Genomic DNA, 141,213 nt, shown 5'->3' with positions numbered 1-141,213 from the left:
ATGTAGAACAGAAAAACAGCAGGCTCTGGACCTCGTAGGGTAAGAGTTACCCCTGCAGTTACTACTGCAGCACTGTTTCCCCTGCCATAACCCCTCACATTGGTGCCACAAAAGAAAGAAGATGATGATGTACAGGTTCACGGACAAAACATGTGCTGTTTTTGAATATTGATTAGCGATTGTGAAGGATGCACAGACATTACAAAATATACGTGGAGTTTTGTACTGACACAATGTTTAGGTTGTTTGTTTGCAATATGTGATATATAAGGGAGCTTCAAAAATATTTTATTATTCCATTGTGGGTTTGAATAGTGTGAAAAGACAACATATTTGGTCACAACATAGGGTACAAAATCAACGCTAGCTCTTAAAGGGGCAGTAGCCTACATTGGGTGTGCAATTTTCAATTACAGCATAATCTGCAGTTATTATGCTAATTATTCTGTTGTCAATAAATGTACATGTTAATATTATCTTCTGATTATAATTATTATGGATCATCTTTTAACAAAATGCAATCTATTCGCTTCCAAAATGTGAGTAAGTACATCTAGCTGTCCGATAACACCTGATAGAGGAGGTAGCTGCATCCCAATATTGCGTCTGGAGTATAGGCGAGTGTGTGTGTCGAAAGGAAAGTAGTGGGCGTGTGGAAAGCACTCTACTTTATGTTAGAATAAAGACAGAAAAACTCTGTGGTTAGACGGGTTTAATTGAGCGATGTTTTTCTTCCACCGTTTCTTACCACGCAACTACCATACATTGAGATACAATACCGCGAGAGTTTGGACTCTCTTTGAAGCCAGAGGATGAGTCTGAGTTGTATTTCACTGATAGTTTTACAACAAATAATTGTACATTGTCAGTATTGATGATGGGTGTACTGTTGCTTCATGCGTTGTACGTGTGTGCTTACCTGTCACCCTGATATTGGCTACTAGTGTAACGGATGTGAAATGGCTAACTAGTTAGCGGGTACGCGCTACTAGCGTTTCAATCAGTTACGTCACTTGCTCTGAAACCTAGAAGTAGTGTTGCACCTTGCTCTGCAAGGGCCGCGGCCTTTGTGGAGTGATGGGTAACGACGCTTCGTGGGTGACCGTTGTTGATGTGTGCAGAGGGTCCCTGGTTCGCGCCCGTGTCGGGGCGAGGGGACGGTCTAAAGTTATACTGTTACACTAGGTAGCTATTTCCCATGTATCAAGGTGACATCCAGATGGTTATTAATATTAGTTATTTATTGTGTAGGCTGCTATCCTACATGAAATAAAATCATGTGAGAGAAAAAAAAATCCACATTGCTCCTGCCGGCAACACGACCATGATAACCAGTAGGAAGCTCTTCAAGTCGGCGAGTAACAAAAGCCAGAGCACTGGTCGCCGGCTTACTATCGATTCGTAGTGCAGCCCAATCAGCCATGCAAAACAGTCGAGTAGCAACAAATCTGCCCAATTAGCTGATTGGATCATATCGAGCTGCAGATACCCATACTTGTTCTGATGGAATGGCTGGTCCTGCATTTTGTAAAAACCCAGAGTGCATTGAGTGAATGTTGGAAAAAGTTCTTGGTTCTTTTATAAACATAGCAATGAATACAAAGAGGGCTCATTCCTCTTTCAAAGGCAAGGGCAGTGGGAATTCAAAGAGAACAGAGTTATTTTGCTTTAAAGAGGACTAAGATCGGTTATTTTAAAGCGGACCATATGTGAAAACACCCTCACAGACGGCAGAATGATTTTTTTGGTCGTGTGCACACATGCCACTTACATGCGACTTCTCCTATCAGAATACGAAGATCGCATTGAAAAGACGGGTCTAGACGCTCAAAAATCACTTTGTGGTCTGATTGTGTTCAGATCTGGCTGACCACTTCTGGAGTTGGTCAGGGATGCATTGTGTGCAAATTTATCTAAAGATGCTTAAAGAAATAACTAATATTTCTCCACTCCTGTTCCAAAGTCATTTTACTGCGAAATTTTTAATTCTGCAGGAGTTAATACTAATAAGACTATGTGAGAGGTTACAGACCTACAGTCAGTGTCCAGATTCCAGTTCCCATTTAACCCACCTGAACAGTAGGCTACAGTTCCCTTGAGGTGCCATTGGCCTATTTGAAGTCCCTGTCTTGTGACTGTCGAATTTGTATAGTGCTTCACAATAATCACACATAATTTAGGTGCTGTACTGCTATCATCCTCTTTTACCACTAAACCAAATCTTTCCCAAACATTTTCTGTCCCTCTATTCTATTTATTTTAAACTCTCCATTTTGCAACTTTTCTCTTATTGAATTAAACTCAGGCATTGCCCTTTTTGCCTGAGTGGCTCAACATTAACTTTTTATGCCCGCTCCCAAAAGCGTTTCGCGATTGGAGTGTAGGCTATTTCGTGCATGTAGGCCTAAAGTTAGGCCCTAAAGCAAAGGCATCAAACTCATTCCATGGAGGGCCGAGTGTCTGCGGGTTTTCGCTCCTCACTTGTACTACTTGATTGATTAATTAAGGTCACTAATTAGTAAGGAACTCCCCATACCTGGTTGTCAATAGGGTTTAATTGAAAGGAATAATTGAAAGGAAAAATCTAAAACCTGCAGAGACTAGGCCCTCCAAGGAATGAGTTTGACACCCCTGCCCTAAAGCACACTACTGCCAGAGAGCCAAACAATTACAAAAATAAAAACCTCAATGTGGCCTATAGATATAAATTGCACAAGAATTATACACAGCTGAATCCAAGATGGCGTAGCAGTAGGACGTGTCTTTGTCTTGTCTTGTCCCGTGTAAATAGTCTTCGTATTTTTCGTATACATTTCGTATATATTTTAATTTCACTTTCCATCTAGGAACTGAATATACATTCCTACATTCCGCCTCACCCAATGTGGTACGGACCTGCTATTTTTTTATACTTTAGAACCGTAACCCCAATCAGAAGCTAGCCAGATAACTAGCTACTAGCTAGTAGTCAGTTAGCCACTGCTGCGGTCTTCACCCTCAACTCGGACACTGCCAGCTTCAATACCGGGCCAATACCTGCCAGTCTGCAAGCGCGATATCAACCCAGAGCATATAGGACTGCTTTTTCTCTACCACATCACCGGATTCCTGACGCAAGCTCTGGACAATTACACCGTATCATCACAGCTAGCTAGCTGCAACCGAGTGGCTACTACTGGCTAACACCTCTGTCCCGAAGCAAGCACCAGTTAGCCTTGAGCTAGCCTCGAGCTAGGCCCATCTGCCGGCTAGCCGAAGAGGTCTACCAGCGAATTCTTGGGCTACAATACCTCTTTTGCCAATTGGACTGGACCTTTTTTTTTTGCCGACACAGAGCCCTGCCAATCCATCACAACTGGTCTAAATCAGCTACAAGCTAATTTAGCCATTTTTTTGCCGCTGCTAGTAGCTTTTACCTTCTGCACAGACACCAGCCCTGTTATTAGCCTGGATATTACTCACCAATTTACCAGCATCGGACTGTCTCTCGACAACAACGCCGGATTCCTGCCGTAATCCCTGAGCCACTACTTCTGATCCTCACAGCTAGCTTGCAGCTAGCGCCACTGCCACGAAGCTAGCACCAGTTAGCAAACACAATTCTACAATTCACAACCTCTCTTTCGCCATCCGGCTTGGATTCTCTGTCGACACGACCACGTCTGAGCAGACCCCCTCCGTCTGAGCAGACCACCCCCCGGGCTACTAACTTTAAACGCCGCGTGCTAGCTTAGTGGAGGCCTCCCTGCTCCATCTACGGCTGCCCCCTGGACACTATGATCACTTGGCTACATAGCTGATGGGTTTTATTCTTTGTCCCCAACGCTCTAGGCGACCAGTTTTGATAGCCTTTAGCCGCACCCTCATCCTACTACTCCTCTGTTCCTCGGGTGATGTGGAGGTAAACCCAGGCCCTGCATGTCCCCAGTCACCCTCATTTGTTGACTTCTGTGATCGAAAAAGCCTTGGCCTCATGCATGTCAACATCAGAAGCCTCCTCCCTAAGTTTGCCTTACTCACCGCTTTAGCACACTCTGCCAACCCTGATGTCCTTGCCGTGTCCGAATCCTGGCTTAGGAAGGCCACCAAAAATTCTGAGATTTCCATACCCAACTATAACACTTTCCGTCAAGATAGAACTGCCAAAGGGGGAGGAGTTGCAATCTACTGCAGAGATAGCCTGCAAAGTTCTGTCATACTTTCCAGGTCTATGCCCAAACAGTTCGAACTTCTAATTTTAAAAATTAATCTCTCCAGAAATAAGTCTCTCACTGTTGCCGCCTGCTACCGACCCCCCTCAGCTCCCAGCTGTGCCCTGGACACCATCTGTGAATTGATCGCTCCCCATCTAGCTTCAGAGTTTGTTCTGTTAGGTGACCTAAACTGGGATATGCTTAACACCCCGGCAGTCCTACAATCCAAGCTTGATGCCCTCAATCTCACACAAATCATCAAGGAACCCACCAGGTACAACCCTAAATCCGTAAACATGGGCACCCTAATAGACATTATCCTGACCAACCTGCCCTCCAAATACACCTCTGCTGTCTTCAATCAAGATCTCAGCGATCACTGCCTCATTGCCTGTATCCGCCACGGGTCCGCGGTCAAACGACCACCCCTCATCACTGTCAAACGCTCCCTAAAACACTTCTGCGAGCAGGCCTTTCTAATCGACCTGGCCCGGGTACCCTGGAAGGATATTGACCTCATCCCGTCAGTTGAGGATGCCTGGTCATTCTTTAAATGTTACTTCCTCACCATATTAGACAAGCATGCTCCGTTCAAAAAATGCAGAACCAAGAACAGATATAGCCCTTGGTTCACTCCAGACCTGACTGCCCTCGACCAGCACAAAAACATCCTGTGGCGAACTGCAATAGCATCGAAGAGCCCCCGCGATATGCAACTGTTCAGGGAAGTCAGGAACCAATACACGCAGTCAGTCAGGAAAGCAAAGGCCAGCTTTTTCAAGCAGAAATTTGCATCCTGTAGCTCTAACTCCAAAAAGTTCTGGGATACTGTAAAGTCCATGGAGAACAAGAGCACCTCCTCCCAGCTGCCCACTGCACTGAGGCTAGGTAACACGGTCACCACCGATAAATCCGTGATAATCGAAGACTTCAACAAGCATTTCTCAATGGCTGGCCATGCCTTCCTCCTGGCGACTCCAACCTTGGCCAACAGCCCCGCCCCCCCCGCTGCTACTCGCCCAAGCCTCCCCAGCTTCTCCTTTACCCAAATCCAGATAGCAGATGTTCTGAAAGAGCTGAAAAACCTGGACCCATACAAATCAGCTGGGCTTGACAATCTGGACCCCCTATTTCTGAAACTGTCCGCCGCCATTGTCGCACCCCCTATCACCAGCCTGTTCAACCTCTCCTTCGTATCATCTGAGATCCCCAAGGATTGGAAAGCTGCCGCGGTCATCCCCCTCTTCAAAGGGGGAGACACCCTGGACCCAAACTGTTACAGACCTATATCCATCCTGCCCTGCCTATCTAAGGTCTTCGAAAGCCAAGTCAACAAACAGATCACTGACCATCTCGAATCCCACCGTACCTTCTCCGCTGTGCAATCCGGTTTCCGAGCCGGTCATGGGTGCACCTCAGCCACGCTCAAGGTACTAAACGATATCATAACCGCCATCGATAAAAGACATTACTGTGCAGCCGTCTTCATCGACCTGGCCAAGGCTTTCGACTCTGTCAATCACCATATTCTTATCGGCAGACTCAGTAGCCTCGGTTTTTCTAATGACTGCCTTGCCTGGTTCACCAACTACTTTGCAGACAGAGTTCAGTGTGTCAAATCGGAGGGCATGTTGTCCGGTCCTCTGGCAGTCTCTATGGGGGTACCACAGGGTTCAATTCTCGGGCCGACTCTTTTCTCTGTATACATCAATGATGTTGCTCCTGCTGCGGGCGATTCTCTGATCCACCTCTACGCAGACGACACCATTCTATATACTTCCGGCCCTTCCTTGGACACTGTGCTATCTAACCTCCAAACGAGCTTCAATGCCATACAACACTCCTTCCGTGGCCTCCAACTGCTCTTAAACGCTAGTAAAACCAAATGCATGCTTTTCAACCGTTCGCTGCCTGCACCCGCACGCCCGACTAGCATCACCACCCTGGACGGTTCCGACCTAGAATATGTGGACATCTATGAGTACCTAGGTGTCTGGCTAGACTGCAAACTCTCCTTCCAGACTCATATCAAACATCTCCAATCCAAAATCAAATCAAGAATCGGCTTTCTATTCCGCAACAAAGCCTCCTTCACTCACGCCGCCAAACTTACCCTAGTAAAACTGACTATCCTACCGATCCTCGACTTCGGCGATGTCATCTACAAAATAGCTTCCAATACTCTACTCAGCAAACTGGATGCAGTTTATCACAGTGCCATTCGTTTTGTTACTAAAGCACCTTATACGACCCACCACTGCGACCTGTATGCCCTAGTCGGCTGGCCCTCGCTACATGTTCGTCGTCAGACCCACTGGCTCCAGGTCATCTACAAGGCTATGCTAGGTAAAGTGCCGCCTTATCTCAGTTCACTGGTCACGATGGCTACACCCACCCGCAACACGCGCTCCAGCAGGTGTATCTCACTGATCATCCCTAAAGCCAAAACCTCATTTGGACGCCTTTCCTTCCAGTTCTCTGCTGCCTGCGACTGGAACGAATTGCAAAAATCTCTGAAGTTGGAGACTTTTATCTCCCTCAACAACTTTAAAAATCTGCTATCCGAGCAGCTAACCGATCGCTGCAGCTGTACATAGTCCATCTGTAAACTACCCACCCAATTTACCTACCTCACCCCCCATACTGCTTTTATTTATTTACTTTTCTGCTCTTTTGCACACCAGTATCTCTTCTTGCACATGATCATCTGATGATTTATCACTCCAGTGTTAATCTGCTAAATTATAATTATTCGATTTATTGCCTACCTCATGCCTTTTGCACACATTGTATATAGATTCTCTTTTTTTTTCTACCATGTTATTGACTTGTTTATTGTTTACTCCATGTGTAACTCTGTGTTGTCTGTTCACACTGCTATGCTTTATCTTGGCCAGGTCGCAGTTGCAAATGAGAACTTGTTCTCAACTAGCCTACCTGGTTAAATAAAGGTGAAATAAAAAAAATAAAAAAAAATTTATGTATTGTTTCAACATGCCCTTCATCCACACAATATTTAATGACCCTACATCTGCCCGCCCAGCGGGGACTGTCGGGTTAGGAATCAATCACGCATCACTAGTGTGCTGCCATCCTGTTAGAAGGTAACAGATTATTTTATTACAATAGTTAAAATGGATTTTCATTGTGTTCCATGGTGTTATTTGCCCCCTAGTGGAGTTTTCTGGTACTTAGACTGTACGCAATCAGGAAGTAGAGAATTCGTTCTGCACGCTTAGAAACAGCTAAAAACAACGCTACGGTGCAGGTCTTTCAGTGTAGTTATTTCTTGTCACGCTTCAGCCTTGGAAAATATTTGTTTGTAAGTTCGATTCAAGCATTTAGCTAATGATGATAATCTTGTTATTGATAGAGTTTCTTACATATCAATGTTGGTTGGTTGCATTTACTCACAAATTGCAATGCCTTTCATGTATGATGTTAGCTGTATTACTTTGCTCGTGCGTCATGCAAACGAATTGTAAAATATACAATACTGTATTTTTGTTACTGTTTCTAGTGTAATATGCCTTGTTATTCTACATAGATGGTTGTACATTATTAGAGTAATGAAAGGAGTTAGTCAATTACCATATGAGAAAGCAATTAGCTATATGGTTTGGCATCATGCCAGATGCATGGTACCGTAGCACGTGCTTTGTATTCATGCAACTTCAAATGTATAATGTACAGCTACAGTATGTTGGTGTGAATTGAATACTAAAGTATATTCTTTTCTGTGCTTTGCAGTTTTACAACATAAACGTTTTCAATATTCATTCAAGAAAAGTCACGCCTTGGGAGTTTTATTGAAGACTTAGTTGTTAGCTATCTGTCTAGTTTTGCATGGGAACGCAACTCAAGGGCAGAATAGTAAAAAAACATCATCATGGCGGGCTCAAGCTCAAGAATAACCACACACGGTGGTTTGTTTCTACATTCATCAGCCAACAAAGCCTCTGTTCCTATGGAAGACCAGCAGTCTACGGTACAACAACCAGAGCCAAGAGTTCGACAGAGAGAGATGGAGGAGCCTCTTCAGCACATTGGGACCAGGTCTCAATCTACAAGATCAAGGTCATCAAAACAGTCAAGCAGATCCTCAACGGTGAGTTCTGCAGCCATCAAAGCACGCGCCAGAGCAGACGCAGCGCGTGCACAAGTCTCCTATGCTGAGAAGGAAGCTTCTGTGATGAAACAAAAGGCTGACCTCGAAGCAAGTTTATATGTTCTCCAATTTGAGAGAACAGCTGCTGCTGCATTGGCTGAAGCTGCAGCCTTTGAAGAAGCTGTAGAATCAGAACGCAGAGAGCTTCGCAAAGAACTAGACACAGGGACACAGCCCTTAAGTCCAGTCCAGCGTACCTGTGAGTATGTGCAACAACATGCTAGGCCCTACTTTGCTGAACTTCCATTTGAAGTGGAGAAACAAGAGCTTAGTGTTGACCCAGCTACATACCATAATCCAGAAAGTAGCAAACAACAGAACATGAGCAGAGACTCTCCGTTCAAAAGAAATGAACAGCAGCATGGTGTAAATGGAAAACAAGCCCACTTCCAGTCACACACACAAAGCGTCCCTGAGTCACAAGTGGCACCAGACCTCATCAAGTACCTCCTACACCGTGAGATGGTGAGTTCCGGACTCCTGAAGTTTGATGATCGCCCTGAAAATTATTGGGCATGGAAAGCATCCTTTCTCAATGCGACTAGAGACTTGAATTTATCAGCCAGGGAAGAGTTAGATCTAATTACCAAGTGGCTAGGGGCAGAGTCGTCTGAGCAAGCAAACAGAATTAGATCTGTCCATATTTTCAACGCAACAGCAGGGCTTAACATGGTCTGGCAACGACTAGAAGAGTGCTATGGTACACCTGAAGTGATCGAGAATGCACTGTTGAAGAACATTGATGATTTTCCAAAACTGGCTAACAAAGACAATCACAAACTAAGAGAACTAGGTGACATTCTTCTCGAACTGGAGTGTGCTAAAGTAGAAGGGTACCTACCAGGCCTCGCTTATCTGGACACATCTCGGGGGGTAAACCCTATAGTAGAGAAACTTCCATTCAGTTTACAAGAAAAATGGATTGCACAGGGATCCAAATACAAGGAGGACTATCGGGTAGCATTCCCACCATTCTCGTTCTTCTCGAGATTCATCAGGAACCAGGCGAAAACTAGAAACGACCCCAGTTTCACCCTCTACACCTCAACTAACCAGGTGTCTATGAAAAGTGAGAAACCTGCCAGGTACAGCAGCAAGACACCTGTGACTGTATACAAAACCGATGTGTCATCTGAGCCCTCAGACCACCAAACCAAACCCAGTAAGACAAAGATTGAAAACCCTGACCATCACTGCCCGATACATAACAAACCTCATCCTCTTAAAAAGTGTCGTGGGTTTAGATACAAAACTCTAGATGAGCGCAAATCATATCTCAAAGAGAATGGAATTTGTTTCCGATGTTGTGGGTCAACTCAGCACAGAGCTAAAGACTGTAAGGTGTCAATCAAGTGCTCTGAGTGCGACAGCGACAGACATCTTGCTGCTCTGCATCCAGGTCCAGCCCCTTCAAATACAGACACTGCTACAGCAGAGAAAGAGCATGGCGGGGAGCAAGGTGACGATGCTCTTCTATCTGTCACCTCAAAGTGTACGGAGATCTGTGGTGAGGCAGTTAATCCAAGATCATGTTCAAAAATATGCCTAGTTAAAGCTTATCCGGCTGGGAAAAGAGAGAAAGCTGTCAAAATGTATGTAGTGCTTGATGAACAGAGTAACAAATCTCTGGCCAAGACAGAGTTTTTCAATCTCTTCAACATCAATGACAACTCTGCTCCATACACCATGAAGACCTGTTCTGGGGTAACAGAGACTTCAGGCAGGAGAGCCGTCAACTTCATGGTGGAGTCTATAGACGGACACATGCAGCTATCTCTCCCTACTCTGATAGAGTGTGATATGATGCCAGACGATAGGACGGAGATTCCCTCCCCCGACATTGCGTATCATCATCCCCATCTGCAACCAGTTATGGACAAAATTCCAGCTGTGGACCCAGACGCTCCCATCCTCCTGCTCTTAGGACGAGACATCTTAAGGGTACACAAGGTACGAGAGCAAATCAATGGGCCCCACGACACTCCTTATGCACAGCGACTCGACCTCGGGTGGGTCATCGTGGGTGAGGTCTGTCTGGGAACGGCTCACCGACCAGCCAATGTTAACGTGTTCAGGACAAACATACTTCAAAATGGTCGCACATCCTATCTGAGCCCTTGCCCTGACATCATCCAGGTAAAAGAGAACTACAACAGCGTAGCTCAGAAACACATCTCTCCCTCTACAATGCACTCGAGAGATCCAAGCACAACTGTGAACACAGACAACCTGGGATGTTCCGTGTTCGACAAAACACAAGACGATGATAAACCAGCACCATCAGTGGAGGACAAAGCCTTTTTGGACATTATGGACAAACAGGTTTTCCAGGATGATGGAAACAACTGGGTGGCTCCACTACCCTTTCGCCCCACTCGACGTCGCCTTCCTAATAACAGGGAGCAGGCCATAAACCGTCTCACATCACTTCGCAGGACTTTAGACAAAAAGCCTGACATGAAGCGTCATTTTATTGACTTCATGCAAAAGATGCTGGATAACGACCAAGCCGAACCTTCACCGCCACTAGAGGGAGACAAAGAATGTTGGTATCTACCCATATTTGGTGTTTACCAGCCACAAAAGCCTGAACAAATAAGAGTAGTATTTGACTCCAGTGCTAAGTGTCAAGGCGTGTCACTTAACGATGTTCTGCTCAGTGGTCCAGACTTAAACAACACACTCTTGGGTGTCCTAATGCGCTTCCGCAAGGATTGCATTGCACTAACAGCAGATGTGCAACAAATGTTTTACTGTTTTGGTGTACGTGAGGATCACAGAGATTACTTAAGGTTTCTCTGGTATGAAGACAACAATCCAGATAGAAACATAACTGAGTACAGGATGAAAGTCCATGTATTTGGGAACAGCCCTTCACCAGCCGTAGCCATCTACTGCATGAGACGAGCAGCGCTACAGGGTGAGAAGGAACACGGGTCAGAACCCAAGCAATATGTAGTGAGGAACTTCTACGTCGATGATGGGCTGACATCAGTAGCTACTACAGAAGAAGCTATCAACATTCTAAGAAAAACACAAGCAATGTTGGCGGAGTCCAACATGAAACTACACAAGATTGCATCCAATAGCAAAACAGTTATGGAAGCCTTCCCTATGGAGGACCGTGCAAAAGACTTAAAAGATCTGGACCTAGGAGTGGATCCTCTCCCCTTTCAACGGAGTCTGGGACTTTCCTGGAACCTGGAAACAGACAGCTTCTCATTCCAGGTGTCCCACAATGAGAAGCCTTTTACGCGGAGAGGCATCCTGTCCACAGTGAATAGTCTTTATGACCCCCTTGGGTTCGTGGCTCCAATAATCAATGCGAGACCCCTAGTGTCAGTGTCAACCGACCCTGACATGCCTGCCATTCTCACACCCTCAATGTTACTGACACAAAAGACCAGCGCTACCTCAGCCCCTTCTGGATACTTCAGCATGAACGACCTTCATGGAAAACAGTGGAAGCAAGTCCAGTGTCTCGCTGACACCTTTTGGAAAAGGTGGAGACAGGAGTACCTGACAACGCTGCAGAGACGCAGAAAATGGACAGCAGAAAAGCCAAATGTAAAAGTGGGAGATGTTGTCTTATTGAAAGACAGTCAGGCACACAGAAATGACTGGCCAGTCGGGCTTGTGGTCAAAACCTTTCCCAGTACTGACAAATAGGTTAGGAAAGTAGAACTAAAAATTGTCAAGCAAGGAGCTGCTAAGGTGTTTCTGAGACCAATCTCAGAGATTGTTGTTCTTCTTTCTGAAGCATCCTAGAGACAAAAGATAAAAATAGAAAGGACATTATTTGTTTCTTGATATGTTTTATTTCATAGTGGCACAATTTCATTATACCAGGCGGGGAGTGTGCTGCCATCCTGTTAGAAGGTAACAGATTATTTTATTACAATAGTTAAAATGGATTTTCATTGTGTTCCATGGTGTTATTTGCCCCCTAGTGGAGTTTTCTGGTACTTAGACTGTACGCAATCAGGAAGTAGAGAATTCGTTCTGCACGCTTAGAAACAGCTAAAAACAACGCTACGGTGCAGGTCTTTCAGTGTAGTTATTTCTTGTCACGCTTCAGCCTTGGAAAATATTTGTTTGTAAGTTCGATTCAAGCATTTAGCTAATGATGATAATCTTGTTATTGATAGAGTTTCTTACATATCAATGTTGGTTGGTTGCATTTACTCACAAATTGCAATGCCTTTCATGTATGATGTTAGCTGTATTACTTTGCTCGTGCGTCATGCAAACGAATTGTAAAATATACAATACTGTATTTTTGTTACTGTTTCTAGTGTAATATGCCTTGTTATTCTACATAGATGGTTGTACATTATTAGAGTAATGAAAGGAGTTAGTCAATTACCATATGAGAAAGCAATTAGCTATATGGTTTGGCATCATGCCAGATGCATGGTACCGTAGCACGTGCTTTGTATTCATGCAACTTCAAATGTATAATGTACAGCTACAGTATGTTGGTGTGAATTGAATACTAAAGTATATTCTTTTCTGTGCTTTGCAGTTTTACAACATAAACGTTTTCAATATTCATTCAAGAAAAGTCACGCCTTGGGAGTTTTATTGAAGACTTAGTTGTTAGCTATCTGTCTAGTTTTGCATGGGAACGCAACTCAAGGGCAGAATAACTAGTGTACAAGAATACAAGCCGATGCTCGAGAAGTGTGCACCCCTTTCCCCTGCAGGTTCTGCCTTTTATTATTTTGTTTGCTGAGATTGAAAATGAATACCGGTTTGATTGAGAAAGGTCTGTGAATATTATGTGATTGTATGATCGTCTGCTTTAACGTTTATTCTAGCTTTGAACTATTAAAATATGTTTTAACCAGTTAATTGTTCATGTTCAGCACTGCTTGTTGAAGTTAGGATGTTGCCTGGTACAGAGTACCAGCGAAATAAATAGTGGCAGTACGTCATACGGGTAAAGCATGAGCGCATCACAATAATTAGATGGTGTGAAAACTGTAGGCTATTACACCACAATGTATCATTACCGCCTATCAGTCGCAATAGAAATGAGCGAATGTCTTAACGTGTGGTTCGAAGTTAACACTGACATTTTGCCAAGGCAGAGATGACTGGCGTAGACACGCGTGGGAAGCAAGACGCATCAATCGATTTGAGCTAAAAAAGTAGACCATTTATGACAATCACCGAATTGACATACACTTTTTGCAGTTTGTAACATACGTCTCTTTCCATTCTTCAAATGGCGGGTGCACAATGAACTGTTTGGATGTTGGGATTATTTTAGTGGATGAACGTGCGCAGCTAGTCTACTTTTTTAAGTAATTTGTTTGACAATCAGATGAAAACATCATGCCTGGTTGTGTTCATGCTACATTAAAAGGCAATAAATTTTTACAGTTAAAAATGACCTGTTTTTACTATTCACTAAGCATAGTGGATATGACCCCTTAATACGTTTCAATTTTGTAAATAATACATTAAAAATACAAATCTAAAAAGATAAGTGGTTACCCAAACTTGTCTGACTTTCTGGAATAGTTCAAAAATACTAATCTAAACGAAAAATATTTAAATAAAACCCTAGCAAACATCTGAATTGAGATGTTAACCTGTGGTATTTTCCATTGGGGGGAGAACTGCCCTGATGTAGTAGGCCTACATAGTCTCAACTTCTACTGAGCATCTGCCCCAGCCAGGTCACATAGACTAGACCTAACATAGTAAATGTAAAATATCATACTAATTTGGGTATGGTTACATAAAAACATATGGTTACTTAAGTAAAAAAGAAAGTAGGGTGGTTGGTCGGGGTGGATGGATGGGCATGTAACGACTTCGAATGTCATCACGGACAACTTTAGCATTTTAGCTAAATACTAACTTTTCAACTACTTACTACTTTTTACCTACTTTGCAACTAAACTCAGCAAAAAAAGAAACGTCCCCTTTTCAGGACCCTGTCTTTCAAAGATAATTCGTAAAAATCCAAATAACTTCACAGACCTTCATTGTAAAGGGTTTAAACACTGTTTCCCATGCTTGTTCTATGAACCGTAAACAATTAATGAACATGCACCTGTGGAACGGACGTTAAGACAATAACAGCTTACAGACGGTAGGCAATTAAGGTCACAGTTATGAAAACTTAGGACACTAAAGAGGCCTTTCTACTGACTCTGAAAAACACAAAAAGAAAGATGCACATGGTCCTTGCTCATCTGCGTGAACGTGCCTTAGACATGCTGCAAGGAGGCATGAGGACTGCAGATGTGGCCAGGGCAATAAATGACATTGTCCGTACTGTGAGACGCCTAAGACAGCGCTACAGGGAGACAGGACGGACAGCTGATCGTCCTCACAGTGGCAGACCACGTGTAACAACACCTGCACAGGATCGGTACATCCGAACATCGCATCTGTGGGACAGGTACAGGATGGCAACAACAACTGCCCGAGTTACACCAGGAAATCACAATCCGTCCATCAGTGCTCAGACTGTACGCAATAGGCTGAAAGAGGCTGGACTGAGGGCTTGTAGGCCTGTTGTAAGGCAGGTCCTCACCAGACATCACCGGCAACAACGTCGCCTATAGGCACATGCCCACCGTCGCTGGACCAGACAGGACTGGCAAAAAGTGCTTTTCACTGACGAGTCGCGGTTTTGTCTCACCAGGGGTGATGGTCGGATTCGCGTTTATCGTCGAAGGAATGAGCGTTACACCGAGGCCTATACTCTGGAGCGGGATCGATTTGGAGGTGGAGGGTCCATCATGGTCTGGGGCGGTGTGTCACAGCATCATCGGACTGAGCTTGTTGTCATTGCAGGCAATCTCAACGCTGTGCGTTACAGGGAAGACATCCTCCTCCCTCATCCTGACATGACCCTCCAGCATGACATTGCCACCAGCCGTACTGCTCCTTCTGTGCGTGATTTCCTGCAAGACAGGAATGTCAGTGTTCTGCCATGGCCAGCGAAGAGCCCCAATCTCAATCCCATTGAGCATGTCTGGGACCTGTTGGATCGGAGGGTGAGGGCTAGGGCCATTCCCCCAAGAAATGTCCGGGAACATGCAGGTGCCTTGTTGGAAGAGTGGGGTAACATCTCACAGCAAGAACTGGCAAATCTGGTGTAGTCCATGAGGGGGAGATGTACTGCAGTACTTAATGCAGCTGGTGGCCACACCAGATACTGACTGTTACTTTTGATTTTGACCCCCCCCAACCCCTTTGTTCAGGGACACATTATTCAATTTCTGTTAGTCACATGTCTGTAGAACTTGTTCACTTGTTGTATTTACACATGTTAAGTTTGCTGAAAATAAACACAGTTGACAGTGAGAGGACGTTTCCTTTTTTGCTGAGTTTACTTAGCATGTTAGCTAACCATACCTCTAACCCTAACCTTAACCCTTTTAGCTAACGCTTCTCCTAAGCTTAACCCTTTAACCTATTCTATTTCATAACATATCCCTATGAAATGGGTGATGGACACCCACAAATTAATACATACCATACGAAACGTAACATATCTACTATATTGAACAAAAATATAAATGCAATATGTAAAGTATTGGTCCCATGTTTCATGAGCTGAAATAAACGTTTTCCAAAAAGCTTATTTCTTAAAAGTGCACAAATTTGTTTACATCCCTGTTAGTGAACATTTCTCCTTTGCCAAGATAATCCATCCACCTGACAGGTGTGGCATATCAAGAAGCTGATTAAACAGCATGATCATTACACAAGCCGGCTCCAATGTTGTTTTAGAGAATTTGGCAGTATGTTCAACCAGCCTCACAACCGCAGACCACATGTAACCACGCCAGCCCAGGACCTCCACATGCAGCTTCTTCACCTGTGGGATTGTCTGAGACCAGCCACCCAGACAGCTGATGAAACTGAGGAGTATTTCTGTCTGTAATAAAGCCCTTTTGTGGGGAAAAACTCATTCTGATTGGCTGGGCCTGGCTCCCAAGTGGTTGGACCTATGCCCTCCCAGACCCACCTATGGTGGTGCCCCTGCCAAGTCATGTGGAATCCATAGGTTAGGGCGTAATGAATTCATTTCAATTGACGGCTTTCCTTGTATGAACTGTAACGCAGGAAAATCTTAGAAATTTTTGCATTTTGCGTTTATATATTTTGTTCAGTATAAATGGAGTGTACAGAATATAATGCAATACTCTGAGACCAGGTTGGTTGCCCAGGGGGTGTCTCAAGGTACATCAGTGGTGCTCAGTGCCATTTAAGATTAGGGAGAATGATTTATTTATTTATTAGCATGGCCTTATTTCTATTACAGCATATTGGATGACAGTCATTCATATTCCATTCACCCAGCTCAATGTAACATCAATAGGTTTAGGCTATAACGTGAACAACTAGCAACCCAAAGGTTGTGAGTTCGAATCTCATCACAGACAATTTTAGATGATAAGCAACTTTTCAACTGCTTACTACTTCTTAGTTATTTTGCAACTACTTAGCATGTTAGCTAATCCTAACCTTAACCCTTACCCTAACCTTAACTCCCTAACCGTAACCCTTTAACCTAACTCCTAAACTTAAATCTAACCTTAACCCTAAATCCTAACCCCTAGTCTAGCTAACGTTAGCTCCTAGCCACCTAGCCAAAATTCGTAACATATCATACGTTTTGCAAATTTGAGACATATAGTTCATTGAGCAAATTCGTAACATACTGTACGTTTAGCAAGTCCGTAACATACAATACCAATTGTCATTCATAACATATCATACAAAATGGGTGATGGACATCCACAAATTAATACATACCATACGAAACGTACTGTAACATATCATACTAAAGGGAGTGTGTCACCAGGTTGGTTGCCCAGGGGGTGCCCCAAGGTACATCAGTGGCGGTCGGTGCCGTTTAAGATTTTGTAGGACAATTTATTTATTTATTTATTAGTATGGCCTTATTTCTATCTCAGCATATTGGATGACTGTCATTCATATTCCATTCACCCAGCTCAGTGTAACATCGATAGATTTAGGCTACTTACTACATGACACTCAAATTTTCCCTATACCCATCATGATGTTGCTACAACCTAGACTATAAATGAAAGTTTACAATGTAGGTCTACCACCGACCTACAGGTCGAGAGAAAAAAATTGAGTAATCAAGGTGACAGACAGTGACACATTCAATACCGCCTTACGCACTCTTGCCTGCATCTACCTGATCTAGGGTGGATTCATTAGTCCAAAGAGTTGCAAACAAAAGTTTATGTTGGACAAATTCAGGTATGTTTCTTCCCGTTTCGTTCCGTTGGATTCTGTTTAAGAAATGTTTAAACAGAATCGGCTGAATGAATACACCACTGTTCACCCCCAAACACAGTTCACTTTCATAGCAGCCTCATCAGCATGATATTTCCCATCTACGCGCTATTCTGTGACCAGGTGAAAAAACCTTTCCAAGCCAAATCTTCATACCATAACCGCTAACCGCTACACACAGCCTACATCGTTGTCACCATATTAGATAGTCATAGTCAACATAGCTACTAGAACTAACGCGTTAGTAAACCCGCTACAATCATGCAGTACAGTGTGCAGCAAGCAGTTTAGGAGTTACACCGGCATGCCTCGGTGGCAATAAATGGCTTGACTTGGAAGAGTTCCAGTGTTGGATAGCCATAGCCAGCTAGCTAACATAGAATCCCTCTCTATTTGAGCCGGGTGTTTGAGTAGGCTAAACTAGCTAGCTGCATTCGCTAGCTGCAATATGTAACTTTTTAGGCGACCTGACCAAATTCACATAAAAATGTGTGTTATAGATCTGTCATTATCATTGAAAGCAAGTCTAAGAAGTGGTATATCTGTTCTATGTGCGCTATTTCTATGCTTCCCATTTATTTATGTTTCGTTTTTGTGTCTTTTACTTTCGGTTTTGTACACCAGCTTCAAATTAGCTGAAAATACAATATTCAATATTTCTGTGTTATGGAAAATATATTTCACAGCGGTTTAGATGGTACAATTATTCTCTACACTATACTTGCTTGTTTTGTCACAAACTGAAATGAAGGAAACTATTAGAATTTTAGCGAGATGGAAATGGTGGAGTGATTTCCTTTTAGTGCATCTTAAAGTGAAAGTGAAAAAAATACAATGAAATATAGCTAGCTTTCTCTCTCCCTGTCTTGCATTTCCTTAATTTTTGAAGAAATTATTGTCTTTCTCTCTGTTTGAGTCAACTACTCACCACATGTTATGCACTGCAGTGCTTACTAGCTGTAGCTTATGCTTTCAGTACTAGATTCATTCTCTGATCCTTTGATTGGGTGGACAACATGTCAGTTCATTCTGCAAGGGCTCTGATAGGTTGGAGGACATCCTCCGGAAGTTGTCATAATTACTGTGTAAGTCTATGAAAGGGGGTGAATACCATGAGCCTCCGAGGTTTTGTATTGAAGTCAATGTACCCAGAGGAGGATGGAAACTAGCTGTCCTCCGGCTACACCATGGTGCTACCCCAGAGAGTACTGTTGAAGCTACTGTAGACCTTCATTGCAAAAAACGGTGTTTTAATCAATTATTTGGTGACATGTGAATATATTTTGTTTATTTTTATCTAAAAAGGTTAACTTTTTAATGTTTCACTATTTGACATTACATGAAATTCACTGAGGAGGATTGTCCTCCCCTTCTTCCTCTGAGGAGCCTCCACTGAGGTATATGTATTTCTATCTGGGTAAGCTGTATTGTCTTCACAGTGCACATAGCCTATTTCTTAGGCAAGATTCAGATTTTAGATTGATATCAGTTAGATTTTATATTTCTTTGCAAAGATGTATTTTTGTTCATTTGTTTGTTTTGTAAGACCTTCTGTAAATCAACTCCTACCATTATTTTGATAGCAGGCCCTAAAACCAAAATGTTTGCACGTTATCCCTTTCCGCCTCCTACTCCAGCCTCAGCCCAAATGTCCGCCAGATGGCATTGTTATTCCTGACGTCGTTTGTCATCCAAACATATTATAATATTGCCAGCCGGTGATACACTCGTGTCCCCCGGCGACCGGCTCATACATAAAACATTCTCCAGCCTATAGTCTACATCTTTTTTTTAAGTAGTGGGACTGCCACTCCTTTCGCATTTATTGAGCTTTATTAAATAGATACAGTAGTAGCCTACTGTTTTGGAAAGATGGGAGGTAGCTGATATCAAATGAAATGACATAATTTTAGCTTGTGATAGACATATCTCGCATTTCCCAGCATCTTTGCAGGAACTAGTCATTTCTCAGTGCTGCAGCCACAGTGCGAGCCAAACACAAACAAAGAAACATTGAACATCTAATAGTCAAATCATAGAGTTAAAGCAGGTGAGCTGGTTCTACTCTTTTTGGCAATTTTCTGGTGGAAAAGTAAGTGGGTCGAGCATAACATGTCAACCCTGTAACACAGACAGGCTAGCCATGAACCTCTCATAAAAAATAAATAATTGTGAAGCTTGCATTCAATTGCCACTCAATGTTGCACAGAAGAAGCTTCCATTCCCCCTGTCACAAGTGGATGCATGGCTGATTTAAGAAGAAATCGTCAACCCTGTTACCTTATTTAGCACTTACTATAGTATCGTTTTTTTTTTGTTTAACCTCTCGAGATGGTTAAACATGTTTTTTATGAAGTTGAGAATATAAACATTGCAAAATAAAACTTTTTTTTTCACCAAGTTACTTCTCAAAAGGCACCGAATTAGTGGAATGACCCATTAATTCATAAACTGACTTTCCAAACGGTGGTCTGGAGACTTTCTTTCTCTGTCAAAATAAAAGTTGCCCACAAGTTAGCGCTTGCTTGCGCACATATGGCACACGTGGAGGACTTTTTGACATGAGGTGAAGCAGAGAGGAAGTGATATGTCAGGCACCTGCAGCAGACCCATGGTTGGAAAGGCCCAGTGCAGTCAAAAGGTTTTATAAATATTTCCACACTATGAGGTTGGAATAATACAACATAAAATTATTTCACGAATAATTGTGCCGGATACCAATGATCACATATCCAGGGCTTGGACAGGAAAAGGAGAGGAGAGTGGGTATGAAGTTAAGTTCAGGGAGGAGGCGAGGGCCTGGTCAATAAAGTTCCCCGCGGCACCGGAATCCACTAGAGCTGTAGAGACAACATTTGAGGGACAGCCAGCCAGTGAAGTGGGAATCAAAGGGTTTGGCGGAAAACGATAATGGAATACTCACGCCTACTCTGGGAGACAGAAGGTCACGGGGCTGCCCCTCTTCTCTAGTGGACCCCGGGTTGTGACGTACCGGACACCACTGAAGCTGGTGCCCCTCCTGGCCGCAATAGGGACAGAGCTCGGACCTCTCAGTGGTGGGGGCTCCAGTCTGATAGACGAAATAGAAGGAGCACTGGCTTAGGAAGCCACAGCATTTCTATGGAGTGCCATCATACTTCTCTGGAAGGGACAGTCGAGCATCACTGACCTGGACGGACAACTCGATAGGCTGGGGGACTGGCTCACTGTGACGACCCGTGGTAGGAGGCCCTCAGTCAGAGGTATGGAGAACCTCGCTGGTGGTGTCGAGGCGGTGGAGAACGCGGAGGACCACATTTGTGGTCGTACCCAGTAGAGCCAACTGGTCGTGGTCTTGGTGGAGTAGATGTCCCTGTTCCTCGACCGTCTGGAAGATGATGTAAGTTTCTACTGCTTCCATAATTTCTGAGGCAGTATTCTATAACGTATATGCAGGGAGTCAGGAAGCAGGTGCAGAAGGTGAGTATAATAATCATCACCATCATCATCATGACAAGACAGGACAGGAACTGCATACTGAACGTAACCAAAACCAATACTGCCTGATGATTGAGGCTACTGAGGGCTATATGAAGGTAGAGTAATCAGGGTGGTGATGAAGTCCAGGTGTGCTTAACGATGGGGAGCAGGTGTGCGCAATGATGGCTGCCAGATGTGCGCAATGTGGGTTGCCAGGACCAGTGGTTAGTAGACCGGCGACTTCGAGCTCCGAAAGGAAGGAGCAGGAGTAGGAGTGACAACTACGCTGGCCGCTCCCATATGTATTCTTTTGTAGATATATACTGTTAATAGTTCACAAAAGTTTATTGCAACGTACCGGCCGCCTACTCATCTTCTTTCTTTGGATTACCTGCCATTTAGGGGCCTACCTTCCCACTGCCTTCTTCTCACCTGGAATAATACTGTGAAATTGTGACAATTAGGATAATGTTGGAGTTTTGGCCTTTATGGGGGCAAAATTACAAACTTTGTTAAACACATGCCCTGTATAAGCCTTAAACTTGTACATTTCCACTATCTGTTTGTCTTGTGTAAGAAGAAGCCATTATTTTTCCTCTCTTGTTTCTGAGTAACTTCGTCAAGCGGCCAAAGACAAAGAGCCTCTGAGAGTGACCACAGTTTTGGTCCATCATGTTCTTTTCGTATCTTTCAAGGGCACAGCTGTGTGAAGATATGAAGAGAACAAAGGCTAGCTTGAGCAGCAGCGACAATTCTTTCAGCAGAAAGGGGTAACAAAACTGCCGTTATCACTTGTTTGTACGCTATGTTCCCACCATGATCTCACACACCTGCTAAACTGCAGGTGAGGTTGTATTTTCCTATAAAGGCTGAGATCCAACTCTTGTTTGATGGTCTCTTAACGCTGCACTGTTGAGTGGATTGTTAACCAGCTCCAGATTTGCAAATCTTATAATGAAAAGTTGTTGTTTTGAAGAATCTGCAGTCTCTCTTCCTTTTGATTAGAATTTCCACAACACCTTCCATGGTGACATCACCATGTGGTAAATTATATACCAATACAAAAGAGAGCTCCAAACCTCTGCCAATAAAAGCTCATTTCTCAGGCCACCCCCAGACAGTCCTAGCAAAATTCTTGCTTGAGAAATTGCCCTTTGCTAAGAAGCTATTTTTGTTACTATTTGACCATTTTAATTGAAAACAATCACTGTTAAGTCCATAATTGTTACCCAGAAATGATTTGATAGTGAGATAAAAACAGCATTGGACCTATAATATGTTCCTTTGGATATTCTGTCTCAAATTCCGCCCTATAAAAGAACCAAAAATCTAAAATTTGGACTCATCAGACCAAAGGACAGATTTCCACCAGTCTAATGTCCATTGTTTGGGTTTCTTGGCCCAGGCAAGTCTCTTCTTCTAATTGTTGTCCTTTAGTAGTGGTTTCTTTGCAGCAATTCGACCATGAAGGCCGAATTCACGCAGTCTCCTCTGAACAGTCAATGATGTGTCTGTTACTTGATGTCTTCACTATTATTCTACAATGTAGAAAATAGTAAAAATAAAGAAAAACCATTGAATGAGTAGGTGTGTCCAAACGTTTTACTGGTACTGTATATATGGAGACAGTTTAGTGACAGAAATAAGTAGTTAAATACATGTACAATTGAATTACAAATGTTTCCTGATCTGTCTTTATATCACTCAGATATACTGTACTGTAGAACAGACACATTTTTTGAAGGGGGGGGGGGGGGGGGGGTATCTGTTGTTCCATGTAGTGAATTTGTTATAATTCTTTTTTAAATTTATTTTAGGTAATCTGTTTTTCCATGAATGGACTAATAGTAGTAAGGCCAAAAATAAAGTTTCATCAACTCTTTTTTTTATATATTTTTTTTATACTTCAAATGATTGTTAAAATTCTAAATCAAATAGCAAAATTATCCTTGGTATGACCTTCTTGAAACAATTCCATATAGCTTAGTAGAAATTTGACGAATTGACTTGGAAAGGTGGATTCCTATGACAGTGCCACGTTGAAAGTCACTGAGCTCTTCAGTACGGGCCATTCTACTGCCAATATTTTCCCATGGAGATTGCATGGCTGTGTGCTCGATTTTATATACCTGTCAGCAATGGGTGTGGCTGAAATAACCAAATCCACTAATTTGAAGGGGTGTCCACATACTTTTGTATATATAGTGTACGTCTCAAACTTTGTTCTCACAGATGGATTATGTTGCGAAACAGAAGCAAGGTTTGGAAGGGACCTCCTAGAATGCTCACAGGGTAGCCACAAAACAACCACATCCTCAGTGACACTAGAGCAGATGACGACTTTCAATATGTCAGATATGTCATTGTGCACTGAACTTGATCAGACAGTCTGTGACACAAATTAATGAATTAATTTGGATTTAGAACTACTCGAACAATGATGCCATGTGGCATGGTTAGCAGAATCTATCAGAACCAATAAGGTAAGAATACTATTTGAATAGTATTTTTCTGAATAACATGAATAACATTGAAGTGCAATATCTTTATTCTATTGTTAGCGTTGTCTACCATTGTTAGATTTCTTTGTGTGGGGTTTGGTGTTTTTTGTAAACGCATTTGTTGCTTACATTTCTGGACTTAACCTTTCCTTGACATGAAAGTGATAGTCTTGAATTACATTTTTTCCTTCTTCTCGACTCCAATACAGTACTATATATTTGTTTCATACACTTCCAGTAATGGTTATTTTACTTCAAGTAATGAACAACACAAGGACATATGTGATTTATTGTTTTTCAGGCGCCATTGATGATCTCAGTTAATGAGCAGAACAGACTACTGTCTATTGTTGCCCTCATGGCTGTGAAACAACAGCTAATCAGCTCACTAGCATTGTGTTACCTGATTCAATATGGTAAGTTTAACTTTATCTCATCTATTATTTGTGCTATATATTGTATTGATTTTCAAGTTATGCATTTTCTCAAACACATATCTAGATAGTTATCTCCTATGAGTAGTAATTGGTTAGATTAGCAGGAAATGTTTTACCACATCAGGGTACCAGCAGAGCCTTATATAGACTATGAGTCTGGGTACCATGGCACTGGAATCACATCATCCTTTTTTCCTGCATTTACAGTTGCATGTTTCTGCAATGTCACCTGCACCACAGACTACAATACATCCCTGAACTGTTCCTGCTCAGGCACAGTGCCCTCATCTCCCATTCTCCTTGAGGCAGAGTGCAGGTACACACTGTTCTTTTTCACTGCTGTGTTTCTGGCCTTGTGCAGATAGATTTAAGAGATCACATGTATACATATTTATGTACTGTAAAGTTTAAACATATCATTTTAAGAAAAACATCTGAATGTTACAAAAACCTTTTCAAATTTGTTTTGGTTTTTGTTTACAAAAGCTGTATTTGAATATTATAATCACTCTTCTCTCTTTTCAGAGATTTTGAAGACCAAGTGAATGATAGCTGTGAAATAACACCCCCACAAAGCTGGTGTATAATACAACCAGAAGATTTTTTCAATATAATATCCGTTGAAACTTATTGCACTGCAAGAGTAAAGCACACAGGAAAAGAAGACAAAATGAAAACGGATGACTCAACTGACTGGAAATTGTATAAATTAGGTAAGTGGAGTAGACCAATGTCTTAGGATGGTTTGTACTTTACCCTGAACATTGCCTCTGATTCAGTGACAAGATATGGCATGAATAAGAAGTGTCTATCGTTAGCAGTGAGGTCATCTTATTAGCCATTCTGCTGTGACAAATTTGTATCAGCAGTTTTGAACTTTGCACAGCTTTGAAATGACAGTGTTGAACAGTCTTTACAATTAAGTATTTGTGTGATGTGGACTGAGTGTCCTGGGTTCTTATATATCTATCACCCGCATTTGAAAGCTAATATGGTACAAATGATTGAGCTTTGTGCACTTGAATCCATGCCTTTTTCATATAATGGTTCCAACCCAAGCGTCTCTGCCTTTTCTTCAATAGTGAAGCCGCAGCATCCAGTCAATGTACAAGTGACAGAGAACATTGACAGCTACAACGTCACTTGGCAGATGGATGAAAACATTTACCTTGATAAATGCTTCATGTACAGGGTGCGGATTACAACAAATAATAACTATTTAAAGGTAAACAAAATATATTTACTATGTTACATGTTTCCAATCAAATATTACAGTATGTGAAATACCAGGTCCCACAAACTGTTAAATATAAGTTTTTCTTTTGACCTACAGGATCCAGTCTATTACCCTGTAAGAGAGGACCAGAGGTACCTAGTGCTAAACAGTCTTAAACTGCAACCAGGAACTGAGTATGTGGCAAATGTCCAGGCCTCAGTGAACCCTGTGTGTAACTACCAAGGTCCCTGGGGTGAATGGAGCTCCACCGTAGAATGGAGGACTACAGGTACATCAATGCAGCAAGTTTAGATTGAACTGATCTGCGTTACATGCTTTTCCTGGATATATTGGCTTGGGACTTCATTTTTCATGTTATAGTAATGTATGAAATGGAGTAAAAATGCTCTCTCTTTCTATACACTATGTGTATTTTTACAGAAGGGGATGCTAAGTTATGGTGTCAGTGGCCCGTTTTACTGACCATTCTCCCCTGTTTGATCCTGTGCTACCTCTTTAAAATGTGAGTATTCCTTATTTATGATCATTCAGGTAACAGTAACTGTTTGTGTTTGCTAAGCATTTTTGATCAGACACCAACTTGTATCCTCAATTTCTTCAGGTCTGCCAATAAATGAAAGGTTCTAGCCTGGTCACCATCATATGTGCTACATCCAACTTCTCTGACTTTCGTCAGATGCCTTGAACAAACACAACAGTTGGCTAAAGCACAAATTGATCTACGACCAGGCTAGAAATGTTCAGCCTCTTGGTGTTTTTATAGAAAGCGTGTATACACTATACACTTTCCTGGCATAACCTCCCACATACACAGAAACCACAGCTGATGCTCTTTACTTGCATGTACATATAGGGGTGAGAAGGCACAGGAAGTCAGAGCTGCTTCTACATTATTATTATACCAAAACTAACCGATGATAGCGCGGTGGTTAGGTTTGCTTCTACATTATTATTACACCACTTACCCTATAAAACATTATAACACCTGCATAGAGAAAAATTCCATCCTCCCATAAATGAAAAGTGAAAGAGTATTTGTGAAGACCTGAATAGTTCTGCTTTCCTTTGTGAAAACAACCTGTTTGTCACTTTGCCTCTACATCTCTCCCCTGCAGATTGTGGCTGAAGAGGCTACACATGATGAACTATTCCCCAAGCCCAGAGGACTTTTTCAAGCCTCTCTACCACACATATGGAGGGGATTTTAAGGTAAAAATACAGGCAAAACCAAAATAACTAATTGTGTCTGTGGGACATGTTCTAAACGCCTCCAGCAGGTGTTACCTATAGGGGGAACTTTAGCATGGCCAAAAATGGGACTTCCCCATAATCAATTATGATCCCGCATTATAATGACTCAGTCTGCAGGGGCTTCAAGGGCTTGTTTTCAACTCATATGTGGGTAGATGCTCAGTAGACATTGAGCTTATGTACTACATCAGAGCAGTTCACCTCCCATCCCCCAATGGAAAATACCACAGGTAGAAATCTAAACTAAGATGTTTGTTAGGGTTATATTTAAATATTTTCCCCTTAGAGGAGTATTTTATAAATATTCCAGAAAGGTAACCACTTATCTTTTCAGATTTGCCTTTTTTATGTATTATTTACAAAACAATTGACACTCTAATGAAGGGGTCATATCCACTATGCTTAGTGAATAGTAAAAACATGTCATTTTTTAAATGTCAAATGTATTGCCTTTTAATTTGGCATGAATACAACCAGGCATGATGTTTTCATCTGATTAACCAGGTTTGTATCCAACGTTTTTACGAGTAAAGTACGTCAGATAAAAATGTAATGACAGTCCTGATGGAAACGGTAAACTTTCCAAATGTCGATGAAACAAAATATGCAAGACAAGGTGAGATATTTTTGTGTCGGTAAAATGAATTATGCGAGAAATGTCGTTGGATACGCTTTTATGTGCAAATATTGATATAATAACCATCATTTCGAAGTAAACTTGGAGTCACGCGATGACATGTTGTGCGTTCCTCCCACTATGACTTGATGGGAAAGCATGCAGTTTAGTTTATTAAACTACAAATTAAATATAGTATGATTAACTTCCAAGGGTGGTGAAAGTGCACTTGTTTAATAATATCGCTCTTTTGTCCATATAATCTCATCATGTAGGCTATACGTGCGCTCTAGCTGGCTAGAGCAGTGAGTAGATCCCAACTGTGGGGAAACTCAGTCCGGCTTTCAATTTACTCTTGGAAGCTGTAATAGTAGAATGAACAATATATAATTTCGAAATGGGTAGTGCATCATCAGTTTTTCTCTTGTCATGTCAGTCATTGCATACCTTAGGGAGCTATTTTGTAACATGTTATAAATGTCCATATCAACTAGCCCATGTCAGCTAACGTTTTTTTTGCTATGTTTTTTAGCCATGTATTTTGTAGTAATGTTCTAGTCACTCAAATATCACATGCATACACATTAGACATGGCAAAATGTATATAATTGCAAGAAAATGAGCTTTAAAACTGCTAAATGCTCTCTGCAACCCATGGCAAAATGTGTAGAATTTCAGGAAATAATGACTGGTGTGAACAGTTTGTGTCATGAACAGTGCTTGGGCACAAAGAAATAGACGTGGGGGGCGCGGGAATTTCCCCAATGTTGGATGGGGTGGGGCACTGAGTGAAGATGTGTGGGAACCCCTGGGCTAGATCGCACGTATCAATACCAGAGAGGGCACACTATATTTACATTTTTGTCATTTAGCAGACACTCTTATCCAGAGTGATTTACATGAGCAATTAGGGTTAAGTGCGTTGCTCAAGGGTACATCGACCGATTTTTCAAATAGTAGATTTAGGGGATTTGAACCAGCGACTTTTCGGTTACTGTCCCAACGCTCTTAACCGCTCGGCTACCTGACACAAATTATCACGCAAATTATTTTGTGAGAAAACTATGAGTTGAAAATGCGATGGAAACTTTTAAACTTATTTTTATGTGCACTACACCATCACGCACATCCTTTTATATGCAACAAGTCAATTTGATGGAAACATCTCTGGTGTGAAAATGCGCATATTTGTTTTATGCGGATTCTTTGATTCGCATGAAGATTTGTAGCCAATTTCTTCAAAAAAGTAGGCTACTTGCGCACGTTTGTCCACAAAAATAATCCCAGCATCCAAACAGTGCACTGTGCACCCGACATTTGAAAATGGAAAGAGACATCTGTTAGACTACAAAACACCAAAAAGTGCAATGACATTCAGGGATTGTCATAAAAGGTCTACTCTTGTAGCCTGATGCGTCTTGCTGCCCACACGTGTTTCGGTCTCGGTCTCGGCCTGTCATCTCTGCCTTGGCAAAATGTCATTGTTCACATCAAACCACACAGCATTTTGGAGCATATACCACACAAGTAAATTCGCTCATTTCTATTGCGACTGACAGGCGGCAACGATAAATTGTGGTGTAATAGCCTACAGTTTTCTTGCCATCTTCATTTAAATTATTGTGATGGCTAACAGAAATGGAATAACGTGTCCCTGAACAAAGGGAAGGGGGGGGGGGGTCAAAATCAAAAGTAACAGTCAGTATCTGGTGTGGCCACCAGCTGCATTAAGTACTGCAGTGCATCTCCTCCTCATGGACTGCACCAGATTTGCCAGTTCTTGCTGTGAGATGTTACCCCACTCTTCCACTAAGACACCTGCAAGTTCCCGGACATTTCTGGGGGGAATGGCCCTAGCCCTCACCCTCCGATCCAACAGGTCCCAGACATGCTCAATGGAATTGAGATCCGGGCTCTTTGCTAGCCATGGCAGAACGCTAACATTCCTGTCTTGCCACAAATCACGCACAGAACGAACAGTATGGCTGGTGGCATTGTCATGCTGGAGGGTCATGCCAGGATGAGCCTGCGGAAAGGGTACCACGTGAGGGAGGAGGATGTCTTCGTTGTAACGCACAGCGTTGAGATTGCCTGCAATGACAACAAGCTCAGTCCGATGATGCTGTGACACACCGCCCCAGACCATGACGGACCCTCCACCTCCAAATCGATCCTACTCCAGAGTACAGGCCTCAGTGTAACGCTCATTCCTTTGACGATAAATGCGAATCCAACCATCACCCCTGGTGAGACAAAACCGCGACTCGTCAGTGAAAAGCACTTTTTGCCAGTCCTGTCTGGACCAGCGACGGTGGATTTGTGCTCATAGGTGACGTTGTTGCCGGTGATGTTTGGTGAGGACCTGCCTTACAAAAGGCCCACAAGCCCTCAGTCCAGCCTCTCTCAGCCTATTGCGGATAGTCTGAGCACTGATGGAGGGATTGTGCGTTCCTGGTGTAACTCGGGCAGTTGTTGTAGCCATCCTGTACCTGTCCCGCAGGTGTAATGTTCGGATGTACCGATCCTGTGCAGGTGTTATTACACGTGGTCTGCCACTGCGAGGACAATCAACTGTCCATCCTGCCTCCCTGTAGTGCTGTCTTAGGCGTCTCACAGTACGGACATTGTAATTTATTGCCCTGGCCACATCTGCAGTCCTCATGCCTCCTTGCAGCATGCCTAAGGCACGTTCACGCAGATGATCAGGGACCCTGGGCATCTTTCTTTTGGTATTTTACAGAGTTAGTAGAAAGGCCTCTTTAGTGTCCTAAGTTTTCAGAACTGTGACCTTAATTGCCTACCGTCTGTAAGCTGTTAGTGTCTTAATGACCGTTCCACAGGTGCATGTTCATTAATTGTTTCTGGTTCATTGAACACGCATGGGAAACCGTACTTAAACCCTCGACAATGAAGATCTGTGAAGTTATTTGGATTTGTACAAATTATCTTTGAAAGACAGGGTCCTGAAAAAGGGACGTTTCTTTTTTTGCTGAGTTTATATTTGTGAACTCGGGAACGAGCGCTACAATCCCACCTGGAAAACGCCCTCCATTTACTTTTTATGGTAACAAAAATACCATAATTTGCTGTACGATTTGGAAATGCTGGAACTGGGCCATGTCCATTTCTACAAGAAAGCTTTATAGCACATTTGATCACATTTCTGTAGAGGTGTGGGCAGAATGTTTTAACTTCCCAGACATGCCACTATGCAAATCGTATGCCATTAGTAACCCTTAGTGCAATCCATATAGCTTTTTTATTATTATTGTTGTAACGGCAGCCTTCCTCCTCTTCGTCTGAAGAGGAGGTGTAGCAGGGATCGGACCAAGACGCAGCGTATTCCGTGTTCAACATATTTAATGACAGACGAAAACGTGAACACTTACAAAACTACAAAATAACAAACGTGGCTTACCGATACAGTCCTTTCTGGTGCAGACAAAACACAGAGACAGGAAACAACCACCCACAAAATCCCAACACAAAACAAGCCACCTATATATGATTCTCAATCAGGGACAACGATTGACAGCTGCCTCTGATTGAGAACCATATTAGGCCGAACACAGAAACAGACAAACTAGACACACAACATAGAATGCCCACCCAGCTCACGTCCTGACCAACACTAAAACAAGCAAAACACATAAGCACTATGGTCAGGACGTGACAGTACCCCCCTCCTGAGGTGAGGACTCCGAACGCACCCCTAAAACTCAAGGGGAGGGTCTGGGTGGGCATCTGTCCGCGGTGGCGGCTCCGGCGCAGGACGAGGCCGCCACTCCACCATTGTCTTTGTCCCCCTCCTTAGCGTCCTTTGAGTGGCAACCCTCTCCCCCGACCTTGGCCTAGGAATCTTCACCAAGGTCCCCACTAAATTGAGGAGACAGCTCAGGACAGAGAGGTAGCTCAGGACAGAGAGGTAGCTCAGGACAGAGAGGTAGCTCAGGACAGAGAGGTAGCTCAGGACAGAGAGGTAGCTCCGGACAGAGAGGTAGCTCCGGACAGAGAGGTAGCTCCGGACTGAAGGGCAGCTCCGGACTGAAGGGCAGCTCCCGACTGAAGGGCAGCTCCGGACAGAGGGGCAGCTCATGACTGGAGGGCAGCTCATGACTGGAGGGCAGCTCATGACTGGAGGGCAGCTCATGACTGGAGGGCAGCTCATGACTGGCTGGCGGCTCTGGCGGCTCCTGACTGGCTGGCGGCTCTGGCGGCTCCTGACTGGCTGGCGGCTCTGGCGGCTCCTGACTGGCGGCGGCTCTGGCGGCTCCTGACTGGCTGGCGGCTCTGGCGGCTCCTGACTGGCTGGCGGCTCTGGCGGCTCCTGACTGGCTGGCGGCTCTGGCGGCTCCTGACTGACGGCTCCAGCGGCTCCTGACAGACGGGCGGCTCTGACGGCTCGGGACAGACGGGCGGCTCTGACGGCTCGGGACAGACGGGCGGCTCTGACGGCTCGGGACAGACGGACGGCTCTGGCGGCTCTGACGGCTTGGGGATTTCTTCTCGGGCTTCCAGCCACGCTTCCGTGCTGCCTCCTCATACCACCGCTCCTGGGCTTTAGCTGCCTCCATCTCTTCACGAGAGCGGCGATATTCTCCAATGTGAGCCCAGTGTCCTTTTCCCTCCAGAATTTCCTCCCATGTCCAGGAGTCCTGTGTAGTGGGCCGCTGCTGCTGCTGCTGCCCGTAGCCACGCTGCTTGGTCCGAGTTTGGTGGGTGGTTCTGTAACGGCAGCCTTCCTCCTCTTCGTCTGAAGAGGAGGTGTAGCAGGGATCGGACCAAGACACAGCGTATTCCGTGTTCAACATATTTAATGACAGACGAAAACGTGAACACTTACAAAACTACAAAATAACAAACGTGGCTTACCGATACAGTCCTTTCTGGTGCAGACAAAACACAGAGACAGGAAACAACCACCCATAAAATCCCAACACAAAACAAGCCACCTATATATGATTCTCAATCAGGGACAACGATTGACAGCTGCCTCTGATTGAGAACCATATTAGGCCGAACACAGAAACAGACAAACTAGACACACAACATAGAATGCACACCCAGCTCACGTCCTGACCAACACTAAAACAAGCAAAACACATAAGCACTATGGTCAGGACGTGACAATTGTATTGTGAAAAGTACAGTGCCTTCAGAAAATATTCACAGGCCTTGACTTTTTCCACATTTTGTTGTGTTACAGTCGGAATCTAAAATAGATTAAATTGATAGATTTTTTTCACTGGCCTGCACACAATAACCCATAATATCAAAGTGGAATTATGTTTTTCAATTTTCTTTTTACAAAAAAAATTCTAAATGAAAGGCTGAAATGTCTTGAGTCAATAAGTATTCAACCTACTTGTTCTGGCAAGCCTAAGTAAGTTCAGGAGTAACGATGTGCTTAACAAGTCACATAATAAGTTGCATGGACTCAATAGTGTTTAACATGATTTTCGATCGTCTCTGTACCCCACACATATAATTATCTGTAAGGTCCCTCAGTCGAGCAGTGAATTTCAAACACAGATATAACCACAAAGACCAGGGAGGTTTTCCAATGCCTCGCAAAGGGCACCTATTGGTAGATTGGTAAAAAAAAAGGCAGACATTAAATATCCATCTGAGCATGGTGAAGTTATTAATTACACTTTGGATGGTGTATCAATACACACAGTCACTACAAAGATACAGGCATCCTTCATAACTCAGTTGCAGGAGAGGAAGGATACAGCTCAGGGATTTCACCATGAGGCCAATGGTGACTTTAAAACAGTTACAGAGTTTAATGGCTGTGGTAGGACAAAACTGAGGATGGATCAACAACATTGTATACTCCACAGTACTACCCTAATTGACAAAGTGAAAAGAAGGAAGCCTGTACAGAATAAAAATATTCTAACATGCATCCTGTTTGCAACAAGGCACTAAAGTAATACTGCACAAAATGTGGCAAAGCAATTCACTTTTTGTCCTTATTACAAAAGTGTTATGTTTGGGGCAAATCCAATACAACACATTACTGAGTACCACTCTCCAAATTTTCAAGCATCGTGGTGGCTGCATCATGTTATGGGTATGCTTGTAATCATTAAGGACGGGGGAGTTTTTCAGGATAAAAATAAACGGAATGGAGCTAAGCACAGGCAGAATCTTAGAGGAAAACCAGGTTCAGCCTGCTTTCCACCAGACACTGGGAGATGAATTCACTGTTCAGCAGGACAATAACCTAAAACACAAGGCTAAATCTACACTGCTGTTGCTTACCAAGAAGGCAATGAATGTTCCTGAGTGGCCAAGTTAAAATTGTGACTTAAATCTACTTGAAAATCTATGGCAAAACCTGCAAATGGTTGTCTAGCAATGACCAATAACCAATTTGACAGAGCTTAAATAATTTTGAAAATAATAATGGGAAGATTATTAAGATACAATCCAGGTGTGGAAAGATCTTAGAGACTTACCCAGAAAACCAGCCCCGTCGAGGACCAGGATGTCTTGCTCCCAGACAGGCTAAACAACTTTTTTGCCCGCTTTGAGGACAATACAGTGCCACTGACACGGCCCCCTACCAAAACCTGCGGGCTCTCCTTCACTGCAGCCGAGGTGAGTAAAACATTTAAACGTGTTAACCCTCGCAAGGCTGCAGGCCCAGACGGCATTCCCAGCCGCGTCCTCAGAGCATGCGCAGACCAGCTGGCTGGTGTGTTTACGGACATATTCAATCAATCCTTATCCCAGTCTGCTGTTCCCACATGCTTCAAGAGGGCCACCATTGTTCCTGTTCCCAAGAAAGCTAAGGTAACTGAGCTAAACGACTACCGCCCCGTAGCACTCACTTCCGTCATCATGAAGTGCTTTGAGAGACTAGTCAAGGACCATATCACCTCCACCCTACCGGACACCCTAGACCCACTCCAATTTGCTTACCGACCCAATAGGTCCACAGACGACGCAATCGCAACCACACTGCACACTGCCCTAACCCATCTGGACAAGAGGAATACCCATGTGAGAATGCTGTTCATCGATTACAGCTCAGCATTTAACACCATAGTACCCTCCAAACTCGTCATCAAGCTCGAGACCCTGGGTCTCGACCCCGCCCTGTGCAACTGGGTCCTGGACTTCCTGACGGGCCGCCCCCAGGTGGTGAGGGTAGGTAACAACATCTCCACCCCGCTGATCCTCAACACTGGGGCCCCACAAGGGTGCGTTCTGAGCCCTCTCCTGTACTCCCTGTTCACCCACGACTGCGTGGCCATGCACGCCTCCAACTCAATCATCAAGTTTGCGGATGACACTACAGTGGTAGGCTTGATCACCAACAACGACGAGACGGCCTACAGGGAGGAGGTGAGGGCCCTCGGAGTGTGGTGTCAGGAAAATAACCTCATACTCAACGTCAACAAAACAAAGGAGATGATTGTGGACTTCAGGAAACAGCAGAGGGAGCACCCCCCTATCCACATCGACGGGTCAGTAGTGGAGAAGGTGGAAAGTTTTAAGTTCCTCGGTGTACACATCACGGACAAACTGAACTGGTCCACCCACACAGACAGCGTTGTGAAGAAGGCGCAGCAGCGCCTCTTCAACCTCAGGAGGCTGAAGAAATTCGGCTTGTCACCAAAAGCACTCACAAACTTCTACAGATGCACAATCGAGAGCATCCTGTCGGGCTGTATCACCGCCTGGTACGGCAACTGCTCCGCCCACAACCGTAAGGCTCTCCAGAGGGTAGTGAGGTCTGCAGAACGCATCACCAGGGGCAAACTACCTGCCCTCCAGGACACCTACACCACCCGATGTCACAGGAAGGCCATAAAGATCATCAAGGACAACAACCACCCAAGCCACTGCCTGTTCACCCCGCTATCATCCAGAAGGCGAGGTCAGTACAGGTGCATCAAAGCAGGGACCGAGAGACTGAAAAACAGCTTCTATCTCAAGGCCATCAGACTGTTAAACAGCCACCACTAACATTTAGCGGCCGCTGCCAACATACTGACTCAACTCCAGCCACTTTAAAAATGGGAATTGATGGAAATTATGTAAAAATGTACCACTAGCCACTTTAAGCAATGCCACTTAATACAATGTTTACATACCCTACATTACCCATCTCATATGTATATATACTGTACTCTATATCATCTACTGCATCTTGCCATCTTTATGCAATACATGTACCACTAGCCACTTTAAACTATGCCACTTTATGTTTACATACCCTACAGTACTCATCTCATATGTATATACCGTACTCTATACCATCTACTGCATCTGCCATGCCGTTCTGTACCACCACTCATCCATATATCTTTATGTACATATTCTTTATCCCTTACACTTGTGTGTGTGTGTAAGGTAGTAGTGTGGAATTGTTAGGTTAGATTACTGTTGGTTATTACTGCATTGTCGGAACTAGAAGCACAAGCATTTCGCTACACTCGCATTAACATCTGCTAACCATGTGTATGTGACTAATAAAATTTGATTTGATTTGATTTGATTTGAGAAAGACCTCACCTGTATCCTTGCCCTATAAGCCCTATTTCTTACCCCTAGACCACAGTTCCTTTGCCAAAATACCTCATCCCTGTTACTTGCGTATCCCAGCCCTGTTCCCCACTTTGCCTAGGCCTGTATTCCCCAAGTATTCCGCTAATCATTTCATAGATCAACTCATAATACAGTGGTATAACACATGTGCCCAAACCCCATTCACTTTTATTCCTACCACAAACTTGCTGCCAGAAAGGATTTGAATAGGCAAATAGACATCCATCCAGACCCATTAGCTGTATGAGCCTTGTGTATCCCTACACCCCATTACTCATAAAAACTAAGTAAATTCATGGGCACACTCATATAAAACAGGTCTACCCCAGTGCCCAAGCCTCAACGTTCATACAAACCAGGTCTACTCTTTTTGTTTTTATTTTTTTGACCACTTTTCTTTTTGTTGTTTTTTTTTCATTGGGGTGGAGCTACAGGTACAATATTCAAATTAATATAATTTAATATTCTGTTCATATCATGTCTCCCATTCAATATTTCACACATATATTTTTGTGTTGTACCTGTGGACTGCCACTCCGGAAAAACATTAGGCTATGTTTTTATTAGCAGACCATTATTTCAATTCTCTTGTGGCGCACGCAAGAGTCTTTTTTTGTGCATATGCACCTTTGATAAATGAGGCCCCTGCTGGTCTCTCAACTACAGTTACATCAATATCCAGTAGGGGGAAGTGATGTCCATGGGAAAATGAAAGCCTTGCATAAAAATAACATCTTTTGAGAAAGGGCAACATTGAAAGAATATGTGTAGAGAGAGACATAGATTCTCTGTCTGAAGTCAGTGAACAACCCATGGTGTCAAAACAAGTGCCTATTCAGAATGCCATTATCAATTTGTACCGGGCTGGGCTTTGGTGGGGCACAATGTGGACTTGTTCTGAGATCAGTCCAAAAGATCCCTTTTCATATCATCCAGAACTATTGCGCGTACACACACACACACACACACGCATACGCACACACACACACAAAACAAATAGATGATGATAAATCATTTATGGGTAGATGTAAATAATCTTTTCACATAAAATTGTGAAAATGCAAGTATTTGAAAAGAGCGCTGAAATATTTTACTTCCTCTGTGGCTGCAGAGAGTCTGGCAGAACACCAGTAGCTAAACCACAATCTTGCAAGCTGTCCTTTGAAATTATCTTAGGAAAAATCTCAGAAAAAGACACCAAGACGTGTCCATGACCAGGGTCGTAACTAGGTTTGAGTTAAAGAGGGGTCCGATTTTTTTTTAAAGGAAGTTGAAGCTTATTTACTGCATTTCTATACAATTAAAAAACTTTCAAATGCTATTCGGAGAACAGCAAAAATAAGCAAAAATTACCCCAGCCATTATCACCTTGGCTGCTGTAGGTTCATTCACCTCATTCGATCGACAAACAGATAGCCTATCAGCAATACAGTTGTAATGTTATACCCCTGAAAGGGGGAAAATATGAGAAATGATTCTCACTGACACGTAGCATCAGAGATTGTTCAGTCATTTGTAATGATACAATCATTAAATCATCAACTCTTTACATACTGTAGATATCGCTTTCCTCAAATTACATACACTGAGTTTGTAAAACATTAGGAACACCATCCTAATATTAAGTTATACCCCCTTTTGCCCCCAGAACAGCCTCAATTTGTCGGGACTACAAGGTGTCAAATGCGATCCAATACTACACAGACTTGTGTCATATTGGCTGGATGTCCTTTGAGTGGTGGACCATTCTTGATACACACGGGAAACTGTTGACCGTGAAAAACTCAGCAGCGTTGCAGTTCTTGACATACTCAAACCAGTGCGCCTGGCACCTACTACCATACTCCGTTCAAAGGCACTTAAATATTTTGTCTTGCCCATTCACCCTCTGAATGGCACACATACACAATCCAAGTCTCAATTGTCACGAGGCTTCTTTAACCTGTCTCCTCTCTTTCACCTACAATGATTGAAGTGGATTCAACAGGTGACATCAATAAAGGATCATAGCTTTCACCTGGTCAGTCTGTCATGGAAAGAGCAGGTGTTCCAAATGTTTTGTACACTCAGTGGATAGTGTTCATGTTTGTATTCCTAGGCATTACGAATCAAGCTCCGCACAAACAGATATCCAACTGGAGCACACAGACAGTGGTGTAAAGTACTCAAGTACAAATACTTTAAAGTACTACTTAAGTCGTTTTTGGGGGTATCTGTACTTTACTATTTATATTTTTGACAACTTTTATTTTTACTCCACTACATTCCGAAAGACAATGTACTTTAAAAACAAAATCCTGACACCCAAAAGTACTTGTTACATTTTGTAAGCTTAGCAGGACAGGAAAATGGTCAAATTCACGCACTTATCAAGAGAACATCCCTGGCCATCCCTGTTGCCTCTGATCTGGTGGACTCACTAAACACACATGCTTCATTTGTAAATTATGTCTGAGTGTTGGAGTGTGCCTCTGGCTATCCAAAAATACATTTAAAAATTAGAAAATTGTACCTTCTAGTTTGTGTAAAATAACGTATTTTACTGGGTGACTTTCACTTTTACTTGAGTCATTTGCTATTAAGGTATCTTTACTTTTACTCAAGTATTACAATTGGGTAGTTTTTCCACCACTGCACACAGATAATCATATTATCACCTTCACATTAATTATTAGAATATTACTTATAATTCTGTATTAATATCAGTGATGTAGTGGTACAAAAAAAGTGGGTAATGGATAAGATGAACATTCACTGATATAAACGAAAAGTATGCCATTTTTATAACTGTATTGTTTGCATTTTAATTACATTTTAATGTAGGCCATGTCGAGATGTTCATATTGAAACATATCTTCTTTTTAAGTTCCTACCTTGTTTGATAAGACTAGTACAAATATGGGGCAGAGACCCCACCTTTGGGAATCACTGTGCTAACCTCTCTCTCCTCTGCTTCCTCCTGCCTCAGCCTCGATCACCACACCAATGTCTCAGTAGCAAACTCTCTGTAAAGCAAAGTTATTATGATAACTTAGTAGCCTATATGATGCTCCTGCTGAGGTAGGCTCCGTTTAACGTTAGCTTCTTACTTCATCCTTCTATCTGGCTAAATAATACTAGCCAGAGCACTTCAACGTTGGTTAGTGCTATCCACCCTAACCATAACCCCTACCCAAACCTTAAACCTTACCTAATCCTTACCGTAACTATTTTACATTTCAACTATAATGCGTTAGGGACGTACCAAGGATTCCGAATAGCAAGGACCCTTCAAAGTTACTGCAATAGAAGTCTCTACCGGCAGCTAGCTAGCCACTTGACTGACTGACTGACTTGACTATTTACCAGTTGTGCTCTCATTCTCCGAGAGTCGGTTTTTGTTTGTTTGGGGGATGTCTGTAGACACGGCAGGAGTCATGGGACGGTTTCAAAATCGTCTTTTTGTCCGGCATCTCGCAAACACTGTCAGAAGCCGAGCAGCATTTCCAGTTTAGCCTACTCAACTGAGCCGACTCCGAGCTTGGGTAGCTCGTTTCACGGCCCCGGCCTGTTCGCGAGTGGGTGGAGTTAACCGTTTAAGAGAGTGGTGAATTTGCTACTAAAAAGGAAAGTCCGGGGAACGAAGGTGAACATAACGAACAGACCACTGTTTACTATTCGTTGGCAAAGAGTCAGGCGCGATTAGAACTCGGTCAGATCAAGAATATAATCGTCTTAATTTCTGTAATTTAGCAGACGCTCTTATCCAGAGCGATTTACAGTAGTGAGTGCATACAATTTCATACTTTTTTTTCTCCTCCGTACTGGTCCCCCGTGGGAATCGAACCCATAACCCAGGTATTGCAATCGCAATTCTCTTATCAATTCAGCTTGATCAACGCTGGGAGCAATATGTAGATATATTTAGACTCATAATTTAGTTTCTTTATTGTGTACAAACTATATTGTAGCAACCTTAACCCAAAACCTAGCCAAAAGGTTTGGACCTCTTGGCATATTATTTTTTTTATTTACAATGACAGCCTACCCCGGCCAAACCCTAACGACACTGGGCCAATTGTGCACTGCCTTATGGGACTCCCAATCACGGCCAGTTGTGATACAGCCTGGAATCGAAGTCTGTAGTGACGCTTCTAGCACCGAGATGCAGTGCCATAGACCACTGCACCACTCGGGAGCCCAAATGGTAACGGTTAAGGTGTTGACTTGACAGTCGCTGGACCTATGTTCGAGTCCCCATTGGGGCTACACCCCCAAATTTGCTACATTGGTGTCAGAAGTGGGATGGAGCAAGGGCGGCCATCAGAAAGCAGTGTACACGTGAGGAATTTGGTATTGAGATGCGTGGAGACACACTCTCCTGAAGGTAATTGGTAATGTAGTGACCTTAACCCAACACCTAGCGACCTCATCAAGAGGTTTGGACCTCTTGGTGTATTAGTAAAGGTGTTATGGCTTGACAGTCACTGGACCTGGGTTTGAGTCCCAGTTGGGGCTACCCCCTGAATTTGCTTCGGTGTCCTCATATGTAATTATGGCCATGTCCATGACAGTCACATAATTTCAAAAGATTTAACTAGGCAGGAAAAAGCTATTGAAAGATAAACCAGAGTTACTGGAACATGTGAAAACATACTCTTGCAGCAGCCCACAGATATAAGACACTGATATTGCACACACTACAAAAACTGTAGATTGGTATCTTCACTTCTCTGCCACACATGAGACACATTAGATCGTATTCCTGCTCAACCTAATGTAAACCTAAACTAATCAGTTTTTATAAAGGATGTACTTACTCTATGTTCCCCTTTCACTAAGCAGTATACATTTCTCTGAACTGTACAGATGTTCTGTGAGAAGTTCATAGTCATGAGGAAGTCGACAGGGTTTGGTTATAGTTGAGGAGCATGACATAGCTGTAGTATCTATGCTGTCTTATAGCATAAGCTCAATGTCAGCGATGAACGCACATAAAGTCCCTGATCATATAGTATAAAAATAACCTCACAGCAAATTACATTTTATAAAGAAAGCATTTTGTCAATATATGATAAGCTCAGTCAGGTAGATGTTTTTAAATGCCCTCTCTCTTTAGCTCTCTGACAGCTGTTAGTGGTGCAGTATGGGCACTTACTGCAGTCTTTTCAGATGAAAAACAGTGATTAGATTCTGCTGAATGGCTCTTCACCCAGATAAGGTATTCTGGTGAAAAACCTTGTCCATGCATATCTGTAGGCAACATCTTGCTCTAGAAGGGTTCAGAGTTGTACAAAATAACTGCCACCAGTTTCATGAACATTTCTAAATGTTAAAAAAGAAAAAAGGTAATTCTTTCTGTGATCGATCTTCATATTGACGACCGAGGTTACCATGACCTGCTACCAATAACAGTGATAAGCTCTCATTCAACCTTTTGCATTCAAGTGTAGCTCAGTTGGTGGAGTATGGCGCTTGCAACGCCAGGGTAGTGGGTTTGGTTCCCCGGACCACCAATATGTGAAAAATTTAAGCATGCATGACTAAGTCGCTTTGGAAAAAAGCGTCTGCTAAATGGCATGCTGTATATACAGTATACAGTATATATATACTGTATGAGCCTATAGGGGCAAGGGTTTGTTTCTGCACCGGGCAGGCCTACCTTTCACCTCAAGTGTACCTATTGCTCCTTAATCATCCATTTTATCATTATATTTTGCAGAAATGGGTTGGACCTGTCTTCATCTTCAGTGAGCTGGATCCCTTGGAGAAACACCCACCTACACAGAGGATGACTGAGAAGAAGCTAGACATCCTCGGGCTGTCCAGGCTGAGTGTGGAGGAAGACAGCAGCAGCAGCAGTGGGGACCAGGGCACCTGTCACTCTGCTGGACACATCTCCATCGATACTGTGATGGTGTCTGGGGAGGAAGGAGCTTTGTCAGGGAGTTCTTGGGTGACATACAAGTGCAGCCAAGGTGGGGAAAGCTTCTCCCAATATACTGGAGGCAGCAGAGGAGGTATCGACACTGAGGCGGAGGGCCCTCTTGGTGCTGGGGCAGAAGAGGAAGGAGGGTTATCTGGGCAGAGTGGAAGACGGGCATCAACGGGCCTGCCTGCTATGAAGTGGCAGCTCCAGCTACAGGCCCGCAACTATCAACCAGAGCAGATTTCATTGGACTCAGAGGACGGCTACCCTCCTATGGTGCTGGATCTGGACAGTGTGGACACCATTGACAGTGGAGTCTTTGTTGAGTCTGACTGTAGCAGTCCTGTGAACTCTAACTTTGAGTCTGAGAAGCAGATAGACTCTGCTTTACTGAGTGGGGTAGGCAGCTCCCCTTCTGAATATGTCAAACAGTGGGTGATGGGTAACACTATGCAAGAGGACTCAACCAACTCAGGACAGAACAGGACGATGTGAGTTCTCCATCATCTCCTGTGTCACTGACAGTGCTTCAGCATTTTTGTAAAATTCCTTACTTTCCCTGGCATAGGTATATTGTCATCATGTTTTTTTTTAAAGTGGAGTACGAACGATTTCTTCCCAACATAAAAATTGTTTGTCGTAGTAATACAATAATATTGTTTGACAGTAGTTGTCATGTTGCGTTATGTAAATAGATGTAGATTAGTCATTTTGGCCTTCCCAAACCTAGATTTTGGCCTTCATGTAATTAATAATTTTTTACGGCTTCATTTCTCATGCAATTTCCATGTGGAAAGGGTATTGTTTTTACATCATGTTTGTCATCTAATGTTTCTTATGTTTGTGACAATGGATCCAATTGAGTTTGCATTCATTTTCAATCGCTTGTTAAATCTTTAAAGGAACAATCCACAGTTGCTACATCCATTTTCTGACTTATAAATTAATTATATAAACTCATTTATTATTGAAGAATATAACTTTTAAATGCCTCATGAGCTTAATTCAACTGTCATACCCAATCAGAAGACAATATATAAGCTTGTTTTACTCCAATGTTTGTAAACATTGTAAGTGGAAACAAAAACTGTACAGCCTCAAAATATGCTTAAAATGTTGATATATTGGATGGTCATTCCTTGCATCAATAGCGCTGTCTATGAATTTATGAGTGGTTACATTTCTCCAGGCCCATCCCTCAGATATTACCAAAACAGAGGCTGGTGGCCATTTTGTTTCAACTAATGATTGCCCATTTAAAGTACAATTTTTTTCTCATATGCATGATAAAGTCCCATAGGGGTCAAAACAATATTATTAAGTTATGGGAGCATTCCAACATTCAGATATTAGTCTCCTTTTTCTGTACGATGCATAAATGCATCAGAACACAGATTTAGGTCTGCTTTAATGCAGTTCTGTCATTTCTCTTTACCATTCTCATTTGCTGATAAGAAATTATAGCTACTTGTGACTGTGAACTAAAAGCTTGGCAGCAGCGGAAGGCTACATCTGATAAATTGACTCGCCACTAGGTATCGAATTCTATAATCTAGATATTGCCGTTGCACTGTTATCACAATGAGTTAAACCACTGTCTAGTTTCCGTTGACAATCCTTGAGAAGTGTGAAACAGATTGATTTGATTGCACTGAAGAGTATGATAAAACATATTTTTATATGAATTTCAGGAATATTATCATAAACTATAGCTTAGTTCATTATATTCATGATGCTTAAATATGACTTATACACCAACATATCACCTTTTTTTATTGCAAGTGTGTAATGTGAAATAGAAAATCTTAGACATGTTCATAAAAAATATTACGATGGGTTAATTTGAGCAATTAGATAGTAATCAACTCTGTCACAGAGAGGCATGAAGAAGGCGTGGAGAAGTGAACAGCTTTCATATGATAGCAGGACCTGACTTCCTCTCATCGTGTTTTTATAGTATTAGGATGATTGACTTCACTCATTCATTCTCTCTGAGAGATGCACTATCCACAAGACCCATGCACAAGGTAGTATGGACCTTTCTCAGAAATGTTTTAAATTGTGTACTTTCCACATTACGATAAAATGCATAATTTGCACATTATACATGACTTATACATGTTGTTCCTGGTTTAGCCCTACACTCATGCTAAGATGAAGCTTCTACTGGCACTTTGTGCAGTTTGGTACATCATCCAACTATCAGTGTGCTGTTCTTCTGGAGGTACTGTACAATATTCCATTGTACTGTTATTTTTGTTCATGTTCAGATTCATGTCCAGGAGTAAAAGATCATAACATAGGTGACATGGGTTGTGATAAAAGGGTGTGTTTCTTCACAGAAATGACAGATCGACTCACCTGTGTATCTGATTATTGGTTTACAATTACCTGTACTTTGAGCATCACTGACGAGCCTGCAGGTGTCAACAACACCCACTACTGGTTGAATTTCACCTGGTCTGGTGGAGTTGGGTGAGCCTTATTGTGTGCTGATGATGGATTCTTATGTTATAAATCTCTTGGTTCTGTACATTGCATGAAGTGGAGAGATGAATAGACAACATTAAATGGGAAAAAATATGCAGAGGATAAATCATTTCTAATATCATTTGAATCACAAAAATGATTAAAATTTTTCCACAGGATTACATTCAAATGTCCACTGTTGAAGATGAGGGACAGTTATGGTTGCACATTTGTGGCCGATTTTGATAAGAATGTAACGTATCACGGCTCTTCATTTAATGACATGGACTGTTTCAATGTACATCTTTGTTATAACATTGACTGCCAATCAAACTTGACAGGCTTTGAACCATTCAAAAATAGTAAGTTCCCTGCGAAGATTATATTGATTTGCAATTCATGAAATATTGCATGAAATAATTATGATTGTGCAAAATATGTTTTTCTATAGCTGACAAATATGTGTAATGACTAACTCTCTGTCATCAGTTCAACCAACAGCTCCAAGTCATCTCGCTATCCAGCGGACTTCAGAGGGTCACAAATGCACTTGGCAAAGTGGATATGAACACCATCCTTATATAACAGAGTTCCATTACCAACTCTTCTTCTACAAAGACCATGACGAGGACGAGGTAAAGTGCATCTTAATAAAATTCATGCTTCAATTGTTAAAGTCAATGGTTGTTTGCTAAATTGTTTCCTGGATTTTTTCTCAGGGGTTTTGTGTGTCCCCTCAAAACAAATCTATTTTAATTGATGGATCTGGACTTGAGCCAGATACCACATATACTCTGAAAGTGAGATCCGAGCTATATAAGTCCTCTGGATATAAAGGACAGTGGAGTCCGTGGAGTGCATTTGTGCAGTTGAGGACTGATGCAAAGGAAGGTGAGAGAGATCTGCTTTGGAGACAAACTAGTTAAATCATTTACCACTCTTACCTATCGCCTCTTTGTTATTGTCCCAAAATATGCTATGGCAAACCATTTAGGCTGTGTTTAGACAGACCAATTAGTGGAAAAAATATCAGAATTGGGCTGCTTGTCTAAACACAGCCATTGATGCATATACTAATTTTCTCCTTCAGCAGAACCAACTATAGTCCTTGTCCTCAGCAAGTTTGTATTTCCAGTTTGTGTGATTGCTGGAGTTCTGTTGTTTGTATTTTACAACCCCACTACAAGGTAACTGGTCTTCTTCAGAAACCCATACAAATACTTAAAAATTGTGTCATGAGAGAGCGAGGCTGATTTGGAAGCACACAAACACAAATCATTTACAATCATTTGTGTCATAGAATGAAGATAAAAGCTTTCTATGATGTGCCAAGCCCAGCCCCTTTTTTCAAACCTCCCCACAAAGATAACAAACATTTCCAGGTAACGTCTACTAATTAATTTATTATTTTCCCAAAGTGGTCCCCATAACATCTTCAAAATGGTCCCTGGAATACAGTTTATATCTTAATCATTTTTTCTCTATAGAACTGGCTTGAGTCAGAGTACAATCTGATACAAACATACAAAACAGAAGAGCTCCTGACCATCGATACTTTGATTATTGAGGCCAAACCCATAGCAGAGGACCAGGACTGTTCAGCTACAACACCATATCCCCTAGCACAAGTTCACACTCCCTATGTTGGTCCCTCAGTGATGGACTGGGTCTGCAGTCACAGTCCAAATGGAAATGGTCCAGGGGACATTCCTTACACCCAGCTGCCCTGCTCTCCACTAGAGCTCCAGTTTGGAGGGATGGTCACCTCTTTCTCTCAGGACCCTTCGGTCTCCTGTGAGGGGGACTCTGGATGCGAGGACTTAACACTCCTAACACTGCCTAATAGTCCTGTATCTAGTGAGCCAGAATGCATATGTACTGATTACTGTATCCTACACGAAACCTCTAAAGGTTTTATCCCCAACGTTGTGCCAAAAAAGGTCTCTACTCACCCCTTGAAGAGTTATTGCATAGAGGGACCAGGTAAGGAGGAAACCTGTGCCACTGAGTGAAGTTACCAAATGTTACATCATATGCCAATAGGACACAGACGGCCTACCTCTTGGGTTTTGAAAATGTACTGAGCAAGGAGTGTCATAGTCTTTACAATTTCCTAAATAACATAATGTTGACTTATGATCATTTGCAGTTTCTTATTTGTAATTCTGAAGTAGAATTGTGTATATTACACTGTAATGAAATGTGTTTTGTCCGTTTGAAATAATGTACATTTTTTAATTACTGTATCAATTGTGTGATAGTTTAAATAGCTACTTTGGACCAATTAATTTCATAATTTGTCTGCACTGATGGCACTAGAGCCATTGATCCTTCAGTATGTGACTTAACCACCAGAGGATGCTGCGACTCAACACTTAGAAGAGAAATTGGCGAGATGCAGTTTCTTGGATGACAATTTGAGCTCTATGTAATATTTTGAAAGTAGTTTGATAATCCTGTAATTACTATGTCCTTTAATTTGTCTTGTATTACATACTTATTCGCTATTGTAAATACAATAATACATTGGTATGGTTTATATGTATCGTTTTCTATTTCGCAAAACAGTAGATGAGTAGCTATATTTATCAGTAAAGACAATTGCAACAATATATATGTATAGCCAACCATTTGTCTTCAACTTGCTTTATCTTTCATTCTTGGTGCATTTTCAAAACATATGCGCGTGCTACAAATGAACAAGAGTAAAATGGTTTGTTGTGATATGACGTCACGTTTCGGAAACGAACCCAGTACGTAGCTAGCTTGCTTTATGACTTCCATCCATGTCAGCAAGCAACCAGTTTAGCGTTTGCGGGTAAGATTCACTTTCATGTTCGGTGTTGGGTCTAACAGTCAGCAGCTAGCACTGGTACTGGCTAACGTTAGCTATATTGCTACCTTAGCACATCCGTTGGCCGACCAACACTTTTAAAACTGTGGCAGCACTAGCCGACTAAACTCAACGATGATGGAGTTGAGCAGCGTCTAGTGTGGGCGGACTGGAGTTCCGATGTCATTTTATTTATTTATTTTTTAATACTACGGATTTCTGCACCCAAAGAATAGTCCGCATTTACAAATTACATTGTCCCGTGTAAATGCGGGCTATTCTTTGAGTGCTGAAATCTATCGTTCTTTTTGTAAAAACTTTATTTTATGTGACGTCGGAGCTGCAGTCTGCCCACGCTAACGCTAGTCGGAGCTCAAATAGGTCGTAAATCGTTGAGTTTAGTCGGCTAAATTTGGCTAGGCCTATGCTTCTGCAGCCATCTCTTTACATTACTGTAATGTTACATCTAGAAGGATTGTTCATTTAACATAGCAATGATGTTGGTTTTGGTTATCTGCTACGGTATTCCCATGCATAATAGCGAGATATACTGTATTTTATCATGTATAAATGTCAGCAAGGTTTGAAATTATTATGTTTTAGTCAAATATATCTGTTTGGGCTTCTTGCAGTCAATTTTTAGTCTACAAATTGTTTGCAATTATGTCTTTGCCCCCTGACCATCCGCACAAGAAAGAAAACGGCCTGCTACTGAGTCTAGTTCCCTGATGGAGACCAATTACCCACACACATACAGAAGGCTACAGTCCTCCTGAGAGCTGTAATATTATAGGGTCATAGAGTACCACAGTCATTATACCCATAAAACCTAGCGGTCAAACAGGGAAATGGTTCCAATTGTTTTTCCACCATTCATAGGGGATTTTAGAAACACTTAAAATAAGGGCTTTGTTTTCGTGTAGGCTTACCCTGGTGTGATGTTTTGATAACCGTTTCGATCTCTCTAGGTCTAGGACAAGGTGACTTTTATCAATATATTCACCTGGATTAACCCCCCCAAAATTGAAATGCTAATTAGCTGCTAATATGGCTATCATAAAGAACTACAAATGCCATGATGATCTGGACGAGACTGATGAATCGAGGCGAAGTTAAGAATCTCTGGATTACCTATCTAATGTTAGTTAAATGTAGTAATGAATACATTGACTACATTTCTTTAATGGACAATTCTGTGAACTGTCTTGTGCAAGTTTTAAATTGACCTGTTAGCAAAGGTGTCAGCTAGAGATGACGTGTAGGACCTTTCAGGGATTTGTAGTTTTGCATGTCTACTTTGCTGCTAATTAGCATTTTTGAATCTGAGAGTAAATAGAGCCGAATATAATGGGCCTCTGTACGCCTATGTAGATATTCCATTAAAAATCTGCCATTTCCAGCAACAATAGTCATTTACATCATTAACTATGTCTACACTGTATTTCTGATCAATTTGATGTTATTTTAATGGACAATTTTCAAAAACAAGGACATTTCTAAGTGACCCCAAACTTTTGAACGGTAGTGTATATATTGATAAAAGTCACCTTGTCCGAGAGAAATTTACATGGTTATCAAAATATCACGCCAGGGTAAGCCTACATGAAACACAGCCCTTATTTTACGTTTTTCTAAAATTCCTTATGTTAAAAATTAATGGTAGAAAAACGATTTTTGACCGCTAGGTTTTATGGGTATTATGACACCTCCACTGTGGGGCTCTATGGATAAGCTTGAACACAAACATTTAAGGAAGCTCTCTTTCTCACCTAGGCAAGACGTGTCACAACAGGAAACCACAATGATCTTAATCTGTTCATAAAATAATGTTGTTTAAAAATACAGATTTATGACCAGTTGTTTAAGTTTCCTAGAACACAGGTAATTTACTTTTATTGGCTTGTTTACTGCTTTGGAGGTTAGACTAGGCTATGATTTCCTGTCTCTAGGACAGATGGCTTTGATTGTCTCAGTTAATTATTAGCTTTTTTTGTTTTTACTATAAGAGCTGTTTTCTTCTAAATTGTACATTTCTATGTGCAAAGGGACATACCCTTCTGGTTTCTGTGGTTTATAGTTTTGTCATGGTGTTGTTGGAGCACTGCCTTCCATGGCAGGTGTCTGGAGTGGAAAGTACCCTACACCAGGGATTATCAAATAGATTCAGTCGAAGGCTGTTTTTGTTTTTTTCTTGAGTGGATGGTCAGGGGGCCGGAAAATAATTACAAATAATTTGTTAGTAAATGTTCGTTTTCAATTTCGTCATGTTAAAACTGGCCCACAATTTATTTATTTATCCAGTCAGTCAATAAATAATATAATAATACTCGTAGGAAAGGTTTTCACCTTTGGCTCACAATCTGTAGATACTATACGATTAGAAAGATTCAACATTTATGTAAAACATCACAGCACATTTGAAAAATATATGGCACATGGAAACCAAACGAGTGGTCTATGGTGATAGGTGGGATGGGCTGAGCGTGGCTGAGGGGTGGAATTAAAGAGTTTATTTTCAGTAATGTATTATTGTAATGTGATCATTTGTAGACTAACAATGTACCGCAAGAAGCCCAAACATTGAAATGATTGTTTTTTTCAAATATACAGTCCCAGTCAAAAGTTTGAAAACACCTACTCATTCAAGGGTTTTTCTTTATTTTTACTATTTTCTACATTGTAGAATAATAGTGAAGATATCAAAACTATGAAATAACACATAAGGAATCATGTAGTAACCAAAAAAGTATATAAATATAATATTTGAGATTCTTCAAAGTAGCCACCCTTTGCCTTGATGACAGCTTTGCACACGCTTGGTGTTCTCTCAACCAGCTTCACCTGGAATACTTTTCCAACAATCTTGAAGGAGTTCCCACATATGCTGAGCACTTGTTTTCTGCTTTTCATTCACTCTGTGGTCCAACTCGTCCCAAACCATCTCATTTTGGTTGAGGTCGGTGATTGTGGAGGCCAGGTCATCTGATGCAGCACTCCATCACTCTCCTTCTTGGTCAAAAAGCCCTTACAAATCCTGGAGGTGTGTTGGGTCATTGTCCTGTTTAAAAACAAATGATAGTCCCACTAAGCGCAAACCAGATGGGATGGCATATCGCTGCAGAATTCTGTGGTAGCCATGCTGGTTAAGTGTGCCTTGAATTCTAAATAAATCACTGACCGTGTCACCAGCAAAGCACCATCACACCTCCTCCTCCATGCTCCACAGTGGGAACCACACATGCGGAGGTCATCCATTCACCTACTCTGCATCTCACAAAGACCAGCAGTTGGAACTAAAAATCTCAAATTTGGACTCATCAGACCAAAGGACAGATTTCCACCGGTCTAATGTCCATTGCTTGTGTTTCTTGGCCCAAGCAAGTCTCTTATTCTTATTGATGTCCTTCAGTAGTTTTTTTTTGCAGCAATTCGACCATGAAGGCTTGATTCACAGTCTCCTCTGAACAGTCGATGATGTGTCTGTTACTTGAACTCTGTGAAGCATTTATTTGGCCTGCAATCTGAGGTGCAGTTAATTAACTCTAATGAACTTATCCTCTGCAGCAGAGGTAACTCTGGGTCTTTCTTTCCTGTGCCGGTCCTCATGAGAGCCATTTCCATCATATAGCTTAATGGTTTTTTCACTTGAAGAAACTTTCAAAGTTCTTGAAATTGTCTGCATTGACTGACCTTCATGTCTTAAAGTAATGATGGACTGTAATTTCTCTTTGCTTATTTGAGCTGTTCTTGACATAATATGAACTTGGTATTTTACCAAATAGGGCTATCTTTTGAATACCACCCCTACCTTGTCACAACACAACTGATTGGCTCAAATGCATTAAGAAGGAAAGAAATTCCACAAATTAACTTTTAACAAGCCACACCTAATAATTGAAATGCATTCCAGGTGATTACCTCATGAAGCTGGTTGAGAGAATGTCAAGTGTGTGCAAAGCTGTCATCAAGGCAAAGGGTAGCTACTTTGAAGAATCTAAAATCTAAAATATATTTTGATTTGTTTAGCACTTATTTTGGTTACTACATGATTCCATATGTGTTATTTCCACAAATAACCGGGCTCTCGAGTGGTGCAGCTGTCTAAGGTACTGTCTAAGGTAGTGCTTGAGGCGTCACTACAGACACCCTGGTTCGATTCCAGGCTGTATCACAACCGGCTGTGATTGGGAGGCCCAACGTGTGGCGCACAATTGGCCCAGCGTCGTTTGGGTTTGGCCGGTGTAGGCCGTCATTGTAAATAAGAATTTGTTCTTAACTGACTTGGCTAGTTAAATAAAGGTTCAATTGTAAAACATTTAAATAAATATTTCATAGTTGATGTCTTGACTATTATTCTACAATGTAGAAAATAGTAAAAATAAATAAACTCTTGAATGAGTAGGTGTGTCCAAACTTTTGTCTGGTACTGTATATTTGAATAAAACATAATCATTTCAAACATTGCTTACATTTTGTATACGATCACATATACAGTATCTCTATTATGCGTGGGATTTCCAAAATTAAAATCACTTGGAGCTGATTTGCTGTTGTTATTAGTCTTTTATGTCGAACAATTAAATATATATATATATATTATATATATATATTATATATACACTATGCTGCTTGTGTTTCTATTGTTTTGATGGTTGCTTCTCTCAATGGACTCATTCACCAGTGTTTCTAAACCTTGTGTTTTCTGTTGTAGCTTAAGTCGAACAATCACTTAGCCTAATAAAAGTAATTAATGAAAGTAACTTGCTACCATCATTTCATGATTGTCCCAGGACAATATTCTATAAGATAAACAACCGCTATTAATGTTAAAATATATATATTTAACCTTTATTTAACTAGTTAAGAACAAATTCTTATTTAAAATGACAGCCTAAGAACAGTGGGTTAACTGCCTTGTTCAGGGGCAGAACGACAGATTTTTACCTTGTCAGCTCTGGGATTCCATCTAGACACCTTCATCTAGACACCTTTCGGTTACTGGCCCAATGCTCTAACCACTAGGCGGCCTGCCACCCCATGCTATGTTGTTGTCTTTGGTCTCTCTTTATGTAGTGTTTTCCCTTGTCGTGATGTGTGTTTTGTCCTATATTTTCATTTTATTTATTTTTAATCCCAGCCCCCGTCCCCACAGGAAGCCTTTTGCCGTTTGGTAGGCCGTCATTGTAAATAAGAATTTGTTCTTAACTGGCTTGCCTAGTTAAATAAAAATGTTAAAAAGCATGGCAGCAACACATGACAACATAGCATGGTAGCAACATAACATGACAACAATGTGGTAGCAACACAACATGGCAGCAGCACAATATGGTAGCAGCACAAAACAGAGTACAAACACTCTTGGGCACAGACAACAGCACAAAGGGGAAGAAGGTAGAGCCAACAATACATCACACAAAGCAGCCACATCTGTCAGTAAGAGTGTTCATGACTGAGTCTTTGAATGAAGAGATGGAGATAAAACGGTCCAGTTTGAGTGTTTGTTGCAGCTCGTTCCAGTTGCTAGCTGCAGCGAACTGAAAAGAGGGGCGACTCAGGGATGTGTGCTTTGGGGACCTTTAACAGAATGTGTTGTATGTGGAGGATGAGGGCTGCAGTAGATATCTCAGATATTAAAGACCCTTTCTCTCTTGGAGTCTTACTTGAATAATGATATGGTATTTATAAGGAATTGGAACAACACCTGTAGTCATGTGTGAAAAAAAACATAAACAAGAACCCTCCCTGTGCGGAAGCAGCACGCTAGTTTATCAGCTGTGGGTTACTCGCTGTATGGTGGTTTTCTTGTGTGTGTGGGTGTGTGTATGTGTGAGAGAGAGGGGAGGGAGGGAAAGTGTAGTGTAGCTTCATTTTTTTGTTATGTGACTGTTGTTTTTCTGTCTCTGTACATCCTTTAAGGTATGATGCCGTTCCTATTCTGTCCAGCATCATCCTGTGTTCCTCCCCTCCTCCTTCTATGGTAAGAATCACCTGGACTCCAGTTTGTTCCACCATCTAAGAATGGAGGGCCCTCAAGCCTCCCCAAAGCTTGTAAAGCAGCCAGAGGACTTTAAATTTGGTCGAATTCTAGGAGAAGGCTCCTATTCAACAGTAAGTCCTCATAATTTTCTATGGTGTTGTATTTTGTGTGTGGGGCTTACAGATTACAGTTGCAGTCATATTAATGACTTTTTATTTTCTATTGTTGGTAAAGGGTTGGATTGTTAAAAAACAAATCTTTGTTGATTGCAAACTTGTTTCAGGTTGTGCTGGCAAGAGAACAGGCCACAGGGAAGGAATATGCTAGTAAGACACTACCAATATGTTTTCTCTTGTTGCATGATGCTGATGATTCTCAAGTGGCGTTCAAGTGACTGTCCTGGATTCTGCTATTAACTTAAATGCATTTGTGCTGAACAATAATGCTCTTTGAAGTGAGGAAACTGGAATTTGATTCAGTCATAAACACAGAGTGAAGCATATCGGTTTGAATTGTGTTTCAGTGAAGATTCTGGAGAAGCTGCACATCCGGAAGGAGAACAAGGCACATTGCGTGACACGAGAGAGGGATATCATGTCAAGCTTAGACCATCCATTTATCGTCAAGCTCTACTTTACATTTCAAGATGTGAAAAGGTTGTGTATCCTTTGAAATAATCAGAACATGGGCTACTTTAAGACTTCTACATAATAATATCTGGTCTCATCTATTTTGTGATCTTAGTACCATTATCCTTAACTGCCTCCTGTTAGATTTTGGCATAAGCTATGCAAGAAATGGGGAATTACTGAAATACATTCGCAAAATAGGCTCATTCGATGAGACGTGCACTAGATTCTACTCTGCTGAAATAGTATGTGCATTACAGTATTTGCATTCTAAAGGCATAATTCACAGGTAAGACCAATTTCACAATGTATTATTAAGTTTGACAAACATTAATTTATTTGATATTTTTTTATCTTTCAATCATTTTTTATGGAAGTTTTATAATGTTGGCTCTATTTTCGGGCTGCCACTAAGGAGGTGCAAGTGTCAAACGCACGTTAGTTTTCAATTTCGTCATGTAAAAACTGGCACACTGGCATTTTCCAGACCTAATGCCAGGTTCGGCAATTTGCCTGTCTAACATCAGCTCGCTTGCGCTTAGTAAACATTTTGGAGGTTTTTGCCCTCTGCTTTTTCATTATTCACAATTCACATACTTGCATACTATATAAACATTTTTGAGAATCTGCCTAGCACATAGGTAACGATACAATCGACAGGAGCCTAGTATTTTGTATAGACGTGCAAATGCTATGGGTAAAGACACGTGAATTGAAAATGTACTGCAGATCCTAAAACATACACACATATGCCTACCTGCATACTTCATTTCACTTGTTCAAAGTATTGATCCCCAGCTCCAAAGAGCGCCTCTCATCTGGTTACCAAAGACGCACTCCTCCAAACATATTTAAATTATTCAGTCCTATAATGCAGTATCAATGGTACGCCTAAGCTATATTTCGCTTATTGAGGATGTGCCTCACACATACAATACAATTTACAGGAGCCTAGTATGACATATAGGCTAGGCTCATTGAAGCCAATTACAACAATGTTGACTTCCAACTCTCCAAACATAGGCTATTGAGCAAACTCGTTACTGTAGCCTATGCTATTTAATAAACTTTAGTATCAATCCAAAATGGACCAGGATTAAATAATATTCTGTGCCTCCAGCCGAATTGGAAGTGATGACAACGCAAAGACTGTCAATAACCAACAGAACTTGAGACAAACACACGCAGTATTAAGCCATGGAACGCATTGATTGGCCAGTGAGTGGCCAAGCCCTCATCACACCTACAACTTATTCATTCATCAAAACTCAGCCCTTTTGCGCCACTGCCAGCTATTGTAGTCATAATTCCGGCTGTGAAAATGGCAAAAATATTTCTGACACACCCCTGAACCAATAGCGCTATCGCCAGTGCTTAGATTTACCACTGCGCTAGGTTTGTTAAAATGTCATGATATTCATTTTATTTTAAAGTTTTAAATGGTGTGGCTTTTTCTTTACAGGGACCTCAAACCAGAGAATATTTTACTGAATGAGGACATGCACATTCAAATAACAGACTTTGGAACTGCAAAACAACTCTCATCAGATGGTACACAAAGTAATTTAACACATATTGCTTTGTCTTTGTGTAATTTTCCTCCAGTTTGTTGATAGACTAAGTACAGTACATTGGTTTGTTTACCCCTTATCGTATTGTGGTTAACTTGTCTATCTATACCTCTCTAAAGGCTAACAGAAAAGTGTTTTTGTTATTTATAGGCACATGCACAAGGGTCTCTATGTGGACTTCATAGATATGGAAGCAAATTATAGCAAATTGCTAGTTATACAGTGCTCGGAATATCATTTTAATAGGTATGAGTCAATAATGTCATTTTAAGCACAATAGACTCAAGACATCTTCAGTGACAGTACCAAATGTGTCATGTGAATAATTTGTCCATACATCTAATTCATATGATTGTTTTCTTTTGCAGACAGAGCAAACTCCTTTGTTGGAACAGCTGAGTATGTTTCTCCAGAGCTACTGACTCAGAAATCTGCCTGCAAAAGGTAGTTTGATTTGAATCCAATATTCAAGTTATCTGTTAGTGTATCACTTCTAGCCTCGCTTGCCATGCTTTATGCAGCTGGGAACAAGACTCGTGTATTTCTGGCAATGTTTACATGACTATGATACAACCCAACACTGAAAAAAGTTAACTGAATCTGTCATGTTTTCTGATGTGTTTTAGCTCTGACCTTTGGGGTTTAGGCTGTATCATCTACCAGTTGGTAGCAGGATTACCTCCATTTAGAGCTGGGTAAGTTGCGTATCGTACATTATTATTTTCCTTTTTGAATATTCAGGTAAAATATTTGAGAAGCGTCATTGTCAGGGGCTTTGCAGAAGCGCACTTTGATTTGGTAAACGATTTAGTCTATTTGTTATCGCAGTCTAAAAACACTGTGTGAAATAACAGGAAGTTATGGCTGTGGTGTTTATGACTTGTTTGTGTATTGAGTGCCTGGAGGCTTGAAGAAACCCCAGTCTCTCTCTCACATGGCAGCAGCTTCATGGTTCAACTATAAACCAACACATTTACCTCAAAGCCCTTTCAAAGCCAAGTACAGTGACAGTTGTGTATACTGTATGCATCTTCCACTTCCAGGCAATCAAGCCCCAAAGAAGACATCAATATGACACAAGTTCTAACATGGGCCTTGCATTCTCATATGATCTTCTGTCTGTCCATGTGTTTGATGGTGTTATTTGCTCACCAGGAATGACTACCTGAAATTCCAGAAGATTATTAAACTGGAGTATGAATTTCCTGATAAATTCTTTCCTAATGCGAAGGATCTAGTGGAACAGCTTCTAGTGAGTCTAATCATATGAATTATTAAAATACATTCGGATGTTGTTCCTCAGTTGCATACTATGACCCAATGAGTGTCATTATTAACTAAGCATTGCTTTATTTTTGTGGTAGTGCTTGGATCCCTCCAACCGATTAGGTTGTGAGGAGATGGGTGGGTACAACCCTCTCAGAGCCCATCTTTTCTTTAAGGCCGTCACATGGGAGAACCTTCACCTACAGACACCCCCCAAACTCACACCCTACCTGCCAGCCATGGCTGAGGATGATGAGGACTATTATGGAAACGTAGGTTTTTCCCTCTTGACATATATGATAAAAGGTTGGCACAAATCCTTGTTGACATATTCTTTCCCCAATATGTCAAATTAGCATGTCCTTGTTTTGTAATCTGTACTGAAAACACCCTGATCGTGATGTGGTTCCATCCACAGTATGATGACCTCCTCAGCCAGTTCAGCAACATGCAGGTTGTCCTTTCCCGCTCCTGTCAACCACTGTTTGTGGCCAACCCCAGTCCCATCCCCAACTCCAACCCTGCACAAAGGCCCAACAGCAACATCAAGCAGTACATTCATGACCTGGACAACAACTCTTTTGAGCTGGACCTGCAGTTTTCCACTGAGGTGAAGCGGCTACTGCTTGAGAAACAGACAAGCAGAAACCCCTGGTAGGCCTGCAGCGATGTACTCACGAGCAAATCATGTTTTTGTGGACAAAGTGTCAGAAGACTAACTGTCAATATTATCTCACCATAATATTGACACATACTGTAGTTGATGATCTCATGCTCGTATGTTGGGATTCATATGTTAACTTACAATATTTACACAATTCTACGTGTTACATCTTGTAAACATGAAGTACTTTACCTAAAGACAATACAATGCCAACAATAACATGATATACTGTGTGAACTGTATCAAGAAAGATTTTGGGAATTAACTTTTTTTTATGTATTAAGGAATCAGTTTGTGGAGAATAATTTGATCCTCAAGATGGGACCAGTGGACAAAAGGAAGGTAAGGATTTATGTAATCCTGAATTACTTTACAGTAATGTTCTATTTTTCAGTTTGAAGGGGAGGAGTGAATGTCTTGATACTGTACTCTTCCAACCCTAAAGCAACATACTTCCATCCTCTGGCAGTTGTTTGTAATTGCTGCCAGGAATCAATTTGGGGCATCTTGAACCATACTTACTGACTTTACCTACAGGCAAGGGATTTATTTTTTATGTCTGAGAATTGCTCTCTGCTTTTACAGGGGCTGTTTGCACGTCGGCGCCAGCTATTGTTGACTGAGGGACCACACCTTTACTATGTGGACCCAGTTAACAAGGTTTTGAAAGGAGAGATCCCCTGGTCCCCCGCACTGCGCCCAGAGGCCAAGAACTTCAAGACCTTCTTTGTCCATACAGTAATGAATTAGTCTATTGTAATTAATAGCTCACCCTTAGCTAACAAAACTCACTTTATAAAACTATCAGTAATGGTGACCTATCCTCCTCTTTGCAGCCTAACAGAACATACTATCTGATGGACCCATGTGGGAATGCTGACAAATGGTGCAAGAAAATTCAAGAAGTGTGGCAAAAGATCTATAACAAGCATTGTAACTCATGCATGTAGGTTGGGTACACTATCTTTTGAAGACCCTGTAATGACAGGAGACAGAAAATGAAGGCGTTAATTCATAAATGATGGAAAACACCTAGCTGTAATGTAGCTTACAAGTTGGTTTCCCTATTACTCCACACATTTAATTTCTTGTAGGGCAGCAGGTTCATCAGGGCATGTTCCATTGTAATGCAGAATTTGATACATTCAGCTGGATCTAAAGAAATTCTGGTATAGAAAGGACCTATTATTCAAGGAAGTAGAATGGCTATTGCAACTATTCTAACTGATGATTTCTTAGGCTTGGATGGTCTCATGTCTGACACGGTGGCCTTGGTACTCCTAAGCTATTTATCTTCTATAGCAGAGAATAAACTTTGGTCAAACCACATGGGCTGGTGCTGCTTTAGAAATTAGGATTTGACTTGGATGTTGGTTGAACAGTTCATCCAAATTGCAGAGGAGGATGTTGTAGCCTGTTTTTGACTGTTCTCATTTCTGGGAGAAGTTGATTGTAAATGTTAGACAGATATTTTGTTAGTCTATTCTACCGACCATTGCTGTGATGTACAAAGTGGGATGCAAGTAAAGTGTAAGATGAATATTTTGTATTTGTTTTAGGCTTTTATCCTTTGCTGATTAATCCTCATGTTATCCAAACAGTTCAAATATGGTAATAATTTGGATTAAAGTCCCGGCTCCATGTTTACATAATTTAAATGTAAATAGTTGATAATGGTAAATTATGATATTTTGCTACCTTTCATTGTAATCTATATTTTATTTATGGATGGTGACATTGTTATGTTTTACATAAATAGATGTGGGCCTGGCCTATTTTTTGTGTTAAAGTTTCAAATTGTTAATTGGAAGAATGCAGCATATATATAAGGTGGCTTGGTAATAAAAGCATTTTGACAAACGTCCTGTGATTATTTATACTTCGCTTGGGTGAAGGCTCAGTATGATCATTTTGGGACCAACCCTTTTTTGAAGTCATGGAGTCCCAACTGCAAAAATGATTCTTATGAGAAGGATGCAGGGAGTGGGGGGAGGGGTCATCACTAGCTTCAGTAGCCACAAAGTTATAAACCCCGCCCATTTCTACAATTTATTATCTTAGAATCTTATTTTAAAGTTAAGCCTAACTTTAACCACACTGCTAAACTTATGCCTGACCCTAACCTTAAATTAAGACCAAAAAATAAAACATTTGTAGCCAATTTTGACTGTGGCTGTGGAATCTGACAGATGTATAATAAAAACTGGAAACCGGTGGGTGGGGGTTGTCAAACTTGGATTACCGTACTTCATGACTATGCCTTACTCAGTTTCCCGGCTCGCTTCAACTCAGTTCCTGTAACTTTAGATAGCGACGCATCCAGGTTCGAGGAGCTGGGATGGCGGAGAAGAGCCCTGACTCCAACGGCTCAGTTGACCAGTGTCCCGCCCTGTCTCCGGAACAGAGAATGCAGTCAGCTGGGATCGGGGCATCCAAATGGGTCCGTCTGAATGTCGGTGGGACATACTTTCTCACAACGAGGCAAACGTTGTGCCGAGACTCAAAATCATTCCTGTACCGTCTGTGCCAGGCCGACCCCGACCTCGACTCTGACAAGGTACGGATATCTATCTATCTAGCTAAACAACGTTACTAGCTAGTTGGCTAATGTTAACTAGTTAACCTTTATTGTACACATCATGTGAATGTTCTAACGTTAATTTACGTTACCTAGCTAGCACATCCAGACCGATTTACTAACTAGTTAGCTAGTTATTTTAGTTGTTTAGCCAGGAAGTAAGCCAAACTGATAGCTAATTTAGATGGTCAACGTTAGCTACTACCGTCGTTACTAGTACAGGCTAGCTAGTTCAGCTGGCCAACGTTAACTCCCAAAGAACTTGTCTAACTAGCTAAATAACGTTACCGTTAACGTTAGTTTTGTTTTTCTGGATAACCCTCCTGACTACAGATCTACAGTAGCTAACTTAACAAATATTAATTTGTACAGCAGCACGTTTCTACTCGTACTAAGATAGATAACATTCGTATATAGTACTAGTATCTGTCAGTTCGCTAACAGGCAAGTTTGCTATCTAGTCAACCACAATAAACTGTTACTGTAGCTATTTAGCTGGTGAATAACGCCTACACGCCAATGGACCATAAAATACATTGTTGACAAGACCAGCAAGTAGTATATCTTTTTTTGTAAATAATTGGGCTTATAATATACAATTGTGCAAATGAGCCCCCCTTTCCCGAAAAGGAGCGTTGCCCCTGTAAAATAAAGTATGATAATCCACATGTTGAATGTGTTTACCATCCTGATTTCCAACACTCAAAGGTCACCATGCATCATTTAACAGGAGGATGACATTTAAAAGCGGCCAAAAGACCTTACAAGACAAGTTGGCTCAGTCATACAGATGCAGTTGCAATGAGTCTTGGGCTCTGAAAGATCCACAGTATCCCAGCAGAATAGTTTCATCCCATAGTTATCTAGGATATTTACGAAACTATGCTGATTAGCGTTTCTAATTTGAAGTCGAGGTGAAAGTCTCCAATGTCTGTAATGTTCATGTGCCCAGTGTAATGTAAGGAGATGTATCTCTGCCCTCTGTATTGATTCTTGCTAATGATGGCGCGTGTGTGTGAAGGCTGGAGCAAGGCCGCTGTGGTGATCCTTCAGGGATAATGAGACCTGCTAAATGTCAGTTACCCCATGTTGGCGCTGCTCCAAGCTCTGGCCACAGAGCTGTTGTATCCATGGATTGGCAATGGGTTTATGCTATTGCACAGTTCTGTTTCGATGTTTGTCACTGTACAAAAATCGTCAATGGTTTCTCCCCAGATTTGTTATCGATTGTCTGCTTTTCTCATTGTTATCGACTTTCTTTCTTCAGGATGAAACGGGTGCCTATTTGATAGACCGGGACCCAACATACTTTGGTCCAGTGCTCAACTACCTGAGGCATGGGAAACTGGTGCTCAATAGAGGCCTTGCCGAGGAAGGTATGATGATAATGTCTTGGGGATATTCTGAGATATGCTGAGACATGTCTGAAGAAATGTGCCATTCTGTTATCTTTGTTGCTGTTTCTTTTTCGCTCTAACACGTCACACGCTAACAATCACACTTATTACATTTAACACCACAGCATTTCTCATTAGCATACATAGTTGTTTTCAATGATTGGGGTTTTAAGAACTGGTTAAATACATTCTGTTCCTCTCAAGGTGTACTGGAAGAGGCTGAATTCTACAATATCCCTTCTTTGATCAAGCTAATTAAAGACAAAATCAGGGAGAGGGACTGCAAAACAGTTCAGGTGTGTGGGCTTGACTAAAATTGTCATTGCTATCTGGGTGATTTCTTTCTTCCCTGAGACTGTCCTGTTGTAATCACTAATACAGAGCTCTGGATATTAAAAGGGGCAGTGGAGTGGCATGTCAGCCTTGGTGCCTCTAAGGCCCTCTAACTACTGTCGAGAGGCACATCCTTGGCAAGCTCCCTCCCAAGGATCACCTCTGTTTACATGGTCTAATACTGCAATGACTCTGGGCACAAGCTCTGCTTAAGCTACTGGGATTTCCAGGTCTTGTTGATGTATTTGCATTAGTCCAGAGTCTCCTTACCCTTGCCAGGTAGAGGAGGTCAGGAATTGGCACATACTCGCTATGCTCTGCTCTGGGGGGGATGGGTGATTCATATGTAGCCTATTGAGAGCACTTGCTGCTCTGTTGCATGTGAATTAACATGGCCTCTTTCTCTCTCTCCACAGCTCCCTATAAAACATGTCTATAGAGTCTTGCAGTGCCAAGAAGAGGAGCTAACACAAATGGTTTCCACCATGTCAGATGGTTGGAAGTTTGAGCAGGTAATTATCCTGAAAGGAAGACATTGGGGAGTGTTCTGCCTCCTATTTTCAGAAATGTTCCTTTCGGCTGCACTTTGACTTGTGTTGGTTGATTTACTGTTCACAGATGATGCTGAGTTCAGTGTATAACATAAATACTATAATTGTCTTCATTTGTAGTCCCTCTGAAATATAACCTTGCAGCATAATTTGGTTACATAAAACAAAAATAAGTTAAGATCCTTAAGTAGAATAGAAATTGTCTACTGTAATCTGTTACATTGTTTTGACTGTGCCTGGCAAGCTGTTGGAAAGATTAGATTTCCCATGTGTGCATGTTTCCTCTAGTCCCTTAGAAACATTTCCCTTCTCATTGGTCATTGGTTCCCCCCTTTTTTCCCCCCCTCAGTTGGTCAGTATTGGCTCCTCATATAACTATGGAAACGAAGACCAGGCAGAGTTCCTGTGTGTTGTCTCTAAGGAGCTACATAACCAATCATACGGCACAAGCAGTGAACCAAGTGAAAAGGCCAAGGTGAGTATCCCAGAACTGCAACAAAAACGTCTTTCATCAACTTCCTGACCATTGTTACAACCATTTATTGTGACTTACACTAAGTTTGGTATACATGTTGTCTATCACATGTCTAACATAAATGCACACAATTGTTTTATTGGTCATGGATGCTGCAATTCCTTTCTTTGCATGCTGCATTTCCTGCAGAGGACAAGTACAAGGATTGTTAGAAACATTTTGCCAATGAATGTATCTACCTTTGAATATAAGGGGACAATTGGTGAGATTTTGTTTAGACCCCTGCCATTGTGGCCTTAAACCTTTCTCGAAGAGCCCCTTCTCCCCTTGTGCCATATCATCCCTATGAGCCCATTACCTAGAGAGCATCCCGCTAATCATTATCTAGACAAGAGCAATGCCTCGATAATGATTTAAACTACTTTAATATTTAATGACCTCCTGTCACTAGCTTCTGCAGTTCATAGAATTCTCCATAGCCTTAGTCTCCCCGCTTTCCAGTCAAAAAAACCTTTTGTCAAAGGTTTTTTGAAACATCTGTCTAGTATGAAATATACAGGCCTAAACATCTTATTTTGCTCTGACCATTTTCTTTTGCAGATTCTTCAAGAACAAGGCTCTCGAATGTGAAGAGACTGTTCAGTTCTTAGGATTGCGTCCTGCTATGATGTCCAGATATAAAGACACAAACTACATCACATTCTGAGGAGCGTTATGGCATGCTGAAGAAGCTGGCTAACTGCAGTCTATACATTGTACACACCATTTTTCTTTCAGATATCAAATCAAAATGTGCAATTGATAGCATTACTCTGTTTTTGGGCCTACATAGTAAAACTGGACTGTAGATTTTCACACAGAGAGAAGGGCCTTATCACTTATCATATTGTCCACAGCATTTATACTTGGTCCATCAATTATTTACTCAGGGTCTCTAATAGTGTTTTGGAAGATGCATTAGGTGTGCACTGTCTGGTGGGACATTATTACAAACATCTGTGCGTACTACATTATGCCAGTCCTTCACATACAAAAATCAAACCTCTGAGAAATTAATTGGAAAGCATGTTTTAAAAGTTAGATATTTAAGACTATTTATATGGAGTTGTATAGATTCATACTGTCTTGTTAGAGCCGAAGACTGTATCGACAGTTTTTATTTATTTTAAACCGAGATTATTTATGTCCCTTTCCAAATATCCCTTCAACCTGCACATGATCAGTTTTTTGGAAGGAGGACATTCGTATAACTACTTCTACCAGGGTTCTTGTATGATAATGATGTTGGGGGATGCCAGATGTTTAGAGGACTAAAACTTGTCTTCCATCCCTGGACTCTGGCGGGTTTTAGTTGGGTTACCTGTTACGCAGCCACTGTGGAACTGGAACACATTGTTACATTTTAGAGGACATTATACCTAGAGCCATTTGATAGGCACATTTTTTTTTCACATTGACATATGACAGTGACTGTTATCGGCTGATGTTGCGAAGGGCCTGTTTTCCATTTTACGTGAGAAAGAAAATCGTTTTTTGTCTCTTGCATGAATTAGTGCATATCTGCTTGTTTGTGTGTGTATACACAATCCTTAAGCTTCTGCGGTTTAACTATATTGAGCTTTGATAGGGCTGTATACCAAGCAAAATTACACCAAACTCTGGCGGTTTGCAATCATGCAAGTTCTGAGCTAAAATGCTTTGGTCATGTATTGATGAAAAGATTGGAAATTATAATTTGTAGTCATTACCATTGTTCAACTTGTAGATGGTTGAGCTACTTATTGAATACATTAACATTGTCAGTACATGAAAACATTTCTTTTTGAAAATGTTGCCTTTGTTCAATGACCAAATCAATGTCAGAATTTCAACTTTAATCTGAATTTCTTTTGTCAGGGATAAGGAAGTTCGGTAGACAACATGCATATCTATGAGGATTTGTACATAGAGGAAGTATAATAATATTCAGATGTGTTATCAGTGTATGCTTTTTCTTCCTAACACACACACAGGGCTTTAACTAGTGGAATACAAGCTATAATCTCTGTAAAGGTCAACTGGACCCCTCCTGTTGCCTGATCAAGGTAAAGTTTACATGTCTAGTGTTTTATAATCCGGATCTTACTTACCTTGCCATTGTGACACAATGCTCTAATTTGGCTGGTTTAAACATCTGTATATTACTATGTTTACATATCCCAGATACCCAGGTAGTTGCTGCCATTTATCTAGTACTCAGACGGATAGTTTTCCAACATTTTCCGTGGACAGGTTTTTTCTTGTTCACTGAGTTGTTTTGTGGTGATAAGTGCCTCTTGCCTCTGAGGCTTCACAGTGCATGTGAAATCTGTGTAGCAGTGATGCCCATAACCACAAGGGTGCATTGTTTGTGTCCACCCTGCAGTGACAGTGAAGACATGCGTGTCTAGTGTGGTGTCCTTTGACTGCAGATTCTTAAACACAGAAGGGGGTGTCAGCCATTGCATGCATGGCCTTATTCACCTTCCACCATGCCCTCAGCTCTGCAGGACACCACTTCACTCCACTGTGACACTTCAGCTCCTGTTTGACCGTTATTTTCTAGAATGCTTATCAAGACACGTGATCCCTCTGAGGCTGCTGTGGGTTTCTAATGGGACATTGTTCCAGTTTTCTGTTAAATGTATTTTTAAAATGAACAGGCAGACAATTGTTATTTTCTCACTGCTGTTCCTATATATTAGTATCAAATGTTTTTGTATTTTTTTTATCCTACTGTATATACATACTATATTATATACATGTAATAGCATGTTTTGACTGGGGATAATGGAAATTATGGTGATGCTAGACCTGGTGGATTTAATCAATAAATGGTAATGAATTCAACTCTTGTATTGTATTTGAACAAACTGTTGCAGAGCCATAGAGAAATACTAACCACATGGCTCTGTCATCAATATGTTAGATGTACTGTATAGAGCAAGGGTGCACTTGAAAGGAAATATGGTAATCACTAAGCATCTTTAGACACTGGTAGGATTGTAAATAAGAATTTGTTCTTAACAGACTTACCTAGTTAGATAAATCTCAAATGACAGACTCAAGTTTGGTCCATCACAGGGTTAAATCATATTGAGCAACTGTTCAAACAAAGCTCCATTCAGTAGTGCACAAACAAAGACCGTACAGTATAAAGATGGGCAGAAACTGCTACTCATAGAGCCCCAAAGTGGACGTGTCATAATACTTATAAAACCTAGCGGTTAAACAGATAAATGGTTCCATATAATCCTCACAATGTTTCACACGTAATGTATAATATGTAGCCTACGGCAGGTGACCATATGATCCAATGTATCATTATTTTTATTTTACTTTTTATTATGACTTATTTATTGTATGTTTGTATATATATATTTTTTTTAAATACGCTCATCTGTTACTGTCACTTTGTCATATTGTTGTCTAATATCTTTTCACTTTTGTTCTGAATGTTCTTAATTGTAAAATGCCAAAATAAAATATATTTAAAAAATAATAATAATAAAAAAGATAAATGGTTCCAATCGTTTTTCCACTATTCATTTTTCCTATAGGGAAATTTAGAAACTATTACAATAAGGGCTGTGTTTTGTGTAGGCTTACCCTGGTGTGACGTTCTGATAACCATGTAAATCTCTCAGATAAGGTGACTTTTATTAATTTATCAGCTCTATTATCTCTCAGATCTGAAAAAATATATATTTAGCATTAAAGTAGACATCATGCAAGACTACAAATCCCAGCAAGCTCCTGCACGTCATCTCTAGCTGACACCTTTGCTAACAGGTATTGTGTCCATTTAAAACTTGCACAAGACCGTTCACAGAATTGTCCGTTTAAAGAAATGTAGCCAATTTAATCAATACTACATTTAGCTAATAGATAGTTAATCCAGAGATTCTTACTTTGCTTCGATTTCCGCAGTCTCGCCCAGTTCGTCATGGCATTTGCAGTTCTTTATGACAGCCACATTAGAAGCAAATGTAAAAATGTTATTAGCAGCTAATTAGCGTTTCATTTTTGGAGGGTAATATATTGATAAAAGTAACCTTGTCCTAGAGAGATTTACACTGATTTACACAAAATGTCATGCCAGGGTAAGCCTACATGAAACACAGCCCTTATTTTAAGTGTTTATAAAATCCCCTATGGGATAAATGAATCGTGGAAAAACAATTATAACCATTTCCCTGTTGGACCACTAGGCTTTATGGATATTATTTAACCTTTATTTAAACTAGGCAAGTCAGTTAAGAACAAATTCTTATTTACAATGACGGTCCACCCCTGCCAAACTCTTAACTTGGGCCAATTGTGCGCCACCCTATGGGACTCCCAATCACGGCCGGTTATGATACAGCCTGGAATCGAACCAGGATATGTAGTGACACCTCTAGCACCGATGCAGTGCCTTAGACCGCTGCGCCACTCGGGTGGTACTCTATAGAAATCCCCTATCACACTTGTAGGCAATGTCATCGGGTCTAATGGTCCAGACTGTGCACATACATCCTGTCAAAGGCACTCCTTCAATATAAAGTTTTTTTTAATGTAAATTAACTTGTCAGTTTGTCACTTTCACGATGTTGGAGTAAAAACATGTTCCACTACTTAAGACATGTGTTCGAATCTAGGTTGTGCCTTCAGATTTCGAGAAAATGTACAACTAAGGAAGAATGTTTCACTTTTCTCATTGACTTCTCAAACCCCAAACCCCGGCCTGGTCTGCTTGGTCTGTTACGCAAGCGTTCCTGGACGTCTCGCGATGTTGCACCTCTGGGTTTAGAAACTCAGTGGCACAACATTGTAGAACGTTCTGATAGAAACACATCGAGGAACTCTTTGGTAAATCAATCTAACACTAAAATTTCAGTAGCCTACGATGCACCAAATATGTTCTAGTTCCGTTCTGGTTGCTGGTTGTACCCTCCTAAACACAATCCAGGTTTTGTGAACAAACCTCGTTTGTGAAGGGATCATCTGTATGTGTTAGAAACGAAGTAGTGTGATTATTGTCATCATAATGTTTAGCAGCTACTATATGGCTTATTAACGCATCACTATTCATTTCCACACAGAATGCGATATTTAAGTAGGAAAATACTCTCAAGTAATTACCAAAAATATTGTCATAAACTAATATTTTGGACACAGTCCTAGCCAGAAGATTCCAACCCTACTATGACACTTTTTTACAGTGAGCTGCACTGGGGATGGAAAGCCATCATTTTTAAATTAAGACAGCTGAGCCAGCATAAGATATGGGAAATATTTTGGATACATTCAGTCCCTAACTTTGGATGTACTGTCTCTTTAAATGCATAGCTGTCAAATGCTTTGCCTGAAAGTTATAATCTTAAATTATCATATCATTTGTACCAACATACGCTGTACCTTGCATTTTCTGCAAAATATAATACATTCATCGTATTAGTTGTGACACCACATAGTTCTCACAGAATATTCAATGTTTCATATTTTTGTCTTGTTTGTTCTTGTTAAATAGCTGTCTCATAATACATTTTTGATGGTAGAAAATTTGATTACATACACTCTTAATAAGCAACACCTTGTAGAGATATAATTGTCATATTTAGTAATTAAAGCTAATTGTTTTCAGGCACTAGCAAGTAATCAGGTCCTATTTAGCCTAGGCTAAATTTCAGGGGGGTTTTCAGGAGGGAAACTTCACTAGCCTAGCTAGATTTGTCTCGAGTTAGATCCAAAAGAAATTGGGCTTACCCGAGTGTTCTTTTAAAAATATAGCTAGTGATTTTTATCACACTGAAGGTAAGTCTTTGTCGCCTACTGAGAATGTTTTGTTTTTTATCCGTAGTCTAAGTTTTCGTGTTTTTTTGGTTTGGGGTTTATGAAGCTAACGCTAGAAAGCTTGCTAACTTGCTACTGTTAGCTAGGCTAAAGTAGTTGGCTGGCTAGCTAACTACGCTATCCAGACGGAAGACTGAAACCCCATGCATTCACGTCAATCTTAAACGTCATGTTGCTTTCTCGGCTGGATATGTATTTAAAAGGTTAAGGCACCCTAAACTGGACTTCTATGTAGCTAACCTAGCCTCGAAATGTGACGGCTGCGCACTCTGTTGCACACTTGTTTAGCGGATTTTCGTGCCAGAATTGCGCAGAGTTGCATTATCGCTTAGGACAACAGACTGCAATTGTGTCTACTGCTTTACAAGTTATCCAATCAATATACTTTATGGGGCATGTGTGTCAACAAAATACGCTGCTATAGCTAACATGTTAGTTTGCAACCAGCGTTACCTGTAATGCTGCTTTGTACCATTCCCGCTGAGTGATAACCTAAACATCCAACAGATATCTCGGTTGTGAATTTAATTCCTTTAGCTCAAGGCCAAAGTTTTCCCTGTAATTAAATTATAGGTCTCTCAATCTTGTCAGCATATTGATAGTGGCACATTCAAACAATGAGTTGCGTTAGTCTGGTATGAAGCTTCAATATTATAGCCACAGATGAAACAATGAGACAGATATTACACTGAATTTTTAAATATGAAGCATCGCTTGGCGTTTCCTCTCACTACCAAATATGGTAGTGAGAGGAAGTCCACTGGCGTGCAGTGGGAGAAGATGCAACGAAATCGATGTTGGTCTATATTCTGCACATTTTCTCATCGATGAAACACTTATCTCAAAACAGTTTTCTATTCCCAAAACTAGAATCTGTTTTGAACAGAGTGGATTAAGATCAGTAGACTTTAGCCTTTGCCAAAGTTTTTAAAGTCGCTTTGTTTAGGAGTGCAAAGTTGAATTGAGGTATTGCACATGCGCATTTCAGAGTAGGCGTTCCCTAACGGAAATATTCAGATGTATGCTAGAACTGGCCAATAGGATCGCGCTAGCCCGTGTTTGCCATTGCCCGCCACCTTGCTTGTTCTGCCCACTATGACTCATCTGTTCCCATTAGAATTGAGTGTGGTCCATCTTGGTTCAGTTATTAAAATATTTGCTATAGCTTTTCTACACCAGGGGCCCCAGCTACCTACAATAACCAGGCTTCCCAGATAATGTGATGTAAAATATTTTCACAAGTGTATGAATCAATCAAAAACGGAATAAACTGGTGGGTCTTTGGATTGTTTTATGCAGTCAATGCTTACATTACACTCAGAGAAAAAAGGGCTCTGAAAGGGTTCTTCGGCTGTCCCCATAGGGGAACCCTTCTGAGTTCCAGGTTCTACCTGGATCCAAAAGAGTTTCTGCAAAGGGTTCTCCTATGAGGACAGTAAGTACCAGATTGCACCTTTCCTAAGAGCGTAGGAGAACTTAAAGCCTACCTGAATGGAAGTAGTTGTACCTTTTACTACACACATATATGAGCAACAAGCTGCATTACAATGATGTTGAAAACAATATGAAAGAATGAGTTCATATTTAACACATTTAGGCTAGGTCTCTGGTTGCGGCCCTTGGCACCTGTGGATGTGACCTAGTTGAAGTGGTTGCAGTATTGCGCTTTCTGAGCACCACATTTGGCTGTGCTGTTATCCAGAGACTAGTAACCAGAGAGAAATGACAACCACCTGAACTGATCTGTGGGCTGGACTTGTGCATCACATATGCATTGTTTATTTCAATAGAACTGTAAACAACTGTTGATCCCTTTTTCCCAGTTGATCTTAATGTTTTTGATTTAGGGAGTCATGTCTGGTATAGCCTTAAGTCGTCTTGCACAAGAAAGAAAGGCCTGGAGAAAAGACCATCCTTTTGTGAGTATAAAGGGACTTGGGTGGAAGCCATTTAAATGTCAACAGTGCCTTTGCGTAGAAGCTTAGCTGGTTCTTTAAGGGCATGTGTCATTTTGGAAGACCTGTTTGTGGAAATGTTTCCTGGATCTTCTATTCCACATAACATTTTTCACTATGCCAAGCAGAGCTGTACTGCCCTGGCCTGATTGAATAAGCTTTATTGATCCCAAATGGGAAATTGGATTTGTCATCAACATAACTCTGACAGGGAGACAATACAGGCATAGGCCTACATCTGAACACGTACTGCATGGCTTTGGAACAAATAAAATAGCCTACATTACAGGTGACTGAGCCGTTAACAGGGCAGCGCTGCCAACTAACCACATTGAGTTACGCATCCATAGAGGGTTGGGGGCTAAGGTTTGATTCTGGGCAGGGCTGTAGTTGGAAAGTTCATGGAGTTGGACATTTAATGTGTTGGACAACATCTCTTCTCTCTCCCTAGGGGTTTGTTGCTGTGCCAACAAAAAACCCAGATGGAACAATGAACTTGATGAATTGGGAGTGTGCCATCCCGGGAAAGAAGGGGGTAAGAGTCTCTCTGGAGTGAGCGCTGAACTTTATATGTATTGTAGTCACCACTATGTTCAGACTGGAGGAAGTGATCACTCCTGTGCAGCATAATAAATTTTCACTATGTCTTTCACCTGGACAGCAGATTTTGTTTTAATACAACTAAGCAGAGTATTAATATGTTGTAGGAGATATTAAATACACTGAGGTGCTGGTACTAACGTCTGTATAGCTGCTGGATGGCCAGTGAACCAATTTTAATTGATTACAACAGTTGTGCAACATTCTCATTGCTTCACAATGAGTAACTCCAGTTACTGAAGGAGTGTTGACCAAATTTCTGTATTTCTCTCCACAGACCCCATGGGAGGGGGGCTTGTTCAAACTCCGAATGCTCTTCAAGGATGACTATCCTTCTTCACCTCCCAAGTGTATGTTTTCTCTTTTTAAATATCCAATGCAGCTGTTATCTGTATCATTTCTGGGTAACAGTTAAGTACCTTACTGTGGGTGAATGATGTCTTGCCATAGAGATCCAGCATTTACAATATTACACTGATTAGCCAGATGGTGGCCCTATAACAAGAAAATGCAAACTTTCAGAGGTCATGCCCCTCACCCCGTATTACATAAAGTCATGAAATTCGCTACAAGGGTCCCTCATAAGGAACTAATTTGCCTCGGGGACCCATAAGGTCTGCCATTAAGACATTTGTGAAACACCTAAGGTGCTGCTCTTATGGCACCGAATGACTGATCTCCATGGAACATGGATATGGCCAAAGGTCTCAACGCAATATTTTCCAGACTAGTACCTAAAACATGGCCACTATTGATGGCGCAGCACAATTGACCCAGCGTTGGCCGTCATTGTAAATAATCTTTTTTTTCTTAAATGACTTCTAGTTAAATAAAAAATGTTTTACCGATGTTCATGTCGATGTGATCTGGCACATAAATGCATATCAGTCAAACATGTTCATTGTAACTAAATTTGGTACGAATATTGCAAACACTGTCAATACTCAACATATGCAAGAGCATTCATATTGACCACATGGTGGCTCTATAATGGGCACATGTGTTTATTGCTGTCTGACTCAATTATGAAATTTGGCACACATGCTCAGAGATGAGTCTAGCTAACCGACACTCTGACACCACGGGACCCATTTGACACCATGTGTGAGTGATGCGTCTTGACAAATGGATCTGTCATTTACAGAATTAGTGAGTGCCCCTAGGGGGCGTTGCATTATTAGTGGGGGACGACATGTTTACTCTTGCCTTGTTTTCAATTAAAATGGCCAACAAACAAAAATAGCTTCTTAGCGAAGAGCAATTTCTCAAGAAATAATTTTGCTAGGACTGGTGTGAGTGGGTAGGTGGAAAACAGAAAAACAGCTGTTTGAACTCCCCTTATTGGTCTATTAACACATTTACCAGGCAGGCTGAAACTACATCCCACCAAAACAGGCTGAAATTTCAGTCTCTTTTCAAACCGCTCTTATACTAAAAGGGCATTATCATAATGTTCAGTATTATTCCAACCTCAGTGCGGATAGAGGGAGAGATCTATCGAAAATCACTGTTTAATGAACTGCAAATAAGTGCCATCTGGAATTTTCTCCAGATTGTGCTAATAATTATATTTTCTCCGCTCTTGGCAGGCAAATTTGAGCCCCCTTTGTTCCATCCAAATGTATATCCCTCTGGTACAGTCTGTCTATCGATTTTAGAGGAGGACAAAGACTGGAGACCAGCCATCACTATCAAACAAGTAAGAGCTTTCATCCAAGACCTCTTCTCTGGTTTTAGCTTTTTCTTTGCCTATAACCCCAGGAATAGTTATACTCCCCTCAGTATGTATTTAGACAGTGAAGCTGATATTAAACATTTGTCTGTGTACTCCAGCATTTTGGATTTGAGAGAAAATGTTTCATGAGGCGACGGTACAGAATGTCACATTTTGAGTATTTTCATACAGATCTGTTTTAATCATTTAGAAATGAAAGCACTTTATGTATCTAGTCCCCCCTTTTCCAAAAATTCTGAGAAAGATACAAAAATAATAGAAGTGTTAATAAATGCACAATGAGTAACGCAAACTTGGCTATACACATGGGTACCAGTAGAGTCGATGTGCAGGGGTACAAGGTAATTGCTGAGAGTGCATTCACCTTGACTTTGACAATTTTGTTACGTTACAGCCTTATTTAAAAAAATCATCAATCTAAACACAATACCACATAATGACACAGCACAACAGGTTTTTAGAAATGTTTGCAAATTTATACAAAAAAAACTGAAACCTTATTTACTTACGTATTCAGACCCTTTGCTATGAGACTTGAAGTTGAGCTCCAGTGCATCCTGTTTCCTTGAGCTGATAACACAACTTGGAGTCCACCTGTAATAAATTCAATTGATTGGACATGATTTGGAAAAGCACACAACTGTCTATATAAGGTCCCATGGTTGACAGTGCATGTCGGCGCAAAAACCAATCCATGAGCTCTAAGGAATTGTCCGTAGAGCGCCGAGAACAAATTCTGTCGAGGCACAGATCTAGGGAAGGGTACCAAAAAATGTGTTCAGCATATAAGGTTCCCAAGAACAGTGGCCTCCATCACTCTTAAATGGAAGAGGTGTTTGGAACCACTGACATTTCCTAGAGTTGGCCAAACTGCGCAATCGGGGGAGAAGGGTCTTTGTCAGGGAAGTGCCCAAAAACCTGATGGTCACTCTGACAGAGCTCCAGAGTCCCTCTGTGGGAGAACCTTCCAGAAGGACAGCCATCTCCATCTCTGTAGCACTCCACCAATCAGGCATTTATGGTATAGGGGCCAGATGGAAGCGACTCCTCACATGACAGCCTGCTTGGAGTTTATCAAAAGGCACTTTAAGACTCTTAGACCATGAGAAACAAGATTCTCTGGTCTGATGAAACCTACCACCATCCCTACAGAGAAGCATTGTGGTGGCAGCATCTTGCTGTGGGGATGTCAGTCAGTATCTGGTGTGGCCACCAGCTGCATTAACTACTGCAGTGCATCTCCTCATGGACTGTACCAGCTTTGCCGTTTCTTGCTGTGAGATTTTACCCCACTTTTCCACCAAGGCACCTGCAAGTTCCCAGACATTTCTTGGGGGAATGGCCCTAGCCTCCGATCCAACAGGTCTCAGACGTACTCAATGGGATTGAAATCCGGGCTCTTCGCTGGCCATGGCAGAACAGACATTCCTGTCGAGCAGGAATTCACGCACAGAACGAGCAGTATGGCTGGTGGCATTGTCATGCTGGAGGGTCATGTCAGGATGAGCCTGCAGTAAAGGTACCTCATGAGGGAGGAGGATGTCTTCCCTGTAACGCAGTCCGATGATGCTGTGACATACCGCCCCAGACCATGACGGACCCTCCACCTCCAAATCGATCCCGCTCCAGAGTACAGGCCTCTAACGCTCATTCCTTCGACGATAAACGCGAATCTGACCGTCACCCCTTGTGACACAACCGCGACTCGTCAGTGAACAGCACTTTTTGCCAGTCCTGTCTGGTCCAGCGACGGTGGGTTTGTGCCCATTGGCGACGTTGTTACCTGTGATGTCTGGTGAGGACCTGCCTTACAACAGGCCTACAAGCCCTCAGTCCAGCCTCTCAGCTTATTGCGGACAGTCTGAGCACTGATGGCGGGATTGTGCGTTCCTGGTGTAACACGGGCAGTTGCCATCCTGTACCTGTCCCGCAGGTGTGATGTTCGGATGTACCGATCCTGTGCAGGTGTTACACGTGGTCTGCCACAGCAAGATCGATGGGCTAATCCGTCCTGTCGCGCTGGCTTAGGTGTCTCAGTGCGGGCATTGCAATTTATTGGCCTGGCCACATCCGCAGTCCTCATGCCTCCTTGCAGCATGCCTAAGGCACGTTCACGCAGATGAGCAGGGACCCTGGGCATCTTTCTTTTGGTGTTTTTCAAAGTCCGTAGAAAGTCGTCTTTAGTGTCCTAAGTTTTCATAACTGTGACCTTAAATGTCTACCGTCTGTATGCTGGTAGTGTCTTAACGACTGTTACACAGGTGCATGTATATTAATTGTTTATGGTTCATTGAACAAGCATGGGAAACGGTGTTTAAACCCTTTACAATGAAGATCTGTGAAGTTATTTGGATATTTACAAATTCTTTGAAAGACAGTCCTGAAAGGGATGTTTCTTTTTTGCGGAGTTTGTGTTCCTCTTGTCCAGATGGGAGAAGGCTATGTGGAGCGCAATGGCTTGCCTCATCTGTTGATCTTTTGGGCTGGTATGTGAGTTGGTTTGGGTCTGGGATGATGGTGGTGTGAGCCATAACCAGCCCTTCAAAGCGTTTCATGGCTACAGATGAATGCTACGGGGTGATTGTCATTTAGACTGGTTACATTTTTGTTCTTGGTCACAGGGATATGGTGGTCTGCTTGGAACATGTAGGTATTACAGACTGGGTCAGGGAGGATGAAAATGACAGGTTAAACACTTGCCAGCTGGTCAGCGCATGCTCTGAGTATGGGTCCTGGTAATCCGTCTGGCCTTGTAAATGTTAACCTGTTTTAAGGTCTTCCTCACAACAGCTACGTAGAGCGTGATCAGCTGGTGCTCTCATCCATGTTCCAGTGTTGCTTGCCTCAAAGCAAGCATGGAATGCAATTCTCATCTGGTAGGCTTGCGTCGCTGGGCAGCTTGCGGCTGGGCTTTCCTTTGTTATCTGAAAGTTTTCAAGCCCTGCCTCAACCGACGAGCGTCAGAGCCAGTGTAATAGGATTCGGTCTTAGTTCTGTATTGATGCTTCGACTGTCTGATGGTTCGTTATGTTTGAGGTGTTTGTAAGCTTCTCACCTTTTCACGAAAGGGTCATATTAGTGTAGCTCAAACTGTTAGTCTGCTACAGACAGAAGTTGGGAGATTGGCTGTACCGACTTCAGAGGAGTCCCAAGACTCTTGTGGGGGTCGTAGAGCAAAACTGAGAACGCTTGTTTGTGAGAGGGGGTCATAGTTTTTAGGCCAAACCGTTTGGACGCAACAGCTGATTTTGTGAAGACAGATTTTTGGTATATCTCATTGTCTGACAAACACCGCTCTAGCTCTGTCACCGCAAATGTAGAAGTGCGACATCGGCGGATGCGGTGGATTGAGACATCAACGCAAAATAAACCATCGCTAGCTTCAACTACAGATTGTATTTGTTTTTTTTATTATAATGCTAATTAGTTTTCCGTGAGTGTACGGACATCGACTCTAGGGAGTTAATGGGTAGGAAGCATGACTTTTCTCATCCAAGTGTGGTCAAAGAGTAACTTAGTTGTAGTCTAGATCTGGTTACCTATAACTGCTAACATAGTTTTAGCGTTTATACATTTAATTTCTGGATGTCTTCGGAACTACCCACGATGCACTTTCTGAACGTCATATGGAGAACAGCTGCTACCTAGCCATTTTCATCTGGCTAACGTTATCTACTACCCAATAGCTATAGGAGGACAGGCTCATTGTAATGACTGCAATGGAAAAAATGTACGTTAATTCCATATGCTTGATACCATTCCATTAATTCCAGTCCAGCCATGACAATGAGCCTGTCCTCCTATAGCTCTGGTTGATAGCACTGCGCGTGTCAGCCAGTAGCTAACGTAGTGTTAGCAGACTAGTAGTGCTTGCAAGCTAATTTGTAGCAATACATTCATAGTGTTTGCAAGTTGGCAGAAAATGTAATTGAAACCGGTAGTCATGAATGCAGTCGATTGTGGGTTACTAATGCATTCTTTAGAATTCCGATCAGTTTTATGTAATAACTCAATCGAAGTGAGGGGATGTTTATGCATTTTATAATACAAATCCATAGGTTACATGTGGTTACATTTATGCTACCTACCCATTTAACCTGATCTGGGTTTCAATTCTATGAAAATGCCCTTAATGTTACAAATTTAACCAGAACATTGCACATCCACTAATGATGACAAACTTCTGGTAGCGGGCAATATAGGAAATTAACACAGGTCTCAAGCTGACCTGCTAGTGAGTAGCCAGCTAATCTTTATATTTAAAGTCTAGCTAACTTTTAACTATTTGGTTGCTAACAAGGTAGAACAGTTTAATTTTTATGAATACACCTGTCTGTCTCCAACTGTTTGAACAGCCTATTTAGATGTTGAAATCAAGTGGCCTACCTGAATAAGATGCTTATTTCTGAGAATGAGAACGGGATGCCAATTCCTTATGTAGATGTCTTTTTAATGCTCATTGCACATTTATAAAAGACTAGACAGCTAGCACACGTCTGGCTAAAATGCTGCTAGCGGTATGTGATGCTGCACGCGACAAACTGATTATTTAATTTGCCACAATCATTTTCATTGATACTTCTGCTCTGTTCTACATTTTGAGGGTCGACGCATAAGGGTATTGTTACAAAGGATAAGTTCTCTATTACAGTAGAATGGTTTCAATGTTTTGTGACGGTTTGACTTTAATGTATTTTTTTGGGGACAAAATGCAAATAGCGAGTTCAAATTGCTTGTCAGAGATGAGGACCTTTTTGTCTTTGTTGTGATTGGCGGGGAGGGGTTTGGTGTCTGCAAGTGGGAAGTTGCACATAAGGAGCGAAGGAGACCACGCCCTAAAGACAAAAGCTCATAAAAATGTATTCTTGCGATACAGACATTTTGAACATTGTGCGTAAACATACATTTTATGTTGCCATCGGATGAATCCCAGCACTTTATCAGTCTGTGCTAGCGTCTTGTAGCCTAGCATCCGCTTTATCGGACCACTTCTATATTGGGCGTGTCACTGGTACTTCCTGAGTATTTGCTTGTAAGCAGGAAACAGGAGGATGAAGTTGTGGTCAGATTTGACAAAATGGAGGTCGAGGGAGGGCTTTGTATGCTTATCTGTGTGGAGAGTAAAGGTGATAGAGCTTTCGCTTCTATTTGCTCAGGTGACATGCTGGTAGAAATTGTCATGGATTTCAGTTTCCCTGCATTAAAATCCTCAGACACTAGGATCGCTGCTTCTGGATGAGTGTTCTTGTTTGCTTATGACCCTATACAGCTCGTTGAGTGGCGGTAAATAGACAGCGAAGAAAAATATAGATGACCACCCCCTTGGTAAATAGTATGTAGTGTATCAAAGTAGTCAAAGGTTTAGTATTTGGGCCTATATTCCTTGCACACAATGACTACATCAAGCTTGTGACTCTACTAACTCGTTTGATGCATTTGCATTTTGTTTTGGGTTTTGTTTTGACAAATAGGAACTGAATGGTGATTTGATGACCCGAGTAATTTTTTCTTGGAAAGTAGATGTTTTTGAACACTTGTAAATTAATCCTGAGAATGCCATGATTTAAGAAGTCATGAATAATGATTCCAGTCAGAGGCTACAACAAAACATGTTACCATCTCCAAGAACAGGAGATTATCATTTTTCAGAGGTATGATCTTTGCGCCTCTAACCTCACCGTAATTCACTAATACATTTTGAAACAGTTAAACGGATATGTAGGATAATATCCTTGAATAAAGGTGATTTTCTGTACGGTCACCTTAGGGTGGCAGGGTAGTGGTTAGAGCGTTGGACAAGTAACCGAAAGGTTGCAGGTTCAAATCCCTGAGCTGACAAGGTACAAATCTGTCATTCTGCCCCTGAACAGGCAGTTAACCCACTAGGCCGTCATTGAAAATAAGAATTTGTTCTTAAGTGACTTGCCTAGTTAAATAAAGGTAAAATATATTTTGGCCCCCGAGTGGCGGCGCGGTCTAAGGCACTGCATTTCAGTGCTAGAGGCGTCACTACAGACACCCTGGTTCGAATCCAGGCTTAACAACCGGCTGTGATTGGGAGTCCATAGGGCAGTGCACAATTGTCCCAGCGTCGTCCGGGTTTGGCCTGTGTAGGCAGTCATTGTAAATAAGAATTTGTTCTTAACGGACTTGCCTAGTTAAAACATTTTATTTAACTGACCTCAAATCCAAAATGCTGGGCTATAGACTAACAATTTTATCTTTATTGTCGAAATGCATATGGAGTGATCTTTGCATCGTTGTGGATGAGAACTGTACGCGTGTATACAGGTGACTCTTGGCTGCACTGTAAATGGCTTTGCTGTAGAGGGCAGCATGGCTTCATGGTGGTTACTTATTAGGTGAAATTAATTTGAAGCCATGGAAAGTTGCGAACACAAATTGCCATTATACAGTACTTTGTTTTCATCCACAGATATTGTTAGGAATCCAAGAGCTCCTAAATGAACCAAATATCCAGGATCCTGCACAAGCTGAGGCGTATACAATTTACTGGTGGGTCTGAGCCAGTAGATATTTTAATTAATTGAAAGGTTTGTCAAATGTCAGTCGGAATAGGATATACACAGCTGCTCGCACAATCTTCTCATTAGCTTGTGCCCCTCCTGGTCAATGGTTTGTCTAGCTGTTCGCCAACATTGTTGCAAGGCTGTTAGTTGATACTTGATATTTCCAGGAAATATCCCATTCCTCATAACATGCCTCCATCTTTCATTTCAGCCAAAACAGAGTGGAATATGAAAAAAGGGTTCGAGCACAAGCCAAAAAGTTTTCTCCATAAAGCTTCAAGACTACACAAGAGAAGAAATTGGTTTGCTGAGGATTTTGTCTCTGCCCCCTTTTTGTCTGCCTCCAACTATTTCCTGCTGGACTGTTTTAAAACTGAATGTGTGCCATTTCTGTCCATCACCCACATACTGATGCACCCCTTTGCTTTTTTTTGATTTGGAAGTCCCGGATTTGAAGGTGGACTATGCTGTCACCACAAAGGATTTTCCGTACTCTAACTGTGGTATTTCCTTTTTCAAGAGCTCACGCTTGTCAGAAAAGACTGTACGAAATGGGAGTCACTTCTGTTGATTTTTATTATTCTATTCAATGTTAGAATTATTTTCTATATGTTCTGATAAAGATATAGAGAAACAGGCCTCAATGAATCTATTCAAAGGTAGTTTAGTGTCTCTGCATCAGACTCTTAAGTTGTTTTGGTCCAAATATTTAGATTTAATTAAGTATGTTTGTACAAAGCTAGTGTTAATACATGTAGATGGACTCAGTTCCATCTTTCCCAATGCATTGTGTTGCCAGTTGAATGTGTGTTACTCTTGAAGGTGGACTTTGGGTAACAATAACAGCTTTAGACTGTGTACATGATTGATTTGATCAAGGTCATTTTAATGCTTAAAAACAAATTGTTGAATAAGATATTTGGCTACAGAAGTGCCATTTATCGATCGCTTCTGTCCAAAAACCAAATCCTGTGACTTAACAACACATACTGGATGAGTTACCGGCTAGCTTAACTAACAAACTACCTACATCGGTAGCTGCATGCATGACCAGAATGAACTACTAAAAGCACACCATTTCTGTTTGAATATGGAGAAAGCTTAGGAGTTGGACTGTTTGTCGTGCCCAAAGTCTACCTTTTAAAGCTGTTAGTGCACAGTAAGGATACTGGATTGTAAGGTTTTGAGTGACCGTCAGGACTGTTCAAACGAGACTGTACCTATGAGACAATCTGGTAACCCTACATAAGGGACCCTTTCAACGGAGGATGTAACGGGTTTATAGATCCTGGCGGCCCGTCATTTAGTTTTCTGAGATTGTTTTGCACGTAAGACTAAAACCAACAAATCAGCTCCAAGTGATTTTTATTTGAGGTCTGTTCCAAAGTATTCCCACGCAAAATAGAGATGAGATTGTTAACAAGTTTTGAAATAGTTTTGTCAAATATCTGTTTGGGATTCTTGCGGTCAATTTGCAGTCTGCAAATATTTAATGTTCCGGCCCCCTGACCATCCGCTCAAGGAAAACTCGTCGTGCCTGGAATCTAGTTGCACTATCCCTTTAGAGCAGGGATCGTTGAGATTTTGACAACTAAGACATGTTATCCATGAGTTCATATGACTGGGCAGGTAGAAAAAGGCAAAATAGCCAAAATCTCTCTTATCCCTTTAATCAATATAACTAGGGAATAGTAATTGACTTCTGTATGTGTGCATGTTACACCTTTTCAAAGAGGGAATCCTCTTCGCTCTACACTAACCCCATGGGCCCTTTATGATTGCGTTTCACATTCTGGTTACAGCTAGCAATTAACACATCATGCAAATTTCAGGTTTTGTGATGCAAATGATATCATTAGTGCAGTCACCGTCATGCACACCAGCTATACATCCTGTTTTGTGGCAGATTTGCTCAGGAACCCAAATCAGTGTTGATATTACATGACCAACATGTTTATCAGGCTGTGTGATTTGAAGTGACTCATTTCTGTCTGATTGTCATTGACAGACTGACGTGAGTTTTTTTGGGGGCCTTTATTCCTTAGTTTCCTCTGATCCGCCTCAAATTGCTACTCTTACTGTGTACGTGAATAATAACCAAAATGAGTGTTGCTGTGTTGATGAACCAAGCCGATGCCATAAGGTGTTCCTTGGGTTGAAGTGGCATAATTCTGTAAGTCAGATTTCTAATCAGCTCAGTTCATCCACTAAGGCAATCACTTTCAGAAAATCTCCTTGGTGTCATACATAATAAGCATAATACAAACCTTGATTACACCACAGTGACATGGTGGTGTGTTGTGGATGGCTATTGATTTAGTCAGTGTTAAGTCAATGTTCGCTACTTGTTCGCTAACTGAAAATAATTTTAGGGTGAGAACAAAAAACTGGGTGTAATGGAAGAGCGTTGATGACTATCTGCAGGTTGGCTTTATGGGGCGTCATTAAACATGGATTAAAGCTAATAATTTTTTCCCAAAAGTTATTTTCCCCTTTTTACTCCCTAAACTAGGGGGCTTGTTATTTAAAGATACTGTGCCACTGCCACTTCAAACAGTTCCAGCCAGCTGGGGCGGTGCACTAATGATGTGGCCATGGAAACGGAGCTGCCAGAGGGTCACCCTGTGTCTTATCACTAAGCACAAAACATGGACAATCCTTTGTTCCCTTCTGCAGATTTAGAGTTAGGATAGCTGACATGATGGAAGATAAACCATGGAATAAATGAATTGCATATTCATTCAAACATGCTTATTCGCTGTGGAGGAATCTTACTTTTCGAAACCTGGTAACTGGGATGTGGGACAAGGCAGGAGAGGGAATCCTATACTAGCTTCATCGGCAAATGGAAGAGAGTCGCAATCTGTCCTTGACGAGTAGGTGGAGGAGGGAGTACAGGTGCTCCATCTAGCTGCAACTTCAAAGGCCTAAGAGTGACTGGACTGTTGCATCCTCTTTCAATGCTGTGCTTTCATTTCTGACTCTGAAACCCTGGAGGCCAAGTGCTGTGACAAGCCATTAAAATGTATTCCGATATAGGCACACTCCTAGAAAAAAAGTGTTCCAAAAGGGTTATTTGGCTGTTCCCATAGGATAACCCTTTTTGGGTTCCATGTGGATCCTCTGTGGAAAGGGTTTTATATGGAACCCAAAAGGGTTCTTCAAAGAGTTATCCTATGGGGACAGCTGAAGAACCCCTTTAGGTTTTAGATAGTACACTCTTAGGAAAAAAAGGTGCTATTGAGAGGTCCTTAGGAAGAAAGGCACCTTGCAGCAGACAAACAATTACGTTTAGAGGGGCTCTTTACATGGGCAACAGTCCAATCACAGTCTAACCCTTGCTGAACCCCGAGTCTCTAATTGTCAGTGACTGGGGCAGGTCATTCATTTTCATTATTAAAGAGGAAATATTAAAATAACCAACTCATCTGTTAATGCTATTGTCTGCCTACAGTCTTCCTCACTCTTTTTTTCTCTCTCCTTTCGCTATAGGCATGGCAAACTCTTTACATGACTCCTGAGCAATAAAAACTATACTGAGCAAAATATAATTGCAACATGCAACAATTTCAAAGATTTTACTGAGTTACAGTTCATATAAGGAAATCAGTCAATTGAAACAAATTCATTAGGCCCTAATCTATAGATTTCACATGACTGGGCAGGGGTGCAGCCTGGGAGAGCATAGGCCCACCCACTTGGGAGCCAGCCCACTGACTGGCGAGCCAGGCCCAGCCAATCAGAATGCATTTTTCACCACGAAAGGTCTTTATTACAGACAGAAATATTCCTCCGTTTTTTTCAGCTGTCTGAGTGGCTGGTCTCAGACAATCGCACAGGTGAAGAAGCCAGATGTGGAGGTCCTGGGCTAGCGTGGTTACACGTGGTCTGCGGTTGTGAGGCCGGGTTGGACGCACTGCCAAATTCTCTAAAACGATTTAATTATCTGGCGACAGCTCTGGTGGACATTCCTGCAGTTAGCATGCCAGTTGCACTTTCCCTTAAAACTTGAGTTATCTGTGGCATTGTGTTGTGTGGCAAAACTGCACATTTTAGAGTGGCCTTTTATTGTCCCCAGCACAAGCTGCACCTGTGTAATGATCATCCTGTTTAATCAGCTTATTGATATGCCACACCTGTCAGGTGGATGGATTATCTTGGCAAAAGAGAAATGCTCACTAACAGGGATGTAAACAAATTTGTGAAAAAGATTTGAGAGAAATAAGCTTTTTGTGGGTATGGAACATTCTGGAATGTTTTATTTCAGCTCATGAAACATGGGACCAACACTTTACATGCTGCGTTTATATTGTTGTTCAGTATAATTCCATCCACATAACTGCTGCGTTTATATGCTGCGTTTATATTGTTGTTCAGTATAATTCCATCCACATAACTGCTGCGTTTATATGCTGCGTTTATATTGTTGTTCAGTATAATTCCATCCACATAACATAAAAGTCAATTAAAACTCAAAAGAGCATGACAAGTGCCCTTGAATCGCCTTTCCTTCAACAGATCAATGGATGTGAATAGCCAAATCACAAGATTCTGTTGCGCCTTGGCTTTTCCACTGGCGCTAAGGGGTTCTATTTGGGAAGTGTCCATCCCTGTGCCATGAAATGGTGCCTGACTGGAGCTTTTTCTTCACTGGCTGTGTGTGGAATAATTGCTGCATGTGGAGAGGCAACTCACCCCAGTAGCCGCGTAATTAATATGTGTGTGCAAAAGAGAACGAGAGAGAGGAAGAGAGCGATGTGTAGTATCTGACAGGGAAGCTAAGGGTTGTTGGTGATGGTGCCTTTCACTTGCTCCATGCTGGTTCATGGGAACTAGGAAGGAGACCCTCTGAAGTTGCCATCATGTTGTTGTGTGTGAAAGAAAAACACATTTTCCTTGCTGACAATATTCTCATGTAGTTTATCACTTTATCACAGCCTATTGCAAAAAGTCTGATTACAATATGAAATCTTGGTTTCCTGGCTGAGGGGAATAACATGTAATACATTTAACTCAGGCTGAAGATGATCTACAATCACACTGAATAATGTGGCATACTCACTCTCAAGGTACAGGAGAGACCTTACAGATGCGTGGGGCCCCGTACACTAGTTAAAAGTCTGTAATAATCCAATTACAAAACCCCACAATGTGTGCATGGATGCCCAGACGATTGCAGCACAGATGTCCTCAACAGATCACCTCTGAGCAGTGCCCAGGAGGTGGTAACACCCATGCTGTGATTCAGAACCCCTGCGGGGACTCTTGGTCAGCATTTGAATAAGCAGGCGAAATAGCCTCCACAATCCAGAGGGATAAAGCTTCTGATCTGAAAACCTGTCAAAAGCTAGGAAAGAGATAGCCAGTCCTTGAGTGGGTGTAGCATGTATCAGCCTGTTATGGGATTTGATATCCTGCAGCCTATTCACAACAGTACACCATACAGCCCACCATCAAATAACATGGAACCCAAAAAGTTATGCTGGCAGTATTGGTGGCCATCCTTCAAGTGCATTATAGGTTCACAAGGAGGAAGCCAGCTATGGTATTTTCTGAGCCAAAGTCTGGTTTAGTAGCAGCCCTTCCCATATTAGGCTAGAGCCAAAATACCACTCAAAAACTATCTTTTGGTATTTGTTTCATTTATTGTAAGGTCGACCCCTAGAATTTGTTCAATTTCTTGAAGGACATTAGAACAGTACCTTTGTAATTTGGAAAAGGACCGTGCATATCTCCAAATGTCCTCCCACATCTCGTCGAATAGCAACAGAGAGTTCATTCTCCCACACTGGCTTGACCCCTTGTGTGTCTACAGTAGAGAAGGGCCTTAAAGCATCATAAAATGAACTTACAGACATTTCCTTTGTGAGAAAAAATGCATTATTTAAATGACAGACATATCAGGGTTGCCAACCAAGATGGTGCTCTTCAAAATATGTCTGATTTGTAGAAAGCGGAAATGGTCCTGCTTTAGGCGCTGATATTTCTCAACCATCTGCTCAAATGACATTAGAATCTTGTCAGCTAATAAATCATTTAGTCTGCCTATGCCCTTATTAAGCCAAAGGTTAAAGACAACATCCAGCAATCCTGTTACAAAATCAGGGTTGTTAAGAATCGGGGTAAGAGTAGAGGTTAGTTTGGACCTTCCCTCAAAACATTGAACTGATCTCCATGCTTTGAGTGTATTAAGTGTAATGGGATTATTGCAGCTATCTTTTATAGATTTGAAGCTTCTGAAAAATAAAAGATCCTGCAAGGGGTATTTTGAAAAAGGAGTCTCAATATCTAACCAAATAGAGGAGTCATCATTTGTTATCCAGTCAGTAATATGCCTTAAGTGGGCACACCACTTATAAAACCTCATATTGGGCAGCTCTAAGACCCCTATAGAACCTGGCAGCTGCAATATTGCCATCTTAAGTCTTGGCTTGCGTTTTTTCCATATAAAGGAATTTAACCAGCCATTTAAAAATGTTATTACTTTATTGGAAAATAAGACCGGGATCATTTGGATTGGGTTAAGTAGGTAAAACATTCATTTTCAGGAGGGATATTCTACCTAACCTTGAAATCGGAAGAGAATTCCAGCGCTCCAGGTTAGTCCATTGTTGATACAGTCCCAAAATGTTTTGCTTGTCAGCAATCGAGTTTTTAAGATATAGAACTTTCATCAGTGGTGTAAAGTACTTAAGTAAAAATACTTTAATGTACTACTTAAGTAGTTTTTTTGGGTATCTGTACTTTACTATTTATATTTTTGACAACATTCCGAAAGTAAATATGTATTTACTCCCATACATTGTCCCTGACACCCAAAAGTTACATTTCAAATGCTCAGGCAGGACAGCATTATGGTCCAATTCATGCACCTATCAATATAACGTGTTGTCATCCGTACGGCCTCTGATCTGGCGGACTCACGAAACACAAATACTGTGTTTGTAAATGATGTTTGAGTGTTGGAGTGTGCCCATGTCTGTCTGTAAATAAAAATGTGCGTGGTCTGGTTTGCTTAATATAAGGAATTTGACTTATAGCATTTACTTTTACTTTTACTCAAGTATGACAATTGTGTACTTTCCCCATCACTGTACTTAAGTACATTTAAAACCAGATACTTATATACTTTTACTCAAGTACTATTTTACTGGGTGACTTTCACTTTTATGTGAGTCATTTAAGTCTATTAAGGTATCTTTACTTTTACTCAAGTATGACAGTTGAGTACTTCTTCCACCACTGACTTTCAAAATACAGAAAGTGTCACAGTATGATGCGTTTTACATGGTATTTTCCTTTTATTAATTAGCCAAGTATCTAACAGCTTGTGGCTATCGGCTATGCTAAACTGAGTTGGGGGGGGAAACATCACCCAAGCAGGAAGTATTTTCTGCTGTGCGGGCCAATTAAGCATTGGGTATAGGAGATTCAGAGTTCACACAAATTCAGAGTTCACACACATTCTGAGTTAACAGTTCATACAGATCAATGCCTAGCATTGGGTCCTGTGTGGCTCAGTTGTCTTCCTGCGGCGATGGTTGTGGGTTCGATTCCCACGGGGAACAGTATGGAAGAAAAAAATGAAAATGTATGCTCTGGATAAATGTAAAATATAATGGAGTGAGGAAAGATTGAATTGAGTATATTTCCATGTCACTCAATATTACATCCCATTGGGTGGTGGAACCTCTGATCTCCTGAGTGACAGCCATTCAAAGTGATTGTAGATCGTCTTCAGCCTCCTCATGCCCGGGTTCATTCCCAGGGGTCTATGCTAAGATGTGTAAATTGAACTATTGAACCAATCGATAGACAGTTTGAAACATGTTTTTGAGAGACCTAGGAGTTGTTTCAAACCTGCGTCTGATTCTTGGCTCTCCTTTCGCACCACACAATTGTTGAATCAATCAATCAATCACATTTATTTATAAAGCCCTTTTTACATCAGCAGATGTCACAAAGTGCTTATACAGAAACCCAGCCTAAAACCTCAAACAGCAAGCAATGCAGGTGTAGAAGCAGAGTGGCTAGGAAAAACTCCCTAAAAAGGCAGGATCCTAAGAAGGAAACCTAGAGAGGAACCAGGCTCTGAGGGGTGGCCAGGCCTCTTTTGGCTGTGCCGGGTGGAGATTATAACAGTACATTGCCATTAAGGTCAGATTGTCTGGTCTACCTGAAAGATATATTTTTATTCCATAGATAGTGTGCACATCGTTGAGCCTACCTTGTGTCATGCTATTTGTGTGATACATTTCGCAACACTTTTTTTCCAGTTTTTTTCTGTTCGTTTATGAGGGAACAAACTCACAGTCAATTTTATACCTCCCAATGCTTTTAATGAATGTCTTCAGTATAACTCTGTAGGATCTCACCTCTTCTCAGTAGCCTCAGTACAAGAAGCGACCTTGAGAAATGTCAAGCCTGTAAGTTAATCACTATGTTAGACCTTAATACAAATACCATAAATGTCTATTTGGCATCTTCACTCAGTTGAGGTACACATTTATTTCAATATCATGAGTTTTGTAAGCTTTTACCAGAATTTGTATATTTTGGATCTGATTGGGAGGCAGACAGTTACCTGTTGTCATGTTATAGCCTATTATTTAGAACTTCCATCATTCACAGAAGGGATCATCAACTATATTCAGTCGTGGGTCAATTTTTTTCTTGAGCTGATGGTCGGGGGGCGGGAACATAATTATAAATAATTTGTAGACTGCAATTTGACCCCAAGTAGCCCAAACAAATACAATATTTGACTAAAACAATAATTTCAAACCTTGCTTACATTTGTGGGCAGTTACATGTTTCTCTGTATTATGCTTGGGAATACTTGGGAACAGATTTCCGAAATGTAAATAACTTGGAGTTGATTTCCTGGTGTTTTACAGTCTTTTATGTCTAATAATAAAACCACTTGTAGGCCAAATTTGGCCAGTTTACAGGTTGACTTGATCATGTTTGACTTCAGGTAGATATTCCATCAACTGTTCCCTGTACCAAATAAAAAATAACCTGTTGTGTTAATGCTGGTGTAGTTGGCTGAACACAAATATCCTTTATTATTGTATAATTTCGAAGCTATAGCAGATGATTATGACAGAAGACACAGGTAGAGCTAGCTAAATGTGACAGGTGGATCTACCCTCTTCACAGAGCGTATTTCTTACATCCCTCCGCAACAGCCCGAGGCGGGGAAAGTGTGCCTTGACTTCCTGTGACTATATATGGAGACCACCGGTATAGCATGAGTGAAGAAGAAAACATCTCCGGGGAAAATGAGAGCGTTTGTCTGTAATCAAATAAAATTAATTAACGTTTATTGCGGCCGATGACTATCTCCTATCTTAAAGAGACAAACACGTATTTTCCGTCGATTTTGTTGTGCTAAAACAGGAACTCAGAGACGCAAGCAAAAACATACGCACATCGCAACTGTGAATGAGAAAGCTACAGGTGAGCATTATTTTTCTTTATCTACAGCATTTCAACTTTATTTAGTTGCACGTATACCATCTCTATTCCATGTCTGTTTTAAAGATTAAAATAGTACTTTGCATTATTGATTGTGTGCTGTTTCAATATGTGAACATTTTGGAGGGGGCATTTAATTGTTTTCAAACCTGTTGATTTTAATTGCAACCAACTTGCGTGCATAATCAACGAATATTTTAATAAGTTGACAGATAAATATTTTATGCCATGGTAAAGCGTATGTGTATGAATCGCGTTTTGTTGACACTTATGTGCTAGTCCCTCTTTAAGTTTATTATTCTAAGAAAAAGTTGTTTATCCATCCCCTCAGAATCCAGTAATATTAATTTCGTTTTTTAAATGAAATCCTAGTTATTCATGATGCTTTTGGTTGATCTGTTGGTTGATTATTGACCAGAAAAAAAGTACGAACGGGTGATTTCATTTCCTCAACAAGATGTTGTCTAATCGTACGCACAAATATATTATTCAGTCATTTAGTTGTAGGCTATAATTAGCCGACTATCTTTCAGAGGATCTTGTGTTCTCTAACATGCACTCTGCATGTGATCTTTCAAAGGATTTTATCCTATTGTTCCATCTTAGTTGTTCATGTCAATAATACGTTTTGAAAAGCTACAACCAGTTCCCTGCATGGGTCAAGGCAACCCAACCTTGCTGAACTGAAACTCTTATTTGGTGTGTAGAACTAATTTAAGAAACAGACAGGCAGAGATGCACACACCTTTTTTTATATACTCAAGTATGTCTATCAATTATTATTTTCACTTAAAGGCTAGATGTGTAAATTAATAATAACTGCATAGTTACACTTATAGTGCTCTCAACAAATCTCCATTACTGTACAATTAGAATCCTTTGTAGAGCATACTTTTCCCCAATCATCCAGTCCTGCTAAATTGTCATGAAGCATAGTTTGCTGCATGAGGGATGTATTTGCCAAGGGAACCTTTCTTGTGTATATATCATGCAGTTGTCTTGGAAACTGACTAACCTGATGTAGGGATGGTTGGTGTGTTCATTATAGCAATCACTCCTGGTAACCTCCCTTTTAACTTTTAACAATACTTCTGAAAGTACCGATGCTCTCTCTCCAATAATTGTGCGATATTGGCCCTCATTTGTGAATTTCAATGAAGAGGGTTGATGCATAATCAGCCTGATCTTTGTGGCAATACGCTCTGCACTCAGACGATTTGCATGTACCAGAGAGGTGAATGGCTGTTATGCAGATTGCAGGAATATGATTTCCTTTTTTAATGAAGCTCTTTAGAGGTAAACAAAAACAAGCGGGGTCCTAAGTGTTCACTTAGAAGGAGCTCGTTAAGTATCTTAAAGAGACAAATAACTCACACAGGTGTTGTTATATTTCCACTGCACCTAGAAAGTAATCACTTAGAGTTTTAATAATGAATTACATTTCATCATCATGTACCCAGTGGATGCATTCCGTGAAGAAAATATTATTTACTCCACTGAATTTTGCCTTTCCTAAATGAGTAGCCTCATAGCCTGTAATTAATCCTGCATCATATTACACTAATCAAAATAATTTAACAAAATGTGCCTCTGGACACACATCGTAAAGTCCCAAAAGACAGAAAACGCTGAATCCGATTTTCTTTTACCATTTTGTTTCACATAATTCTTAGATGTCCCCCTTGAGTTCTCTTGAGAAAATAGGTCTCTCAGTCTTATACAAAGAGAACAATTACAGAATAGTCATGTTATGTCTGCACACTGAATTTCCAATGCTGTATTGAGAGTAACATTAGCACACAGTTTGACAGTGCTGTTATTTTTGGGTTATGCCTAATGTATTGTGACGTGATTGTTTGATTGCTTGGTTCTGTAACGGTCACTTCAGTTTGAGATGTGAAAAACACGGTTGATTAGAAATCGCTGTGGCGGAGACATCATTCTAAACACAACAGTCACTTGAATGGTTGTTCCCACATCTATGGTTACATCTATGGCTATAAAAAAAATGACATTCTCTTATTGATTGACAGTTAATATCTGTCTGTGTGGTACAGTCTCTTCCCTCAGAGCTTTGAGAAAGCCTCCTGTTGCAGGTTAGAGACTACTTGATTCTAGAGTCTAGCCCTATGAGTCACTCTCTCAGCACTACTGGTGCTATAAAAACACTGGCTAACCCTGTCTATTCCCCACACCCCTCTCTCTCTCTCCTTAAACATCCAAAGAGCAACTTGTGAAAAGGTTGAGTGAGATGGTAACTTCATTTTGATGTGTCCGTATGTCAATTTGGCCCTTATAGTAGGCCTACTTATGACTATGAGTCTAAGGATCCAGGCCGTATTATGTTGGTTGAAGGGTTCCCTGGTCCTTTTTTCTAAAGAGAGACGAACACGCTGTGAATCATTCATTTGTCACTTCACACAGGATCATGGTTTTGTGTAAAGGATCGAGCTCATAAGCATTTACCCTCACCATCATCCAACCTTTCATATAATAATGAATAGCCTGTCATAGTCACCATGGTTGATATTGTGTTGTGTTTGAGGTTGTGTTTGTATTGAGAGTTGAGTTGAGTAGCATAAAGAGGAGACCTTCCTTATCTACATAACATAACCAGTCTGTATTGTTTTGCATATCATGTAATGCATTGCATGTACACAGTGTATTCAGAGAATAGTCCTAAAAGTGAATTCTCATTGAATAGAGAATTGTTGCTCCCTGCGGTATGCCCTTGTTCATGTGGCTCTCTAAGTAGTTTCTGCTGTGTTTGCTAGGTTGTGGCTTTGTATAGCCTAACTAGCACAGAAAGACTTTACCCATGCTGTAAAACAGCTCCCATACTCTTTCCCACCAACACTGAAGAATATTCACTGCCTATCGATCTCAGATGCAAAGTGTCAGTCTTATGTCAATTCTGAATTGAGCGCCCACTGATCACCCTAACAGATTGGCTCATTGGCTGTACAGGGGCTGCTGAGAATAAGCTGCTACCGTGGAACCTCTGATTGTCATCCGGTGGTTCTGCCAAAGCCTGGAGGGGATCAGAGCCCGTATCTATCTAGACATGCACACAGATCCCAATGATACTGTAGCTATGTCTCCCCATTCCGTGTGAGGAATCTTCTCTCCATGTTCAACAAGATGTGGAGCTCCCAGCCCAACACCTTCTGTCTGCCATGTCACAATGCCCAGGACTCTAGTATGGCAGTTATGTTTGTGCTGGACATAATTGAGCCCTTGTTAAATCAATAAGGTCCTTTCCCCCCTGATTATCTGTGATGAGCCATTCACACAGGTTTCAGTCTGGGGGCCTGAGTGACCACTTGTTTGGTCCATGCACAAAGGATTCATCAATCAAATAGATAGTTGTTAATTGGGTTTGTTCCATAATGATGTTGTTTTTTGTGTGTCTTTTAATGTAATTACATTTTGACAAAGCTGATGGTCAACATGTGGATATCTTTATTATTTAATTATCATTTCCAGTGTATGTCCCAAAACCACAATAATATTGAGCAATTACAACTGTGGAAAATACAATTGGATTAGAGAAGAAAAACACGCACACACACACACACACACACACACACACACACACACACACACACACACACACACACACACACACACACACACACACACACACACACACACACATACACATACACATACACATACACATACACATACACACAGTACAGTCCATGCACATAATCAAGAAGATCTCCCATAGGACCAAAGAAGATCATTTAAACAATCTGTATTCTGAGGGACTGGCAGGACCGTCACCAAACATGGCTAAATAGATAACACTTGTGGACTAATTGATAACAACGGCATTCAAATGACATTTTCTAAAAATGCCTGCCCTCTATTTTGAATATGATATCATGGCAGAATCTGTTCACTAAAGCCTGAAGAAATGAGACCAAGAAAGCTTGCTGTGAGACTCCAGGGACCCACTGATGGATACACTTTACAGCAGCAGTCTAGGCTGGCTGATGTCATTTGATAGAAACCAGTAGGTTAACCAATCTATAAGGATGATAATGACATCAGCGGCAGGATGAGTCCCCAGCGACGGAATGGGAGATTCTTTTATAGATATGAGTCATAAATCCATTTTTATCTTCATCACAATTGGCTTTGGAAAGAACTGTGTCATTCTGGCTCCCTGGGAGTCTGATGATGGGGTACTTGCAGTCCTTTAGCCTCCCTGAATACGGAGCTGAGGAGATGAGAATCCAGGTGGGATCAGGACCAACTTTTGCCTCATTGGTGCTATGGTGTGTTAAGCTAGCCTGGCCAGGGGAAGACTGATATAATAACATCAAGTGATTATTTATGCAGCCTGCCTCGGTAGAATTCTGTCTACCTGGATTTACCAACCCTTTTCTCTCCCTCCACCGTTACCATAGAGACCCCTCCATCCCCTAACAGCAAGGAGCCTTTTGCTGCCGGGGCTCGCTGGCTTTGTTACAGGAGAAATACAGGGTTGAGCATCGCCTTTAGTCCCTGTTAAGGTTCGGGCACCTGTGATGTGTGAGACTGAGAGTGAGTGTGAGAGTGAGAGTAAGAGTGAGAGTGAGTGAGTGATATTCACTTGGCTGTGAGTGTTTCCTTGGCACGTTGACTCGTTTTTGTCACTGGGACTTGATGACTGAGACAGAGTGACATCCAGTTGGGAGGCCAGCCACGTCTAATTGAAATGAGCTGCTCACCTGGGAGAAGGCTTCTCCCTGACTGTGATGCTTTGCTAACTGTCACCAGTCAGAGCTGCAAGTGTATACCTAACAGACAGGTATTGGATCTGAGACACAAGCAGGTATCTGGTGTTAGTAGTTTGCTCTGTTAAAACAGCATCAGGTGTCTAATGACCTTGGGGAAACGGTGCACACAATATATGAACAAATCTCTCTCACAAAAGCCTCCCCTGAGAAATGAAAATGTGAAATGAAAACAGTCATTCTTATCATGTGGGTTTAACTATGCTGTCACTGTATAGGAAATAGTGGCATGAGATTCAAACCCACTTCATTCATAGGCAGTAACTATTTTGACCCATATCCAAGGGGCACTGGAATCCAGAACCTTCCAGAACCTTCCAGAACCTTCCTCAATAGACATATGAATACCTACATCGATGATACTATTGACATTCTAACTAAAAGTACGAGGCAAGTGCACTATCTGTCTCGACCAGTTACATTGAATTAGTTGCTATTACAAATATATTGTCTAGCTAGCTGTTATTTAATGTGTCACTTTCACTGTTTGGGAGAAAGCAGAACACAGAGTTGCCAGTCTGTCTCTCTTCCTCGTCCCTCAGAGATGTGACAAAAGAAAGACATTTGCTGTCAGCTGATGAAAAGAATGTCTATCTGTCCCCTGAAAAAACTTTGCCATCAATCAAACCCTCTCTCTTGTATCCATGTCATTTCTTGTCTTTTAGTGCCTTTTAGTTTTTCCTCTACCTCTGCATTGTACTGTTGCTGCGTCTACTGGTGTCAGCCACCATACAAGCTGGCAGAGGCTGGAGAGTGACTCATACTCACTGAGGTGGAACATACTCACTGAGGTGGAACGATGACCTTGTTCTTTAGAAGTCTCACATCGTATCACAGTTTAACTAGGACCCTTAAGAACAAAGTCAGGGATGAATTAGGCGTCTGTGATGATGATACTTCTATCTTAGCAGCACTTCTCTCTGCTAGAGTAGATGGGGGTCGGTGCAGGAGGATTTGAGAGAGCATTGCTTTAATGAGAGTTATTGCAGGTAGGCTTGTCACAACAGTGGCCAACCAGCAAGTCTATGATGAAATCAACCAGCATACGATATCAGTCAGCCTTGGACAGAAATAGCACGTACCTTATGCCATGGGTTGAGTATAATTGAGTTAAGAGGGTGTGATTACTGTGATTAGCCCTGTGTTTATGTAGCCAAAGGGAAGCTCCTCAAGTGGATATATCAAATCTGTGTTAGATACTGTATATCCAACTATAGTTGAAATAAACAATTACAAGGATTTTCAGACATTTACTGAACATTGTTGTACAACCTGACACTTGTTTTAGGCTCATGTTCATGTGAATTATTCTCCTTGTGACCCCAGGTAGTGAATGAGCATGACGACGTTGCTGGACCTGAAGAGCAGTGTTCTGAGGCAGGTTCAGAGGAGCCAGTCTCTGAGAGGGAGGAGGGAGCCAGCAGCCTCAGCAGCCAGCAGCATCCCCGTCACACACTGCCCTGACCAGTTACCTCACGGGTGAGTCTCACACACTGCCCTGACCAGTTACCTCACGGGTGAGTCTCACACACTGCCCTGACCAGTTACCTCACGGGTGAGTCTCACACACTGCCCTGACCAGTTACCTCACGGGTGAGTCTCACACACTGCCCTGACCAGTTACCTCACGGGTGAGTCTCACACACTGCCCTGACCAGTTACCTCACGGGTGAGTCTCACACACTGCCCTGACCAGTTACCTCACGGGTGAGTCTCACACACTGCCCTGACCAGTTACCTCACGGGTGAGTCTCACACACTGCCCTGACCAGTTACCTCACGGGTGAGTCTCACACACTGCCCTGACCAGTTACCTCACGGGTGAGTCTCACACACTGCCCTGACCAGTTACCTCACGGGTGAGTCTCACACACTGCCCTGACCAACTACCTCACGGGTGAGTCTCACACACTGCCCTGACCCGCTACCTCACGGGTGAGTCTCACACACTGCCCTGACCAGCTACCTCACGGGTGAGGCTCACACACTGCCCTGACCAGCTACCTCACGGGTGAGTCTCAGTGGCACACAGAAGTAACAGCAGTTTTAATCGCACACATGCATGTAAACATGGATATTCACTCACTCACTCACTCACTCACTCACTCACTCACTCACTCAGGTAATAATAATAATATAGCACTTTCATTGCAACATAGAATCTCAAAGCGCTTGCAAAGAAACTAATTATAAAAAATGGAAAGCGAAAGCTGTCTCTAGTCAGCCTTATCTGCAGTTTGAAAAGGCAGTCAGTCTCTGGTATGGCTTGAGTGGAGAGAGGGGCATTGATGGTTAGCCAGGGAGAAAGTCAGTCTGACAGATACAGCTACACACACAGGAACATTCAGACTGGATGAAGGAAAGGTTCCCCTGTCTCTGAGAAGAAGGCCTAGTCTGGTGCTGGGGACTATAAATATTCTGGACAAACCCAATATGTTTAATGTGTCCCTCTCCTCTACTCCAGAGATGGGACCTGTTTCTAAAATGCCTCGATCAGTCTGGTCTTCCCCAAGGAGACATCAAACATCCCAAAATACCAACAGCTACATGAAGTTAGACACTCAGTGAACGGGGAACATTGCTTTTGGGGGGAACAACACTTAGAAATACTCAAATGGTCTATCATTTATCTTTAATATGTAACTCTAGAACTTTTCAGAACCTTTATCGAAAAAGAACGAACCAAATTCATCCAATACATGTCAACAGAATTTTCTTATGATATTTATTAACACATTTATTTGATTGATTAACCCCAAACTGAGATGGTTGTGATGCGCTGTCATCCTAAGGATATTGGCAGATGATTAGGCCACAGCAGAATTGACAGGCACAGGTGAATAAATCAATTGTTTTTCCAGTCATCCTTTGGAGCGAGTCTTCTGTTTTGATTCCTCTTCAGCTGAATGTCAAAGTCAAAAGTAATGGGCATGTGAACCTTGAGGTTTCTATAGCAACCCAACAACGTCTGTTTGTTACAGCCTGCTCCTAAAATATGAACAGCTAGATTGTTAATGACGGCTCCTATTTTATTTGCGAGGGAGAAAAACACCTGTGATGCTCTGAGCAGAACCTTTTGTAATTATTACTTTGATCTGATGAATTATCAAACACTGGCTCTTTAAAAGACTTGAGGAGCTACAGCGACCCAACACTATTGATACACAGGGGAGATTGGGGTTGGTTGTCTCAGGAGTGGGTTGTCTCAGGAGTGGGTTGTCTCAGGAGTGGGTTGTCTCAGGGGTGGGTTTGTCTCAAGGGTGGGTTTGTCTCAAGGGGGGTTTGCCTCAAGGTGGGTTGTCACAGGGGTGGGTTGTCTCATGGGTGGGTTTGTCTCATGGGTGGGTTGTCTCCGGGGTCGGTTGTCTCAGGGGAGGTTTGTCTCATGGGTGGTTTGTCTCAGAGGTGGGTTGTCTGATTGTCACAGTGCTGATTGTCACAGTGCTAATTACTCCCAATCTAACATTTTTAAGGGTGTGATGTGTGAATTTTATAAAATAACTCATCCACCTGGTCAATTTGTGTCAGCATAACGAAACATTGAGGTGAGGGGAATTCATGTGTTTTTCATAAGTAAAATCAAAATGTATATATATTGGTGCTTTCTTTGTAAATGTTTCTAGGTCAAGCCATGTGGTATCTAGCATATTAACTTGTTTTTACATGTAAGAGTCTATCTGGGAAGAACACCTTTTTATATACTGGCGCTGTTGAGTGGAACAAACTACCACAGCAACTCAACGCCATGTCGACCATAACGTCATTTAAAAAGAGTGTCGAAAGCTGGCTAATGATCAACCAATAGAAAACATGATGTCTGTATGCAATGCTCTAGGCTATGACAATGTCGTCCTGTCTTTTGTTTTGTTATGTGTTATATGTGTTATATGCCTAGTAGCCTAGGCCTACTATGTCTGTTTTTTGTGTCATCTTTGAAGATAGATAGTAAATGCACTATCTATCTATCTATCTATCTATCTATCTATCTATCTATCTATCTATCTATCTATCTATCTATCTATCTATCTATCTATCTATCTATCTATCTATCTATCTATCTATCTATCTATCTATATATCTATCTATCTATATATATATCTATCTATCTATCTGTCTATCTATCTATCTGTCTATCTGTCTATCTGTCTATCTACAGTTGAAGTCGGAAGTTTACATACACTTAGGTTGGAGTCAATGAAACTCGTTTTTCAACCACTCCACAAATTTCTTGTTAACAAACTATAGTTTTGGCAAGTCGGTTAGGACATCTAGTTTGTGCATGACACAAGTCATTTTTCCAACAATTATTTACAGAAAGATTATTTAATTTATAATTCACTCTATCACAGTTCCAATGGGTCAGAAGTTTACATACAGTAAGTTGACCGTGCCTTTAAACAGCTTGGAAAATTCCAGAAAATGATGTAATGACTTTAGAAGCTTCTGTTAGGCTAATTGACATTGTTTTATGACAATTGGAGGTGTACCTGTGGATGTATTTCAAGGCCTACCTTCAAACCCAGTGCCTCATTGCTTGACATCATGGGAACATCAATAGAAATTAGCCAAGACCTCAGAAAAAAAATGTAGACCTCCACAAGTCTGGTTCATCCTTGGGAGCAATTTCCAAACGCCAAAAGGTAGCATGTTCATCTGTACAAACAATAGTACGCAAGTACAAACACCATGGGACCACGCAGCCGTCATACCGCTCAGGAAGGAGACGTGTTCTGTCTCTAGAGATGAACGTACTTTGGTGTGAAAAGCCAAATCAATCCCAGAACAACAGCAACGGACCTTGTGGAGATGCTGGAGGAAACAGGTACAAAAGTATCTATATCCACAGTGAAACGAGTCCTATATCGACATAACCTGAAAGGCCACTCAGCAAGGAAGAAGCCACTGCTCCAAAACCGCCATAAAAAAGCCAGACTACGGTTTGCAACTGCACATGGGGACAAAGATCTTACTTTTTGGAGAAATGTCCCCTGGTCTGATGAAACAAAAATAGGACTTTTTGGTCATAATGACCATCGTTATGTTTGGAGGAAAAAGTGGGACGCTTGCAAGCCGAAGAACACCATCCCAATCGTGAATCACGGGGGTGGCAGCAACATGTTGTGGGGGTTCTTTGCTGCAGGAGGGAATGGTGCACTTCACAAAATAGATGGCATCATGAGGGAGGAAAATTATGTGGATATATTGAAGCAACATCTCAAGACATTAGTCAGGAAGTTAAAGCTTGGTCGCAAATGGGTCTTCCAAATGGACAATGACCCCAAGCATACTTCCAAAGTTGTGGAAAAATGGCTTAAGGACAACAAGGTCAAGGTATTGGAGTGGCCATCACAAAGCCCTGACCTCAATCCAATAGAAAATTTGTGGGCAGAACTGAAAAAGCGTGTCCGAGCAAGGAGGCCTACAAACCTGACCCAGTTACACCAACTCTGTCAGGAGGAATGGGCCACAATTCACCCAACTTATTGTGGGACGCTTGTGGAAGGCTACCCGAAACGTTTGACCCAAGTTAAACAATTTAATGTTAATGCTAACAAATACTAATTGAGTGTTTATAAACTTTTGACCCACTGGGAATGTGATGAAAGAATTAAAAGCTGAAATAAATCATTCTCTCTACTGTTATTCTGACATTTCACATTCTTAAAATAAAGTGGTGATCCTAACTGACCTAAGACAGTGGATTTTTACTTGGATTAAATGTCAGGAATTGTGAGTTTAAATGTATTTGGTTAAAGTGTATGTAAACTTCCGACTTTAACTGTATCTACCTATCTACCTACAGTGCATTCGGAAAGTATTAAGACCCATTGACTTTTTTCACATTTTGTTACGTTACAGCCTTATTCTAAAATTGATCAAATTAAATGTGTTCCTCATCAATACCCCATAAGGACAAAGCAAAACCGTTTTTTAGACATTTGTGCTAATTTATGAAATTTTTACAACTGAATTCAGACCCTTTGCTATGAGACTTGAAATTGAGCTCAGGTGAGTCCTGTTTCCATTGATCATTCTTGAGATGTTTCTACAACTTGATTGGAGTCCCCCTGTGGTATATTCAATTGATTGGATGTGATTTGGAAAGGCACACACCTGTCTATATAAAGTCCCACAGTTGACAGTGCATGTCAGAGCAAAAACCAAGCGATGAGGTCGAATGAATTGTCTGTAGAGGTCCGAGACAGGATTGTGTCGAGCCACAGATCTGGGGAAAGGTACCAAAAAATGGTTGCAGGATTGAAGGTCCCCGAGAACACAATGACCTCCATCATTCTTAAATGGAAGAAGTTTGGAACCATCAAGACTCTTCCTAGAGCTGGCCGCCCGGCCAAACTGAGCAATCGGGGGAGAAAGGCCTTGGTCAGGGAGATGACCAAGAACCTGATGGTCACTCTGACAGAGCTCTAGTGTTCCTCTGTGGTGATGGGGGAACCTTCCAGAAGGACAACTACCTCTGCAGCACTCTACCAATCAAGCCTTTATGGTAGAGTGGTCAGACTGAAGCCACTCCTCAGTAAAAGGCACATGACAGCCCGCTTGGAGTTTGCCAAAAGGCACCTAAAGGACTCTCCAACCATGAGAAACAAGATCCTCCGGTCTGATGAAAGAAAGATTGAACTCTTAGGCCTGAATGCCAAGCATCACTTCTGGAAGAAACCTGGCACAATCCCTACGGTGAAGCATGGTGGTGGCAGCATCATGCTGTGGGGATGATTTTCAGCCGCAGGGTCTGGGAGGCTAGTCAGTATCGAGGGAAAGATGAACGGAGCAAAGTACAGCGAGATCCTTGATTAAAACCTGCTCCAGAGTGCTCAGGACCTCAGACTGGGGTGAAGGTTCACCTTCCAACAGGACAACAACCCTAAGCACACAGCCAAGACAACGCAGGAGTGGCTTCGGGACAAATCTCTGAATGTCCTTGAGTGGCCCAGCCAGAGCCCAGAATGGACCTGATCGAAGAGAGACCTGAAAATAGCTGTGCAGCAACGTTCCCCATCCAAACTGACAGAGCTTGAGAGGATCTGCAGAGAAGAATGGGAGAAACTCCCCAAATACAGGTGTGCCAAGCTTGTAGCGTCATACCCAAGAAGACTCGGGGCTGTAATCGCTGCCAAAGTTGCTTGAACAAATTACTGAGTAAAGGGTCTGAATAATTATGTACATATGATATTTCATTTATTTTTTATTTTTTATAAAAGTTTTGCTTTGTCATTATGGGATATTGTGTATAGATTGATGCGGGGAAAAAACAACGTAATCAATTTTAGAATAAAGCTACTACGTAACAAAATGTGAAAAAAGTCTGTCTGTCTGATTTACATTGGGGGGTTAGGGGGTTGGTTGTCATTATCAACTCCATTATAATACATCCCAAGCGCTTTTGTGCTTTTTTGTTGTTGTGCTTTTAGCTTCCTTCATTGCCTCTCTTTCACAAATATAATTTCTGTCACACACCCACACACTCACACATGCATGTGCAAACACACACACACATTTACTTAAAATGTCATATGGTATTCTCAAGGCATAAAAAGCTTAATTTTGTTAGGAATATTGTTTATTCAAAGAAAGGCTTTGCTATTTCTAATATTCTGTATCCTATATAGCTTCATTTCCTGTTACAAAAGGAATGAGCTAGTAGCGAACAACCAACCTCATACTGTGACATCCAACCCCGTGATGGGGCTGAGTGTGTTTGATGGCTTATAACTCCATGTTGGAATAAGATTTAATAAAGGCTCCCCATTTCAACCCAAGACATTGTTCTTTCTCCTAACATTGAAACAAGTCTTGTAAAGGCATCCGCATGCTTCCCATCCGAAACAGTCAGGAAAAGTTTGTCTATATATTATGACAACATTTTGTGCTGTTTTGTTCATTTGGTCATCGGCAAGTTTTTTTATGGCTGATCGTGCAGACAAAAATGTCTCTCGAGGCAAGCCAAAGTCGGTAGCCTAAGTCTACGTCCCTTTGCCAGCGATTGGTCAACAGTAGGGATTCTTCAATGAAGTGTTTGTTGTCATTCAACGAGAGAGGACTCGTTTTCATGCAAATTGTTTCACTTGAGAAATACTGCATCAAACTTCTTAGATCTAAAATAAATTTAAAAAAATAATAATAATGACAGATTTCTTGAGTTATTTTGAGGAAGTATATACTGGCTACGGCGTCTCAAGATGGACAAACAGTACTATTGCCGCTTTTTTCAAGTTTTTCAAGCAAAGATCTTTTAAGGGAGTATGCGAGCACACTCGTTCGGTTCGACCGAGGCATGCTGACACCTTAAAACCTCTCTAGGCTAGGGGGCGGTATTTTCACGTCCGGATGAAAAGTGTGCCCAAAGTAAACTGCCTGATACTCAGGCCCAGAAGCTAGGATATGCATATTATTAGTAGATTTGGATAGAAAACACTCTGAAGTTTCTAAAACTGTTTGAATGATGTCTGTGAGTATAACAGGCGAAACCCCGAGGACAAACCATCCAGGATTTGTTTTGGGGGGGTCACTCTCTTTTCAATGGGTTTTCTATGTGGATCTAGATTTCTAAGGCACTTGCTTGCAGTTCCTATCACTTCCACTGGATGTCAACAGTCTTTAGAAATTGGTTGATGTTTTTCCTTTGAGAAATGAAGAAGTAGGGCTGTTCAGAACGAGGGTCGAGTCTAGTGTACTATTGTGGTTGGGGCGCGAGACTTGAAAGCTCGCTCCACTTTGTTTTTATCCGCTATTGAACGCAGTTTATCCCTTCTTAAATTTTATTGATTATTTACATAAAAAATACCTAAAATTGTATTAGGAAAGTTGTATGAAATGTTTGGACAAAGATTACAGGAAACTTATTAGATATTTTGTAGTCATGTTGCGCGAGCTGGAACCGGTGTTTTTCTGGATCAAAACGCACCAAATACATGGACATTTTGGAGATATAACGACAGAATTAATCGAACAAATGGAACATTTGTGATGTTTATGGGACATATTGGAGTGCCAACAGAAGAAGCTCTTCAAAGGTACAGCATGAATTATATTGTTATTTCTGAGTTATGTGTCGCGCCTGGTGGGATGAAATACGATTGTCTGTGTTTGTTTGATGGGGTGCTGTCCTCAGATAATCGCATGGTTTGCTTTCGCCATAAAGCCTTTTTGAAATCTGACACCGTGGCTGGATTAACATCAAGTTAAGCTTTATTTTGACATACTGTATTGCATGTGTATTTTCAAGAATGTTAAATATTTACAATTCTGTAGTTTGAATTTGGCGCCCTGCACTTTCACTGGATGTTGGTCAGGTGGGACGGTAGCGTCCCATCTAGCCTAGAGAGGTACTGGTGTTGAGATACACACGAGTAAAAAATAAGTGTGACAATCAACCCCGGTCTCCCCTTTATCAACCCAGCTATGAGAGATGAATTGGATAAGTATCACATCAATCTGACCCATTGATTTGCAATGAAAATGTGACATTCTCCATCCATCCATCATTTTGTACCTACCTGGACTGCAACGAGAGAGATTATAATTAGACCAGGCCCCTGTGTCACCATGATGGCTCTAAACGATCACTCACTCTATCACCACTTGGAGAGAAGGAGGAGAGAGATGGAGGAAGAAGATAGAGAGAGACTTGTCTTCCTCTGCCAGGCAGGCAGCAACCATGGTCATCGGCTCCCACTGAAGACTGCTAGAGAGAACCCTGAGTGAAGTCTGACTGAGCCGCTGGACGCTCATCATTAGGTTGCATGAAAGCCTGTTTGTGTCCTTCATTAGCCATAGAGAGGGATAGAGAGAGAGCCGACACCTATGATCCACACTGGCGCTCATTAATACCAAGGATGCAAACGAGGCATGGCTAAAGCACCAGTGTCCGGCCCAGTGTAGACGACCCAGAGTGTAAATTACCCAGATGGGCGTCTGACGTAACGTCAGTTCCAGGTCAGAGACAAACACACATGGGGGAAAAGATTATAAGCAGTTGTTTCTTCAGTCAGAACTAAATAATCACAATGTAGGTTCTCATCCATGGATGGAAGGAAGTCATTATATGTTAGTCGTACATAAAGAGACATCACATGTAGGAAGTACTGTAGATCCCCAGTGAGGAAATGTACCCTGAAGAGGAGATTATTAACCAATAGACATTTCCTGAGGGTGATTGTATTTTCTGATGACTAGGACTTGCTCTTTTCAAAGTCCTGTCTTCACCTTAAACACGAGCCATCATTATTCAGGCATTACCAAATTATTCCAAGCTCATTGATTTGTAACACCATTAGAGGGATTTTAATTGTCAAGAACATTTAATTTCTTGATTCATTATCATTAATATTAAAGAATGCAAAAAAGACCGGAACACTCACACCTAGCAAACATTCTCTATGTGGTGTTTTGGGGAATACTTTCTGAAGCTTTGAGGCTGCATCCTCATAACCCTCATGATGTCTATTCATATGGGGACACAGGCTATGTAAGATAAATGTACGAGAAAACATTTATTTTGTTAAATTGTTTCGTTTTTTTATGTCATGTTTCAGCATATACCCATGAAGTATTCCTCTGTATTCATCTGTATATGTTCGTCTGAGTCTGCATGTCTATTTGCCTGTTTCATCTCATAATTCACCTTTTAGACAGCAAAACATGAGCAAAGATTTTGAATAAATATTCAAAATAAATGGAATATTAATAATAAACTGTATTGGAAGAAGCTGTTTCCTAGCAACATACAATTGTGTGTGTGTGTTCGTGTGTGTGTGTGTGTGTGTGTGTGTGTGTGTGTGTGTGTGTGTGTGTGTGTGTGTGTGTGTGTGTGTGTGTGTGTGTGTGTGTGTGTGTGTGTGTGTGTGTGTGTGTGTGTGTGTGTGTGAGAGAGAGAGAGAGATTGATCGAGAAAGGGAGGAGGGAGACCCGAGAGGGAGAGAGAAAGGGATTGACTGACTCACACAGACCCCTATAATTTGTGATTGTGGGTTTTTCTTAATCATACAAATCTTCAAAGAGAATCCAGACGTCAGAAAATACACTTACAAAGGTTAAAAGCGAAAGGTTCCGCTGCTACACGGAGCCAAAGTCTTGTTTTGGATACATAGTGTTAAATGTTGATAGACTCAAATAACCTATTTAATCACCACATGACTCATGCTGTAACCAACCTGTTAACAAAGCAGACAAACTTGGCATGCCTTCATGCTGCTTCACAAAAATGTCAGGCTAGCTGTCAGATATGAAAGTACCTATTTAATGGGGCTGACACGTTACAAGACTACCATTTTCCAACATAAATAAAGTATCTGTACCTTGAATTCTGTCACTGTATTGAAGGAATGTTTTTCATGCTCATTAATATGATTTCTACAGAAATTAGCTATTTTAGCTCTTTGGGGATCCTGTCAAGCTTCCATTGTAAAGACAGACAGACATCCTCATTCCTCTGTCATCCTCGTCCCGCACTAAACGTACCCTGGCCACAAATAATCAGGGGTGTTACCACCCACTACCTCCTGCTCCCTGGAGACACTGTCTCAGACAGAGGCGTGGAATGCAATGCATGGGGAGATCAGGGGGCGCTGTGTCGGCTGCCACCAGACTGCCACGCACCCGCTGTGATGTGACAGGCAACGCTAATATAGGCGCGTGACTGAGAGGGGGCCATGTGGACAGCTCCTCAGTCCTCTCTCTGCATAATGAGACAGGGGGTCTGGGCTAGGATACAGGTGGGAGGCAGGGGGGTGGAGGTGTCAGGCCTGTAATTGTTGCTCCTGGTGCTCTGCCACACAACTCATTCCAGAACACTCCTCTAGTCTGGGGAGGGAGGAAAAGAGGGGAGGGGGGAGAGGGGAGAGGGGGGTATTCCCAAGGTGTTCAGCTGCCAGTGAATCCCTCCGCCATGAATGTGCCTCCATCACCATGGTGACTGGGGCTATGAAATTAGCAAGTGGCAGGAGTCCAGGAGTTCACCAGCTCAGAGAGATAAAAAATTGAATGTATTTTGTATCTTCCCTGAATTAGAATAAGATTATATGGCAGACATGGTAGAGTGCCTTTGAATCTTTGTTGAGCTTCATATGTTTGCTATTACTCAAGGGAGCACAGAAACTCCCAAGGACCTTAAGTGTAGTGCAGTGAGATGATGGGCTGCTTTCTCACCTTATATCCACTGTCTGTTTATACTGGTCTTAGGCTACCATTAATTCCCAGACACACGTTATTTAAGTGATAATGCCAGAGAAGCCGTTATTTGGAGGATATATTGGCGCGGGTGTTGTTAGGCCCGGGACTAAGTCGGGGGCTGGCAAACTGTGCCAATATATCCTCCAACCACCGGCTTCGGGGGCATTATCACTTTTATACAAGGGATTCCCAACATATTCAAATAATGATTGACATATTTTCATAAAAAAATGTATTTTGATGAATTTATTCATACTATTTCATCCTTCCACAGGATATAGTACCGAAACAAATCTAGGGTTGCTACCCAAGCCGGCTGGTCGTTCGTTCTATTGGTTTGGTTGCCAGAGATGCGACCCAGTCATTCAGTCTTTTTGTTCTCTATCTATGGACGCGACCCAGTCGTTCGTTCTAAATGTTCCATTGGCTGGCAACGTTCTTATCCCTTGCTTGCTAGCTAGCCAACGACGACTAACTTACAGTCACGTCAAACAGTACAGACAGAATAACAATAGCAATTTGTTTATACTGTTTTCTAGTGACATTTAACAATGAGCTAATGAGGCACGATTTCGCTGGCATAGAAAATGTGCTCCTCGTTAGGACACTGTTGTTCAGAGGAGCTAGCTAACAACACAGCTAACACAGTAACTTGAAACTGAAGCTGGAAAGGCTGCAAACTAGCTGCACTTAATTTAGTTTTACCTTTTTTCAATTGACATTTCTTTGTATATATCCATAAAAAAGGATGCCAGCTGATTCATGATTTAGACTGGCTGAGCAACGCTGCCTGCCTCTCTCTCTCGTCCCGACTCCCACCCCCTACACGTTCATTACTATGGGACAGTTGGAGATCGAATTTGAACATTGAAACAATGTTGCAAATGTTGGACAGACAGACAGTAAAGTTTATACAAATCTCCAAAATGTGAGATAATGTCTAGATGCTTTTTATAGTGGAGATCAAGTTTATAACTTCCCTGGCTGGGCTGATGAGACAGTGGATTGTGCAGTCAGATGGAACAGAATAAATAGGCATTTTAACGTCATAGATTTAGCCGGTGGTAATTTGTGGAATAGACACCGTCTGGAATGCGCTTTTAACCAATCAGCATTCAGGATTAGACCCACCCGTTGTATAATAACAGACAATTCCCCTCAGATTTGTTGCTGCAGGAAGGAATGTCTGTCTAGTCTAGTGAAAGACCTGGGGTACTGAATCATATATAATGTAACAGTTTGTTCATGATACTCTACTATATGTGTTGCTGGTTGTGATTGACAGCTCAGCATTAGGTCTTCTTTAGTCTTTTGCTAAATGGAAACCAAGCATAATAAAGCTAATCCACATTTACTAAGGACGATAGAAGCATCTGTGAGTAACAGTGTTTACTGAGGGGTTAAGAAAGCATTTCTCTATTTTGACCCTTTAGGACAGTTTTGTTTCTATAATCTTAACAGAAAATTCACAGCATGTGTCAAATGAGAATTTAATTGACAGTGTTATCTCTCTGTATGTTTTACAGGCTGTCTGAGGGGAATGGAGAGTTCTTTGTGCGTATGAATGGCATCCTCCAGAAACAAGAGAATCTGCTGCGTGCTGCCCAGGCTGAGGTAAACCCTAAACCTCCTTATGTTTATTTAAAGGGGCAGTGCAGTCAAACGCGATTTTCTGGTAAAAAAATGATATTTCCATGCTATGAGGTTGAAATAACAGTCTGAAATTGTGAAAAGTATGATAATGCCCTTTTAGTGTTGGAGCTTTAAAAAACTAACAACAAAAAACGACTGGAATTTCAGCCTGCTCAGGTGGGATGGAGTTTTTGGCCCACAGCATGACATCACAATCTGATCTGATTATTCTGACCAATGACCAGTAATCTTTTATTTGTATATGTATCCTCTTACTTTGAAGGGGTAGGCTCTAGAGTCGAGACGATCCTATCTGCCAATCAAGGGCTGTGCATATACATATATTTACATTTGTAACAACACACCCACACAATCAGACTGAGCAATGATAAAAAAGTATATTCTGAGTTATTTTCATGAACTAACCACACACAGGGATTTTTTAGACATACAGTGATGATTTAAAATAAAATAAAAAAGACTGCATGTGGGCTTTAAGCAGGAAGATCCTTGAAATTATATATATATTTTTAAGGAGACTATAGAGGAAAGGTCTTGGGTAGTATACACATACTTTGCTCTCGCCGGTCCCCTCTGCTATGCCTATGTAACGGGGGTCAATGTGCTGCTCACAGCTTAGCTTCCTTCACTGTCCAACTGCCCCACACTGGGCTCGAATCAGCGATCCTCTGCTTCGCAACACACGTGACCGCCCTCCTTAACAACGTTCCAATGGGTTGAACCAGCCAAAAGGTACCGACTGGATCCCTCGGTCTGGTACATTTCAAGCTATTTGTGGAGCTAGCTTACGGTACGTTCTTAACTCTGTGTTACACAGTGCGCTGAGGGGACAGACGGACAAGGTTGAGAAGGCCACTCAAAAGGCTGGAGGCTCAGCTATCAGAAGGAGCTGCTCTCCATGGCTCTCTACCCCCTCACTTCCCACACAAGAGGAAAGAGACTGGGACTGAATGGGGCGCTATTAAGATGTTTATCTGAGAACACTTGTTTTCCAGCCCCTTCAGGTTTTAAAGTGGTGAAAGGGGAACAAAAAGAAAATCAATGATGCAGTCATTGCCTCTGTCTGATTGTGTGCCGCAGTTGAAAACGAAAGTGTTTGGTTGGCGATAACAGCTCATTGTGACTTAACCTCACAACCCTTTCCAAGCCTTATTGAAGCAGTCATGGTGATGGAGCCTGCTTAAGGGAGAGTGTGTGGCTCTGAGATTTAAAGTTATCTCTCTCTGTGTCTCCGCAGCGCGAAGGGGAAGGTAACACAGCCGCACCACCAGCAGAGCACGTAGACCAGGCCTTCGTTCCAGAGAGGTCCAGCAGGAGAGAGGTGAGTAGCTTGGTGTTCCTTAGGGTAGCATATTCAGCTCTAGCGATGGAGGGGTATTTGACTTGCTATTGGCCTTTTCTCATATCTAGCTCCCCAACTAGAATCTAGTGTCCTGAACCCAGTTTGCCTCTATCCTCACACGGCTGTAGCTAGCTACACTGTTGCGTAAACCTCACACATTGTTAGCTACAGTAAGGTTACATCATTCTATTGACAGAGAATTGTTTCCCAGCTCTCATTTAGCAGTGACCCTGCTTTAAGAAAGAAAAACGGTAGTTAAGGCATTCACTGAGGTTGTTTTCTTCCAGCAGGACCTCCTATATGAAGAGGCCGTTTACACGGTAGTCAACAGGGTGGGCGTGCCCTCGCCAGAGTACATCACCAATGAAGGCGACATCTTCAGTTATCTGCTGAAGGTTCACACACACTTTTGATCGGCTAAATCCGTTTACTGAACAGTCCACCTGGCCAAACTCTCACACACACACGGCAGAGACCAACAAACACTTACTCTCATACACATAAGCACACACACACTTATGAACGCACCCTAGTGTGCTGTAATTTACACTTCAAATACTGACTAATAAAATAGACAAGACCAGAAAGAGCCAAGTAAGCTGAAATAATTACTGTCCTAGAAAACAACAGCAGAAATCAGATTGTCTTGTCATGTGACTCCTGTTGTAAACCCCTCTAATCTCTGTCCTCACCAACTGATCCTAGAGGTTCAGTCTGGCGGTAGAGAGCCATGTTTGCTATGAGACATCTGTAGGAGACTGAGCAGATGTGCTTTGGCTTAGACCTGATTAAACATCAAAGCCCAGGCCCACTGAGTATTGATGTTCAGCTGTAATATTACATCCATTCAGACTCTGTCACTCCAAAGCTGCATCCTTGCTTCCTCTGTCGCTCTCTGCTTGAGGTGGTGGACCAGGGCACATGTCCCCATGCTTTGAAGTGACCCCTGGTTCTCTTTGGCATTTTGAAGATAGTGAGATTGAACCTGTGCAGCCATCTGGGATCGGGCTTATGAGAACGCAAATCATTGGCAAGGGATGTAATGCTTATCATCATTGTATTATTATTTCAAATAGTTTAATAGTTAAGCTTTGATTTATAAACGTACAGGTCAAAATGCAGGCAGGAGTATAGTTGGAAGTGTATTGCAAATATGCTCACAGACCTATGAGGCTCTCTTGCAAAGAGCACCCTTTTCCACTGTCGTCCCTCTCCTAGGTATTTGATATGGGTCAGGAGGAACATGACATCATTCTGCAGAGAGTCCAAGAATCCAAGGTGAGATGCTTTGTTCCACTCCCATCTTGTCAATTTCCATCTCCTGTCTCCTCTCCTGTCACTTCCTGTATCTCCCATCCGCAGACACACGGCGTGTAAGCTGTATGAACAAGATAGCACCGCTGAGTTGTCACTGTGAGGATCTTCAAGTCTGCACCATTTAATGTGCCTTTCTTTTGTGTTTAGCTATACACTGAGTTTACAAAACTGCTCTTTCCATGACATAGACTGACCAGGTGAATCCAGGTGAAAGCTATGATCCCTATTGATATCACCTGTTAAATTCAATTCAATCAGTGTAGATGAAGGGGAGGAGACAGGCTAAAGAAGGATTTTGAAGCCTTGAGACAATTGAGAACTGAATTGTGTGTGTGTGTGCCATTCAGAGGGTGAATGGGCAAGACAAAATATTTAAGTGCTTTTGAATGGGGCATGGTAGTAGGTGCCAGGTGCACCGGTTTGTGTCAAGAACTGAAACGCTGCTGGGTTTTTCCACGCTCAACAGTTTGCCATGTGTATCAAGACATCCTGCCAACTTGACACAACTGTGGCAATCATTGGAGTCAACATGGGTCAGAATCCATGTGGAACGCTTTCAACACCTTGTAGAGTCCATGCCCTGATGAATTGAGGCTGTTCTGAGGGCAAAATGGCGGTGGCGGGGGGTGGAACTCAATATTAGGAAGTTGTTCCTAATGTTTGGTATACTCAGTGTATAGCACGTTGCATTCACAAGGTTAAAGTGAAATGCATGGAAAGCACTAACAGCTCGATGTACCCGGAGAGACTGAGCTGATGGAGTGTATTGATAGCCGTAGTGAAGCTCACTGTGCACCAGGAGACATAATGATCTGTGAAAGCCCACTTTGTATGATGCCCTTGACTACCAGCAACCTTTCAAATGTCAGTTTGAAAGAGATGCTGGGCTCTTCTGCAAGACTCCTTGAAAGGTTGTGTGCAGAGAAGAACATATTGTGCCATTTAAATGTTCCATCCTACAATGATCTCTGTTTCTCGTTGGCGCAGCAGTGTCTTTCCACCTTAGTGACACACAAAGCCCTGGCATTATACACCAGACAAAGAAAACACACATTGATTATTCTCTCTTGACAGACTCACACTGCAGTGATTGCTGGTATTTTGTTCACCACTGATGAAAGTGTATTTGTCGAGTTAAAGAATCCAAATAAAAATAAAGTTCACCGACTAGCTGTTGTTTGCAAAGTGCACTCTATGCCATGTTCAAGGCCCGGTTTTGGAAAGCAGCCTGCTTATGGATGGTTTCAGCGAGACCTCTCACTAATGCATGACTCTTAGCCTGTGTACTGCTGTTACTTTGTGCACTTTGTTTTGCAGAGAGCCAGTTTCACCCTGAGAGTGTCTGTCATGAAAGGGAAAAATCTAATGGCAAAGGATGCAAATGGTGAGGGGTGTTTGTGTTCATTTACTGCTATTGATGGGAAGCAGCATTTGTTTTCTGTGCGTGGATATGAAATGTCATCGTGTCCATTTGCCAACGCCAACTCCACATTGACAATGAATGCAATTGTTTATTATTGAAATAAGATTAGAACATTTTCAGATCAACTATATTGAGTGAGCCACATTGTTCTTTCTGTCTGGAAGAAAAATGTAAACTTCGCATGATACAGTGGTTCAACCAAGACACTAGAACCATCATCACATCCCTGTCCACTTTAGACAACACTGGACCACTTTGTCTAAAAGGACACATGCTGCTATTACTAGCAGATCAATTGCTTTTGATTCCTGAACCTCAATAAGGTACATCACCGTAATTCTAACAGTATAATCTCAGTGTGTCTCTATATTAGTTTAACCCTTATTGTGCCTGGGTAGGGTACAGCGACCCCTATTGCATGCTGGGAATCCTCTTGGGCCAGAGCCCTCGGGAGACAGAGGATAAGAAGGAGAGGAAGTTCAGCTTCAGAAAGAGGAAGGAGAAGCTGGAGAAGAGGTCCAGTACCAAGGAGGTTCTAGCAGCCACGTGCATCCAGGTGACTGAGGTCAAGCCAGAGACTCTCAACCCAGTCTGGAATGAGCACTTTGTTTTGTAAGTACAGTACTGACGGTACGCCGATTCTGGAAATTGTTGGCAGAATGCTTGACATTTGTATGTGTCTCAGAGCCTAACGGTAACAACGTTTGTTTACACAATGTTAAATTATGATCTTTTTTTTCTTCCAATAGTGACATTGATGATGTCCACGGTGATCTACTGCATATGGACATATGGTAAGATTAAACACAGTGTGGGCCTTTCCACTTTCAGTCCAGATTCCTGAAAACGGAATCTGCATGCCAATGCTATCCAACTGTCCCACTAACCTTTGGTCTTCTTCTCAGGGACCATGACGATGACGTCTCTGTCGCAGAGGCCTGCAAAAAACTGAATGAAGTCAGTGGACTTAGAGGAATGGGCAGGTAGAACAGGCTTCTATTTGCTAATTATAAAGTCGGTGAAATAGGTCCTTTAATATAGTGAATGGAGGTCTTGACTGTCAGGTCATTGAGATGCAGTGCTGGTTGATTGCTCTGTGTTATATTTCATGTATTCATCAGTACCTTATCCCACCAGGTATTTTAAGCAGATTGCCAAATCGGTGCGGTCCAATGGGACGTCGTCATCAGGATCATCTGAGGACAATGCTGATGACTTCCTGGGCTGTATCAACATTCCACTGAATGTAATTCTTTAAAGTTACAGCTTTCACTTCCCAACTGCTGTTTACTGGTAACGTTTCTTATTTTAAACAGTAGTAATACATTTGATGCAGTTTATTCTAATATTTGTATCTATTAGCTTTTATAAGTGTTAATTAACATTTATTAATACTCCACCAAACTTGGTTCCTGGCTCACTGTTTATCAGAGAGGCGCAACACCCGTTATTCATTTACTGTAAATCCTTCAAAAAGAGTGTGACGTATCGGTCTACACCTTCATCAGACCGAAACGTCACTCGGTTTTAATGGATTTAGAATAAATGATAGTTTTATGATGGAGAGAGTGTCGCGCCTCTAAAGAAATCCATTATTATTTAAGGCAGCACCTCTGTTCCAGTTTGAGAACAAAACCCTTTTTCCTGGCTTAGTGTCTAGCCCATGGGCAGGCCCTCGGATCAATATAAAAAAATATATATATATACAGTTGAAGTCGGAAATTTACATACACTTAGGTTGGAGTCATTAAAACTAGTTTTTCAACCACTCCACAAATTTCTTGTTAACAAACTGTAGTTTTGGCAAGTCGGTTAGGACATCTACTTTGTGCATGACACAAGTAATTTTTCCAACAATTGTTTACAGACAGATTATTTCTCTTATAATTCACTCTATCACAATTCCAGTGGGTCAGAAGTTTACATACACTAAGTTGACTGTGCCTTTAAACAGCTTGGAAAATTCCAGAAAATGATGTAATGGCTTTAGAAGCTTCTGATAGGCTAATTGACATATTTTGACTATATTGGAGGCGTACATGTGGATGTATTTCAAGGCCTACCTTCAAACTCAGTGCCTCTTTGCTTGACATCATGGGAACATCAATAGAAATCAGCCAAGGCCTCAGAAAGAAGGTACCACGTTCATCTGTACTAACAATAGTACGCAAGTATTAACACCATGGGACCACGCAGCCGTCATACCGCTCAGGAAGGAGACGCGTTCTGTCACCTAAAGATGAACCTACTTTGGTGCGAAAAGTGCAAATCAATCCCAGAACAACAGCAAAGGACCCTGTGAAGATGCTGGAGGAAACGGATACAAAAGTATTTATATTCACATACCTTAAGGGACATCTGGTACGGGAGCCGTATGATCGGTGAGGATTCTCCCATTGGAAATGTACGGTCCCTTACCTGACGTCCGACTTCGTCCGGGAAAATCGCGGACGGCGTCGGGCCGAGGGCGCGGGGGAGCTCTTTCGGGAAGTCATGTCAGAAATCGTTTCGGACTTTCGGTCGCCGTTTTATAAAAATAACAAATTTTTGACTTGCTCCCCGCATTCTCGAAAATTCCCACAAGGCGGAAAATAAATCATATTGCAGGCGCACGAACACGGGGCAAACGAGCGCGGCCTTTTCTCCTAAACGGAAAATATTTCGAAGACGAAACTCGGCGAGCGTAGGTTTGGAGTAAAGGGAAGTTGGCCCCGAACAAGATGGCGTCGAGGCTTCGGCGCTTTTTGAGTTATGGCCATTTTGCTGGGATCAAAGGTCAAAAACGAAAAGTAGGGTGCGATTTGACCGCTTCACGTCAAAGTACATAAGCGTACGGTGTCAGGAAAAAAAAAAACTGCCGTTTATCTGTCGTAATTTAAGAGAAATAGTACATTGTCCATTTGGTGATGTTCACGAAGAGGAATTTTTTTTTCAAAAAAATCACAGATCCAGTTGCAGTTTGTTCACACGAACATTTTTAAAGTGGGTCTCGAAGCTCTGCGAGAATTCTGTGATTTTATGTGATTTTATGAAGTAACACACACTCATTTAACCCTCTGTTAATAAGTCAGTTCTTAACATAAAGACTTAAAGCTCAATATTATATAAGAGCCTACCCCAAGGAGGGTATGTGTTCACGTTCAGCTTCCTATGTCAACTGGAAGTACCTTAAAATGGTGCATAGGGTCAGGTTTGAAGGGTAATAAAGGTCAGATCTTTTCAAAACTTCACTTGTGTGATTAGACAACCCTCATGAACTGTAATCAGTCATTTTTCCCAACAGATGTCAAAGAAAAGCTCTCTCACACAAACACACACACACAAAAAGGAAGGATGGAGTGAAAAAGTACGGTGCTTAAAGACACACAAAGCCTGCAACGGTATTACTATTATCTCCAGGCCGTGCCGAGTTCAACGAGATGCCCCGCTTGACCGTAGCTCGTTCGGTCTGAGCGCAGCGACCGTTACAAGAAGACGGACCCAAATGACCTATTGACCTCATGTCAATTTTATTTGCTTTTGGGAGACAGAGAGAGAACCGTTAAGGTTAGAAGCACAATTTCACCTCAGGAATGTTCTTTAGGTCCTCCCGATCTGTGCAAGCCTAACCTTGACCTTGTGGCATTAACCCTTACCAGTTAAAAGCTGGTGTTTACATCAAACAATTTACAATGACATGTTGCCCCATAGGAATACATTGACTACACTGTCAAATCTTTCCAAAACTTCATATATGTGAATAGACAACCCTCATGAACTGTAAATCAGTCCTTCATCCCATCAGATTTCAAAAAAAAAAAAAACACACCGACACAGAAATGATGGAGGGACACACTGAGGGGCTAAGAGGCAGACAGTGCCTGTAGTAGTTACTTTTGTTCCAACTTTTAAAGAACCGTCAGACCTAGAGTTCTGAAAATTTACAAACCTGTTCTAGACCTCAGGTCGATTGTGCACAGTGAATTATGTGGCTCTAGAAGGTTCCCGGATCGATAAAAAGCCTCGTGTATTTGCCATGTTTTCAATTCATTTTGACCTCAACGAAACGGACGACATTTAGGAAAGTCCCAGAGTCTCAAGACTAGGTGCGTTGAAACCGGCTCGGCCCATAGAGACAGACCCCAACAAGCCTGTTTGATTGCTCATTCAAGGGCCCCGTAGCAAGGCAATGAAAAAAGTGGAATTTCAGCACCAATTAGGGTTTTGCTCGGGCACCGAATGACCTATCGAGCCGAAACTTGGGATTCGAGGTCGCCTCACATAGGGCTAAACATAATGTGTGAACTGGACCCGCAGCTAGAACATAACTACGTATTATTTGTTTTATTATGGTTTAAATAGAAAGCGCTGTGAATTTTGGGCCTGCTCTGAACTATGTTATAGTTGGCATCTAAAGGAGTTGGAAAAAGTGAGTTTGGAGTCAGATGGTATCAGTTTGGTGTCTGAAAATATCTATTTGACTGATGGACACTGACTTGCTCGTTGACTTTTGTACATTTGCAATATGTTTCAACGGGGAGGTACCATGAGGAAAAAGCGACACGATGAAATTTCACGAAACGAGCGATGGAGAGGAACCACTATCACTGCCCGACCATCCTGAGGTCATCAGACCGTTGACTTTTGCATTTGTAAAGTATTTAAAGAATGCCCGTTAGATTTGCAATATGATTCAACATCACATCATATTGCAAATGCCCGTTATATTTGCAATATGATGTGATGTTGAATCATATTGCAAATATAACGTGCATTCTTTAAATACTTTAGAAATACAAAAGTCAACGTCCTGATGACCTCAGGATGGCCGGGCAGTGATAGTGGTTCCTCTCCATCGCTCGTTTCGTGAAATTTCATCATGTCGCTTTATCCTCATGGTACCTCCCCGTTGAAACATATTGCAAATGGACAAAAGTCAACTAGCAAGTCAACTAGCAATTGTCAACCAAAGTCAACTAGCAAGTGTCCATAAGTCAATGACATCTTTTCAGACACCAAACTGATACCATCTGACTCCAAACTCACTTTTTCCAACTCCTTTAGAAGCCAACTGTCAAATATTTCAGAGCAGGCCCAAAATTCACAGCGCCTTCCATGAATGCAGCAAAACAGCATTCTGAAATCACCACTAAAACGACATCACCATAATCTCCAGGCCGTGCCGAGTTCAACGAGATGCCCCGCTTGGCCGTAGCTCGCTCGGTCTGAGCGCAGCGACCGTTACAAGAAGACAGAGCAAAATGACCTTTTGACCTCATGTCAATTTTATTTGCTTTTGGGAGACAGCGAGAGAACCGTTAGGGTTAGAAACACAATTTGACCTCAGGAATGTTCTTAAGGTCCCCCCGATCTGTGCAAGCCTAACATTGACCCTGTGGCATTAACCCTTAATAGTTAAATGAAGGTGTTTAGATCAAACAGTTTACAATGACATTTCGCCCCATAGGAATACATTGACTGCACCTCCAAATTCAACCTGAAGCCTATGTGGGTTATGAAGGTCTTAGGAACCTGTCTTTGATGTCAGTCCATCAGGCCATCATAAGGTCTACCTGTGTCAATTCTAAGCTTCCTGGAGCAACCGGAAGTGGTTAAAACCACCCTAAAAGTGTTTGCAATACCCAACCTGCAGTTTGAGAGAAATAGTGCATTCAGCCCTATGTAAATCACTGAGTTCTTAATGTATAGACTTAAAACTCAGGATTCTGTAAAAGCCTACTCCAATGAGGATATGTGTTTACTGTCAGCTTCCTGTGCAAACCGGAAGTGCCATAATTGGTGTCAAAAGAGCTGTTTCGAAGGGTTAAAAAAGTTAAATCTTTCCAAAACTTCATATTTGTGATTAGGCAACCTTCCTGAACTGTAAATCAGTCATTAGTCCCATCAGATTTCAAAGAAAAATTTACACACCCTAACAGAAATGATGGAGGGACACACTGAGGGGCTAAGAGGCAGACAGTGCCTGTGGTAGTTACTTTTGTTCCAACTTTTAAAGAACCGTTAGACCTAGAGTTCTGAAAATTTACAAACCTGTTCTAGACCTCAGGTCGATTGTGCACAGTGAATTATGTGGCTCTAGAAGGTTCTCGGATCGATAAAAAGCCTTGTGTATTTGCCATGTTTTCAATTCATTTTGACCTCAACGAAACTGGCGACGTTTAGAAAAGTCCCAGAGTCTCAAGACTAGGTGCATTGAAACCGGCTCGGCCCATAGAGACAAACCCCAACAAGCCTGTTCGATTTTGTATTTCTAAAGTATTTAAAGTATTTAAAGAATGCACGTTTAATTTGCAATATGATTCAACACATCATATTGCAAACGTAACAGTGTGTGTTACTTTTGCAATATGATGTGTTGAATCATATTGCAAACATAACAGTGTGTGTTACTTTTGCAATATGATGTGTTGAATCATATTGCAAATTTAACGTGCATTCTTAAAAATAAACCCTATGTGGGTTATGAATGTCTTATGAACCTGTCTTTGATAACAATCCATCAAGCCACTATGAGGTCTACCTGTGTTGATTCTAAGCTTCCTGGAGCAACCGGCAGTGGTTAAATCACCCTAAAAGTGTTTTGCCATACCCAACCAGCAGTTTGTGATATATAGTGCATGCAACCCTGTGTAAATCAGTCAGTTCTTAACGTATAGACTTAAAACTCAGGATTCTCTAAGAGCATACCCCGATCAGGATATCTCTTTACTTATAGCTTCCTGTGACAACCAGAAGGGCCTTAAGATGGTGTCATAGATGCTGTTTTGAAGGGTTAAAAGGTCAGAACTTTTCAAAACTTCATATATGTGATTAGACAACCCTCATGAACTGTAATCAGTCATTTCTCCCAACAGATGTCAAAGAAAAGCTCTCTCACACAAACATACACACACAAAAAGCAAGGATGGAGTGAAAAAGTACGGTGCTTAAAGACACACAAAGCCTGCAATGGCATTACTATTATCTCCAGGCCGTGCCGAGTTCAACGAGATGCCCCGCTTAACCGTAGCTTGCTCGGTCTGAGCGCAGCGACCGTTACAAGAAGACGGACACAAATGACCCTTTGACCTCAATGTCAATTTGATTTGCTTTTGGGAGACAGAGAGAGAACCGTTAAGGTTAGAAGCACAATTTTACCTCAGGAACACTCCTAAGGTCCTCCCGATCTGTGCAAGCCTAACCTTGACTCTGTGGCATTAACCCTTCACAGTTAAAAGAAGGTGTTTACATCAAACAGTATACAATGAAATGTAGCCCCATAGGAATACATTGAGTGCACCTCTAAATTCAACCTGAAGCCTATGTGGGTTATGAATGTCTTATGAACCTGTCTTTGATAACAATCCATCAGGCCACTATGAGGTCTACCTGTGTTGATTCTAAGCTTCCTGGAGCAACCGGAAGTGGTTAAATAACCCTAAAAGTGTTTTGCCATAGCCAACCAGCAGTTTGTGATTTATAGTGCATTCAACCCTGTGTAAATCAGTCAGTTCTTAACGTATAGACTTAAAACTCAGGATTCTCTAAGAGCATACCCCGATGAGGATATGTCTTTACCTATAGCTTCCTGTGCCAACCGGAAGTGCCTTAAAATGGGGTCATAGGTGCTGTTTAAAAGGGTTAAAAAAGTCAGATCTTTCCAAAACTTTAAGTGTGTGATTAGGCAACCTTCATGAACTGTAAATCAGTCATTTCTCGAAACAGATGTCAAAGAAAAGCTCACACACACACAAACAAGTCCAAACTGTTTGTGCACCTGGCATTATTTTTAGGTTACCAGATGCCCTGGTTGAAACTGCGTTTAGGGGGCATCCAGACTTCCAACCCGCTCTGGGAGCACTGTTCGACGGACAAAAATCAGTGGGTGTTGGCCTGAGTGATTTATGGAGGTTTTCCAAAAAAGTCAGAAAATATTCTATGTTTTTTTTCTGAAAAATATTTTTTGTTTTTTATTCTCGAGTCAATGGCCTGAGTGATTTATGGAGTTTTTCCAAAAAACTCGAAAAATATTCTAAGTCCAAACTTTTCGTGCACCTGGTATTTTTTTTAGGTTACCAGATGCCCTGGATGAAATTGCGTTTAGGGGGCATCCGGACTTCCATACCCGCTCTGGGAGCACTATTCGACGGACAAAAATCAATGGGTGTTGGCCTGAGGGATTTATGGAGGTTTTCCCAAAAAGTCAGAAAATATTCTGGTTTTTTTTCTGAAAAATATTTTATGTTTTTTATTCTCGATTCAATGGCCTGAGTGATTTATGGAGTTTTTCCAAAAAACTCGAAAAATATTCTAAGTCCAAACTTTTAGGTTACCAGGTGCCCTGTTTCAAGACGGTTGAAATTGCGTTTAGGGGGCATCCAGACCTCCATACCCGCTCTGGGAGCACTATTCTACGGACAAAAATCAATGGGGGTTGGCCTGAGTGATTTATGGAGGTTTTCCAAAAAAGTCAAAAAATATTCTATGTTTTATCTTCTGAAAAATATTTTATGTTTTTTCTTCTCGAGTCAATGGGGTCTGGCCTGAGTGATTTAAGGAGGTTTCCAAAAAAAGTTTAAAAAAAAAATATTTTTCATGTTTTCATGTCATTTTTCAAAACGGTTTTAAATGCTTTTAGGTGTCATCCAGACGTCCATGGGAGCACTATACTACGGCCCCAAATCAATGGGTGCTGGCCTGAGTGATTTATGGAGGTTTGGGGGGTGATAAGTACAAGTAAACATTTATAAAAAATGATGATAGTAAAATGTGACTAAAGTATTTTCATACAGTTCTTATACATGTGTAATTGACGTAAAAATCGAAAGAATTTCAAAAAACGGTCCAGAAAGCACTTTTTTAAATGGAATATATGTTTTTTCCACATTTTTAACATTTTTGACTTTTAACTTTTAACTTTTGACTTTTGACTTCCTATGAAATCACATTCCAAATGCACAAAACATATTCCTTAAGTACAAGTAAACATTTATAAAAAATTATGATAGTAAAATGTGACTAAAGTATTTTCATACAGTTCTTATACATGTGTAATTGACATAAAAATCGAAAGAATTTCAAAAAACGGTTCAGAAAGCACCTTTTTAAAGGGGGTGATACGTTTTTTCCAAATTTTTGACATTTTTGACTTTTGACTTTTGACTTCCTATGAAATCACATTCCAAAATGCACAAAACATATTCCTTAAGTCCAAATAAAAATGTCCAAAAAATTATGTTAATTAAATTTGACAAAAGTATTTTCATACAGTTCTTACACATGTGTAATTGACATAAAAATCGAAAGAATTTCGAAAAACGGTCCAGAAAGCACTTTTTTAAGGGGGTGATAAGTTTTTTCCAAATTTTTGACATTTTTGACTTTTGACTTTTGACTTCCTATGAAATCACATTCCAAAATGCACAAAACATATTCCTTAAGTCCAAATAAAAATGTCAAAAAAATTATGTTAATAAAATTTGACAAAAGTATTTTCATACAGTTCTTACACATGTGTAATTGACATAAAAATCGAAAGAATTTCGAAAAACGGTCCAGAAAGCACTTTTTTAAGGGGGTGATAAGTTTTTGCCAAAACTTAAAAAATTTCAAAATTTGGCTCTGGGGTCTTGACTTGCGTTACAGTAAGCCTATGAAAAAATAAGATGGAACTCACACGCCCACTATAGGATTTTTGGGGTGTTACACAGCTCATTTACAATATGGCATTTGCCATTAACTTTGGATGAAACACCGCCGCTTGCAATGTGAAATCCCACACAATCCCATCGTGTGTATGGTTCGCTCTCTGCCAATAAGTTGCCATGTTATTTTGTACAATTGGGGGGGGAGTTCCCTTACAGTAAAATTAGTCCTATATCGACATAACCTGAAAGGCCGCTCAGCAAGGAAGAAGCCACTGCTCCAAAACCACCATTAAAAAAAGCAATACTACGGTTTGCAACTGCACATGGGGACAAAGATCGTACCTTTTGGAGAAATGTCCTCTGGTCTGATGAAACAAAAATAGAACTGTTTGGCTATAATGTCCATCGTTATGTTTGGATGAAAAAGGGTGAGGCTTGCAAGCGGAAGAACACCATCCCAACCGTGAAGCATGTGGGTGGCAGCATCATGTTGTGCGGGTGCTTTGCTGCAGGAGGGAATGGTGCACATCACAAAACAGATGGCATCATGAGGGAGGAAAATTATGTGGATATATTGAAGCAACATCTCAAGACATTAGTCAGGAAGTTAGAGCTTGGTCGCAAATGGGTCTTCCAAATGGACAATGACCCCAAGCATACTTCCAAAGTGGTGGAAAAATGGCTTAAGGACAACAAGGTCAAGGTATTGGAGTGGCCATCACAAAGCCCTGACCTCAATCCTATAGAAAATTTGTGGGCAGAACTGAAAAAGCGTGTGCGAGCAAGGAGGCCTACAAACCTGACTGTTACACCAGCTCTGTCAGGAGGAATGGGCCAAAATTCACCCAACTTATTGTGGGAAGCTTTTGGAAGGCTACCCGAAACATTTGACCCAAGTTAAACAATTTAAAGGCAATGCTAACAAATACTAATTGAGTGTATGTAAACTTCTGACCCACTGGGAATTTGATGAAAGAAATAAAAGCTGAAAGAAATCATTCTCTCTAGTATTATTCTGACATTTCACATTCTTAAAATAAAGTGGTGATGCTAACTGACCTAAGACAGGGAATTTTTCACGAGGATTAAATGTCAGGAATTGTGAAACTGAGTTTAAATGTATTTGGCTAAGGTGTATGTAAATTTCCGACTTCAACTGTATATATTTAGGAACTCAGTCGGGGTCTCAACTTACTGTTGAGAGTTAGAAAAGTAGAATAGAAAAAGTGCAATTTCGAACTTTGGCAGTTTGACTGACATAAGAGACAATTAGCCCATTTCAGCAAAAAAAAAGTAGATTGCTAAGTTAGCTTTGCAGCCAGCTATTAGAACTTTTTATCAGTCTCACTCAGATATCATATTAAAAACGGTTAACATTTCTCTCCACCCCATGAAAGAATGTGTAGAATTGCAGGAAATTAGCTGTAAAACAGGATGTGGGTACGCAGACCAGCGAGCAACTGCGACCCCTCATGATGAGTTCAGACTTTTTGTGGTCCCCACCCTCATCAAAGTTGCCCATCACTGGTCTAGCCTGTTTGTTGTTCGCCTGTAGGAGATTCCTGTGATGGGATATGACAAGTGGTTTAAGCTGGAGCCCCGGTCCAGTGCCTCCAAGGTCCAGGGAGAATGTCACCTGATTCTGAGGCTCTTCACTACCCAGGTAGCTAGTACAGTCTCTCTGCTCCATAGTACCTGTGTATTCTACCCAAGTCACTTGATTATTTCATTTTGTTCCCCAGAGAGACACTACACTGAGTAAGAGGGAATCCAAAGAAGTCATTCATAAGAAGATGCTGAGTCAGATTCTGGAGTACGAGCATGCTCATATTCAGGTGAAACTCTACTATACAGTGCATTCTATTATCAAGTGAAATGACAGAAATGGCTATGGATGGTTTCCTTATGTTATCCATGTAAATCATCTTGTTTTTCTCCAGAAAGAGCCTTATAACTGGAATGGGCAGGTGAGTCCTCCAGCATGGACTGTGCTGTCCCATCATGCTGTGCAAACTGACCTCTCGCCCCTGCAACAGGCCATCATGTAAGTAGCTACAATAGTAACACTTCAATGTAGATCATATGCCAAAGGTATTGCGGTGGTCCAAATGAGAAAATCAAAGCTATGCCAAGCTGGAGGAGCCTGTGCCAATAAAGTACCACGTTTTTAATTATGAGTGGCACCTTTTCCTTCCTAGTCCTTTTAGGTCTGAAACCATTAATCTCAGCTGAGAGGTGAGGGTTATGTACAGTAGATGTATAGTAGTATATATTGCTCTGGTCTGCAGTCGCTGGCAGTGCTATAGCAGCCACCACCGGTCCCAGAGGATGTGCTATACCCTGCTGCTGAGGCTGCTGAGGACCATCGATGCAGAGTGGGAACCCCAAGCTGTGCAGGGAGACCTGGTAGGCCTACTGTCTCCTCACAGCTCACCTCTGGCTCACAATCAACTTTCATCTGGCATTAGGACACCTCATTAACTCACCACTCAACATCCATCATCCTATGACCTAGGGGTCTGTTATTCAATCAACCTAGTTGTTTCGGTGCGGTAGTTTTTCTGGAAACTAGACTGAAGCCCAGAATTCTGTCTGAATGTGCTGTTATTGGCTAGATCGATCATTGTGAGGTTGAGTGATGTGACGATGATGTACTTCCTGTGTTCAGGAGCGGCAGCTGTCGGACAGCTTCAGGCTGTACACGGACCACTGTCTGTGTCTGATGAAGAGCATGCGCCAGGTGTTCCCCTGCACCAGTCCAGCCGCCGTCACACGCTGCGAGCTCATGCTGAGGTAAACTCATACCACAGGAGGCTGGTGAGGGGAGGAAGGCTCATAGTAATGGCTGGAATGGAATGAATGGAATCACATTAAACCATATGGAAAACGTGTTTCATGTGTTTGATACCATTCCGTTCCAGCCATTACTATGAGCACGTGCTCCCCAATTAAGGTGCCACCAGCCACCTGTGACTCCCACCAACCCCTCTCTCTCTCACCACATCACCGCATCAAACACTCGCCAGCGCTGTCATACCAGACCAAACACTCAACCAAGTCACTAGAATAAAACCACAGACGCAGTACCTAGAACAGTCAAGCCAATAGGAGGGCAGGGTGACTAAATCATAAGCCTATTGGGAGGGTTTTCTACTTGAATGGTGGTGACTGTGCCAATAAAAGTAGGCTCATGTTGAGGCTCATGTTGCTATGCTCTTTCTCTGTGAGCAGCCCCACGGGGCACTGTACTTCTGTGTCGCACAGACCAGATTAATGGAGATCCTGCAGGGCCTTTTCCAATAAGATTTCAAAGTCTGCCCAGTGATTGACACTCCTACAGAGATCTCTGTGTATTGTGGACACAGACAACACACAAAAAAACATGTACTCAAACACATACTAATCATTCTTGCTGTCAGTCACCTTAACTTAAAAAGGCTGACAGAAATGACAGGTTAGGCCAGTCAGGATTGTCTGTTCCAGCAATCATTTGGAACATTTCTGTCCAACAATCGTTTTGATTACCCACAAATCACCTTGCATTGTGCCTTTTGTCTTTTACTCAGTAATGAGTTGTTGGGCTACAATAACAGGCCCATGTTTCCCTTTGTGTTTGTGACTCAGGGGTGTAGGACACATGCAGACCATGCCGGCCTTCAAGACTGCGTGCCCCCTTCGAAATGAACTGCATTTGGAAATTGCCACTGTTGTCAAGGTACAACATAAATATAAGGAAGACCTGTTAGTGTTAGCACTGTTGCCTGACTAATTCGAGTGACTGCAATCTTTGATTTCAACAGAAAGGTACAGTGGAGTGGTACGAGAGCACAATTTCACAATTCAAACCAGAGGACGGGGTAAGTTGACACCATAAGAATTGATAACACACAAATTCATACAAATAGAGTCGCACATTCTATATATAAACTCCCAGTCATTTATTGGGTAACACATGGATGGGGACTGTCAGGGTTGTGTGTGAGCTGTAGTGTGTCGATTCTATAGGCTCTAGAGGAGCAGCTGAGGAGACTGGTCCAGGTGGTGGATGCAGTGTGTGCAGATGTACAGAGGGGACAGAACGTCTACAACAAGCTCTTCTACAGGTACACAAACAGTCCCTGCAGTTTATTGTGTTAATCAAGGAGGGTGACAGGGCGAACTTGACTTTTAAGTAGAATCCTGTTGATTATGTCAAATAGCAAGTGAATCCTGTTCTTTGTTTTGTCTTTTTAAACCCCCCAGTGCGGTGAAAGTGGATTTCTTCAGCATCGCGTATAGACAGTTGGAGAAACTGGTGAGAATTCCTTTGAAACCAAAAGGAATAGAACCTGCCAACATCTTTATCTACACATGACATTTACCCATACATTTTTTTTAACCTTTATTAAACTAGGCAAGTCGGTTAAGAATAAATTCTTATTTACAATGACAGCCTAGGAACAGTGGGTTAACTGCCTTGTTCAGGGGCAGGACAACAGATTTTTACCTTGGCAGCTCGGGGATTCGATCTAGCAAACTTTCCGTTACTGGCCCCACGCTCTAACCACTAGGCTTACCTGCTGCCCTGATACATGATGATATACAGTATACTGATGCATATAGTGTTCCTGTATGTTCAGCATGCATGTATCCTCACTGTTGACCCTTGACCTCTGAGATGGGGTGACTGACCCCTGTGCTCCCCCAGGTCGCGGACGACGTGAGCGTTGCCATGGAGAAGGTGTGTGGCACTCTGGAGCAGGAGAGCTCCAGGCTAACTCAGACCATGGGAGAGACTCTGTTAGAGCTCTACATGTCTCTGAAAATACTCAAACGCTTCAGCGAGTTCCTCCCTCTCAGGTGAGTTTGTACACCCTGTCACCCGGTCAGACTGGTGGATGGTGGATGTTCAGCTTGGTTGTATTGAACTTTTAGAAAACAGAAAGATTGGTTAGATGTTATTGCTTGTTGATTTGATCTTGCAGTGAACTCCTCCATATGCTTGAAGATACAATAGATTAGCTAAATGTCAGGTGGTTAATGAGTATTTCTCTCTCAGGGACGCAAAGATGATGGCCTTGACTGGCTATCACAACTGGTTCAAGACGTCTATCCACAAGTGGCTGCAGATAGTCCATGACAAGTCTTGTGACAGGATCCGCAGAGCAGTAGATATGGACCAGGTGAGAAGGCATTTTATGGAAGTGTCTATAGAGATTGCTTTTCCATGAAAAGCAATCTGAGAAAACATGGAACATACGGCAATCAGGATATCCATTACACTTCTACAGCAGAATCCATTGATGATCTGTAACCCACCATGATGTTTCTATCTAATGTACTCTGAATATGAGTTCGTTTCTGTGTACTGTACCTGTGTGTTAGTGTATTTCTAATACAGTACATGTGTATGACTTTCTATAAGTTGTTGTTCATAGAATGTGTGTGTGTGTGTGTGTGTACTGAACAGCTGGAGCCAGTACAGCAGGCCAAACACAGCTCCTCGGCGGTGGATGTGACAGCGTGTTTCAGCCAGGTGCGGGAGTTCTGGAAACAGCTGTCCTGGCCAGACTCTGCAGGGGCCTTCATCTTTGTCACCCGCCTGACAGACGTGAGTGCCACCGCCACCGCCACCGCCACACACACAAACACACCCATGCACACACACACACAAGTGCACGCTTTCACACACGCTACACATCCAGAGACAGTGTAAAAAGCTCTACAGGTGGCAAGCCACAATCACAAACAACCAGAGCAGAAAAAAATAATACTAATTGAGGGTTTCACTCTCGACGATGATGAGTGAGATGTTGTTTGTGTTGCAGAATTTCTGCAGCGAGGCCGTGTGTTACTCAGAGATGATAAAGCGCAAGATTGAGAGGAGCCAGCAGGGTCGAGACATCAAGAGCCTGATGGTGCAGGTAACGCCTGTGGGAAGGCAGGAAGGAAGGGGAAGTAAATGACGTGGGAAGGATGACGTGGGAAGTAAATGTCAGCGAGTGTTCTTTCCCTGGCAACACAAAGACCTCAGCGGGTTGTCCGTAGTGTAATATGTTTGGTCTACTTCAGTGGAAGCTGCTTAGAGGAGAACGGATCATAGTAATGGCTGGAATAGAGTAAATGGAATGGTATCATTAACATGCTTTTCAGGGGTTTGATATTCACTCCATTCTGTCCATTATTATGAGCCCTCAACAGCCTCCACTGGTCTACTTACCGTCCTGCCTCTTTTCTTTAGCCCTGCCTCTTTTTCGTCCTTTGTTTCCTTCAACCATTCTCGACCTTTCCTCTGGCTTTCTCTTCTTCCCTCTGCTAATGTACTTCCTGGATCTTGGTGTGGGCTAGCTGTGCATCGCCCTGAACAACACAGAGCATGTGCGTGTGTTCCTGGGCCACCTGCCTCGGGACCTGGACTGGCAGGGCGTGGAGCAAGCCATGGAGGAGTCTTGCGGGGCGGAGGGGAAGGAGCAGGTCAACAAGGCCCTGAACGGACAGCTCTACAACGTGGATGCGGACCTACAGAGGGAGGCCAAGCGCCTCATCACCCACCTCACAGACAAGGTCCCTCCATCTCACTGAACTGTCCTCTCTGTCGGTCATACTTAGTAACCAGTCATCAAATCAAATCGTATTAGTCACATGCGCCGAATACAACAGGTGTAGACCTTACAGTGAAATGCTTACTTACGAGCCCCTAACCAACAATGCAGTTTAAAAAAATACGAATAAGAATAAGAAATAAAAGTAACATGTAATTAAAGAGCAGCAGTAACATAACAATAGGTCCAGAAGGTGTCAAAGTTATCTATAAAAGTGATTCCAGCAGAGCTACAGTAGTCTTTTAGCCAGATGTGTAATGCCAGCAGTCTGCTGAATCTTTCACACCCGCGGCCCAACGATGGTGCTGGACCTGAAATTATTGGCCATTTTTTGGAGTCTTATTATGCTAAAATCAGTTCTTTAAAATCAATTTTCAAATGTTCCGAGCTAGCCCTCCTTATGTCGTTTGACCCCACATGGACTACGACAGTGTCAGCTGACCACCTGGCAAGGGTCAGTCAAGACACTTGCCAGTTGGTCAGCGCATGCTCTCAGTACACATCCTGGTAATCCATCTGGCCCTGCGGCCTTGTGAATTTTGACACAGGCAAGGGACAGTCATGCACGTCAATATCAGTTTCCATGAGAACGGGTTACATAAATGATACAGACCTTGGTTCAAATAGTATTTGTTTTCTTGTTTTTTTGGGGCGTTTGATGGAGCTTGTTTGGAGTGCAAGACGGTCGGGGGGTTTCACATTTGGGACTATTCCATTGGTCCCTCATGTCAGGCAACCTTAATCCAGCACAGCTAAAGTATTTCAAAGAAAACAAATACTATGTGAACCCAGGTCTGGTTACATAATACTGTATGTTATGGCATACTCAAATTGCGTCTTGCCTGGTAACCATTGTCACATTGCCTTGAACAGAGAGGTAAACCAGTGCATTGTGATATCGTGTGTTTTGTCTAGATGCTTTCAGAGCTGAAGAGGTACCTCCAACACATCAGCCTGTCCCCTGACTCCATCAACAACGATGATGTAAGACTGAACAGTACATTGTGCTCTGCTTCTGTCATGGAGCAGCAACCTCTCTGCCTTCTTTCTTTGTCCTTTCTGGGTTTGAAGACATTTCCTCTAGGCTTCCCCCTAAGATGGGACACTGTTCTGTGACATTGTTCTGTTTCAGGCCGTGTCCCCCCTCATGAAGTACTTACGTGACACTTTAGTCATCCTCAGCAAGTCTCTGGTGAAGGAGAATCTGGCTAGGTAATTACCTGCTGTGTCACGTCTTTATCTAGATGAGCATCTTAGACATGCACACAATAACGATACCCCTCTGACACATTATGCTGTAGTTCTGGTCATTATCTAGCCTTTATGATCACTTGACATACAGCGGATTGTTGTCTAACTGTGTTCTCCTGTCTTCTGCACAGAGTTCTCCTCGGCATGTGGGAGCTGCTCCTCAGAATGATCCTAGACACGGTGGCGGAGAACATGGGAGTCCAGGTGGAGTTCTACAACCGCTTCCAGTACACTGTGGAGGTCAGTGGTCTGTCTCTCTCTCTCTTTCTCTCTCTCTACCCCAGAGACCCCAGAGAATCACATTGGGGGCTTATTTCCACTTCTTCCTCATCCTTTTCACCATCATCAGCTACTGTATCCTTGCTAATTATTTGTGTGGTATAATTTCCATACCACTGATATTCATCAGGTCTCTTGGCTGCTCAGTCCCTGCTGAGGAGAGTCCCCACTAGACTGGCAATGTGACAGTTCCTGTATTCTAATGGAGCACAGAGCTGGCAAGGGACACACGACAGATTTGGATGAAAAGTCATGAAAATGCAAAGCTGCGTGGGTAGAACATGTGGTGTGTTCCATGGTGATCTCCTTCTCCTACTGGGGGCTTCACGCTGTCAGCGAGGATACATACCGGTCTGCTAATATCCTCTGACATATGCTCCAACAAAAGGCGTTAGTTATAGTTACCACCGCTAATTAGCTAGTCATGCCAGTCGAACAGAGCAGAGTATCAGAACATGTAACCTGAAACCTTCCCCACCACAATGCTCCTTTCAGGCCCTGGTGCAGTTCTTCTATGCTGATGGAGAGGGACTTGCCATAGAAGATCTGAAGAACCATGTCGACTACAAGGTGAGAGCACCAAGGGTTTATGTACCATTTAGCTACTTAATGCCTGACCGTGGTAGAGAGACTTTTCTAGTGGGGGTTGTTCAGCTGGTTCCTGACGAGCCCCCTCCCCACTGCTGTTCCTATAGGCTCTTGACGAGGAGCTGAGGCTGAACAAGTGTTCGTCCTTTGAGCTGATCGAGCAGTACTTCCTGGAGAAGATCTCTCAGCAGGTAGTCTGCAGCCTGCTGGGCTGCCACATGTGACTCTAGCCCCCAGGCTAGTGTAGTGGGGGAGTGTTGATTAGGAGCTAAAAGATCACAACACATTTTCTTTTTCTTTATCTCTTTAATGCTAATGTGGTCGCTAACTGTATTCTGTAACAGCGGTTTATTTTAGAACGCCTGAACAACTTTACAGGCATGTCCACTTAAAACAAGCATTTCGCTCCACTCGCATTAACATCTGGTAACCGGGTGTATGTGACAAATAAAATTAGATTTGATGTCCAGGATTCATCGTACTGAATGGATGTATAACAATCCAATCCAATCAATCACCTGTTTTATATAGGATTTATAATATGGATCTGCCTTTCAGAGAACACTTAAGCACACCCGCTTTGGCCGCGTCAGTGTGAAGTGTTACTATGATGCTTCTGAGCAGAGGCTCACGGTGGAGATCCTGCATGCCGCCGATCTCATTGCGTTGGACGCCAATGGTAAATATCAGAGTTCCATTGGCATGCAGCTCCTTATGCAGAAAGAATGCCAATCCAATCTTCTGTATGAGCCCCCCATTCGTTCCTGTTCCTCTCTCTCGCCACACAGGGCTGAGTGACCCCTTTGTCATCGTGGAGCTCTGTCCCCACCACCTCTTCCCCATGGCCAAGAGCCAGCGCACCCAAGTGAAGCTCAAGACCCTGCACCCAGTATTTGATGAGCTCTTCTATTTGTGAGTGTCTAATCCGCCTTCTGTATGCACTAACGGAGCAGGAAATGTTGGGATTGGTGGATGATATGATAATTCCCTCTTGACAGCAGCTAGATTGAAAAGCAAAACATGGAGATGTAGACTTCAGTTTGACTCATTTTCCTCTATCTGCTGTCCCACAGCCATGTCAGCCCAGAGCAGTACAGGCACAGGTTTGCCTGTCTGACTTTTACTGTGATGGACTATGATTGGCTGTCCACCAACGATTTTGCCGGGGAGGCATTGGCCCCGCTCAGTGACTTCTGTTGGCCAGGGAGACCCAACGCCTCAGCGGCCGGAAAGACCATCCAGCCGACCATTCTGCACCTGGCCCGGAGCAAACCCAGCGGTACGGAGCAGGGTTAGGGTCAATTCGATTTCAATTCAGTCAATGAATTAAGTAAACCCGAATTCTAATTCCACGTTTTCCTCATTGAAAAGAATTTAGGAAAATTTGAATTGTAATGTCAGTTTACTTCCTGAATTTACTGAATTGAAAGGAATTGACCCCAACCCTGGTAGGACAGTCTGCCGGATAGACTACATTACATAACACCATCCCTCTACTCCTCACTGAGCGGGAACGGGCCCCCAGGGAGGAGAGCGTGTTAAGTCTGGGAAAGGTTTCCTATTACTTCTGTAATCCAACCTAGCGACCCGTTCAATCTAAAGGTAATTGTGGCAGGCGTTGGATGGATGCACTTACGTCTCTGTTTGCTCTCTCCATCCAGAGAAGCCAATCATGAGGATTTTGGACGCACGGACAGGAGACGGAGAGGCTCAGGAGTTTGTGAGGAAGCTGAAGGAGATTGAGAAGTCCATGGAAGAGGAGTGAAGCTGTCAGCACTGGTCTGGTGTATTGGTGTATTCTGACCACGTCTTTGCCACTTTGTGCTTTTGTACTTGTTGTACTACCGTATGTTTACAATGTTTTCAAATCCTCTTGTACGTGCACTGAAAATGTAATGCTGAACAAAACACAGTAAGGCATGACTTTTTAAATTGTAATACGAATGTCCTGTCTCTCTGCTGTATTTTTATGCCTCAAATCAAATGCTATTTGTCACACGCGCCGAATACAACAGGTGTAGACTTTACCGTGAAGTTCTTACTTACAAGCCCTTAACCAACAGTGTGGAGTTAAAAAGTAAGAAAGATCCAAGGGTCCTATCTGAGATATATGAGAAATAGCTTATCCTGTAATTATTATTTTGTTTTCTAAAGAGCTCATTGAATGTTATCTTTGTTATATTATCTTTGTTGTATTACATCTCTAACATCTAACTGAATCTAAAACTAATTTGTAATTGATATGTATTCAGTCGAATCATGTGGGTGGATCAATCTTTGGAAAGAAATATACTCACTACCGTTTCTGAGTTTATGGCGAAGTAGCACAAGGATGTAACACTGCAAGGAAAAGCCATCTGTAGCCAGGTTTTATAAGTCAACACAAGGAGTAGTGTCACATATGGCTGCGTTTACACAGGCAGCCCAATTCTGAAATGTTTCAGATCTTTTCACACCAGCTCTTTTTCAGAGCTGATCTGATTAGTCAAAGGAACAATAAGTTACAGAAAAGAGCTCACAATTCGGCTGCCTGTGTAAACGCAGCCTATGTGACGCCATCTGTGCTCATTGATGATTGATAATTGGATGTTTATATCTCTTCAGATTATGAACCATATCCCTGAAGAAAAGAGTATTAGTCCTCTATTTGTTATATTGTAAATGTGAACTTGTCCTTGGATTGCAATGGATTGTGCTGCTGTTTATTGTACCATTCAGATGAAGCTGTCTACAAATAAAGATTGTATTTGAATATGATTCACTAGCTCTTATCACATTTTGTGTTTCCTTCTTTGTAGTGGACTTGCCCATATGACATCAACATGTTGCTCTTCATGTTGCATGAGTCTTTTTCTAAATGGAAACCTAAATGGACTCACAAACATATAGTAGCACTAGACACCTAGAAAAAAAACATTAATTAGAAATCTTCTGGGGGGGGAACAGTCCTTTGTGTTTAGCTCTAAATGCCAGGGTTCATTTCGATTTCTTCCAGACGAAAGATTCCGTCTCTGTCAGTCTTGTGTCTACATGTTCTCTCGCTTCTCTGTGTCTCTTTATTTGGCTTTTCTCACTCTATCTCTACCCCCCCTCTCTCTCTCTCTCGCTCTCTCTCTCTCTCTCTCTCGCTCTCTCTCTCTCTCTCTCTCTCTCTGCTCTTGTCACTTAGTTTCAAGGCTTACAAAAGGAAACAGCAGATGTCTGTTTATAGTCACTCTCCTCACTTCCCTCAATGTCATTCTCAGATGCAGCCCTGTCTGCTCCCACCACCTCCACCTCCATTATCCTTCCACTCTCCCTCTTCCTCCATAGTGTTCCCTCTATCACAGTCCTCTTCCGGTTCCCCTCTTGACCTTTCAGACCTTCACTCACCTCGAGAGCCACCTTGGATGGAAAACACGCTGCTGCACGACCACAGTGACCCCAAAGAGAAACACTCAGAGTCCAGTAATAAGGGCAGCAAGGTTATGTTGATTATGTCTAATCTATCAAATCATAAAAGTCTGAACCACAATGACCTGATTACATCCCCGTCCGCCTACACACAGTCCGACGTGTTTGTGACTGATGGACTTCTGCAATAATATGGGCTAAGATAGATCGGTAGTGTTTTGATGGATATGTTGGGATGTTTTACAGAGAGAGGGAGTGTTAATTTGGTAATATCAATCAATCAAACCCCCCCCCCCCCCCCCAGAAAAGAATCCCCAAGACCAATGCTGCGTATCTGGTATTGGATTGAGTGTGGCCAGTGCTGTGGTGTCTCAGGTGTGATGGGGAGCAGACATTTCATGGTTCTGTAACCCAGACGTCATGCCCTGTGGTCAGAACCTGTTTAATGTAGCTATCATGCCACCTGACAGCTCTCTGTTTCTATCCAGCTGTGACCTATCTCAGCTTCATTACCATTCCATTCCACAGCCTCCCTCTCCCACCCTCTGATTGGTTCACTGTACTGCAACAGGAATCTACACTACAGCTCCAAACCAACAGGTATGCTTTTATTTTGTTGTTTGTTGATGCAGCAACACAGAGAAGCAAATGGAGGGAATTTGATATACAGTATGACCAAATATATTTCTGTAGATTACACACGGCAAGTAGCCTAGTGGTTAGAGCGTTGGGCCAGTAACCGCAACGTTGCTATATCAGATCTCCGAGCTGACAAGGTTAAAAATCAGTCTTTCTGGCCTGAACAAAGCAGTTAACCCACTGTTCCTAGGCTGTCATTGTAAATAAGTATTTGTTCTTAAACTGACTTGCCTAGTTAAATAAAGGTAAAATAAAGAAGAACATCAATGTAACATTCACACAACGAGCTAAAGGCTATTGACACTCAAGGAATGCTGTGCATGTGGTAGCTGTATTGCTAAAAAGTAAATTAAGCTCATCTGTTTTTCAGTGGAGATAATGAGTTTTTGTTTGGATGAGAGGATGCTCAAAACAGCATTTGCATTGATACCCAGACAGTAAGAGCTTTAACCACAAGGTGTCCCCATAGTTTCACAAACCACTTTTTATCAGTTCACTATTCTGACGTTAGGTGGCACATGACACTATACTTGGTGATCCATGCTGGATCTCTTTTGGTTGAACTCATTACTAAGTCACAATAACAGCATGTCTCTGGTCGTCCATGTGTCACTCTACATCTGTGCTGAGCAACAGGATCGCTGAACCACCCTGCTGGGAGCTCACAGGTCATCAGTCACCATGGTAACACAGCCTCTGATTCAAGGCCTTGCAGAGAGATGAACTACAGCTGGAGGTGGAACTAGAGTAGGGGAGGAACAAGTCTGGTGAATGCATAGTAGTTTAAGCAAAACAAAACATTTAGCAGTCAAATGTTGATACAGTAATTACATATTTGATTTACCAAGTATGTTTTGGTCCAATCAAATCAAATTGTATCCATCACATTCTTCCTAAACAACAGGTGTGGACTAACAGTGAAATTCTTACTTATGGGCCCTTCCTAACAATGCAGAGAGAAATAAAATTGAAAGTAGAAAAGTAAAACATGTAATAATAAAATGAATAATAGATACACAATGAGTTGACTATATACAAGGGGTACCAGTACTGAGTCGATGTGCAGGGGTACAAGGTAATTGAGGTAGATATGTACATATAACTAGGAATAAAGTGGCAGATAGTAAACAGTAGCAGCAGTGTATGTGAGGAGTCAAAAAAAAAGTTTGTAAATGCAGATAGTCCAGGTAGCTACAGTATTTGGTCAACTATTCAACTAATTATTTAGCAGTCTTATGACTTGGGGGTAGAAGCTGTTCAGATGCATGTTGGTTCCTGACTTGGTGCATTGGTACCGCTTTCCGTGTGGTAGCAGAGAGAACAGTATGACTTGGGTGGCTGAAGTCTTTGACAATTTTCAGGGCCTTCCTCTGACACCGCCTTATATAGAGGTCCTGGATGGCAGGGAGCTCGGCCCCAGTGATGTACTGGGCCATATGCATTACCCTCTAGATGCTCTCAATGGTGCAGCTGTATAACTTTTTGAGGATCTGAGGGCCCATGCCAAATATTTTCAGCCTCCTGAGGGGGAAGAGCTGTCTCTCTCCACGGGCAGTGTCTGATGCTGGTGACAAACCCACTTCCCATCTGGGTAGGGATTGTATTTTTCCCTACTTGTAGGATATATGTTGGACTCTATCCACTTCTATTGTGCCCTTCCTGGCATGATCTATATGGGCCTCTTCAGGGGCTCAGACTCAGTGGAGGTTGAGGTCTTTGAGGGCAAACCAGGAGGACTGTGCCGTGTCCTTGTTGCTGCTGGCCCAGCCCCCACAGGGCTCTGACCCTCAACAGAGCACACGTGTGATGGGAGAGAGAGGGACCACAGTGGGCCTGCTGTGGGTCATGGCTCCCTCTCTATGTGTGTCAGGGACAGACAGCTCCATGGAGATGACTCCTCCTGAGGCCACAGTAATACAGAACAGATGGAACCAGAGGAGAAGGAGAGATGTGTATACAGTAGCACACACATGACTTACTGTACATTGTGCTGTCCTATCATCTATGTAAACGTCTGTGTTGAGTCAGTTGTGCCTACTAAAACCTGTCAAATCTTCCCTAACAAGAAGCCTTGGGTATCAAAACATCTAAAATCACTACTTGACAGGAAGAAGGCAGTTTATGCTGACTGTGATAGACAGGCTTTAAGAGATGTACAACGTGATATCAAAAGACAGATACTGGTGGACAAGGAGGCATACAAGCAAAGGGTGGAGAGGACCATCTCCTCAGGAAACTCAAGGGTGGCCTGGCAAGGGATTAAATCCATGGCTAGTGCCCCCCCCCCCACACACACACAGGCAGGGGGGAAAACAGTGCTGACCTTGGGAGATATGAGGGCCAGAACATGGCTAATGAACTGAATGTTTTCTTCTCAAGATTTGAATCAGACAACCTTGTGTCGGAGGTAAAAACAAATGGAAGCATCATTACAAATGTTTGAGAGGGTTCAGGGGATGTAACACATACACAAGCCCCAGACAAAATAAGTGGACATGTGTTAAAGTACTGTGCTGAACAATTGGCTGGTATTTTTAGACATTTTCCAATCCTCACTCGACCAGCAACACGTGCCAGTATTGTGGAAAAACTCAATAATTATACCCATTCCTGAAGCATCTAATCCCTCTGTGCTGAATGACTACCGCCCTGTCGCCTTGACATCCTTAGTAATGAAATTCCTTGAGAAACTTGTGAAAAGTCATATTCTCAGCGTCACCCAGAAGCTTCTCAACCCATTTCAGTTTGCCTATCAGCCTAGCAGAGGAGTTGATGATGCCATTCTTACCCTCCTGAACATGGTCTACAGACATCTAGAGGTTGCCAAATCCCATGTTAGGGTTCTGTTTGTTGACTTTTCTTCTGCCTTCAACACAATCCAGCCCTACATTCTGGCACAGAGACTAATTTGGGACTTCTCCTTAGATGGGGGGCTGGTTTTGTGGCTGTTGGACTTCCTGAGTCAACGCTCACAGCGAGTCAAAATAGGTCCCCACATGTCGGACATACGCAATACCAACACAGGCTCTCCTCAGGGATGTGTTTTGTCCCCACTCCTGTACATCTTGTACACTAATAGTTGTACTAGTTCCCATCCTGACAGACACCTCGTTAAGTTCGCTGATGACACTGCCTTGATCAGCCTGTTGCATGATGACGAGGAACATCGTGACCCGGTCCTAGATGACTTTGTAGAGTGGTGTGACCAATTACACTTGGTCCTCAATACCAACTAGACCAAAGAGATGTGCATAGACTTCAGGAAGCGTACAACACCTACCTCTGCAACATCTATCAGAGGTCAGAATATAGAGATTGTAGAGGAATACAAATACCTGGGTGTCCTCTTGGACAATAAGCTTCAGTGGAGTAAATGTACAGACCTGATCTACAAAAAGATCCAACAGAGACTGTACTTTCTCAAAAAGCTGGGATCTTTTAATGTAGACTGTACTATACTGACTCTGTTTTACAAATCTTTCATTGAGAGTATTTTAACTTTTTGTATTGTTTGTTGGTTTGGCAATGGCACTGTCAGCCAGAGAAATATGCTGAGAAGGATTATCACCACAGCAAGCAAGGTACTTGGAGTCTTTAAGGTCAGGGCCATCCGCAGGCTCACAAAATCATTTTAGACCCAAGCCACCCCCTGTACCCGGACTTTGAACTACTCCCCTCTGGGCGCAGGAATAGGGCACCCCTCAGCAGGAAAAACAGAACGAGACAATCATTTGTGCCAGGTGTGATATCCCTCTTAAATAGCTCGGGCCAATGTTCCTATCGACTCAGTAAGGCCAGCAGGCTAGTCTTTTTTATATATTTTTATTGGTATGTAACTGTTATGGAAGTTGTATTGTCAATTTTGTTTTGTATTTAAATGCCACTTTAAACGTGTACATGACACTGCAACAAAATGTCCCCATGGGGACAATAAAGTCAGTAAGTATTGCTATCCTTGTGTAACCTGTCATACAAATACAACGCCTTGGGAAAGTATTGACCCCTTTGCTTTTTCCACATTTTGTTAAGTTACAGCTTTGTTCTAAAATTGATTAAATTCATTTTCCCCTCATCAATCTACACATAATACCCCATAATGACAAAGTGAAAACAGGTTTTTAGAAATGTTAGCAAATTGTCCGTAGAGCTCGTGACAGGATCTGGGGAAGGGTACCAACACATTTCTGCAGCATTGAAGGTCCCCAAAGAACACAGTGGCCTCCATCATTCTTAAATGGAAGAAGTTTGGAACCACCAAACCGAGCAATTGGGGGAGAAGGGTCTTGGTCAGGGAGGTGACCAAGAACCCGATGGTCACTCTGACAGAGCTCCAGAGTACCTCTGTGGAGATGTGAGAACCTTCTAAAAGGACAACCATCTCTGCAGCACTCCACCAAGCAGGCCTTTATGGTACAGTGGCCAGACTGAAGCCACTCCTCAGTAAAAGGCACATGACAGCCCGCTTGGAGTTTGCCAAACGGCATTTAAAGGACTCTCAGACCATCAAAACAAGATTCTCTGGTCTGATGAAACAAGATTGAACTCTTTGGCCTGAATGCCAAGCGTCATGTCTGGAGGAAACCTCACATCATCCCTATGTTGAAGCATGGAGGTGGCAGCATCATGCTGTGGGGATGTTTTTCAGTGTCAGGGACTGGTAGACTAGTCAGGATCGAGGGAAAGATGAACAGAGCAAAGTACAGACAGATCCTGCTCCAGAGTGCTCAGGACCTCAGACTATGAATGAAAGTTTACAATGTAGGTGCATAGGTTGAGAGAAAAATGTAAGTAATCGAGGTGACAGACAGTGACACATTCAATACCGCCTTCCACACTCTTGCCTGCATCAAACTGATCTAGGGTGTAATCATTAGTCCAACAGTTGCAAACGAGAGTTTCTATTGGACAAATTCAGGTATGTTTACCCCTGTTTCGTTCCATTTGCTTCAGCTTAAGAAACGTTTTTCAACAGAATCCGCAGAATGAATACTCCCCAGACGCAAACACAGTTCACTTTCATAGGAGCCACATCCAAACAGCATGATCGTTTTGCTTGTTGTAGAATTCCTTCTTGCATCTATGCACTCTCCACCTTTTCCCTTCGCTTGTGGTCTTCAGTGCACAACACATCAGCTGTTTGTGACCAGGCAAAAAAACCTTTCCAAGCCAAACCTTCCTATCATAATGACTAACCGCTACACACAGCCTACCTACATCGTTGTAGCTACTACAACTAACGCATTAGTAAACCCGCTACAATCATGCAGTACAGTGTACAGTCAGCAAGCAGTTTAACAGTTACACCAGCAGGCACCGGTGGTAATAAAATAATAAAAACAAAATATTCCATAGCTAGCTAGCTAACATAGCATCCCTGTCTATTTGAGCTGGGTGTTTGAGTAGTCTAAACTAGCTAGCTGCATCCGCTAGCTAAGTGAAAGTGAACAAAAAATACAAATAAATATAGTTAGCTCTCTCTCCCTCTCTCTTGCTTCTCCTTCATTTTTGAAGAAATTTAAATTTGTTGAAAACTGTCCAACTATTGTCTTTCTCTCTTTTTTAGTCAACTACTCACCACATTTTATGCACTGCACTGCTAGTTAGCTGTAGCTTATGCTTTCAGTACTAGATTCAGTCTCTGATCATTTGATTGGGTGAACAACATCTCAGTTCATGCTGCAGGAGCTCTGTTAGGTTGGAGGACGTCCTCCGGAAGTTATCATAGTTACTGTGTAAGTCTATGGAAGGGGGTGAGAACCGTGAGCCTCCTAGGTTTTGTATAGAAGTCAATGTACCCAGAGGAGGACGGAAAGTAGCTGTCCTCTGGCTACATCGTGGTACTGCCCTACAGAGTGCTGTTGAGACTACTGTAGACCTTCATTGCAAAACATTATTTAGTGGCGTGACTATATTTTGTATAGTTTTATCTAAAACTGACAACTTTTTTAATGTTTCACTATTTTTATTTGATGAAATTCACTGAGGTCCTCCCCTTCCTCCTCTGAGGAGCTTACTCTGATAGCTACATACTGATAGCTACATCTTTGAACATACTGAGCTGCCTTCATCAGGGACTGTATCACAGGAGGCTGGTGAGGGGAGGATGGCTCATAATAACTGAAGGAATGGAGTGACATGGAATGATCATTCAAACACAGCTGAAACCATTTGTTTGATAGTGTTACTAGAGTACCATTCCATTTATGTCCGTATGCAAGCCATTACTATGGACGCCATCCTCCCAAATGAGAGGTGCCGCCATACTGCCTGTGTTAATGTATTGTGTAAGTCTTAGGCAGTGGGGGGGGGGGGGGGTGAGATAGAGAGAGTGGGTTTAGAGTGAGTGGGAAGAATAGGACTGGTGTTGATCCCTAGGAATGTTGGCAGAGTTGTGAGCTATGGGATGACTGCTGCTGCTCCTCCACTGGGTCCTGGCTCTGGGATCTGGCCCTGGCTGGGTCTCTGTCTCTGGCAGGTACGTTTAACAACACTGTGATCTCACATGCCCATCTCACATCAGACAACCCTAATTCCCCCACAGAAATATAACACTATAGATCCCTGCTCTGGAGCTCAGGCCAACCCAGAGCCGCCCCCCCCTTCTCTCTGTCTGAGAATGAAATGTGCCACAGAACGCTGCGGCAGCACACAAAGTGTGCCGCAGAAAGACACAGCTTTCACATTTACATTTAAGTCATTTAGCAGACGCTCTTATCCAGAGCGACTTACAAATTGGAAAGTTCATACATATTCATCCTGGTCCCCCCGTGGGGAATGAACCCACAACCCTGGCGTTGCAAGCGCCATGCTCTACCAACTGAGCCACACGGGACCACTGTCTCTCTCTCTCTCTCTCTCTCTCTCTCTCTCTCTCTCTCTCTCTCTCTCTCTCTCTCTCTCTCTCTCTCTCTCTCTCTCTCTCTCTCTCTCTCTCTCTCTCTCTCTCTCTCTCTCTCTCTCTCTCTCTCTCTCTCTCTCTCTCTCTCTCTCGCACAGATTAAAGCACACACACACCTGCAGCGTCCCAGATGTCTGGGCTACCTGGGAAGCCTGTTCCTCTGCAGGCTTAGTCATGATATCATAGAATATATACTTACATCTGGGATTTATAGGCAGAGGGCTGCCATTAATGCCAGGGCGCACTTTACTCTGTTCGTGTTCAGACCTGTATAGTGATAGCAAAGCCCGACTCATTGGGAACTTCCAGTGCAGCTGTATCAAAAACTGAAACTTACCCTTAGAAAGAACCCCCTCTTCCCTTAACATGTATCTTCTTAACAAGAAGTTACTGGAGCAATGAATAATGTAATGCCACTCGGGGAGAAATCCACCCAGCCAAGAAATATTCTTATCAGTGATTGAAAATGTGATCAAGACCAATGTGTCAGAAACACTGTGCTTTGAACTGACAGGGCCTAATGAGTTTCCCACAAATAGTGTCCTCTCTGGCCCGGCACACACAACGTGGGCCCAGACACCTGTTGAAAGACTCTTTGGTTGTGGTCTGCAGAAGGGAGACGGTTTGGCCATGGCGTCGGGATAATTACATACTTCAGAGCTCTAGCCTCTCCTCTCCAGTGGAGATGGTGGCCTGGAAGGGCCAGGGTGAGGAGA

The 141,213-nt window shown here is 42.0% G+C and overlaps 5 protein-coding genes across 19 annotated transcripts; all 5 read left to right on the top strand.

Moving 5' to 3' along the window:
* Positions 1-23,385: 23,385 nt before the first annotated feature.
* On the top strand, positions 23,386-46,731 carry LOC139577957 (interleukin-21 receptor-like). 3 transcript variants are annotated; one of them, XM_071405093.1, is made up of 17 exons: positions 23,386-23,603; positions 23,923-24,037; positions 24,266-24,374; positions 24,584-24,771; positions 25,141-25,283; positions 25,392-25,563; positions 25,716-25,797; positions 26,411-26,504; positions 41,429-43,662; positions 43,772-43,859; positions 43,978-44,110; positions 44,282-44,466; positions 44,594-44,739; positions 44,824-44,995; positions 45,195-45,291; positions 45,405-45,486; positions 45,592-46,731. In XM_071405093.1, exons 2-9 carry the CDS (start codon positions 23,932-23,934, stop codon positions 42,128-42,130), a joined length of 1,596 nt encoding a protein of 531 aa, XP_071261194.1. In that variant the 5' UTR covers positions 23,386-23,603; positions 23,923-23,931; the 3' UTR covers positions 42,131-43,662; positions 43,772-43,859; positions 43,978-44,110; positions 44,282-44,466; positions 44,594-44,739; positions 44,824-44,995; positions 45,195-45,291; positions 45,405-45,486; positions 45,592-46,731. The 3 variants fall into 3 exon arrangements, with proteins under 3 accessions (XP_071261194.1, XP_071261189.1, XP_071261182.1); XM_071405088.1 differs by having other exon boundaries at positions 44,824-45,291; XM_071405081.1 differs by having other exon boundaries at positions 44,824-45,486.
* Positions 46,732-46,787: 56 nt separating this feature from the next.
* Positions 46,788-58,905, top strand: LOC139577981 (3-phosphoinositide-dependent protein kinase 1-like). Of its 7 annotated transcripts, none has more exons than XM_071405101.1 (14): positions 46,788-46,922; positions 52,854-53,045; positions 53,198-53,240; positions 53,438-53,575; positions 53,688-53,832; positions 55,006-55,103; positions 55,483-55,558; positions 55,741-55,809; positions 56,270-56,366; positions 56,479-56,652; positions 56,799-57,034; positions 57,329-57,386; positions 57,630-57,782; positions 57,881-58,905. In XM_071405101.1, exons 2-14 carry the CDS (start codon positions 52,956-52,958, stop codon positions 57,992-57,994), a joined length of 1,491 nt encoding a protein of 496 aa, XP_071261202.1. In that variant the 5' UTR covers positions 46,788-46,922; positions 52,854-52,955; the 3' UTR covers positions 57,995-58,905. The 7 variants fall into 7 exon arrangements, with proteins under 7 accessions (XP_071261202.1, XP_071261213.1, XP_071261236.1 ...); XM_071405112.1 differs by having other exon boundaries at positions 46,805-46,922; positions 55,006-55,094; XM_071405135.1 differs by lacking the exon at positions 53,688-53,832 and having other exon boundaries at positions 46,805-46,922; positions 53,438-53,570; positions 55,006-55,094.
* A 193-nt stretch (positions 58,906-59,098) lies between these two features.
* LOC139577946 (BTB/POZ domain-containing protein KCTD5-like) lies at positions 59,099-65,246 on the top strand. The gene is made up of 6 exons (XM_071405071.1): positions 59,099-59,601; positions 60,890-60,998; positions 61,224-61,315; positions 61,769-61,864; positions 62,253-62,378; positions 62,979-65,246. Exons 1-6 carry the CDS (start codon positions 59,383-59,385, stop codon positions 63,006-63,008), a joined length of 672 nt encoding a protein of 223 aa, XP_071261172.1. The 5' UTR covers positions 59,099-59,382; the 3' UTR covers positions 63,009-65,246.
* Positions 65,247-68,039: 2,793 nt separating this feature from the next.
* Positions 68,040-82,474, top strand: LOC139577912 (SUMO-conjugating enzyme UBC9-B). Of its 5 annotated transcripts, none has more exons than XM_071405048.1 (7): positions 68,040-68,192; positions 70,079-70,150; positions 70,638-70,721; positions 71,064-71,136; positions 72,427-72,485; positions 78,958-79,037; positions 79,263-82,474. In XM_071405048.1, exons 2-7 carry the CDS (start codon positions 70,085-70,087, stop codon positions 79,321-79,323), a joined length of 423 nt encoding a protein of 140 aa, XP_071261149.1. In that variant the 5' UTR covers positions 68,040-68,192; positions 70,079-70,084; the 3' UTR covers positions 79,324-82,474. The 5 variants fall into 5 exon arrangements, with proteins under 5 accessions (XP_071261149.1, XP_071261153.1, XP_071261140.1 ...); XM_071405039.1 differs by having other exon boundaries at positions 68,041-68,192; positions 72,376-72,485; positions 79,263-81,801; XM_071405043.1 differs by having other exon boundaries at positions 68,057-68,192; positions 70,055-70,150; positions 72,376-72,485; positions 79,263-81,801.
* Positions 82,475-88,223: 5,749 nt separating this feature from the next.
* On the top strand, positions 88,224-132,324 carry LOC139577887 (BAI1-associated protein 3-like). Of its 3 annotated transcripts, none has more exons than XM_071405033.1 (34): positions 88,224-88,513; positions 94,645-94,797; positions 107,034-107,121; positions 108,398-108,481; positions 108,793-108,897; positions 109,721-109,780; positions 111,137-111,203; positions 111,641-111,854; positions 111,992-112,036; positions 112,148-112,225; positions 112,380-112,488; positions 122,424-122,531; positions 122,611-122,703; positions 122,809-122,912; positions 123,157-123,274; positions 123,537-123,661; positions 124,493-124,583; positions 124,669-124,725; positions 124,874-124,971; positions 125,111-125,162; positions 125,556-125,707; positions 125,907-126,030; positions 126,318-126,458; positions 126,676-126,771; positions 127,196-127,411; positions 128,365-128,433; positions 128,582-128,661; positions 128,832-128,940; positions 129,475-129,549; positions 129,675-129,758; positions 130,126-130,246; positions 130,356-130,479; positions 130,641-130,846; positions 131,229-132,324. In XM_071405033.1, the coding sequence occupies exons 2-34, from the start codon at positions 94,652-94,654 to the stop codon at positions 131,330-131,332; spliced, it is 3,543 nt and encodes a 1,180-aa protein (XP_071261134.1). In that variant the 5' UTR covers positions 88,224-88,513; positions 94,645-94,651; the 3' UTR covers positions 131,333-132,324. The 3 variants fall into 3 exon arrangements, with proteins under 3 accessions (XP_071261134.1, XP_071261123.1, XP_071261128.1); XM_071405022.1 differs by having other exon boundaries at positions 88,225-88,513; positions 108,790-108,897; XM_071405027.1 differs by lacking the exon at positions 88,224-88,513 and adding an exon at positions 94,180-94,307 and having other exon boundaries at positions 108,790-108,897.
* The last annotated feature ends 8,889 nt before the right edge of the window (positions 132,325-141,213 follow it).

Source organism: Salvelinus alpinus, chromosome 1, assembly GCF_045679555.1.
Source record: "Salvelinus alpinus chromosome 1, SLU_Salpinus.1, whole genome shotgun sequence".
NCBI lineage: Eukaryota > Metazoa > Chordata > Actinopteri > Salmoniformes > Salmonidae > Salvelinus > Salvelinus alpinus.
This window is presented reverse-complemented; position numbering and strand designations above follow the sequence as displayed.

What these genes read in the sequence shown, in the direction of transcription:
- LOC139577957 (XM_071405093.1), top strand. Translation starts at nt 23,932, where the DNA reads ATGATCTCAGTTAATGAGCAGAACAGACTACTGTCTATTGTTGCCCTC. An exon ending in CTGGAAATTGTATAAATTAG is followed by an intron (nt 24,772 to 25,140) that starts GTAAGTGGAGTA and finishes TTTCTTCAATAG; the next exon opens with TGAAGCCGCAGCATCCAGTC. An exon ending in CAAATAATAACTATTTAAAG is followed by an intron (nt 25,284 to 25,391) that starts GTAAACAAAATA and finishes TTTGACCTACAG; the next exon opens with GATCCAGTCTATTACCCTGT.
- LOC139577981 (XM_071405101.1), top strand. Translation starts at nt 52,956, where the DNA reads ATGGAGGGCCCTCAAGCCTCCCCAAAGCTTGTAAAGCAGCCAGAGGAC. An exon ending in GAGAAGGCTCCTATTCAACA is followed by an intron (nt 53,046 to 53,197) that starts GTAAGTCCTCAT and finishes AACTTGTTTCAG; the next exon opens with GTTGTGCTGGCAAGAGAACA. An exon ending in AGACCTTCTTTGTCCATACA is followed by an intron (nt 57,783 to 57,880) that starts GTAATGAATTAG and finishes TCCTCTTTGCAG; the next exon opens with CCTAACAGAACATACTATCT.
- LOC139577946 (XM_071405071.1), top strand. Translation starts at nt 59,383, where the DNA reads ATGGCGGAGAAGAGCCCTGACTCCAACGGCTCAGTTGACCAGTGTCCC. An exon ending in TAGAGGCCTTGCCGAGGAAG is followed by an intron (nt 60,999 to 61,223) that starts GTATGATGATAA and finishes GTTCCTCTCAAG; the next exon opens with GTGTACTGGAAGAGGCTGAA. An exon ending in GGGACTGCAAAACAGTTCAG is followed by an intron (nt 61,316 to 61,768) that starts GTGTGTGGGCTT and finishes CTCTCTCCACAG; the next exon opens with CTCCCTATAAAACATGTCTA.
- LOC139577912 (XM_071405039.1), top strand. Translation starts at nt 70,085, where the DNA reads ATGTCTGGTATAGCCTTAAGTCGTCTTGCACAAGAAAGAAAGGCCTGG. An exon ending in GGAGAAAAGACCATCCTTTT is followed by an intron (nt 70,151 to 70,637) that starts GTGAGTATAAAG and finishes CTCTCTCCCTAG; the next exon opens with GGGTTTGTTGCTGTGCCAAC. An exon ending in CAGCCATCACTATCAAACAA is followed by an intron (nt 72,486 to 78,957) that starts GTAAGAGCTTTC and finishes TTTCATCCACAG; the next exon opens with ATATTGTTAGGAATCCAAGA.
- LOC139577887 (XM_071405022.1), top strand. Translation starts at nt 94,652, where the DNA reads ATGAGCATGACGACGTTGCTGGACCTGAAGAGCAGTGTTCTGAGGCAG. An exon ending in ACGAGCATGCTCATATTCAG is followed by an intron (nt 122,704 to 122,808) that starts GTGAAACTCTAC and finishes GTTTTTCTCCAG; the next exon opens with AAAGAGCCTTATAACTGGAA. An exon ending in GAGCAGTAGATATGGACCAG is followed by an intron (nt 126,031 to 126,317) that starts GTGAGAAGGCAT and finishes TGTACTGAACAG; the next exon opens with CTGGAGCCAGTACAGCAGGC.